At 38.2% G+C, this 106,076-nt stretch overlaps 2 protein-coding genes across 13 annotated transcripts; one reads left to right on the top strand and one right to left on the bottom strand.

Annotated features, from left to right (window-relative positions):
* Positions 1 to 3,973: 3,973 nt before the first annotated feature.
* Positions 3,974 to 45,632, bottom strand: LOC118924087 (serine/threonine-protein kinase greatwall-like). 8 transcript variants are annotated; one of them, XM_057498290.1, is made up of 12 exons: positions 45,358 to 45,632; positions 42,916 to 43,053; positions 31,414 to 31,553; positions 30,633 to 30,721; positions 20,809 to 20,915; positions 20,478 to 20,628; positions 17,057 to 17,229; positions 13,797 to 14,939; positions 12,616 to 12,757; positions 7,755 to 7,868; positions 7,566 to 7,667; positions 3,974 to 4,921 (listed from the first exon to the last, which is right to left on the bottom strand). In XM_057498290.1, the coding sequence occupies exons 1-12, from the start codon at positions 45,541 to 45,543 to the stop codon at positions 4,764 to 4,766; spliced, it is 2,643 nt and encodes an 880-aa protein (XP_057354273.1). In that variant the 5' UTR covers positions 45,544 to 45,632; the 3' UTR covers positions 3,974 to 4,763. The 8 variants fall into 8 exon arrangements, with proteins under 8 accessions (XP_057354273.1, XP_057354274.1, XP_057354275.1 ...); XM_057498291.1 differs by having other exon boundaries at positions 12,616 to 12,754; XM_057498292.1 differs by lacking the exon at positions 7,755 to 7,868.
* A 52-nt stretch (positions 45,633 to 45,684) lies between these two features.
* Positions 45,685 to 105,596, top strand: YME1L1 (YME1 like 1 ATPase). 5 transcript variants are annotated; one of them, XM_036908592.2, is made up of 19 exons: positions 45,685 to 45,789; positions 51,580 to 51,711; positions 54,987 to 55,149; positions 57,193 to 57,291; positions 61,128 to 61,237; positions 62,584 to 62,734; positions 63,150 to 63,233; positions 65,367 to 65,449; positions 93,257 to 93,347; positions 96,025 to 96,177; positions 96,730 to 96,862; positions 97,644 to 97,706; positions 98,570 to 98,682; positions 99,541 to 99,696; positions 100,226 to 100,377; positions 101,028 to 101,154; positions 101,248 to 101,321; positions 101,979 to 102,065; positions 103,157 to 105,596. In XM_036908592.2, exons 6-19 carry the CDS (start codon positions 62,635 to 62,637, stop codon positions 103,298 to 103,300), a joined length of 1,560 nt encoding a protein of 519 aa, XP_036764487.1. In that variant the 5' UTR covers positions 45,685 to 45,789; positions 51,580 to 51,711; positions 54,987 to 55,149; positions 57,193 to 57,291; positions 61,128 to 61,237; positions 62,584 to 62,634; the 3' UTR covers positions 103,301 to 105,596. The 5 variants fall into 5 exon arrangements, with proteins under 5 accessions (XP_036764487.1, XP_036764482.2, XP_057354281.1 ...); XM_036908587.2 differs by lacking the exon at positions 45,685 to 45,789 and adding an exon at positions 46,570 to 46,725; XM_057498298.1 differs by lacking the exons at positions 45,685 to 45,789; positions 57,193 to 57,291 and adding an exon at positions 46,570 to 46,725.
* Positions 105,597 to 106,076: the final 480 nt, after the last annotated feature.

The raw sequence follows: 106,076 nt of genomic DNA, 5'->3' as shown, positions 1-106,076 counted from the left end.
GTTTGTTTTTCTTTTCTGTTTCTCAACCCTTGTTTCCCACTGACTTTGTCTCTCTTGGTGAATCCTTCTTCCCAAAGATACCCCATTTTATAAACTGGAAAGTGACAAATGTCCTTTTCCTTTTTAGAAACAACTTTTAAATACATACATAATGCAGATGAGGATGTAGCCACTGTTATTCTCTTACTCAGCCTAGCATCCTTTCCTCCAGATACCACCACCCTCCCCTCTGTCCCCTCACACCCCTCCTTTGGAGGTCTCACCTTCCTCCACTAATCAGGGGAGTCCAGTCATGCTGCTAAAGGAAGATGAGCTATGCCCATTCCTGCCCCGCCCAAAGGCATGGTAGTGGGCATGTGCCAGTTCCAGGGATGGGTGTAGGACCCTAAGCAAGGCAATCATATTTATCTTCTGGATTTATTTCATGAAGCTAGGCGAGAGAGCAGTTTGCCTTTTCTAGAATGTTACATATTTAGGATCCTACAGTAAGTAGCGTTTGAAGATCGGCTTCTTTCACTTGACAAGCAACTGAGGTTCTCCATGTAATTTCATAGAGATGAAAGCTATGAAGCTCACTTCTTTTTATTAAGGTATTATTGATACACACTCTTATGAAGGTTTCACATGAAAGAATGTGGATTCACCCATATTATCGTGCTCCCCCCATACCCCATTGCAGTAACCGCCCATCAGTGTAGTCAGATATCACAGAGTCACTATTTGCCTTCTCTCTGCTACACTGTTTTCTCCATGATCACACACCATGTGTACTAATCATAATACTCCTCAGTCCCCTTCTCCCTCCCGTCCCCTCCCCTTTGGTAACCGCTAGTCCCTTCTTGGAGTCTGTGAGTCTGTTGCTGTTTTGTTCCTTCAGTTTTGAAGCTCACTTCTTTTTATATTTTTTATGGCTGTGTTTCAAAAAGCATCACTTAAAAAATAAGTAGGGAGCCAGATTTGGCCCAAGGGCTATAGTTTGCTGACTCCTGGTTTAGGCTTATCTCTTTTTAGCACTGGATAATATTTTATTGCATGGATGTACCACAGTTTATCCATTTATCAGTTGAAGGATATCTTGGTTGCTTCCAAATTGTAGCAGTTAAGCTGCTATAAACACTTGGGTGCAGGTTTTTGTGTGATCAAGTTTTCAACTCATTTGGGTAAACACCAAAGAGCGTAATTGCTGGAATGTGTTTTATGAGCAACTTGCCGAGGTCTTCCAGAGTGGCTGTGTTGCTCTGCATTCCCACCAGTAATGAGAGTTCTTGTCCAGTCTTGTCAATAATTGGTTTGTCAGTATTTTGGAGTTCAGCCATGTGGATGGGTATGCAGTGGTATCTCGTTATTGTTGCATTTTCTTTCTCCCTGAATTATAGCCCGTAAGGTTACCACGTTAGAGATTCTGGGGCCACACATCCTGCCACTTGGAGGAATCTTAGATAATAAGGACAACATCTAGACCTAATTATTTAGCCAAGAGTCAGGAACACTGGGTTCAGGTCCCTTAATCCAGCTAACTCTGAAAACCCTACCCATCTCTTTATACACTTTGTTTACATGGGTTAACAGATTTCCCTTCTTAGTTAAGGTAGTGTAAGTTAGGTTTCTGACACTTGCAGCCAGAGTCCTGACCTGTATAGAGAGCTCTTGATTCTCGGGACTGGCTGCAGGCTCTGGAGGGGCAAATCGAAGGTCTGCAGCACAGTACCCTGCCTTCAACTGTGGCTGGAATCCCTTCTGCCTTCCCTATACAGAGAAAAAATAGTACAATATTGGCAGGAGTCGGGGAGGGGCAGTCAGAGGGTGTGTGCAGTTGGGGAGGGACCTGGGAATCTGCTTTGTGACTGGAATTCAAGTATTTTAGCCCCTTTCACTCTCTGAGATGTTCTGGCATCCACGCCTGAGACTGAGCCTTTGGGACGCCATTCACTCCGTGAATCGGATTGACTTGGCACTCCCCAAGACTCACTGATGATTTCCTTTCCTAGGTTTTTCACTACTCCCCCATCATTCACCACCTCCCACAACTCTGCTATGTGTCCTCTTCATTCTCAGTACGTGTGGGTTATTCCAGTTACTCTGGCTGGATAACAAGTTACCCCAAAACTTGGTGGCATAAACTAGCCATTTATTGTGCTCATGGATTGTGCGGGTCCAGAGTTTGGACAGGGCACAGCAGGGCTCCACGGTATATGTCGATGCAGGATGGGGACTGGAGCCATCTGAATGCACGCCCAACGCATGCCTGGCAGTTGCTTCGTGGAGGCCAACTGGAGGCTGACATAGCTGGGGTTCCAAGGGCATCTCTGTGTATTATGTGTCTTCTCCGTAGTCTTTCCAGTATGGTGGCTTCAGACTAGCAGGGCTTCTGACATGTCAGCTCAGGCTCCCAAGGTGCACGTCCCAGGAGAGAGCCAGGCAGAAGCTGTGTTGCCCTTTCTAACCTGTGCAGTCACTTCTACCATTTTCTTCATTAGAAGCAAGTCAGTAAGGCTGGTCCACATGCAAGAGAATGGGAATTAGATTCCACTTGTTGTGGAAATAATGCCACAAAATTTGCAGACACATTGTAAAGCTACCATGTTGGTTTGTCTTAAAAAATGCCACCCTTTTTAGAGGGGTTTCTGAGTCTAAATAAAGCTGTATGTATTCAAATTCACCATTGCTGTCTAGAAGTCTAACTGGGTTCTTGAATTCTTTATTTGGATGTCTCACAGACATGTCAAACTTAATGTGCCCACCAATCCTGTCCCTCATTTTCAGGGTATAGCACACCACTATTGACCCAGTTGCTCAAGTCAGAAATTAGGTGTCAGACTTGGTTCCTCCAGTCCTGTCATCCTCCTCCTACCATCCATCAGGAAGTACCATTGATTCTACCCCTAAAATATATCAAGAATCCAGGTGGGCTGGTTCAATAGCTTTCTACAGTTTCCCTCTTTCAGATACTGCCCTGGCCAGTACATTTTCCACAGTTACAAGAATGACCCATACATGGCTGGTTTGGTATGAATTGAAAGGAGACCTGGTGGAGACAGTACATGTTTGCACAACCTTTTGGACTCAGCATGTTTGTAATTGGCTAACAATCAGGTCTTTCTGGCAAACTGAGTGACCAGACCAGAATGTCCTTCGGGATGCTTTTGGAGAATAATGGCAAGGTTTTATGTAGTGACCCATTTCCCAAACCCCAAATTAAGATAAATATGCTAAGAAGTAGCAGAGTACTTAGGGTTCAAATAATGATCACTTATGAAACCCCTTTTATGTGAGCTATATACTTCATCCTGTTTAATTCTGACAGAGGTACACCAGTATAAATAGCTGCCTCTTCAAACATATTTTCTGTAGTTATTTAACATTTAGTGGAGGTGGGAGAAAATTATTTTCTGTTAATAAAAATTGTGTAACACAACAGATGCATAGATTCCTACTGGCAGAAGCAGTGAGTGCTCTTTAAAGGCTTATGCTTATCCACACGCAGACACAACTCTCAGGACCAGTCCATTTTCCGCTATTATTCTGTCGCAGGTTTTCCCTAGCAAGTGTCTGAACCCACACATTGGCTGGTGTATTAAGGGTTTAAGTTTAGTTAAGCCACCTACTCCCTGTAAACACCCTTACAGCACGCAGTATTTCAGGCGACTACTGAGGCAGACCTAGGTCTATTTAACTGCAAACTTTTTCACTTTTCCACTTAAGGTTCTTGTACTGGGAATAGGCTCGCTCACTGTGTTTCACCCAATTATTTAGTAATGTTGCAAGTCCCTGATAAGTTTAGTGTCCTGGACAGTCCCATTAAGGAATCTGCCAAAGGGAGAATAGTATTTAATAGATTTGCAGGAAATTTACATTTGAATGTTGTTCCTTTGGAGGGTAAAAATGCTGAAAGCCTCAGTGAATTCCAGATGGGAGCCATGGAGCCGAATCTTACCATGTATATATAAAGGAATGATGTTGACAGACCACATACTTGACATATGGTACAATTTATTCATTTAAGCAAATTATTTTTTTTGCTAAGGATCAGGCTGTCTCTAGTAATGCTGCATGTTCTAGACGAATTATTTTAAAGATGTAAGCTATTACATTTTTCATTAAAATTGAACAAGCTGTTAAAATTGCTACAGTGAATCACACAGAAGCTTCCCTGTACTATGTTAAACAAACAGGTTTTGCAGAGAAAGCACCAGAGCAGTCAAGGCCACAAAACTATATTTGTAGTAAAGGAACCTAAACCTTAGTCCTCTGTTTAATCCTCATTCCCCAAAAGAGTTACACTTCCAAGTGATGCCATTTTCCAGTCACAATTTTGAGCTGGAAATCACAATTGCAGCCTTCAATAACTGCCCTCACGGCTATCGTACACATTACATTAAAATAAAACCATGTGATTTTGTTCTTTTAACACTAAACTGAAGGGTTAACTGAAATCAAGAGAAGTGAAAGAAAATCAAGCTCAAGGTCACGCTTTCTCTAACAGGTGGTATCATTTTACTTTTATTGATACATTAATTTCCATAAAGTGCAGTAACAAAATAAGAAGAAAATAGCTTTGGAAGCCTATATACAGCTCTGAGAACAAGATAACATACTGGTTATATTCTTGATGGCCTTTTAACTCTGTAGAAGTTGTTACATTAAAATTTTAGTGATCCAGATAAATTAATGATCTTCTCTTTGATCAATCTAGTATTAAGGAGTATGTAAGCTTGCTAGCTTATTCAATAAGACAGGTTAGATTAAAGGGAAAAATGTATGTGTTATAGACTGAATCCAGATACGGTCAGGTGCTGAGCATTATTCCTGGCTTCGAAATAGGATGTATCTGTTTCATCATCTGGCTGGGGTATGAAAGGCATAGTTTGATGCTGCAGATTTTCCCAGTCTACGTCACTGAAGAGAGGATGATGTTTTAGTTCTTTGGAAAAATACAAAACAAAACCACATTATGACAATATCACCTAAGTAATTAACGTTCTACAGGAATTAGGAAGAGAGCAACTCACGTATCTCACCCTACTTTATTAATACGCCAGCATCACAGACATTTATTTAATGTCTCTGTATTCAACCACATATTTCACAACAGCACACACACTTGTCAGTCATTCTGTGTATCACTTGGCACATGACAGGTGCCTGGTCTGTATTTGTCAAACGAGTGAACGATCTGCCTTAACAGAAGCCTAGCTTTCTCAATGCCTCCATTTTCTCACACAGTCCCTGACTTGAGGTAGAAGAGAGCTTGGCTCACTTCCTGCTCCCCCATAGAGCCTCCACACCACTGATCTTCCAGGATAAATGTCCCATTTCTCATTCCAAGGCCTTGACGCATGTGTGCATCTCTGCAATCCTTAGCGCTATCCATTGCCCTAGAGAACGTTAGCAGGAAATTCGTCCCCTATCCCCCACCCACCCCGCCGCCTTCCCTTTGCTCCCTCCTTCCTCATGGTGAGCTCCGCACGTGCACTGAGGACTCCTCTGACACAGCCTCTTCTTGGGTCTCTGGCTTCTGCGGCTTCATGCACTTGCGGTTCTATGACACACTGACTATTGAGCAGTCTGGCTACACTTAAAAGACCTCACCTCTGCTCACCTGTTTAACTACATGTTCAGTACCTGGCATCTTTCCTATTTCCTTCCACCTGCTAAATGAAAATACACTCTTTTGATCATATGTGATATTTAGTTGCTAGACATAAGCTCTTCTCTCCTCAACCCTTCACTTCACAAGACAATGATAAAGACATTGGCAACATATTAAGTGACGATTAAAGCATTAATTTGTTCGAAAAAAAAACCTCACAAAACACACAATCAAATTTACAGATCATATTGAGAGAAGACTACACAGGCAGGGAAGAATTATGTATTGGGGCGACAGGTTGGCAACCAATGTTCACAACTTGGTTCTTCCCTCAACTAAAAGACTGGTCGTGATAAATGATCAAATAGCAAAAATAATTCACATCCAGAGAATCTGTCTCCTAATTGTTCAAAATAAGTAACTGAGCATGGATTACTTTAGAGTTACTCATACCAGTGACCAGTGACTCTAAAAACTGTGATATCTCGATGTGATGTGATGTTCTATGACCCTCATCATAGCCGTTTACTTAAACTGAACTCACAAAGGAATTTTAATTCTAGTTTAAGATGAACTAAATAGTTGCTGGAGCAACTGTTTATTAACTGAAGAATACCCCTAGCATCTGGTTCACTCTGTAAACTGTTCATTAAACAAACATCCCAGGTCACTGGTAAGAATGCATTTCTTCTGTCTCTACTTACTTTGAGCAAACGATAGTACATTAGAGCCATTCTCTAAGCAACAGAGTCTCAGCGTGGGCACAACGGACATTTGGGCCTGGACGACCGCTTGCTTTGGGCCCGTCCTGTGCATAGCAGAATGCTGAGCAGAATCCCTGGCCGCTACCTACTAGGCACCACCAACAGCTGTGACAACCAAAAATGTCTGTAGACAATGCCAACTGTCCTTTGGGGAGCAAAACCACGCCACTTGAGGACCACTCTTCTAATGTAATTTTTAGAGCTGAGTTTTCAAAAGTCTGCACTCTGACTTTACACAGGCTTGTTTTCTCAAATCCTACTCTGCCCAGAGGTCTTCCTGGCCATTCCCTGTCAAAACTCTCCTGCCACCGCTTCACATCCTCTGACCTGGTTTCTTTTTTCATAGTACTCACCACTAGGTGGCAGGAGGTCACGGTAGTATTTGTTTACTAAAGTCTTCCTACTAGAAAGACAGTTCTAGGAGGACAGGGGTTTGAGTCGGCTCATCTCTAGGATACCGCCCATAGCAACATTGCCTGACACCTAGCAGTCATTCTGTGGGATCTGTTAAGTAAATCACTAAACTGGATCTTACTAGAGGGAACACCTTGAAGCTGATGCAAGTGACACATAGCGAAAGCTCATTTTTCTGTATGTACAAAATCATTTCTACTTCATGTGGAATATATTTACGACATAATGCTTATTTGTCTCTCTCTCTCTATATGCCTTGTTAGAAAAAGGATTTTAAGGTAGCTGCTAATGAGATTCACTCGTTGCAAAACTGGAGTTTTATGTACCCCCTGCATTGGAAAAAATCATTGAATGGGTCACAATGTACCAAATTTGTCTTATTTGAGGCAACCTGGCACTTGATGTATGTGTCAACCAATAATGGCATCAGAAATGAAGCAGTAAGAAATTAGAAAAAAGAGTTGTGATAAAAACATCTGCTGTATTTGTCAATGGTTAATTTTATCTGGCTTTGAAAAACCTAAGACACTGACAAGATTGTTTCAGGTCCCTGCTTGAGATTAATAAAATTCAATGAGTGAATATCACAACCTGACTGCAGTAAATCCCATTTTAATGCAGAATAAGGGCAAGTATATCAGTGTATACCTAGAGGGCAAAAATAAACTGAAAAATTTTTTAGCCAAAGGCAGTGAGCCATCTGCAGTACTGTACTAGTACGTGATACCATTATTAATATTCACCCCTTGAAACAAATCAAGGGTAAATAAAGGGTTCATTTCAACACAAAACATTACCTTTCATTCCAGCTCTCATTGTATCATCAATGGTTAAAAGTATTTCTACTGCACTCTGAGCATTTTCAGATAACTTTTCTTCACCTGCAGGCCAAGGGATATCTACAAATACAAATAAGCTTGTTAACCAGTGTTCAGGACAATAATACACAGAGGTAAAAGAACCTATCTTAACAGAAAAGGAATCACCTCTTTTCAGAATATTCTGGAACACTTGTTGTGGTGTTTCATCATTGAAAGGGGGAATTCCTGTTAGAAACTCAAACAAGCAAACTCCAAGTGCCCACCAGTCCACTGCAGGACCTGGAATTTAAGAGGAAGAAGTAGCTGAGCTTGCAAGCATTTTCTACAAACGTTTGATCAAGGCATTCGTTTCCTCAGACCTTCTTCTAGCTTCATAACGTTCAAAAAGCCAAATGCCCTTCCTTTAAGTAATGTGGCAATTACTTCCCTTCTCTGTTTTCCAACACGTTCAGCATTTACACAGCTGGTTAAAGAAAAGTTAAAGCTATCTTTTGTCACTTATTATAATAACCTGTGATATTATGCTTACTTATTCTAAATCCTAAAACATAATCAAGGAATGTACTTAATCTACAGACTCTTCTCTAAAATACAGTACTTCTCAATTTCAAGTCAGGAAACAGTAATGTTTAGATGATTCTGTACACTGCTTGTTCACAAAGGTATGAGATGAGGTAGGAACATCTATCCGAATTCGAGGATACGTGGTAACTTAGGGAAAGCCTTACACTGTTTTAGTGTAGCTTTGCTCCTTTTAAGAATATGGACAACTTCATTTAACAAAACATATTCACTTAAACTATGGTTTGAGGAGGTAACTAGGAGATAGGTCTTAATAGTAAAACTGATTTCTAAATAAAATCTTTATCGGAAGTATCCTTTATATACAAAGATGTTTAAACAACTATTTTTAAATATGACCTTATAATCTGGTTTATGCTTTCATTTAGTTCTATGAGTGAAGTGTTTCCTAAGCAAAGGTTAATTTCAGTCTAAAAATGATTATCTTCAATATAAATTAGAATAGGAATTCCAGTCTAGTACTACAATTTCCTGAAAATTAGTCTTTAAAATCAGTTTCACAAAATTCACGACTGTGGTTAACCAGCTGCCACCATTCCATTTTTAAAATAGGTAGTTTTAAAGTGTGGAATCTGCATTGTGAAATCTGCCATTAGGAAAAAGAATTGCATGCATTTAGAGTGCCTTTTCCCATCCTCCCTAAGAAACACAAGATGCAAATAGTCTATAGGCTTCTATTACTAGAGTAATCAGTATAAGAACATATGAACCACTTCAGTTAGTAGTCCTTTAAAGCAGCACTGAGAAAGGAGTTATCCCACTGGATTAGATAATATAACCGCATAACAAAAAAGTAGGAAGAAATCAGGACAAAAACATTTTTATTTATTTTACTTATGTTAGAAATTAGGACCCTTTTCCAAGCTCAGCCAAAGTATATGTATGTCAATAACATACATGATTTCTCCAAGGATCCGTCACACACACACATACACTTGAGTCGAAGTCTAATAAGATCACATACTGTGGTAAATCATAACAAATAAATATCATTAGCCAGAGAAATAGAACAAACTTGTCTTATACTACTGGTTTTCTAGTTCAAAACCCACTTCTGTAATTTGTATATTGATACTGTTTTACCTCTATTTTCTAATAATAATGGAACAAAATGGTTTGGAAATATCAAGCCCTTTTGTAGCTGCTGATTTTAACATTTTTATCAAGCCTATTTCCTAGGCTGCAATAAAAATTGCTGTATCTTCATTCTCTGCTACCTTTAAATGCTATAAAGAATTGCTACATTGCCTGTTTTTGTTTTCATGGAGAAGAACAACTTCTCTGGATGTCTTTCTGCTCAGAAGACATAAGATACTCATTTTTGTATTTCATGAGTGAGTTGAAAGGGAAAAAGCTTTTTATGCAATGTGATCTGGTTACACTTTGCTCAGTTTAATGTGCTTTGCAATATTACTTTAGGGAGATGCTCACTCACCAGAAGCCAGAAATCCTGCATTGAAGAAAACAGCAGTTAGGTACACTGCACTAACATGATGAGTTCATTGTCACACCACCCATTGAACTGGACACTAGGTGTTATGCCAGATGTAAGGGATTACAAAGATGAGGACACAAAGAGCTTTCCCCAAGGAGCAAACGGCCTACTCTGAGACAATACAGATAACTTCAATACAGAGTTAAGAGAGACGAAACAGACATGTACATACACAAGAAGCTATGGGAAACTCAGGCCAGAGTTCCTCAGTCCGCTCGGCTGAGGCAGAGCACCAGCAAAGGCATCAGAAGTCTCGGCACGATCTTTACAAGTAGGTCAACTGAAGAAAGAGAAGAGCTGAAGAGACTGCCCCTGGGGCCTGGCGTTTGGGGTAAGATGTAGCAAGGAGGGAACTGTTTTTGTTTTTGCTTTCTAAATTGTTCCTCTAAGTTTCTTTGCATTCTTTTTGTTTTAGAAGCTATGTATCAAATTACTTTTATAGAAAATAAAAATTTAAAAATACACCACTGGACAGCTGAGGTAACTAGATGTCCCCCTAGAACAGTATCAAGGTGCTGTAAAGTAAATCTTTAAATTTGAATCTTACTTTCACACTGTATCTATGTTAAGAGAAATGGAAATTATAATACAAAGGAAATGAGTTGGCAAGTCTGGGACTTGGCAAAAGGGACACTGCACAAAAACCACTCACGTGCCCAGAGGACCCTACTTGTACTAAAGGTGTCAACTTTCAACACTGTGCAGATTATTCCCAAGGCTTAGTGAGTGCTGCCAAGGAATTCTCCTGCGTGCTAAGCAGAAGGAAAACTCACTATAGTCTTAAGAAATTTTCTTAAGCTTTTGTAGAGGGAACAAATATAACAACTAATTATAGGTAGAATGATGTAAATTATTTGAGTTTTAATAAAGTATGGAAGTGAATAACTAATTCTCCATAATTGATCAAGGCATGCTTTATGGAACAGGTGGCATTTGAACTGATGATGAGATGAGGAGAAATCTGACAGGAAGACGACTGGGGACTGGCTTTTCTAAACAAAGTACATGTGTGCACAGTAAGGAAAATCTGAAACTAGATGTGTCTAAAAAGTGGAATGGGAAGCCTGTAAAGAGCTTCTTTGAGAGACGAGGCTGGTGTAAGAGCTAAGCCTCAGACGCCAAGGCCAGTAATCTGGACTTCATTTCGCAGGTAGGAAGGAGCCTCCGCGGTGTTTCAAGGAGGGAAGCAGCATGAACCGTGTTACATATTAAGAGGACAAATTGGTGGCAGTGCTTACAGACAGTAAAATGACATTGAGGGGCCAGAAAGCAAGCTGTTACATTAATGAAAAGGAAAGGCGAGGTTCCTATGGAGCATGTGGCAGAGGTAACACGGTGAGGACAGACACTTCAGAGCTGTAACTGACGTGACTTAAATGCCCAAATGAAGGGACAATGACTGTGTCACTACAAAGATGGTGAAATTGTGAGAGGCGCAAACTAGACAAAACCAGCGCAGTCCCGAGGCTCAGCATCCCAGTGCCCAGAACACTGCTGCCTGGAGGAAGTCAGCAAGTCAGCATTAGAGGTAGATATCTGGGCACCATCCAGAGATGTGACAAGTGGCACCATGGGAGTGATGAGATTAACAGGGAGCACGTGTAGGGAAAAAAGGCAGAAGGCAGGATCTTGAATGTGGATGTTTCGCAGAGAGCAGGGAGGAGCTGAGGAGAGCTGCAGGGCTAAGAGGAATGAGGCTGGGAAGCAGTTGCCTGACATGACCCTAAGGACACCAATGGTGACTGTTACTGATAAAAACGTTTTCACGAAATGGCAACAACAGGACTGCCAGAGCCAAAATCATCAGGCAAAGAGAACAGGCAACCTTGGAGAGGTTAGGTGGTGAAGGGACGACAAGTAGAAACTTATTTTCGGCTTAAGAGGAGAGGCAGCAAAGGAAAACAGAACGTGTGGCGAATGGGGAGGGAAAGATGAGAGAGATGGCCACCAAAGGAGCCCAAAGACAAGGGGAATAATGGACATCAAGGCGGGGAAGAAGAGTTCCTGATGGGGTGAATTATGTCCTCCTGAAAAAAGCAGGTGGATTCTAACCGAACGTGGCAGTTGGAAACAGGAGCATTGCAGATGTACCTCATTAGGTTAGGATGAGGTCCTATTGGAGGGGGGCCGGGGCCCTGGGCCAATACGCCTGGTGGCCGGGTAAGAACACAGCCATGCAATCAGAGAGACACACAGGGAGCGCTGTGTGCAGAGGGGCACTGGGCGGTGCGTCTGCTAGCCAAGGATGCAGAGATGGCTGGCAAACCACCGGAAGCCAGGGAGAGGCAAGGAAGGATTCCCCTGCAGCCTTCAAAGGGAGCACGGTCCTGTGGGCACCTTGACTTCAGACCTTCAGGTTCCAGGATGGTCAGGCAATACATTTCTGTTGTGCTGACCCACCCAGCGTGTCCTAGTTTGTTACAGTAGGCCCTAGGAAACCAATACAGCTCGGCTCAGAATGTGGGCAGGGACAATTCTTCAGAGTGAGGGGGAAAAGAAGGCAGGTGAAAAGGCCATCCTTTTATTCCTATACTGCATTTGGAATGATGGCTCATTTCGGGCTCAGCCCTGCTGGTGAGGGTGAAAGTGACGGTAAGCTCTAAACAGGAAGAGGTTCTGGGGACCAAACCCCAATTTGGTCCAACTTTGTCTGCAGGAGCCCAAAGTAGAGCAGACCTGAGAACACATTTAGGACAAAGATAACAGAGCAGGTAGAAGGTGGGGCCTCTCTGCATCACTGAGGCTGAACCAGAAGGGAAAAAACAAATGGCTGCCTGTTTTCTTTTCCCATAATAACTGCCATATATGTGAGAGAACAGTAGTCCACAAGTTCATTTTCTTTTACTTTAGGTAGTCTGAGTACCAAAGAAATATAAAACAACTTTACCTCAAAAAAAAGCAAGTATAGTGATAGCAAATACTTAAAAACTCAGGACACACATGCCTTACCGTGGGCCCTGCCGAGTAACAGCTCAGGTGCCAGGTAGTCTGGGGTCCCTAGGATTCGCCCATCCTCTACTGGGGCTGCCCCTCTTCTCACGCTCTTCGGGGTTCGGAATGGAGTTCCTAACTTGATTTGATTTGGGGTCTTCTAATTTAAAAGGAGTTTAAGAGGAAATAAACATCTTAAGGCCTTTTATAGTGAACAGAAATGATAAAACCAAAGAAAAGCTAGGTTCCTGGGCCTTAAAGATATACTCAAATCCATGATCAGTTTTGAAAATAGACTCATAACTAATTATAATGAAGGAAAGTCCTGATATCTAATGAAATCAATAGCTTATATAATACCAATTATTTCAGTAAGATCTGGATATGCAAGAAACAATGAAAAAAACCCACAAGAAAAATTTCTTGATAGCATGGATTAATACAAGCTTAAGGGCAGTCACCAAGGGAGGCTGTGGATGACAAATAATTACATTCTTATTACAACACATAAAACAGAACTACACATAAATAACTTCTTATGCTAACCGGCATTTAAAGTTTAAACATATTTTGCCTCACAGGGCTCTGCAAGACCAGTAGGGCCGACACCGTTCTCTCTACAGACAGATGGGAAACTGGCTATGAAGGAGAGGGGTTTCTAAGTCGCTCATGAGGCTCTGCATAGAAAACCCAAGTCTTGTAACCCTATTTATTATACTTTCTATATTATAATGTCTCTCCAAAGGAAGAAAAAAAGGAAACTTTGGATTTATTAAAACAAAGGCTTAGAAAATAAAAACAAAATAAGATTTGAAATACACCTACTTCAACTCTTTTCTACAAAGACAAGAGACAATTTAAGTATGTCCTTAGAGGGCAGTGAAGTGGAGTGGACTTTAACTTTGTATCTCACAGTCACTGGGATCAAGTGAAAATATACAACTGTAATTATGAAAACATGTGACTGAAAATATGTCAAAGTATACAGAGCAACACAAATGAAGGAAGCATTGTGGTTAGGAATAAACATTACTGCCAGCTTTGCTTTCCTGCATTAAGATTTCCAACTATCCATAAATGCCCAGCAAGCAGAAATACACGATTAATATCATATAATCTAGCTGAGAGGCAAGTGCCTGGCCTTAACAGTTTATTTTTCTGAACCCTAAAACACAGAGTGTTAGAAAGTGGTAACATACCTGATGTGGCATATAGGATCTTCCTTTTTGGATAGGGCTTACAGCCATGGGATAGGAGCCACTATAAGCACACGAAAGAGTCATTGCCTGTGAAGAAGAAATACTCATTTTGGATGGTTCTGAGTTACTGGATGCATGAGTGTGACTGTTAAAACTTCGGAAAGCTACAGCATTTCTTTTAGAGAAGGCTCGTATTTCCAACCCCTCCGAAGAAGGAGCTAACGTATTTTGGTTACTGTCTTGGGCAGCAGGATTCTCATCACCTTCTTGCAAGGGACTTTCCTGGCATCTGGGTGATACGGTGAGTAGGTCTTCAATATTTGCTTCTTTAAATGAGGATTCTTTGATGCTTTTATCTGGATCTAAGGACTGCCTTTCTAATGGAATTCCCATTATAGAAATTCCAGGAAAAGATGAATCCGAGTCCATAGAAATATTTTTAGGAGCTCTATCATCATCAGAACATAGAAAACTAGAATTTGAGTAGTCCTTCTTCTTATGCTCGTTGCAGTCTTCATCCAGCTCACACATGAGGTTTTTGGCTATCATTGGGATAGGTGATTTTTCTGGTGTCTGTTGTTTATCAGTAAAAGAATGAACCATTTTCTTATTAACACCATCGTTTCGCTGACCTGTATATACCGATAGCTTAAGGTCCTGGACGTCAGTTGTTAAGCCTGTACTTTGATTTGCACAACAACCTCTCATTTCATTACTATGCTTATGCTCTGTACAATTTTTTTTATTCTGTATAATTTCCTGACAAGGACTGGAGTCAACTAACTCAAAATTTCTTTTCAAGCTTCTTTTCACAAGGTGTTCCTCAGTCACGTCACCAGAATCCACAGCCCACTGATGTGACTGGTGCAAACCAGACTGCCTTGTGTCAGCGTCCATCTTAATATTTAGATGCAGTTCTCTTGCTTCCCAAGAAACCTCCCCAGAGAAGCATTTTTTGGCCAAGTTCACAAAAGCGCTCCCAGAGGAGGGAACAGCGCTGCTGTTGTGGATGGCAGAAAGCCCTAACCCAAGATCCTTCCTGTTGAAACTTTGGCTCTGGGTGGCATTTGTAGAATGTGGACATGAAGGCTTTTCAGTTGTATTCCAGCTCAACATTGTGGAGCCCAGTGTATTGTCACTTTCCTAAGGTGAGAAAAAACTTTTTAGTTATGTGAAGCTGAGATTCTTTTTGTTTTTTGCCTTTTTAAAAAATTGAAGTGTAGTTGATAAACAACAGTCTATTGGTTTCAAGTATACAGCATAGTGACTTGACAGTTATCTACATTATTTAAAAAGAAAAATGCTCACCCCAGCTAGTATAGTTACTGTCTGTCAACAGAAAGATATATATGCTGTATTTTCATTCCCGTGAATAATTTATATTATGATTGAGGTTTTGTGCCTCTCTATCCCCTTCACCTATGTCACCCTAAAGTTGAGATTCCTTAACCTTTAAAACCTCTGTTGACTTAGGTGGGATAAATGACTTCATAAAATATTATGCAACTCATACCTACTTTTCAGTGGAACAAAACAACGGTAACAGAATTAAAAAGCAATACAAACTAGTGTACGTTTATGTACATTATTTTGAGTGAAACACTGGTTTAAAATTCAAATCAACTTTTATAATATATACTTCATAGTGTATTACATGTCATTTAAATAGACCAAAATAACAGGCAACATATTCAAGCAAAATTGGGGATAAGGCAGTATTATGTATGTATCTGCTCTGCAAGGCAGGTATGGATGATTATTCTGAAATGCAAAATGCACCGGGCTTAAAATATAGTTAATGGAAAATTATAGACCAAAAATATTTTAATGTAAACGCATCACTTCTTACAAGTATAAGAAAAACCAAGCTGATGGGATGAAGCTAAACAAATGGTAATTTAAAATGAAGAACCAAAAAAAAAAAAAAAAACCCAAAAGAAAAACAAACCAGGAGTTAAAATCCATGGTCAATAAGATGAATTGATGATGCACTGATAAGAAAATACTTTTCCTAAAAAACTTGAATTCCAAACATCTGCAGGGGCTTGTGTGACCAGAGTTTTGTACCTAATATTGCAAACTGGTGCATGGTCATGAGGATTTTTACAAGATTACTCAATTAGAGCGTCTTCAGTAAACTCTAATAGTCCCTATTTTTGGTATGTGAAAATTACACTTTACTGACTTAGTAATAATAATAATGAGTACTTAGTCATGAAGCAAATGAAAATTCCTGAATTACAACTCACTGAACTGAAAGCAGTACTATAATCCAATCACTGCTTTCCTCAGGTTCAGAGGTGGGAGGAAGAAGGTGAAGCTGTGGATAGTTTGAAATATTATACAATATGCTTCCTTGAATAGAGAAGAAGTGAAATAATAGTAGTAGGAATGGAAATCTGGTTGGTTTATCCTGTGACATATCTTACCTACAGACCAGTCTTTAAGGAGAGAAAGAAAAAAGACCAAGAAACCCTGACTTAAATAAAAAATAATTTGACCTTCTCCTAAAATTCAAATACCCAACAATAATGAATAAACTCATATTATTAAGAATAAGGAGAAAATAGAACACAAATGACTTGATCAAAGGGAATGTTTATTCTTTGTGTTACCATTATTGTAGTCTAACATTACCAGGATTCTATGAAGGAATCTATAAAAATTTTAAATTGTAGTTCCTCTCAGCTTTAGTATTTATTAACCTTAATAGCGTAAAAAAGTAAAAAACAGAGTCTATAAATGAAGTAAAATGAAGTAAATCCGTTCAGCAAGCAATCTCCTTAGGACAGATACTTTTAAAGACACACCTACATTACATCTGTGGTCTACAAGTTATTTCTGACCCAGGAGAGTTACCATTCCATTAAATGAGAAACTGGTGGAAAACAGTGTAGGAGCAAGTATAAGTTCTGAAATAAGATACAGGTTAAAAAAAAGCTCATAAGCTAATGTCTGTGTCATGGTAGGGAATTAAAAAGATATCTATCTAGATGCCTAGAAGCCAAACATTGCTATTGATTTACTGCAAAAATTAAAAAATTTGGATCTCATTATATATCACACAAGAATAATTTCATATCCCAATGAGAAATATTTTGAAAGAATTTGACAGAATATACAGGAAAATGAAGATTACCTTGACTGCCATTATGTAACACTTACATTTCCTTACAGAATTTATACAAAAACATATGAAGTGTTTCTATCATTCCTTTGACATGCATAACTGGTTTTGGGGTGATACACCTCACTCTAACCTGGTGGTCCTTTTCCCATCTGGGACTGCTGTGGCATTCAGATTCCACACTGGATGCGAAGGTGTGGGACTGACTACTGGCACTTGATGTGGCCAGCCTTTTCCTAGACTGGAGGAGATTCGAAGTTAGACACTTCACAGGCATCCTGGGGTTGCACGCAACTGCTTCAAGACCTGTAGGGAAGAGAAAATACTGAAGCTTATGTTAATTCTTCATAATTAAGCTTCTTAATTCTTCACTGAACCTGAGTCTACAGATAACTAGGAAAGTATTAAGTATGCATATCAGAACTATTTCTATGTGAACATTATCCAACCCACAAGGATGGCTTTAGGTGTTTTGGGCATATAAGTTGTGTCCTAATGTTACAAAAAAAAGAACTCTCCATATTCATAAAGTAGAAATCAGGACAAGGGAACAAATTAATAATTAGGAGGAAATCCATTTTAAATATTCATTATCCGACTTAAAACTTCTTGATAAAGGAAATCATCTCACTCATTTGTGAGGAACAAAGGAAAACTGAAGGAACAAAACAGCAGCCGACTCACAGACCCCAAGAAGGGACTAGCGATCACCAAAGGGAAAGGGGTGGGGGGAGAGAGGGAGAAGGGGATTAAGGGGTATTATGATTAGCACACATAATGTAGGGGGGTCACGGGGAAGGCAGTACAGCACAGAGAAGACAAGTAGTGACTCTATAGCATCTCACTATGCTGATGGACAGTGACAGCAATGGGGTGTGGGGGGACTTGGTAATATGGGTGAATGTAGTAACCACAATGTTGCTCATGTGAAACTTTCGTAAGACTGTATATCAATGATACCTTAAGAAAAAATTTAAAAACTTCTGCATAAAGGAGCATTATTGACATGCTACATAGAGCTGAGATACAAGGTTGGAATGTGACCAAATTTACTTAGTTCAATTTGTATTTAAAACTACAGCTTTATTTTAATGGTGAGGGTTATGTGCTTACAGGTGTGAATTACACACATTCATAAGGGAATTTTAAAACAAGTAATAGTAAAGAAGCAAGTAATAGTAATTGGCTAAGTGCAAGCCAGTGCAAGAAGGCAGCGCCATCTACATGACACTTTATCATAGAAATAACAGTGCTAAAAACCGTTGCTCCGGAACTTTATAATTAGACATAATACGAATCATGCTTTCACTGAAGATCATACTATGTGCATGTAAAGATTTCATACGTACATAAAAAGATATGTATATCATTTTTCTTTCCCACAAAGTGTGAACATAATTTTAATCCCAAGTAAGTTCTCTGTCTTATTTATCATTTAATTTATATAATTTAAAAAGTTTAAAAAATGTTTTAATTTAATAAATCTTGGAACTTCAACATTGAAAGAAGAATGTCAAAATCCATCTAAAACAACTGTGTTTTTCACACATAAATCCTCTCAGTGGAATTCCTGAAACTAACAGGACACTGACCCTGATATTTAACAAAACAGCTCAGGTGGTTTTTCCCAGTAATACGGGAACTTGTTTCTAAGTTAATGCCATGTGCATACTGTGCATTTGCTAGTAAGTTTTTTCGGGATCACTGGTCTGACTGGACCATCCCCCTACTTTGGAATTTTGATGGCTCTCCTTTTCGACAGCTTACATTCTATGCTCCCCATGACAACACCTGATCTTTCCCCAGCTACCCGCTAAGCTCCCTTTTCCACTGCACCTGCTACCACTTCTCACATAACACATCGAGTCTCTGTTGTCTGAAGATGGAATATAACTCCATGTGTCCATGCCTTTCTCATGCCTCTATCTGAAATGCCCTTTTGCAATATGCTTAGAGCTATTAAGCTCTGTATTTCTCTTCCTAGGTCCAGTGTGGCTATTGCTCTGTCTTAATTTAGAGCCATTCCTGATTTTTCCAGTTAGCATTTATTACTTTCTGTGCTGTATCACAGTATGCCTCTTGCGGCATTTATTTTACAAGACTGTGACTGTTGTCCCTTTATACGTGTAATCACCACAAAATTACACGTTCTTCTGAGGCGAGGACCTCTCATTCACCTTCATAGCCACTCAAGGGGGCAGCATAATTCTTCACACCTTCCTGCTCTGACTAGATTTAAAAATAACTAAGGAAGATACAATTCCTTCTCCTTAAGAATAAGGCTTAAATAACATCTCCATGTTTTATATTTTAGCAGTTTTCTGTGCATCAAAGATACATATTGTTTTCAGCCATTTTTATTTTCACAGAAGAAACAAGATTGACTGAGTTTGGAGGAAAGGGTCAGTAGATGGAAAATTGTATTTGCAATCAGGACTTGTCTTACCCACTTACTAGCATGTAACTAAATATTTTCAAATATTAGCTTCTCACTTGTAAGAGGAGACAATACTATATAATATATATCTTAGATATGTACAGATTTTAAGACTAATTACTCTTCAGAGCATCATTATTCATATCCCCAAGATGAAGAACATGAGTGCAGAGAATTAAAATGTCCCCTGTTGTTAAGTTATAAAGGGTGAAGATAAGTGCTATGCAAAATGCCCCAATATCCTCCTCTACTATTTGACTTTTGACTTTTATTGTGTGCTGATTTAAAAAATTATATCTTTACTTCAACTATTTCAAAATGTTTTGGAAATAATTTTAATAATGACACAGTGTTAGTTCTACATCCTCTTTTGTAAACTTTCCATTAACCCAGTATGGTAAAATTTACCCAGTGGTCATTCCAATATTATAGCAAATTGAAGAATATCTCATTAACTAGACATTTTATTCTGTTGACACAAAAATCTGCAACGGTCCCTGTCAGAAATGGCACTTACATGACGAAATATAGAATGCCACAGCCTGGTTAAATATTTGCATTTTGATGTTACTCAATTGATATGAGAAATTTAAAAATTCAAAACCATTTTGTTCCTCAAAAGACACACTTAATGGAATGAATTACCATTTTCTTTCTATCTATCTATCTATCTATCTATCTATCTATCTATCTATCTATCTATCTATCTACTATCTATCTATCTATCTATCTATCTATCTATCTATCTATCTATCTATCTAAGTGTCCTAAGTATCATTGATATACAATATTATGATGGTTTCACGCACACAAAACAGCGGTTCAACATTCACCCATATTAGCAAGTCCTCACGCCCTCCATTGTAGTCACTGTCTATCAGTATAGAGAAGTTATAGAGTCATTAGTTGTCTTCCCCATGCTGTACTACTGTCCTAGTGACCTACCTATGTTGTGATTGTGAATAATAGGGCCCCTTAATTACCTTCTCCCTCCCCTCCCACCCTTCCCAACCTTTCCCCTTTGGTAGTAACCACTAGTCCCTTCTCAGTGTTTATAAGTCTATTCCTTTTTTTGTTCCTTCTGTTACACTTCGTTTTTACACTCCATTATACTCACATGATTTTAGTAGTTTGTTAGAATAAGGAGTAGTGTCCTTTGGATCTACAGACATAGCACAAATTAGTTCTTGAGAAAGCTGTGATGTTTCAGAGCTGTGAGTTGAAAGAGCATTTGCAGAGTCTTGATTTTTTCCTGCAGCTGGTGTGAACTGTTATAAAGAGAAAGACAAAAACAAATGCTAAGATCTACTTTATAAAACACCACATAAGTAGGTAATCTGTTAAAGTAACTTAACATGCTTGTTATTTAAAAAAAGAAAAAGGATTTTTAATTATGAATGGTAATCATGAAAGGGCATGTTATGTGGTTTTTCTTATCAAGTACTTACAAAGCCCAAAGAGCTGATGAGAGACAGTATCTGTCCTGGGGTTCTTGAATAATCTTGTCTAGGTTTAGCCATTGATGGTGTAGTAAGGATGTCCATTATATTGATATCTATATATGGGAAGCAAAGTATATGAAATTCTTCAAAAGTGTCAACTGCCATTTTGATTTAAGTCAGTAATCGTCTGTTCTGAACTTTGCTCCTCTTTCTACAGTATTAACTTATCTACAGAATTGGCTTGTGCAAAATAAATGTACCAGGGAAGCCACCATGCCATAGAGTAAACATATGTAATTGAACAGAGAAAATTAAATACTGTATTATCTCTCTTATGTAAGGAGTCTAAAAAAACAAAAGAAAACAAAACCAATCTCACAGAAAATGAAATGATGGTTACCACAGATGGGGTGGTGGTGGGAAAAATGGGTGAAGGGGATCGAAGAGTAAAACAATCTTTTAAATTAAAAAATTTTTAAAGATAAACATTTCCCTATTAAAAAACTTCATTGCTCTGATAGAACAGTCTTGCTCTGGAATGAAGAGAATGCAGTGTATTGACCCAAAGTGTTAGCTTTTTACCGTGTACTTAGTTACTAAAGAGTGTTATCTAACTGGAAACAAAATAATTCCTGGTAAATCATATATTAGAAAAGAAGGTGGTAAAAATAAAAGCTAAGAAAGGAATCAAGATATTAGGAATATAAGTTAAATTTGAACATCAGAATCTATTTAAGGAATTAATATAAATTATGGGCCCCTCATTTTAACTAACATAAGTGTAGGTCAAGATAAAATTGATGCAGATTTTCATCAGGTTTCAGTGCATAACACTGTAAAGTAATTGAACATTCACACATAGTATCGTACTATATTCTTTAGATTTCAACAAAAGTAAGAGAAGTGTAATATTCTGTATGTGGCCTAAGACTTTAAAAGGTACACTGAAAGTTTGAACTTAACAAATTTCCTTTCTACCTCACATTGATGAAATAATGAACAGGTAACAATAAACATCTTAAAGAATGTTTTTCAATTAAGTGTTAAAAAGTATTATGACAATGATATATGGGATATGATTCCAAAAATACAGGCAAAAAGCAAAAATAGAAAAATGGACATCAAGGTTAAAAACATTTGCACATCAAAAGAAAGAATCAATAGAATGAAAATACAACTTAGACTGTGAGAAAATATTTGCAAGTTACTTATCTGATAAGAGGTTAATATAGAGAATACATAAAGAAGTATAACTCAGTAACAACAAAACATTAATAATCTAATTAAAAAGTGGACAAAGGACTTAGATAGACATTTCTGCAAAGAAGATATACAAATGTCCAACATGCTTATGAAAAAATGCTTATGAAAAAATGCTCAACATTAGTGATCAATAAAAATAATTCAAATCAAAACTTCAGTGAAATATACTTCACACCCATTAGAATAGCCATTATCAAAAAAGAATATAAATGTTGGAGAAACTGGGACACTTGTGCATTGCTGGTAGTTATGTGAAGTAGAGCAGCCCCATTAAAAAGACAAAGGAAGTTCTTCAAAAGCTTTAAAATAGAATTACTATACAGTTCAGCAATTCCACACTGGGTATATCCCTGAAAGAAATGAACGCAAGGTCTCTGAGAGACGTTTACACATTCATGTTCACTGCAGCACTATATGCAAGAGCCAAGAGGTAGAAGCAATCCACATGTCTACTGACAAGTGAATGGATACAGAAAATGTTTGGCCTTAAAAAAAGAAGGAAATCCTGGCTCATGGCACAAGATGGATGAACCTTGAGGACATGACGCTAAGTAATACAAAGTCACTCACAAGAAGATCTGTACTGCATGATTCTACTTTCATAAGGTAATCAAACTCACAGATTCAGAAAATAGATTGTGGTTGCCAGGACTGGGGCAGTGGAAAATGGGGTAGAGACTTTAGTTTAACAAGACAAGAAAGTTGTAGAGATCAGTTGCACAGAAATGTGAATGTAGTTAACACTACTTTACTGTATACCTACAATGGTAAATATGGCAAATTTTGTTATGAGCTTTGTTTAACACAATCAAAAAAGAAACAAAAGAAACCAAATTCAGAAATGTCTATATTTTGTTCAAAATGATTGTCATAGCGCTTATATTAACTTTAATGCAGAACATTTGTGAGCGATCTTTAAATCATGAGATGTGAATGAAAAATAAGAAACTTGCAATATAAAAACAATTAAAAATCATCAATAAATCTCCCTAATACACAATATTCCTCATTTGAGATTTTTTCCCCAATATATATATATTTTTTTAGTTTTTTAATTTTGATATCATTAGTCTACAATTACATGAGGAACATTATGTTTACTAGACTCTCCCCTTCACCAAGTCCCGCTGACAAACCCCATTACAGTCACTGTCCATCAGCATAGTAAGATGCTGAAGAGTCACTACTTGTCTTCTCTGTGTTGCACAAGCCCTCCCCGTGCCTCCCCCCACATTATACATACTAATCGTAATGCCCCCTTTCTCCACCCCCCTTATCCCTCCCTTTCCACCCATCCTCCCCAGTCCCTTTCCCTTTGGTAACTGTTAGTCCATTCTTGGGTTCTGTGTTTCCGCTGCTGTTTAGCTCCTTCAGTTTTTTCTCTGTTCTTATACTCCACATATGAGTGAAATCATCTGGTACTTGTCTTTCTCCGCCTGGCTTATTTCACTGAGCATAATACCCTCTACCTCCATCCATGTTGTTGCAAAAGGTAGGATTTGTTTTCTTGTTATGGCTGAATAATATTCCATTGTGTATATGTACCACATCTTCTTTATCCATTCATCTACTGATGGACACTTAGGTTGCTTCCATTTCTTGGCTATTATAAATTGTGCTACGATAAATGTAGGGGTGCATCTGTCTTTTTCAAACTGGGCTGCTGCATTCTTAGGGTAAATTCCTAGAAATGGAATTCCTGGGTCAAAGGGTATTTCTATTTTGAGCTTTTTGAGGAACCTCCATACTGCTTTCCACAATGGTTGAACTAATTTACATTCCCATCAGCAGTGTATGAGGGTTCCCCTTTCTCCACAACCTTGCCAACATTTGTTGTTGTTTCTCTTTTACATGGTGGTGGTCCTTACTGGTGGGAGGTGATCTCTCATTGTGGTTTTAATCTGTATTTCTCTGATGACTAGCCATGTGGAGCATCTTTTCATGTGTCTGTTGGCCATCTGAATTTCATCTTTGGAGAACTGTTCAGCTCCTCTGCCCATTTTTTAATTGAATTATTTGCTTTTTGTTTGTTGAGGTGTGTGAGTTCTTTATATATTTTGGATGTCAACCCTTTATCAGATCTGTCATTTATGAATATATTCTCCCATACTGTAGGGTGCCTTTTTGTTCTATTGGTGGTGTCCTTTGCTGTACAGAAGCTTTTCAGCTTGATATAGTCCCACTTGCTCATTTTTGCTTTTGTGTGCCTTGCCCCGGGAGATATGTTCATGAAGAAGTAGCTCATGTTTATGTCCAAGAGATTTTTGCCTATGTTTTTTTCTAAGAGTTTTATGGTTTCATGACTTACATTCTGTTCTTTGATCCATTTTGAATTTACTTTTGTGTACGGGGTTAGACAATGATCCAGTTTCATTCTCTTACATGTAGCTGTCCAGTTTTGCCAACATCAGCTGTTGAAGAGGCTGTCATTTCCCTATTGCATGTCCATGGCTCCTTTATCATATATTAATTGACCAAATATGTTTGGGTTAATGTCTGGAGTCTCTATCCTGTTCCACTGGTCTGTGGTCTGTTCTTGTGACATTACCAAATTGTCTTGATTACTGTGGCTTTGTAGTAGAGCTTTAAGTTGGGGAGCGAGATTCCCCCCACTTTATTCTTCCTTCTCGGCATTGCTTTGGCTATTCGGGGTCCTTGGTGGTTCCATATGGATTTTAGAATTATTTTTTTCCAGTTCGTTGAAGAATGCTGTTGGGATTTTGATAGGGATTGTATTGAATTTGTAGATTGCTTTAGGCAGGATGGCCATTTTGACGATATTAATTCTTCCTAGCCAGGAGCGTGGGATGAGTTTCCATTTGTTAGTATCCTCTTTAATTTCTCTTAAGAGTGTCTTGTAGTTTTCAGGGTATAGGTCTTTCACTTCCTTGGTTAGGTTTATTCCTAGGTATTTTATTCTTTTTGATGCAATTGTCAATGGAATTGTTTTCCTGATATCTCTTTCTGCTATCTCATTGTTAGTGTATAGGAAAGCAACATATTTCTGTGTATTAATTTTATATCCTGTGACTTTGCTGAATTCCGATATTAGTTCTAGTAGTTTTGGAGTGGAGTCTTTAGGGTTTTTTATGTACGATATCATGTCACCTGCAAATAGTGACAGTTTGACTTCTTCTTTACCATCTGAATTCCTTGTATTTCCTTGTTTTGTCTAATTGCCGTGGCTAGGACCTCCAGTACTATGTTGAATAACAGTGGGGAGAGTGGGCATCCCTGTCTTGTTCCCGATCTCAGAGGAAAAGCTTTCAGCTTCTTGCTGTTCAGTGTGATGTTGGCTGTGGGTTTATCATATGTGGCCTTTATTATGTTGAGGTCCTGGCCCTCTACACCCATTTTGTTGAGATTTTATCATGAATGGATGTTGAATTTTGTCGAATGCTTTTTCAGAGTCTATGGAGATGATCATGTGGTTTTTGTCCTTTTTGTTGATGTGGTGGATGATGTTGATGGATTTTTGAATGTTGTACCATCCTTGCATCCCTGAGATGAATCCCACTTGATCATGGTGTATGATCCTTTTGATGTATTTTTGAATTCAGTTAATATTTTGTTGAGCATTTTTGCATCTCTGTTCATCAGGGATATTGGTCTGTAATTTTCTTTCTTAGTGGCGTCTTTGCCTTGTTTTGGTATTTGGGTGGTGTTGGCTTCATAGAATGAGTTTGGAAGTATTCCTTCCTCTTCTATTTTTTGGAAAACTTTAAGGAGAATAGGTATTATGTCTTCTATGTCTGATAACATTCTGTGGTAAATCCACCTGTCCCAGAGATTTTGCTCTTTGGTAGATTTTTGATTACCATTTCAATTTTGTTGCTGGTAATTGGTCTGTTTAGATTTTCTGTTTCTTCCTTGGTCAGTCTTGGAATGTTGTATTTTTCTAGGATGTTGTCCATTTCTTCTACGTTTTACTGCTTGTTAGCATATAGATTTTCATAGTATTCTCTAATAAGTCTTTGTATTTCTGTGGGGTCCGTCATGATTTTTCCTTTCTCGTTTTTTATTCTGTTGATGTGTGTATATTCTCTTTTCCTCTTAATAAGTCTGGGTAGGGGCTTACCTATTTTTTTAATTTTGTCAAAGAACCAGCTCTTGGTTTCATTGATTTTTTTCTATTCTTTTATTCTTTTCAATTTTGTTTATTTTTTCTCTGTTCTTTATTATGTCCCTCCTTCTGCTGACTTTGGGCCTCAATTGTTATTCTTTTTGCAATTTCAATAATTGTGACTTTAGACTATTCATTTGGGATTGTTCTTCATATTTGAAATATGCCTGGATTGCTATATATTTTCTTCTTAGTGCTGCTTTCACTGCGTCCCACAGAAGTTGGGTCTTCGTACTGTTGTTGCCATTTGTCTCCATATATTGCTTGATCTCTATTTTAATTTGGTCATTGATCCATTGATTATTAATAAGCATGTTGTTAAGCCTCCATGTGTTTGTGAGCATTTTTGCTTTCTTTATACTATTTATTTCTAGTTTTATACCTTTGTGGTCTGATAAGTTGTTTGGCAGAATTTCAATCTTTCTGAATTTACTGAGGCTCTTTTTGTGGCATAGTATGTGGTCTATTCTGGAAAATGTTGCATGTGCACTGGAGAGGAATGTATATCCTCCTGTTTTTGGTTGTGTAGTTCTGTAGATGTCTATTAGGTCCATCTGTTCTAGTGTGTTGTTCAGTGTCTCTGTGTCCTTACTTATTTTGTTTCTGGTGGATCCGTCCTTTGGAGTGAGTGGTGTGTTGAAGTCTCCTAAAGTGAAAGCACTGCATTCTATTTCCTCCTTTAATTCTCTTAGTATTAGTTTAATGTATGTTGGTGCTCCTATATTGGCAGCATATATATTTATAATGGTTATATCCTCTTGTTGGACTGAGTCCTTTATCACTATGTAATGTCCTTCTTCATCTCCTGTTACTTTCTTTGTTTTTAAGTCCATTTCCTATGATACTAGTACTGCAACACCTGCTTTTTTCTCCCTATTGTTTGCATGAAATATCTTTTTCCATCCCTTGAATTTTAGTCTGTGTATGTCTTTGGGTTTGAGGTGAGTCTCTTGTAAGCAGCATAGAGATGGGTCTTGCTTTTTTATCCATTCTGTAACTCTATGTCTTTTGATTGGTGCATTGAGTTCACTTACGTTTAGGGTGATTATTGAAAGATATGTACTTATTGCCATTGCAGGCTTTAGATTCGTGGTTACCGAAGTTTCAAGGTTGGCTCCTTTACTATCTAACCGTCTAAGTTAACTCACTTATTAAGCTATTATAAACACACTCTGATGTTTCTTTCTCTCCCTTCCTATTCTTCCTCCTCCATTCTTCATATGTTAGGTGGTTTATTCTGTACTTTTTGTGTTTCCTTTGACTGCTTTTGTGAGTAGTTGATTTTATTTTTTGCCTTTAGTTAGTATTTGTTTGTTCTGCTTTCTTTGCTGTGATTTTATTTTCTCTGGTGACATCTACTTAACCTTAGGAGTACTTCCATCTAGAGCAGTTCCTCTAAAATACCCTGTAGAGGTGGTTTGTGGGAAGCAAATTCCCTTAACTTTTGCTTATCTGGGAATTGTGTAATCCCTTCTTCACATTTAAATGATAATCGTGCTGGATACAGTACTCTTAGTTCAAGTCCCTTCTGTTTCATTGCATTAAATATATCATGCCATTCTCTTCTGGCCTGTAAGGTTTCTGTTGAGAAGTCTGATGATAGCCTGATGGGTTTTCCTTTGTAGGTGACCTTTTTTCTCTCTCTGGCTGCCTTTGAAACTGTCCTTGTCCTTGATCTTTGTCATTTTCATTATTATGTGTCTTGGCATTGTCCTCTTTGGGTCCCTTATGCTGGGAGTTCTGTGGGCCTCCATGGTCTGAGAGACTATTTCCTCCCCCAGTTTGGGGAAGTTTTCAGCAATTATTTCTTCAAATACACTTCCTATCCTTTTTCTCTCTTCTTCTTCTTCTGGTACCCCTATAATGCGAATATTGTTCCATTTGGATTGGTCACACAGTTCTCTTAGTATTCTTTCATTCCTGGACACCTTTTAATTCTCTCTGCCTCAGCTTCTCTGTGTTCCTATTCTCTGATTTCTATTCCATTAGTGGCTTCTTGCACCTCATACAGTCTGCTCTTAAGTCCTTCCAGAGATTGTTTTAGTTCTGTATTCTCCCTCCTAACTTGATCCTTTAGCTCTTCCATATTTCTCTGCAGGTCCATCAGCATGGTTATGACCTTTATTTTGAATTCTTTGTCAGGAAGATTGGTTAAATCTATCTTCCCAGGCTCCTTCTCAGGGGTTGTCTGGGTGATTCTGAACTAGATCATATTCTTCTGCCTTTTCATGGCTATAGAGGTCTTGCTTGCGGGTCCCCTTGCCCTCCTAGAACAAAGTCCATGGGCAGTTGGCATATGTGTTAGGTGGGCTTCCTCTGCTGGTTACTTGCACATGGGGAGCAGCTTCTGCTTTTATTTCTTGAACCAACGTGGGCTGGGCAACCATCGGGGCAGCCCAGAGTCCCGCAGGGAGGGGCAGGCACACCGGGTGTGCTCTCCTGTGAGAATGGCAACCCTTAGCGCCTTATCCCGGCTTCCTCTGTCTGTGTGCATGGGCAGGGCCTCTGAGTCTGGCCAGGGCAGCTGTGGAAGCAGCTCTGGGCGGTTACTGTGGGTGTGGCAGCTCTCAGGCTGCTTCCCTGCTGTGGCGGGGCGGCGCTGGAGGGGGAATGGACGGGAGGCTGTGTATCGCCGTGAGGGGCTTCAGAGCTGCGCTGCTTCCCAGGGGGCTGGAGTGCCTGAAGTTCCTCGGGATTCGCAGCTGCAGGGCTAAGTGTGCTGGGACGCTTCTATCCTGCTGTGAAGCCCCTGCCTCTTTAGGACTTTCAAAAAGTACTTGCTTTTCTTTTGTCCCAGGGTTGCCGGCTGCGGCATCATGCTCAGAGATTTTACTGTTCCGTTTCCCTAATATCCAGCACACCACACAATGTGTGTCTGCACTCCTGGTCCGTATGACTAGGGCTGGGTATTTAGCAGTCCTGGGCTTCCACTCCCCGCCGCTCTGAATCCTCTCCTCCTGTCAGGGAGGTGGGGTGTGGGGGGCGCTTGGGTCCCACCGGGCCGCGGCTTGTATCTTACTCCATTTGTGAGGCGCTGAGTTTTCGCAGATGTAGATGTAGCCTGGCTGTTGTACTGTACCTTCTGGTCTCTCTTTCAGGAATAGTTGTATTTGTTGTATTTTCAAAAATACATATGGTTTTGGGAGGAGATTGCCCCTGCCCTACTCACTCCGCCATCTTGGCTCCTCCCTTTTCCAATATTTTATCTGCAACCTGGGGAGTTATATTTGCTGCACAATTTAAAAACTGGCAGGTTTTAGAAAGGCAATGTGATAAACATACAGCATAGCATGGAACATCCCTAGTGGCATCTCGTCTAGCTACCTGTATTCAAATATCCATGTACTCATACATTCACGGAAAGTATGCATCATCAAGTGAAGTGGGATTAATAAAAACTATGAACAGTCTATATCAGCTCGTTAGGTTTTACCTAACACATGAAAAACTTTAAAGTATTCAACGCTTTTTGAAATTTGTCCTTATAGACAAAGAATTGTAGATCTGTACTTTTTTTCAAATAGTTATAATCCCATGGTTTATAATTTGTAAGCTCAATTTTGAATTCCACCATTCAGTTATTTCTATCCACTACCATTCAATACATAATGCACTATGACACCAAGTAAATGAGTTATCATTTATCCGTGTTTCTTTGATAAATGTATGTAATTTCTAGTTTTCCCAATTAGAAACAATGCCCCTACAAATAATTTTGTTCACATATATTGTTCCTTCAAATGCTTTCCTTAGAATAAGTGCCAAAATACAGGTTGCTTGGTCAAAAAGAATTAAAGCCTTTTGTTTCTTAAAACACACTGGTAAATATCCTTTGCAAAGCACTATGCTAATTTACAATGTCTCTAGTAAAACTTACTGTGCTTTTTAGTCTCATTAACATTGGATCTCCAGTTCTCCTTTTTTGGGGGCCAGCTTAATAGTGTATTAAGGTATACATTATTTTTTTAAAATTAACATTTCTCTCATCACTAGTAGTGAAATCAATACATTCTCGTGTGTGTGTGTGTGTGTGTGTGTGTGAATTCTGTGTTCATTTTCTTTGCCTGTTGTTTATCATGTGTATTTGAATAAGTTCTTTAAGGGTTAACTTTTTATCATGTTATAATTATTTTACTCATTTTATTGATGTTTAACTGGTCAGAACAAATTTTAGTAGGAATAAAAAGTCATAAGAACAGAAACTGAGTTCTTTTTGAAGATCCAAAGATCTTTGAGGACCTTTGAGCATTCAAGAATATTTATTCTCATTTTTCATCTTTAACTGAAAAAACTACCATTACACCTCTCTAGACTATCTTGGAACAAATAATCATCAAATTTTATTCATTATAAACTAAAAATGCAAACAGTGGAAGTTAATGAAGCATAGCATCTAAAATTTGTTGGATTTTTAAAAAGGTAACTTACCTGCTGTTTTTCTTACCTCTATTCAAAGTAACTTTGGAAAGGCCAAAATCTGTTAGTTTAATATGACCTTCGTTAGAAATTAGCATGTTATCTGGTTTCAAATCCCTGTGCATACAAAAGACAAGTAGCAGATAACTAAAAAACAGCTAGTGTTGCTAACAGAATTACCAGGGAAAAAAATAGAAGGTTACAGAAGAATCAAATCCTATTTATTTTCCCTAAAATAAGGTACTCATTGGTGGGTTTCAAAGTGCAGAAAACAACTCTCAAAAGCAAACCATCTTTTGTATGTTTGAATCTACAAGCAAGTTAATGGATTTAATGCTAGATTATCTTTGGCATTACTCATTACAGACTCCATTAAAATAAATAAGCTTCATCAGATAAAATAAACCATAAGCCTGGTCAAAATCACATTTACCTCTTTCAAGGAGGGTAAGATTAAGCCTTAAGAGAAAAGCCACATAACCTGATTTTCTTTGCACCAAGCAAAACACTGTAAATCACCTGGGAGTATAAAATGTAGCACTTGGCATGATGGTAAAGGAGTGGAGAAAAGATGCAATATTCTTCAAAATAAAATGGCACCCCACAGTCAAAACAACAAATTGAAAAAACACATGGAGACGAAAAAAACAGTTGACTGTATTTCTAAACTCACAGAAGTTACTACTAAACTTTAGATAACCCAGGTAAATAGGCAAGTGGTAATGCAAATATTTAAGACTCAAATATCTGATACATAATTTGATATACTATGCTTTTTAGTAATAGTTTGGAGAAAAGTCAGTCTTTACCTGTGGATGATTCCATGTCTGTGAAGATAGTCTAGAGCCAATGCTACCTCAGAAATGTATTTCACAGCCATTTCTTCATCAAAATAACCATATATATGAAGGAGGGACTTGACATCCCCACCAATAAGATATTCCATTACCTATCAAAAGGGAATATAAATGTGGCAAACAAAACCACTACTATTAAATTTAATGTGAGCATATTTTTAGCATAGTTCTACAATAGATACATTTTCTTGGTATTACTCAGTATAAATTAATTCCAGGTTTGCTCATGTTGCCACAGGTTTTTCATTTAAATTAAGCTGTTTAAGAATTCAGACTTACAGAAAAGGTATCATAATAGTAGAACGATATCCCATATACTCTTCCATCTAGATTCACTAGTTCTTAGCATTTTGCCACATCTGCTCACTCTTCCTCTCCACATATATGAATATGAAGTAAATATTTACACTAATCACTAATTATGTTAGAAATAAACATAACAACATAATAATATCATTAATCTAAATTTCTTACATGCATGTTTTTTTGTTCAGAATAAGCAGTTTAAAAAATATGGCAACATTAGAAACTGGTATTAATATATATCTTTTAAATTCTTGCTGAAGAGGCGGAAAAAAGATGGCTGTGTGAGTAGTGTGGTGGAAAACTCCTCCCAAAACCACATATATTTTGAAAATACAGCAAACACAACCATTCCTAAGAGAGTGACCAGAAGTAACAGTATACCAGCCAGTCTACATCTGTGAGAACCCAACATCTCACAGAAAAGGGTAAAGTACAAAGCCATGACCCAGCAGGACCCGAGCACTCCCGCCACTGCAGCACACTGGCAGGAGGAAAAGAATCAGAGCAGGGAGGGAGAGGAAGCACAGGACTGCTCAATACCCAGCCCTAGAAATATACCCCAGGAGCACAGACCCACACTGCACAGTGTTCTGGAGATAAGAGGGGAAGAAAAGCAAAGTCTGAGACTAAGATTGCGAATAGGTTCCCACAACTGGCTGTCCTAGGACAAAAGAAAAACAGGCGCTTTAAAAGACATCTCTTTTAAAGGGGCAAGCGTTTAGGAGAAGGAACAGGTGGACAAAATTGTCCTGGAACACTCAGCCCAGCAAGCTGGGAAGTTACAGAAGCTTCAGGCGCCCTAACCCCCTGGTTGGCAACACAGCCCCAAGGCCCCTCACCACGACAAGCAGCCTGCTGTTCCTTCCACCGTGCTGGCACCTGCGAGCAAACCGGCTATCCCGGCCATTGCGGCAGACCAGCCGGAGGGCAGCCTGGCCTACAGCAACTATCCAGCTTAACGCAGAGGCTTCTCCCTGCGCATGGCTAATGGGCCCAGACCCAGAGGCTGCTCCCTGCACACGGTTGACCGGCAAAGACTGCAGAGATGGGCGCTGAGACGAGGAAGCATGAAACAGCTTTGTTCTTGCGGGTGCTGCGCCTCTCGACTGTGACCCCTGCCATCACCCTAGGTCATCCCAAGGGCAACCCCATCCACAGCAGTTTAGGGGATTAACCCACAGGTTGCTCCATGCGCGTGGTTAACTGGCACCAACAGCGGAGAGAGGCATGGTGACCAGCAAGCAGGAAGGGACTTTTTCCTCCCAGCTGACACCTGCGCCACTCGCCTGCCACCACTCCCATTGCTCCAGGACTATGAAAAGGAAGAACCTTGTTCAATCCAAAATCCCTCAAACACCAGAAATCGGGTTTGGTGAGACTGAAATCACAAATCTTCCTGAAAAAGAATTCAAAATAAAAGTCACAAGCATGCTAATAGAGCTACAGAAAAATATTCAAGAGCTTATGGACAAATTCAGGAGGGAGATAATGGAAATGAAACAAACAATGGAGGAATTTAAAAGCAGATTAGGTGAGGTAGAGGAGACAGTAAATGAAACAGAAATCAGAGAACAGGAATACAAAGAAGCTGAGGGAGAGAGATAAAAAAGGATCTCCAGGAATGAAAGAATATTAAGAGAACTGTGTGTCCAATCCAAACAGAACAGGTGGACAAAAATGCATTACAGGGGTACCAGAAGAAAAAGAAGAGATAAAAAGGGATAAAAAGTGTCTTTGAAGAAATAATTGCTGAAAACTTCCACAATCTGGGCAAGTAAATAGTCTATCAGGCCATGGAAATCCACAGATCTCCCAACACAAGGGACCCAAGGAGGACACCAAGACATAACAATAATTAAAATGGTGAAGATCAAGGACAGAGTATTAAAAGCAGTCAGAGAGAGAAAAAAGATCACATACAAAGGAAAACCCATCAGGTTATCAGCAGACTTCTCAGCAGAAACTGTACAGGCCAGAAGGCAGTGGCATGATATATTCAATGCAATGAAACAGAAAGGCTTGATCCAAGAATACTCTACCAGCAAAATTATAATTTAAATTTGAAATAGGGGTTAAGCAATTCCCAGGTAAGAAAAAATGAGGAAATCTACCTCCCACAAACCATCTCTACAGTGTATTTTAAAGGGACTGCTCTGGATGAAGTGTGCCTAAAACGAAATAGCTGTTAGCAGAGAAAATAAAACCACAGAAAAGAAAGTAGACAAACTAAATACTAACCAAATGTAAAATCGCTACTCACAAAGTCAGTCAAGGGATACACAAACAGTATAAAATATGACACCTAACATATAAAGAGCGGAGGGGGAAGAAAAGGAAGGGAGAGAAAAAAGAATAATCAGACTGTGTTTACAGTAGTGTAATAAATGAGTTATGGTAGACTGCTAGATAGTAAAGAAGCTGCCCTCGAACCTTTGGTAATCACAAATTCAAAGCCTGCAAAGGCAATAAGTACATATCTATTGATAATAATCCTAAATGTAAATGGACTGAATGCACCAATCAAAAGACACAGAGTTACAGAATGGATGAAAAAGCAAGACCATCTAACTGCAGCCTACAAGAGACTTACTTCAAACCGAAAGACATACATAGACTAAAAGTGAAGGGATGGAAAAGTTATGTCAAGCAAACAATAGGGAGAAAAAAGCAGGAGTTGCAGTACTTGTATCAGACAAAACAGATTTGAAAAGAAAGAAAGTAACACAAGACAATGAAGGACATTACATAATGATAAAGGGGTCAGTCCAACAAGAGGATAAACTATTATAAATATCTATGGACCCAACACAGCAGTGCCTACATATGTGAAACAAATACTAACAGAATTAAAGGGGGAAATAGAATGAAATGCATTCATTTTAGGAGACTTCAATACATCACTCCCTCAAAAGTACAGATAACCAAGACAGAAAATAAGTAAGGAAACAGAGGCACTGAACAATACATTAAAACACATGGACTTAACAGACATCTATAGAACACTCCATCCAAAAGCAGCAGGATACACATTCTTCTCAGGTTCACACGGATCATTTTCAAGAATAGATCATATACCACGCCATAAAACGAGCCTCAGCAAATTCAAAAAGACCAAAACTGTACCAACCAACTTCTCAGATAAAAAAGGTATGAAACTAGAAGTGAACTGTACAAAGAAAACAAAAAGGCTCACAAACACATGGAGGCTTAACAACATGCTCCTAATAATCAATGGATCAATGACCAAATTAAAACAGAGATCAAGCAATATATGGAAACAAATGACAACAGCAGCGCAATGCCACAACTCCTGTGGGATGCAGCTAAGGCAGTTCTAAGAGGAAAGTATACAGCAATCCAGGCCTATTTAAAATAGGAAGAACAATCCCAAATGAACAGTCTAAATTCACAATTATTGAAACTGGAAAAGAAGAACAAATGAGGCCCAAATTCATTAGAAAGAGGGAGATAATAATGATCAGAGAAGAAGCAAATAAAATTGAGAAGAATAAAACAACAGAAAAAAATTTTGAAATCAAGAGCTGGTCCTTTGAAAAATAAACAAACTAGATAAGCCCATAGCCAGACTTATGAAGAAAAAAAGAGAATCTACACACATAAACAGAATCAGAAATGACAAAGGAAAAATCATGACAGACACCACAGAAATAAAAAGAATTATTGGAGAATACTATGAAAAACTATATGCTAACAAACTGGATAACCTAGAAGAAATAGGCAACTTTCTAGAAAAATACAACCTACCAATAATGACCCAGGAAGAAACAGAAAATCTGAACAGACCAATTACCAGCAATGAAATTGAAACGGTAATCAAAAACTACTGGACCAGATGGCTTCTCCACTGAATTTTATCAGACATTTAGACAAGACATAACACACACTCTCCTTACAGTTTTCCAAAAAATACTAGAGGAGGGAATACTTCCAAACTCATTTTATGAAGCCAGCAACACTCTAATACCAAAACGAGGCAGAAGGCTCCGCACACACAAAAGACTACAGACCAATATCCCTAATGAACATAGATGCAAAAATACAAAACAAAATATTGGCAAGCCGAATTAAAAAATACATCGAAAGGATCAGACATCATGATCAGTGGGATTCATCCCATGGATGCGAGGATGGTAGAGTATTCAAGAATCTATAAACATCATACACTATATAAATAAAAAGATGGACAAAAATCACATGATCATCTCTATAGACATCAAAAAGCATTCAACAAAATTCAACACACATTCATGATAAAAACTCCCAACAACATGGGTATAGAGGGCAAGTACCTTAACATAAGAAAGGCCATATATGACAAACCCACAGCCAACATCATACTTAACAGTAAAAAGCTATCAGCTTTTCCTCTAAGACTGGGAACAAGACAAGGATGCCCAATCTCCCCGCTTCTATTCAACATAATAGTAGAGGTCCTAGCCCAGCAATCAGACAACACAAAGAAATAAAAGGCATCCAGATTGGTAAGGAAGAAGTTAAACTGTCCCTGTTTGCAGATGATATGATACTGTACATAAAAAACCTAAAAGAATCCACTCCAAAACCTGTAGAACTAACACTGGAATTCAGGAAAGTAGCAGGTTACAAAATTAATACGCAGACATTTGTTGCATTACTGTACAGTAATGATGAACTAGCAGAAAGAGAAATCAGGAAAACAATTCCATTTATAATTGCATCAGAAGAATAAAATACCTAGGAATAAACCTAACCAAGGAAGTGAAAGAGCTATACCCTGAAAACTACAAGACACTCTAAACAGAAATTAAAGAAGACACTAACAAATGGAAACTCATCCCATGCTCTTGGCTAGGAAGAATTAATATTGTCAAAATGGCCATCCTGCCCAAAGCAATCTACAGTTTCAATGCAATCCCGATCAAAATACCAACAGCATTCTTCAAAGAACTGGAACAAACAAAATTCATAAGGAACCACCTAAGACCCCGAATAGACAAAGCAATCCTGAGAAGGAAGAACAAAGTGGGGGAGATGTCGCTTCCCAACTTCAAGCTCTACTACAAAGCTACAGTAATCAAGACAATTTGGTGCTGGCACAAGAACAGACCCACAGACCAGTGCAACAGGATAGAACGTCCAGATATTAACCCAAATATATATGGTCAATTAATATACAATAAAGGAGCCATGGACATACAATGGGGAAATGAGAGCCTCTTCAACAGCTGGTGTTGGCAAAACTGGAGAGCTACATGTAAGAGAATAAAGAAACTGGATCATTGTCGAGCCAAGACCTGAATGTAAGTCATGAAACCATAAAACTCTTAGGAAATAACATAGGCAAAAATCTCTTGGACATAATCATGAGTGACTTCTTCATGAACATATCTCCCTGGGCAAGGGAAACAAAAGAAACATGAAGGAGTAGGACTCTATCAAGCTGAAAACCTTCTGTACAGCAAAGGACACCATCAATAAAACAAAAAGGCATCCAACAGTACGGGAGAATATATTAATAAATGACAGATTCGTTAAAGGGTTGACATCCAAAATATATAAAGAGCTCATGCACCTCAACAAACAAAAAGCAAATAATCCAATTAAAAAATGGGCAGAGGAGCTGAACAGACAGTTCTCCAAAGAAGAAATTCGGACGTCTGTCAGGCATATGAAAAGATGCTCCACATTGCTAGTCATCAGAGAAATGCAAATTAAAACCACAATGAGATATCACTTCACACCAGTAAGGATCGCCACCATCTAAAAGAGAAACAACAACAAATGTTGGCGAGGTTGTGGAGAAAGGGGAACCCTCCTACACTGCTGATGGGAATGTAAATTAGTTCAACCATTGTGGAACGCAGTATGGAGGTTCCTCAAAAAGCTCAAAATAGAAATACCATTTGACCCAGAAATTACACTTCTAGGAATTTACCCTAAGAATGCAGCAGCCCAGTTTGAAAAAGACAGATGCACCCCTACATTTATCACAGTACTATTTACAATAGCCAAGGAATGGAAGCAACCTAAGTGTCCATCAGTAGATGAATGGCTAAAGAAGATGTGGTAGGTATACACAATGGAATATTATTCAGCCATAAGAAGAAAACAAATCCTACCATTTGCAACAACACAGATGGAGCTAGAGGGTATTATGCTCAGGGAGATAAGCCAGGTGGAGAAAGACAAGTACCAAATGATTTCACTTATATGTGGAGTATAAGAACAAAGAAAAAACTGAAGGAACAATACAGCAGCAGAAACACAGAACCCAAGAATGGACTAACAGTTACCAAAGGGAAAGGGACTGGGCAGAATGGGTGGGAAGGTAGGGATAAGGGGGGTGGAAAAGAAAGGGGGCACTACGATTAGCATTATAATGTGGGGGGAGGTATGGGGAGGGGTGTGCAACACAGTGAAGACAAGTAGTGACTCTACAGCATCTTACTACGCTGATGGACAGTGACTATAATGGGGTTTGTGGGGGGTACTTGGTGAAGGGGGGAGCCTAGTAAACATAATCTTCCTCATGTAATTGTAGATTAATGATACCAAAATAAAAAAGAAAATAGAGTTTGAGTGAAGTGAAAAAAAAAAACAATCCAAAAGGATCCACTTGAAAACTCTTACAACTAACATCTGAATTCAGCAAAGTTGTGGGTTACAAAATTAATATGCAGACATCTGTTGCATTACTATACACTAATGATGAATTGGCAGAAAGAGAAATCAGGAAAACCATTCCATTCCATTCACAATTGCATCAAAAGAATGAAATACCTACGAATAAACCTAACCAAGGAAGTGAAAACTGCAAGACACTCTGAAGAGAAATTAAAGAGGACTGTAATCAATGGAAGTTCATCCCATGCTCTTGGGTAGGAAGAATTACTATTGTCAAAATGGCCATCCCGCCTAAAGCAATCTACAGATTCAATGCAATCCCTATCAAAATACTGACAGCATTCTTCAATGAACTAGGGCAAATAGTTCTAACATTCATATGGAATGACAAAAGACCCCAAATACCAAAGAATCCTGAGAAGGAAGAATAAAGCAGGGGGAATTATGCTCCCTGACTAAGTTCTACTACAAAGCCACAGTAATCAAGACAATTTGGTACTGGCACAAGAACAGACTCATAGACCAGTGGGACAGGATAGAGAGCCCAGATACAAATCCAGACATATATGGTCAATTAATACATGATAGAGGAGCCATGAATATACACTGGGGAAATGACAGCCTCTTCAACAACTGGTGCTGGCAAAACTGGACAGTTACACGGAACAGAATGAAACTGGATTACTGTCTAAATACAGACACAAAAGTAAACTCGAAATAGATTAAAGACCTGAATATAAGTCATGAAACCATAAAACTCTTGGAAGAAAACATAGGGAAACCTCTCTTGAATGTAAACATGGGCAACATTTTCATGAACATATCTTCCTGGAAAAGGGAAACAAAAGCAAAAATGAAGAAGTGGGAATATATCAAACTAAAAAGCTGCTGTACCACAAAGGGCACCATCAGTAGAACAAAAGGGCATCCTACAGTATGGGAGAATATATTTGTAAATCACATATCTGACAAGGGGTTAACATCCAAAATATATAAAGAGCTCATGCACCTCAACACCCAAAAAGCAAATAACCTGATTAAAAAATGGGCAGAGGTTCTGAAGAGACAGTTCTCCAAAGAAGAAGTTCAGATGGCCAACAGGCACATGAAAAAGATGCTATTCATCAGAGAAATGCAAATTAAAACCACAGTGACATATCACCTTACACCAGTTAGGATGGCCAACATCTAAAAGACAAAAGACAACATCTAAAAAACAACAAATGCTGGCAAGGATGTGGAGGAAGGGGAACTCTCCTACACTGCTGGTGGGAATGTACATTAGTTCAACCATTGTGGAAAGCAGTATGGAGGTTCCTCAAAAACTCAAAATAGAAATACCATTTGACCCAGGAATTCCACTCCTAGGAATTTACCCTAAGAAAACAGGATCACAGATTCAAAAAGACATATGCACCCCTATGTTTATTGCAGCACTATTTACAATAGCCAAGATACGGAAGCAACCAAAATGTTCATCAGTAGATGAATGGATAAAGAAGATGTGGTATATATACACAATGGAGTATTATTCAGCCGTAAGAGGTAAAGAAATCCTACCATTTGCAACCACATGGATGGAGCTAGAGGATATTGTGCTCAGTGAAACAAGCCAGTTGGAGAAAGTCAAGTAACAAATGATTTCACTCTTCTGTGGGGTAGAACAAAAAAGCAAAACCTGAAGAAACAAAACAGCAGCAGACTCACGAACCCAAGAATGGACTAACAGTTACCAAAGGGAAAGGGACTAGGGTGGGTGGGTGGGGAGGAATGGACAAGGGAATTAAGGGGAACTATGATTAGCACACATAATGTAACGGGGCACGGGGAGACACTGTAGCACAGAGAGGACAAGTAGTGACTCTATAGCATCTTACTATGCTGATGGTCAGTGACTGTAATGGGATTTGTGGTTGCAACTTGATAATATGGGTGAATGTAGTAACCACAATGTTGCTCATGTGATTATATATCAATGATACCTTAACAAAAAAAATTATTGCTAAGTAATTCAAGAATATTGTTGAAGAGGTCATGCCCTGTCAACGACTGAATTCTTCAGCACATATCTCCTAATAAGGATATTCTTGCATAACTACAGTGTAATAAAATTCAAGGAAGTTAATGCAAATGTTACTTAATGTAAAGTCCATATTCAAATTTCTGATTATCTCAATTTTGCCTCTGATAGCATCTTTCCCCATTTCCTATGCTCAAACCAGGATCATACATCATATTTAGTTGTCCTGTCTCTTTAGTCTCCTTTAATCCAGAACAGGTTTTCACTATTTTTTAGGGTGTGGTGGAGGGAAGTCTTTCATGATCTCTGATTATTTCCTCATGAGTCATGCTACACATGTTTGGCATATGCAATGTCGAGTCTTTACTGATTCACACCAGATGAGACACCTAAAGTTAGCGTGTTCTATTACTGTTTATGTTAACTTTGACCACTGACTTAAGGTGGTGCTATCAAATTTCTCCACTGAAGAAGCACTGTACAGAAACTGGGCCAGTTTGCCAACCAGTGGCTTAAAAGAGAGAAAGTCAATTATTCTTACAGTATTTGGTTTTCATCTTCTTAATGCTACTACATATATATATGTTTTTTGGACTTGTTCAAGACAGTTTATCATGCTAAAAAGTAAACCCCCATCTCATGCTTTCTCAGAACCTTGGGGTTTCCTGAAGGGCTGTCTTTAGTCTTGCTCTGAGGGTGATTTCTAATACAAATTTGTATCTTTACTCCAAATTCTTCTCCCCAGCATCACCAGGTCTTATTCCCCACAGAGAAGGTCATTACAACCATGCACTGCAATTCATGGTAATGTATTCACTGGAGTAACTCCAAATAGTAAAAAACAAAAAACAAAAAACAACCAACTCAACAATGGGGCATTCACTAAAAAAATTATGGAATTCATAAATAAATCCATGGAATTCCATACAGTCATTAAAAAAGATGAGGTCATCACTAAGAGGAAAAAATAAGTAGAAGAATAGATTTACAATATGATCACATTTAACGTGCATTCATTTAAACAACTGTGGTTTGTAAAAAGCTTAATTTTATCTTGAATTAGTCCTAATGCAAAAAAGGGGCTCACCACTGTCTTAAACAAACTTTTCCTCTCCAAAGTTTTCTGTTCTTCCCATTAAATCTTTGCAACCACATTTAACATCGGTCTAAATATATTCACAGATTTACTGAAAGATTAGGAATGGATTTAATCAGGTACCAAGGGAGTTTTAGATCAGACTCTTTATGGCCTATCCTGAATTTTCAGGTCTTTAGCTTAAAGCTGGATATCATGTTCTTTCACATCAGAGTTCTGCTCAGTCTCAAGTCAGTATAGCATAAAGTTGCAGTGTGGCACGATTATGTTCCAGGGTCACAGACAGCTTGAGCATATCAAGGATAAGGATTTCCACTCTTAAAGGCAATCAAATTATGAAAGGAATGAGCCTTCTGCTAATAAACACATATATCCCATGTCTAAATTCTATATTTTAAAGGCCTATTCATTCATAGAAAACCATTTGTACATACTAGACAGAAGCTACTGGAGTTACCAAACATTTAATCCATAGACCTTCTCTGAAGTCAGAACTTCGAGAATCTGTAGTCAAAATGACGTTGCCTCTTGCTGTCCCCCTCAAATTCCTCACTAGAATTAATACTGAGCTGTTGCTTTAAATGAAAAGCAAGAACTCGTAAAATCCACACACCCAAAACTTACCACTTCCTAGTAGATTTCCTTATTATATACCAAACTTTTATACAGTGTATGTTGAGTATATGTCCTGTGCCTACAAAATATTCTGGCACTATGTTTAGGCACTGTTCCACATGCTTCAAAATAACCTTCAAGGTAAGGTAGGGACTGTCATTATCTCCATTTTGCAGGCGTGGAAACTGAGGTATGGCAGTTAATTTTATGCATCAGTTCGGCTAATCCACGGTACCTAGACATTTGGTGAAACACCAATCTAAATGCTGTTACGAAGGTATTTAAATCAGTAGACTGAGTAAAAGCTGATTTTTCTTTCCATAATGTGGGTGGGCCTCATCCATTCAGTTGAAGGCCTTACAAGATCAAGGTGTTGTCCTAGTCTTTACCTCCCTTCCACTGCTGCTCCCCCACCCCAACACACACACAAGAGGGAATTTCTGTCTCTATACTGCTTTTGGACTTAAGCTGCAACATCAGCTCTTCCCTAGGTCTATAGCCAGTCTGCCTACTCTTTAGTTTTTCGACTTGATAGGCCCCACAAGCACACAGGGCAATTCCTTAAAATAAATCCCCCTCTCCACACATACACAGACACCCTATTAGTTCTTTTACCCTGGAAAACCCTGGCAAATAGAACAGGTGCGGTAACCTGGTAACTTGGCCAAGGTCCTAAAGCTAGTAAGTTAGGAGTTGGGATCCAAACCTAGGTACTCTGAACCCAGACACTATCTTAAGTTAATGAGTTCAGTGATTAAAGGATGAAGAAAGAAATGTAAAATTACTTACTCACCAAGTAGACGTTGTTTGCTGACTGCAGTGAGTAGTACAAATGGACAATGAAAGGACTTTTGCTTAGTGCCAGTGCATCCCTCTCAGCTTGTACCTGATGAGTCATATTTTTGTTGATCATGTCTGCTTTTTTGACAACCTATAGTAGATAACACGACAACAGACACATTCACTTTATTTTTTATTATAAGGTGTTACCAGGTTTCAAAGATGCCTTCATGAAAACAACCAGAGAGAGAAAGCAGATATCATTTGGATCTCACATTGTCATCAGGAAACTCTGCCCGAAAAAAAAAAACTTTCCTCAACATAGAAGTGCTTATCTTGGTATCAAGCAGCAAAAGTATCGCTTTCCTTTTGAGAAGGAAAAAGAAGTAAACAAATTCCCGACTGCCCTACATATTAGGAGAAGATTCTGTTCTGCTGTTCTTCTAACAAAGCCAAAAGATAGTAATATTCCTAATAAGCCCCCAGATAGTCAGGAATCTAGGCACAGAGAAACAGTAGCTAGTAAGATTTTTTTCCCCTTCTTATTCCTTGATGGATGGGAATAGAATCAGAAAGAGGAAGAATGTAGAAAGTTTCTCTTGCCTAGGGAAAAAAAATCTTGAGAATGACTCGAACTCCTGAAATTTAAGTCTCAAATGCTGTCCTACAGAAAATAACTAACTACTCTTTCAGGTTTCAAGGCAATTGGTACAGAAGCAAAAGTATAATCTACATTGAAATTGGAGCACTAAAGTGATTCATCAGTACCAATGAGATCAATTCTCAGGACAATTACCAAAAAAAGGGCATATTCCTTCTAAAGATCCATTAGAGTATTACCAGCATATACATAAGCTCAGAAACAAAATAATACACATCATGCAGAGACTAGCCAATTGGCCTGGATATGGGAAAGATACAGTGGAAATTCAAAGCCAGAACTTGGTGTGTAACTGCTTTTCTAAGGCATTTGAACGTTAGCTTGTACGTAACAGCCTAAGGAATATATGAAAAAATAAAAGTGATTTCAGTTAGGGGCCTATTATAGAGTAGGTATGGAACTAAGGGCCTGATGAGCCTCAAAAACAGCATGTTAAGAAAGGCCAGATGCAAAAGACCAAGGTGTTAGGTGTAACAGATAGAAGCAGCTTGGGTTCTCTGCCTTCATACTGTATTTGCCTCCTGCTTTTAACCTCTGGGCTAAAAGAAAATGAAGGAAAAGGAACAGGCTTCTGAGCAGCCCTGCAGCCCTGCAGGTAGGCTTGTTCATCATCAAAAGCAATTTTGCTTACGGTTTGAGATTTCTGCAAACAGTGACTTACTCGAATCTTGCCTCGCCCTAGGAGATGGGGACCTGGGCAGACTTGGGATGGAAGGGGTAATATGAATAAAGGGCAGAATGGACAGGACTAGTTGAGAGACAGGCTGTACAAATCAAGTAAAGTTAAAATGACTCAATTTTCGGCTGAATGGCAGAGATGATGGTGGTGGTATAAATGGAAAGAGGGAATACAGGAGTCAGAGTGGTTTGGTGGAGAGGATTGTTCAGTTTGGAAACTGTTCCAGTACAATTTCCAGGTGCCTGGTAGCTAGTCCCAGAGCAGTGTCCACAGGAGGCTGAAACTGCATCTGCACTCAGACTGCTGCTTTCTTCCCATCATCCGATCAAATCAGTGCTGAAACGTGAGTAATCTGAAACTATGGGAGTGGATGGGCACCAAGGTGGCCAGAACAGCTTCAAAACACTGAAAGCTTTTGAATGCATTCGGAATGATATATACACTGCTGCAAGGATAAAGGAATGATTTAGGACATCTTTCAGCTTAAATCTTTAAAAGTACAGTCTAGGTTTATAATGAAAGGGTTGAAGAGAATAAATGGGGTTCTATTAATATAGAAAGTAATCTATGTCACAGCATAGTTAATAATATGGTATTATTTGAAAGTTGTTAGGATCTTAGAAGTTCTCAGCAAGAAAAAACAATTTGTGTCCTGAGGGACGTTAACTAGAGGGACTGTGATCATTTCCCCATATGTACAAATACTGAATCATTATAGTGTACACCTGAAACTCAGTATGTTCTACGTTAATTATATCTCAATAACAAAAGAAATTAACCTATGTCGAACAGATAGAATTAAAATGCAATTTGGAAATAACTGTTCCAAATTTAATCCGGGTAAAGGCCAAATCAATAAAAGGGGTTCCTAAGTGCTAGTGTCTCCTAAGTGTTTCGGCGCAAAGAGAAGGGCGGCGCAGAGGGCAGACACCCGTATTGCCCGCCCTGAGGTTACCCCAAGCGAGAGGTCAGCTCCAGGGCTCTGGAGGCTTTGGCAAGCCAAGGGACCTCAGTCTCACCGCTCCAGCGGACCTGGGGCCCGCCCAATTCAGGGGGCGGGAAGGAGGGCCGCTGGGCCGGACACTCCCTTTCTTCTTCACACCTTGACTTCTTACCTTCACCGCATACAACTTGCCGCCTTTTTGCCCGAGATACACCTTCCCGAAGGCGCCCCGGCTAATGGGCTTCACTATGTTGAATTCCTCAATGGAGGGAGGTCTCGGCACCGGGACCCTCTGCACGCAATCCCCTGTCGCCGCGCCTCCCCCGCTCTCCGTCTCTCTCCCTGCGGTGGGCTCCATCGCAGTGAAGCCCAACGCGGACCACGCAGCCGCCGCCCAGGCCCCCTAGCCGAACCGAAATTTCAGCCAACAGCGTTCAAAGGGAGGCTCCGCCCACACCGTCCGCCGACTGGACGTTTCCGCTCTGCGTCTCTCGCCGCGCCCCGCCCAGCGCAGCACCGCCCGTCACCTCCCCTTCGTAGACGCCGGAGTACCCAGTGTGCCCAAGGCCGTGGAGACTCCCGGAACGGCCGTAGCCTCTTCCAGGTCAGTGACCAAGGCCCTCTGGCTTCAATGATAAAGAGGAGAGAGGCACAACAAAAGGGTCCAGTGGGGACCCGAATCTGAATCGTGGGACTTAAAGGATTTCACTAGAGCTCCCAACGAGGCTGGAGGGACCCTGCCCTCGTTGCCCCTCAACGTTTTTTAAAACTGCGCGACCTCCTATCCGCCCCCTCCCGAAATGTAAAGGAGTTGGGTCTGAGTACAGCGATGACGAGCAGAAATCAGAGAATGTGGAGAAACTGGATCAACAGGAAGCGGGTCTTACAAGGCTGGCCTTGTAATCTGGCATTTTAACAGGATGTAAGTTGCCTAACTAAAAACAGGACAAATGGGAAGAGCTTTGGATTTATTGTGGGGAAGGTAAAGTGCACTAAATTGTAGCAAAAGGGGTATCACAGGTTCAAGACCCAGTCCGAACAGAATACCCTGAAAAACTTGCTAAGGAAATTGTAGAAAGATTCCACAGAGCCGATACAGTTCTTAAGAAAAAGAAAACTGCAGCCAGAGAGGTTTGGGGACCCAGCACTTGTATTATTCAACGTACAGGTCCACTACTTCGGGGGTGGGGTGCAGCGAACCGGAGCAGCCCAGGGCGAAAGGCCAGCTCCCTGAGGTGGAACCTTGGGGCAAGCCCCGAGCGGCGGCGGGGCGGAGTGGGGCACGGAGGCAGCGGAAACGGCGGCGGGGGCGCTCCCTTGCCCCGGAAGTACTGTTGCGTTACAGTCTTGCCTTCCGGGGCAGATTGTAAATCGTAGCTTCCCTAGGAAGGGAGGCCATTTTCCCTTCCCCGGAAGAGAGAGGGTCGGGGAGGGAGAAAAAGGAGTGGAAAAACGGCTCAGCTCCTCTCCGCTAACCCGCGGTGAGGTCGCTGAGAGCCCTGAGGAGATGTTTTCCCTTTCGAGCACGGTGCAGCCCCAGGTGAGTCCGGCATCTGGTTCTCTTTTTTCTCCTCCGCAGCCCGCAGCTGCCTGCCGTTTGTGTCTTGTGGACGCAGTTTCTCGTTAAGGGATGGTTGGAGGGAAGTGGTTAACCCAAAGCGAGTCTTGGGGTTGAGACGGGATCAGGGACAACGAGAGAGTAAAGGGCTGATGGTGAAGCAGAGGCATGATATGCGTGTGATGGAGACCTTGGCCTATCGAATTGGTTGTGGAGTTTTTGCTAGAGAATCCATCAGGCACTGTTCAGTACCAGACCTTCTGGGGTGGAGGAAACATCTTTGCCCTATATGTAAAGGAAGCAAGTAATGTACCCTTTCTGTCTTGAAGGCCTCTGCAGAGACTTTGGTATTCACAACCTTTCTTTTCCTTTAAGTGGGATTTAACCCAAGCATGCTATAATTACTTGAGCAATCTTTCACGAGAGCTTTAAAAAGTACTAGAAATGACACATATTTGCAATTTATTGACTGCTTGCAGTTGAAATTTTGAATCGGCCTGCTTTCCATCTTTTTTTAAAGCAAAAGAGAGCAGAGAAAAATGAATCCAAAAATTTGTAATTAGCGTTTTTCAGGAGTAATCACTTGTGACAGTGTTTTGTTCTTGGTTTAGTTAAAAATCTTTCTTGATGGTAACATTTTGATAGCTTTTTTTTTTTGAGAGCTCTGTTTCACCAATGGATGTTCCTTTTTTTTAAACATTCAGGTTTTAAAATAAATTTTATGACATTTTTGTCTCTTGGTTTTCATGTAACTATGTTCCTTTGTGTAACTCTCACTCCCTTGGTTTTTGTTCTGTTTTTTGTTTATACTGGCTGGATAATTAAAAAAATGAAGTGATTATTTATTGGGCATGAGCAATGTGCCGGGTGAACAGAACAAATGTGGATAGAATCTTAGTGATGATATAAAGTAAAAGATGTGTAGTAGCCATATGAACAGTGAATGGAAGTGAACAGGTATCCCAGGTAGATGGAAGGATATTTGAGATAGGGAAGAGCTTAACAGATTGAGGGAACAAAGAAATAAGGCCAGTGCAGCTACACGGGGTAATTAAATGGCTCAATGACAGAAATAAGGTTGGAGAGAAGCCTTGACACAGATCACACAGGGAGTTGTATTAAGGGACTTTGGATTACACTTTAAGTGTGTTGGGAACCATTGAATGCTTTTAATCATGGAGTGATATAATTTTTTATTAAGGTATTACTGATATACACGCTTATGAAGGTTTCACATGAAAAGCAATGTGGTTACTACATTCATCCATATTATCCAGTCGTTCCCCCCCCCACCCCCATACCCCATTGCAGTCACTATCCATAGGTTTAGTAAGATGCCACAGAGTCACTACTTGTCTTCTTTGTGCTACACTGGAGTGACGTAATTTTTAGTGTAACATTTTTAATAGCTCAGTATGGCTTCTTGCTACATGGAGAATGTGGAAGAGCAAGAGTAGAAGCATCTCCCATTAAGGATGCTACTGCAGTGTTGCTGGAAAGGGATCATGCACTACTGAAGTGATGCAGTGAATATGGAAATAAGGAATGAGATGTATTTTGAGAAGAGAATAGAATTTCATGGGAAGAGGGCTAATGGAAAGAGGTGTTTCTGGTTTAATCAGCTGGATGCATGAAAGCGTTATTTACCAAGATAACAATGTCTGGAGGTGTCCTACCAATGGTTTGAGAAAGAAGTGTGACTTGGCATGTTGAATGCAGTATTAAACTTTTTGAAATTGAATTTCAATAGCTTTATATCAAGAAGACCTGATTTTAAGAGAATTTATCATCTGCTGGATGGAGAGTTACTTTTATGAGATGTTAGTAGAGATGGTGAAGGGATCTTACAGACTACAGGCAGTCTTAACTGGGCTCTCATATATATCAGAGGAACCTTATGCATTTTTCTATTACAATTTTTTAATTAAGATATTATTGATATAACCTCTTATTAAGGTTTCACATGAAAAACAATGTGGTTACTACATTCACGCATATTATCGAGTCCCTCCCCTATACCCCATTGCAGTCACTGTCCATCAGTGTAGTAAGATGCCACAGAATCACTACTTGTCTTCTCTGTGCTACACTGTCTTCCCCATGTCGCCCCGACACCACCTGTACTAATCATAATACCTCTCAATCCCCTTCTCCCTCCCCTTTGGTAACTGTTAGTCCCTTCTTTGAGTTTGTGAGTCTGCTGGTGTTTTGTTCCCTTTAGTTTTGCTTTGTGGTTATACTCCACGACCCTTATGCATTTTAAGGTGTGTAAGATGGTAAACACATTTAGAAGTGTTGCTTGGTTGTTTAATTGGTTGAGTACACTTGACTTTAAATTGTAAAATTAGGAAAGGCACAGAAGGTGAAGTTGTTCACTGAGAAGTGATCAAACCATCTCTTACATATGTCTAATTAAAATAAAATTTTAAAATAAAACTTTTCAAAGAAATAGAAAATGTCTTAAAATAACTTGATTACTGTATAAGAGCTAATTATTTCTGACTCTAAAAATAATACATGCTCATTACCAAAAATGATGAAAAGAAAAATATAATTAAGAAAATAAAGGTAACTCATAATCTCATTACTCAGAGATCCCATTTTAAAATTCTTAAATGCTTTTTATCTGTGCAGAAATATGCATGTGCATACTTGGCAAAAAGATATTATGGTTTTACAGTCTACTTTTTTTCATTAACACCATACTGTGAATTTACTTATTTATCAGTAACAATAGGATGAAAGTTTTTAACTGGGGCCTGAAGTCAGATTATCTGGCTGGAATTCTTGCTCCTGTGTTTATTTACCTGCTGAGTGACTTTAAACATGCCACTGAACCTATCTAAATTCTTGCTGTCTTTATCAGTTAATTAGGAAGTATCATAGTAGCTAATGTTTATGGCAATAGTGTAAGTCAAAACACGTAATTAAAACTGTGGCTTCTAGTAAGAACCCATTTAATATATTCATCTATTCCAATGTATGTAGCCTCTACGGTGTGCATTGTTGCACTGGGATATAGCGTTGAATAAAGTAGAGAAAAACAGAATGTATGTAAATTATGTGAATATGATATAAAACATTTTACATTAAATAATTATATAAAGTGAAATGGAGAAACAAACTCACTTGACACATGGAACTTACATCCTAGAGGAAGAGTGCGGTATAATAAAAAATAAATATTTAGTCTTTGTTCCCAGTTCTTGTCTGAGCTCTTAAAACCCTTGGAATTTCCTGTGTGATGGGACTGTCTTGTTATTGTTAAAGAGACTCTTTGGGTCACACCTGGATTTATGCCAGATGAGGTGATACAGGGTGGGGTGCTTAGAAAGCATAGCCTCAGGGCTTCAGGTGGTCACCAAAAGGTCTAGTGTGTTTAGAAGTTGGAAACTCTGAGCCCCAAACTCCTAGCGTCTGGGAGAGGAGGGCTGGCCTGGAGGCTGAGCTCTGTAAAAACTCTTGAACAAGTTGATTCGAGGCAAAGATTCTCTGTGCAAGAGGGCGGTACACATGACCCTTCCTGACCTCACCCAGTGTACCTCCTCACCTGGCTCTTAATTTCTGTCTTTCATAATACACGGATAAATGTAGGTATTTTCCTTAGTTCTGTGAGCTGTTCTAGCAAATTATGGAACCTGCAGAAGGGGCTGTGGGAATCCTTGATTTATAGCTGGTAGAAGTATGGGTGGCCTGGGACTTGTGACTGGCATCTGAAATGGGAGCAGTCGTGTGGGACGGAGCCCTTACCTGTGGGGTCTGCACTAACACTGGGTGATTAGTGTCAGAATTGCATTGAATTCAGGAGTCCAGCATTTGTTGGTTGGTGTCAGAGAATAGGTTGAGACAGATAATAAATAATGTATAGATAAATAAGTAAATATATAAATGTGTTAGATAGTAAAAGTGTCAAGAAGAAAAAATAGAGCAGAGAGGATAAGGAATATTTGCAGGGGAGGGCTGTTGAAACTTGCAGTAGGTTGACTAGTGAAAAGGCTTGCAAAAAGATGACTTCTGAGTTAAGAATTGAGGCAGTGTGAGAGCAAGCTGTGTCATTAACTGGACAAGAGGGAATAAATAGCCAAGCAGAGTCCTTGAGGTGAAGGTCTGCCGGGCGTGTTCCAGGAACAGCAAGGAAGCCAGTGTGGCTAGAGCAGAGAGAATGAGGGAAACGTGGTAGTGGGTAAATTTGGACAGGTAATAAAAGAGCTGTGAAGGCTTTCTATGTCACAGATCTTTGGCTTTTATTGTAAATGAGAAGGAAAGCCATTGGAGGGTTTTGAGCAAAGGAGGATGACATCTGGCTTTGGTTTTAATACAGCAGATTCAGGGAGAGGAGTTACAAGGCTATTGCAAAAATCCACGTATAAATAATGGTGACCAGCATAGTGCGGTAGGAAAGTCGGTGAGCATAAAATTCTCTTTATATTCATACTTTAAAAAAGAAGTCTGAAATACTTCATTTTGTTGTTTATTTAGCCACTCCTCTAATTTCTAGCTTTCCACTAATTTTAAGTATCTTGATGAAGATTGTGATCTATGTATACTCAAGCATTTATGAGATCATTTTAAAAAATTCCTAGAAATTAGACTCCTGGGGCAGTAAAATGCATGTATTTCTAATACTTTTGATGCACATGGCCAGAACACAAACCTGAAAGATTAACAGTTTTCTTCCTACTGTCAATGAATCAGAATACCTATTTACAAACTTTAATACTTGGTTTTGATATACAGTGTATCTTTAACTTAAATCCCAAATCCTGACATTAGAAATATATATTTTTTCATTTTATTTTAAAAAAACAACACCTAATTTCAACTTTTATCTTTTAGGTTACAGTTCCCTTGAGTCATCTCATCAGTGCCTTCCATTCACCAAAAAACACCTCTGTTTCTGTGGGTGCATCAGTTTCTCAAAAGCAGCATGGAGATGTAGCTCCTGACCATGAGGCTCCCAGCAGTGAGGTAATGGTATTTATCAGGGGTGTGGGAGCAAGCCTTTTTGATTTGTTAGCACATGGCAAATATGTTTGCAGTTTCTTTGGTTAGGTTATTTGTAACAAAGTGTTTGATGTCTTTTATGATGAAAGATGTCTCATTTTGGCTTTTTTTACATAATTGAAGTTACTTTGTTTTATTCTTTAATATTTAATTTGTAAAAAAATTTCATATGGCACATTTATTTGGTATTTACTTTCTAGGTCACAACATGTGTGATGTCATTTACATATTCTTTTGTGTTGCTCCAACAGTAGCAGTTAACTGATCATACTTTTATTGCAAGTTTCAGGGGAGATAGAAAAATAGTAAGAAGTTATCTTCTGTTGCTTTAAAGGAGCTGATTCATTAGTATAATTGAACAATTAGAATATAAGTACCTGAAAATGAAATGTATGAGCTATGCAAGTATACTATCACTCTTGAGGGGATTATAAAATCAGTGTTGCCTAGGACATAGGGAATTCCCAACCTAGGAACCTTTTGTTTATAAGGCTCACTTATACGATAGTTGCTTTTCAACTTTTCCTCAGCATTTGACCTTACTGAGCAGCTATTATTTTCAAAATATCTACTTCCCTGAAGTGAGTGATGTTACACTGATGCTTCTTAAAATTTTCTTTCTGTTTTGCTGGATTTTTTTTCATCGCCGACCCCTTAAATATTGGGTGCGCTGTATGTTTATCTAATTGTCATTGTGCACCTTCTCCCAGGGCATGTTACCCATTTTCATGTCTTCACTTAACATCTGTAGTACATGTTGATGAAATTCCATCTACATCTCCAACCCTAAAGTCTCTAAAATTTTAACATAACTTATTTAGTGACTTATAAAAATACCCCTCTGGAGAGATACCAAAGACCTCAAAATTAGGATGTCCAAAACTGAGCTACTCCCCCATGTTCCAGTGTTTGAGATCCTACAGTGGTTTCAGCACCTCTTCATCAGACTGAGTCCATCCAGGAGAGAGGTACCACATACTCATGTGAATAGTGGAAGTTTCCTACAAAAAGTTAGTATAATTTTCAGTCTAGTATTTTAAAAATTCTTTTTCTTATATGGGATTGGAATAAGTAGGGATTGGCTAGTAATAAGGAAAGAAAACTCCAAAATATATAGGACTAGAGGTTTAAGAAGCAGCTCATCCTCCTAGGACGGAGAGAGAGCTTTGCAGGAAGAGTTCTCCACCCCCAGGCTGAGGTCCTGACCTTGTAGGGAAAGCATGACCTTGGTTCACTGAGTGGCAGAGAAGTCTCTGGACCAGCTGAACTTGATGGAAATCTACCCTCTAGGGTCCCAGGGAAAGCTGTTCATGGAGATGGCGTCTTAATGGAAAAGCTGCTGGGTGCCTGCACTGGCCACTGGGCGCTGTAGGAGCCATGCTGTGGAGAAGCAGGCAGGAACCAGGTCCTGGAGAGACCGTGTGTGTTGAGATAGGGCCTGCTGGGTGAGCTCCCCAGGACCAGGAGCCACAACCCTTTGCTTCTCCAGTATCTCTCCAGTGCCCCCTACTCAGAGTTTCACACTGACCAGTGAGCAGAGGAAAGAGATTTAAAGGGCCCAGGTCCATGTGATGAATCCAACAAAAAGGATGAAGAGGAAAAATTGCTATCAACAAATGGATAACTGGCACATCCACCCAGAATCCTTCTCCCTCTCAATCCCTATGCTCTGCTGGTTTCTTCAAACGTCTGTTGTCTAAGATTAGTTCCTTCATCCTTCTTAGAGCTTAGTTCAGGCTCACACCTTTTCCCCTTGTCCTGTCATCCTTCTCTCATCCAGTTCACCATCTACTCTTTTCTTCTTTAAAAGAAACAAAAACAAATTATGTTCACTCTAGAATTAAATTCAAACATGGCTTTTCACACTCTGGCCATAGCCCATCTTTCTAGTCCCTTCTTCAGTCACTAAACTTTTTACTACATCTCAACCATTCCGGGCCCTTTGATGACTTTCTATTTGCCCCCTTCCCCAAGGCTTCCTTCTTCATAATTCTGCAAACTAGGTGTTGCCTCAGGGAGGCCTTAGTTGACTTAGGAAATTAGTTGCTGTGTGTTCTGTGTTCTCTCACCACTTAAAAAAATATCTCTGTAATGGCATTTGACCATTCTGTATAATTACCATGTTTATATGTACCTTATTTCTCTTTATGCTAGGACCTGACACCCAATAAGTAAGAAGGGGACTAATTTTTGGTCTTACTTCAGAATCTGTTTCCTTTTTGAGGTCTGAATTGTAAATAGGCTTTTTGGTTTCCTTTTGTAAAAGGTTACTTGAGAGGTAGCACTTCAATATTATAGTCCTTCTATTTTCATTTCTTTAATAATGAGCTTTATTTGTACAGTTGTTGGTAGTTTAAAAAGCACTCTTAAATATTTTATTTCCTTATGCCTTTAAGTAGCTCACTGTACTTAAGGGTATGTATGTGAGTTAGGCATGATCTCTTCTGTTGAGCCACATGATCTCATTGTGAAATAGGCAGGGCATATTTCATAGTCATTTGACTAATGAGGAAATGGATTCTAAGAGTGTGAATGACTTGTCACACAGCTTGTAAGTGACAAATCCCTGGACATCAATCCAGAGCTATATAATCCATGCATCTGACTTCACATCAATCATAAGAAGTTGGTACTTTATTTGTTTTGTTTAATTTTGTTCTCCTTACTTGAAGTTTTAGCTTTTGGGGGCTTTTAGTTAATACTTGTCTTTAATGTCTCCTTGTCAGCTCTTGTAAGAGAAGAAAATAACTCACCCTTATTTGTAGTGACTTTTAAACTGTTTTGAGGTGAGTGTATTTTATTGCCTGGTTTCTCACATTTTTTGCCTTGTTCAATTTCGTCCTAATTAGAAGTTAAATTATGGGTAACTATAGAGCCTCTCGGTCCAAAGAAGTTTCAGTAGTGAGGCCAGAGGAGTGAAATGTCCCATTGTAACAGAGAATACTCTTTCTTTGTCAGATGGGTTTTTGTTTATGGGCATCAGGGCCTTCAGGACGCTTTAAAGCTCCATGGACTGGTTCTACCATTGGGAATATGATTTTTTTAACCTTTATCAAACCTCAGTAAAACTAAAAGTATTTGCACCAACTTATTTTTTAAATATTAGGAAGAAAAGAGGAATCAGTAACATTTGTTAGGCTTTAGAAATACGTATTGTTTCAATTGTTTCAGTGGATAGGAACCTTTCAATTAACTGTCTTGATGATAATGTTTACTTGGTTGACTTAAATCTTTTACAGCCTGTACTTAATTTAAGGGACCTTGGATTATCTGAATTAAAAGTTGGACATATTGATCAACTGGTAGGCGGTCTGCTTCCTGGATTTTGTAAAGGCAAAAGCATTTCTTCCCATTGGCATACATCTCATGTCTCCGCACAATCCTTCTTTGAAAATAAATATGGTAAGTGAATATATTTATGTTCCAATTAAAGTAAGCCATTTTAGTACTATTCATGACTTAAGAGATACCATTTATCATTTACAATTGTTTTGTGCCAGGCTCCTTCATGAGTTGTTTTCTTTTTTTTTTAGGGGTCAATTTTTCTCACTGGAATCATTTTAGATTTGCAAGGATAGCACAGAGCTCCCATATACCCTAATGCGTGACTTCCTCTAACTTTGAGCACCTACATAATCATGTTTTGACATTTGTGAAAACTAAGAAGTTAACATTGATACAATACTTTTAACTAAACTGTAGGCTTTATTTAGATTTTACCAAATGAAATTTAATTTCACAAACACTAGTCACTGTTTCTATTGGGGTCCTTTTTCTACTTGAGGATCTATGAAATATACTGGGTCTGACATTTAGAATAATGGAGTGTTGTTCTAAGTTTAGGTGACAAACATGTATTAGATTCCAGTTCTCTGAGAATACATTGAATACATACTAATCATGGTCCTTTTTTAATGGACTATCTGTATCTTAATTGAGTCTTGGAACAATCTAGTAGTATATAGTAAGTGGGCACTTTGTTGAAAGGCATGTCAACTTCATAAATTTCTTTTTGGATGATACTTGAACAATGAATGTTAGCGGCTTATCAAAATACTTGTTGTGTATTGATGGAAGAAGATATTTTAAAAATCCATTCAAGTTACAGAAGCCCAGGAACAAAAGAGCAGGTTTGAACAGTTTTGTGACAAAGGTTTGATTTGAAGCTATGCTTAATTAATTCATTTACTAATTTTTCATTCTTTTGCCTTTATTTCATGTAAGGTCTGAAAGATAAAGAATTCAGGAGTGAGGAAAAATGAAGTTTTTGAGGTTGGGCCTTGGATTAAAAATCTGCTTCTGTTTTGTTATTTTTTATGCTGTACTACCTCATTCCTGAGAGAAGCCCAGAGGCTTAGTGGTTAAGCATAAGGAGACAGGCCCGAACTCAGTCTTACCACTGACTTTGGTATTTACTTCTCTAAGTTGCTGTTTTTCTCATGAAGTATGAGGGATAGCTCCTTATTTCATTTTGGAAGATCAAATGAAATAATCTAAGTACTGTATGTGGCCCATAGTGTTTGGGAGAGTAAAGTTTTTGTTAGTATTATTGTTTTATAGCAGTATTACTGTGACTTTGCTAGACTTGATGTTTACATTTCCATTAAAAAAGTTTTTTTTATTTCATCAAATGTACATCACAGTGGTTCAGTGGACCTCCTCCTCTCCCCCTGCCTACTCCCATCCCCCTTGGTAACCACTAGTCACTTCTCAGTGCCTGTGAGTCTAATTCTGTTTTGTTCTACATTTCCTCTTAAGGTCATTCCTTTTACTGCCAGCCGTCTTCTTGGCTTAGGCGGGCAGAGGTTTAAGGAAGCATTTATGGACTGGTCTGTAAAGTTCTTGGAAAAATCCCTGAATTCTAACTAGGATATGGGGATAGATGAGAGCCAGGTTCTATTTTCACTGCCCAATGATCATGGATATAGAGTAGGATGGGGCCTGTTGACTTAAGAGTAGGAGTTAGGCAGGATCACCCAAGTATTCATGCTGTGTAGCTGTGGCAGGAGCTTTATTTGTACCAATGACTATGGAAGCTTCAAGAGATACAGTAGTACCTCAGGTGTGTTGTGTTTCATCACATTGTTCACTAGAGGTTGTGAAATTGTCTGTAGGAAATAGCTATTCTTTATCTCTTTATGTTGTGTACTAAAAGTAACTTCAGCTAAACAGATATCTTTTACCTCTTGATTTGAATTTAACCTCACTGGCAGCTGTATTTGTATATTAGATAAAACAATGAACAAGTAAGTGCGAGACAGCAAAATGATAAAGGACTATAGTTAGATTAGCAGTGCTTTAGGGTATTTAGTAAATGCATAGTCATTTATGGACAAAAGGCAAACAACTCATATTTTTGTTTTTTTTTATATTTGGTGAAATTAATTCCTTGGGGTTTTTGTGGCTTGGACATTAGAAATTTTATTCTTTTCAATTTCCCTCCAGGTTACTTAGATAAATTTAGTACCTTACGTTCCTCTTGCTTGTACAGACAACCTTCAAGGACTCTGAAAAGTATTTGTTCAGATCTTCAGTACTGGTCAGGTATGAAGCAACAAGTGTATTTATTTTATTTTATTTTATTTTATTTTATTTTTTAGTGAAGTATCACTGATATACAATCATATTGGTTTCAAATGTACAACACAATGGTTCAACAGTTACACATATTGTTAAATCCTTACCCCCGCTAGTGCAGTTACTATGTTAACATAAAAAGATGTTAAATTGTATTTATTTTGAAAAAATTAATAGACTTATTTTCTATTTTCTGATTTGTCTTTCTTAATAATATTAATGACAGAAACATTCATCTGTAACTCACAATAGAACTTACAGAATATTTGGAATCAATTTATTTGTGTATGTCTGTAATTTTTAATCTAGAAAATATAAAATAGTCAAATTTGGAATGTGAATGACAGGTGCTTCAGTAAATCAAGATTTGGGGAACTTACTATCTAACCTGCTTCAAAATAATTAAGCACATTTGTTTACTTCTCATTCTCAAAATCTTACAGCAATGACTGAAAAAATAGAAAAATTTGTAAAAAAGTGAGAGCAACATTAGGCAGGTGTCATCTATGGACCAGAAATTTGAGGAGTTTCCATAAGTTAAGAAGTAGATGACATCACATTGATAGCAAAATCAAATATGCATTCGTTCATATTTATTTAATGCCAGGCACTAGTGATAGGTGGTAGTTATAAATGAAAAAAAAAAACCCCATGTATTATCTGCCTTAATGGGACTTAGAGCAGAGTGACATGAAAGGGGTGTGTAGTCCTATTTCCAGCAGAACTTAGGAAAAAACCCTAAGTTCTGAATCAATAGTAGTGGGCTTTGTGATGATTGATAGGTCATCCCAGACAGAAAGTTGAAACATTGTCAAAAGTGCACCAATCACAGAACAGTTATGCCTCATAACTTTTAGGCTACAGTGAGAAAAAACACCTTTATAATCAGGGGTGTGTGTGTGTGTGTGGAGAGGAATCTGTCTCTGAAGACTCCTGGTTTGAGTATTGATACCAGAGAGAAACAAGACACTACCCCAGGTCACTTTGGACTTGAATCATACACAAAGGGTATCCTGCTGATTCACCATAAATCCATGTTTATATTCTAAAAACATTTACCACCATGGTAGTTTTGGGAAAAACTGTCTACAATTAGTAATGATTAGTGTGTTCTTCTTTATGAATACAAATTGATTAGCAGTGATCTCCACATATTTGAGGAAAACTTGTATGAAAAAGCATAGGAAATGGAGGCATTAAGTTGGGCAAGGAGACAGTGATCAACTGAAGAAATGGCTAATGCAGTGGACAGATGATTACTTAAGAAGAGTGACGAGTTTTATATATTCATGGGAGACTTACAAAAAGCATGTATTAGGGTATGAAGAATATCTTAAAACTTAGAAGTCAGGTTCTCTGATCAGGGTAATAAAACTGTAGTCAAATAACAAAGAATAGCTAAAAAAATAACCTGACTATGTATAAATTTCTAAGTGTGTTGTGGCTGAAGGGAAATCCAAACTGAAATTTCAGTTAGTTAGTAGTGAACTACAGTGAAAACCTGCATATCGAAATCTTTGGATTCAGGATAAACTGATATCAAAACCATAGTATAATTTATTAGGAAATAAGAAAGATGGGAAATAAATGAAACATTCATTTTGAGAAATTTTTTTTAAAGAATAGGAGACGTTAATGTGGATAAAATAGACATTAAATGAGTACTATAGCAAGAAACAGTTTTGCTTAAACCAAGAACAAGTTTAATTTGGAAAAAAAAACAACAGAGCAAACTAACAATCTGATTAAAAAATAATAAAGAAAATGATACTTTTCAAACATAATCCCTTTATCCCAAAGGCACTGGACTCAGATAGTTTTATGGCTACACTGTTTCCCAGGATCAGAAGTTTCCTGTTATTTGAAACTTTTTTAATAAAGAAAAAGAATAGGCTTCCCTGTTTATTCTGTGAAATTACTGATATTGAAACATTAGCAGAAAATAGAATACAATAGATCAATTTCACTTAATAATATAAATACAAAAATCCTAAATAATATCTGTAAAACCAAGTATTAGAAATGTGCTAAATAAGGATACAAGAGTGATTTAACCTTAGGAAGTATATTAATTTGTATTACTCGATAAGAGAAGAAAAGCAGTATTATTTCAGTGTATGATGTAAAGCATACAACATATATTGTTTGTTATCCTTCCTAAAATCTCTTAGAAAACTAGAGAAGAGGGAAACTTTAATTTCTTAAGGGTATCTATCAGGCTCTCATTAAATGTTAGATACTAGATTACATGATAATCTAGTATCCTGTTTTTGTTTAGCAGTAATAGGGAGGTTCTGAGTGATGTGATTAAAAAGGAAAAGGGGAGTTAAAGGAACGTACAAAATTATAATTTGGTGATAATGATTTTTTTTAACTAGAAAATTAAATTGAAAGGCTACTTTGGTATCATAAAATAAATGCATAAAAATCAGTAGCTTTCTTATATTCTACCAATAGCTTTTAATTACAGTTTTCAAAACCCATTAAATCCTTCATCCTGAAAAGAAGTATGCAATGTAATATATACACACATATGCATATGTGTATTTGTATGGAACTTCACTGAAAGAAAGAAAAGGAGCTGAGTAGATGAAATAAGAGGATACTACAGTCCTCTTTGGAAGGGCTTAGTAGTGTTGCAGTGTCAATTTGCAGGCAAATTTATGAATTCATTGCAGTCCCAGTCAAAACCTTGAACGCTTGTTGAGAAAATCAGGAAGTTTGGTATTTAAAAAAGGAATCAGATTCTTTCCTTATATCATAAGTAAGTTCCAAATATGTAAAGGTCTGTAAAGAAAAAGTTGTAAGTGATAATGGAGTCAATAGACTACCTTTAAAGTCTTAGTTTGGGGATGGGACCCTAATCAAAACAATACAGAAAACATTGAAGATTAAAAGGTACAGCTGCATTTAACTGCAAATTAATGTATCACAAGACATATATTAAATGGTTCAAGTATACCTGATGAAAGGTTAGATATATAACACTCAGATTCTTCTATAAGTGAAAATGAAAATGTGAAAGGTCACAAGTGCTTAGTCAATAAAAAATAGTTCTCAAAAATTTCCCTCACTTTTAATCTGAAATGTAATTTAAAACAAGACACTGCTTTTTGCCCATCAGGTTTGTACCAAGAAGATTTATATTGAAAAGGGTGTGGAGAAAAGGACATTCATAGTCACTGGTAGGCATGTAAATGGATAGCAGCCTTCTAGAGGGCAATTTCTTAGTGTCAAACAATTCAAAGCTCACAATTTCATTTTTAATCTGTATGTGCTGGCAGATAGTATAAAGAAGACTTTAACTGCAGCATTATTTTTAGTAACAAAAAAGAGGAAAACAGTGCATTTCCATCTAACCTTTTCTGAAAACTGTCCATGATACATTGTTAAGGGAAAGAGGACAATCACAAAAGGTTGCATACTATTTTTATAGAAAGAGCATGTCTATCAATACATAGAAATGTAGTCATGAAATTGTTTACAGTGGTTACTTCTGGGTAGAAGGACTGGGGCTTGGGGAATGAGACTGTGACTTGTACTTGATACTTAATGAATAGTGGTTTTTCTTTTTTTACTATTTTAAAATTGCCAAGAAAATGTAAAGTTAATTTATAGATTCAGTCCATTATTTGAATGACTGTAATTATAAGTGTGTTGAAGTGTCTGGCAAAGACTTGTGTTAACAAATCAGATTATGAGCCGAAATGTCCAAGTATGGTGTCAGAGTTTCGAATCATAGGCATTTTTCTTTTCTTAGAAAAATTTACAATGAGAAGTAAATGTGGTGCCATTTTATTTAGTTTTCATACAGTCTCGGGGTTTTAAAACATTGAAATCAAGGACAAGACGTCTGCAGTCCACTTCTGAAAGATTAGCAGAAACACAGCATATAGCACCATCATTTGTGAAGGTAATTAGACCTTTTTTGGTTCAAAAAGTAATAATTCTCAGGTATTAAAATGAGAACCTTCAGTACCTGATTTGTCAACCAGTTAATTTTCTCCCATCTTTGCACTTACGATTAAGGATTAATAACCTGTGTAATTATTATACCTACACCTCTCCTTAGGTGCCAAACTTGTCCCTCTACTGCTCGACTAGACATCTCCCTCTGGCTTTTTCCCTAATGTACATCTGCTTTGTGTTCTCTGTGTTAATAAATAGCATCCACCCAGGCTAGAAATCTGATGATCAATTTTGGTTTGTCCATTTTCTCTCACATCCCACATCCATGAATCACTAAAGTCCTATTGATCCAGCCTCTTAAATTTGTCGATTCTCCCTCTTCATCCCCAGCTCCATTGCATAGACAGACTATACCATTTCTTGCCTTGAGTGCTCTAAAGAAAAGGCTCATTTAGTCTCCTTGCCATTAGCTTTGCTACCTTCACTCACCTTCCAGATAGCCACCCACCAGTCTGTCCAAAACATAGTCACGTAATGTTTGTATTTCTCTGCTTTCCTGTCAGACGCCTGCTGTGGTACAGGGCATTTCATTGGCCTCTGCCTGCCATTTTTCTGTTCTTATCTTTCAATGTGCCACCCACTCTGTACCCCTGCCTTCCTCCTCTCTTGGCATTTTAAAGGCCTGTCGTACAAGATGGCTTGCAGTTCTTGGGCACCAAAGGCTGTTGTTTCATGGCTCTGTCAAGTTGTTCCTGCTGTGTAATTCCCTGGGATATAGATACCCTATCCTCTGTAAGGCCTTTCCTCACTGATGTAGGTAGTATTTTACTTCTTTTGCTACCTTACCTACTGCTTACAGTATCAGAATGATTTTAAAAACTTAGGTATTTATGTATCTCTCCCCATTAAACGTAAATCATTCAGATCTTTTGTTACCTTTACAGCTTCAGATCTTAATACAGGCAAAGTACATGAAGGGTGTCCTGTCAGTAAACAGTTACAAATTAATGAGTTGTTCCTTGCAGTAAAGATAAAGGAGTGCAAACATCATGCCATTAGAATCCAAAGTCAATGTGTGGCCTATTAACAGTTTTAGTGTAGTATTTAGTATAGATAGAGTTCTTACAGAGAATTTCTTTGTATCAGTTGATTTGTGCAAGTATGTTAGATACAAGGTGTTAGATTCCTAGCTATTGATTAAGTAATTTATCGTGAGTCTTAGTCTAATTCTTCACACTGATCATAAAAATTAAAAATTATAGAATTTGAACTTTTTTGTGAGTGGTCATTATACTTTGGTGGAGCATTACCTATATAAGCTGCCAATACTGATGTTGTTTGTGTTCTTAGGGGTTTCTTTTGCGGGACAGAGGAACAGATGTTGAGAGTTTGGACAAACTCATGAAAACCAAGAACATACCTGAAGCTCACCAAGATGCGTTTAAAACTGGTTTTGCAGAGGGTTTCCTGAAAGCTCAGGCACTAACGCAAAAAACCAATGGTAAGTTGATTTGACACCCCCCATATTTGGAATGAACATCTGAAAGGAAGTCAGAGTCCACCTTTAACTGACTTGGAGAACAGTTATCCAGCTTTTCATTTCATTCCTTATCCAAAAGTTATCAATCATGTATCCCATTTGTAACTTCAGTGGTGTGGAAGTGGAAATACCTGCTTACCGCTTTTGGCTTTCTCAACTGAGAAATCACAGTTAAGGACAGAAGCACGTGTGGCTTCATGAGACTTTTGGTAACGGTGCTGAAAGGAAATCGTGGCTGTAAGGCAGAAGAACTCCAGGTTACAGCATAGGATGTGATGAAATATATGAGTACCTCTTATGAGGACGCTACTATTTGCGTTTCACTGAGCTGTCGTTTCTCATGGACATCTTTCGACTTAGGCTTTTTCTTTTCCAGATTCTCTCAGAAGAACTCGTCTGATCCTCTTTGTCCTGCTGCTCTTTGGCATTTATGGATTCTTTAAAAACCCATTTTTATCTGGTAAGTGTTTTTATTTACCTAATTTTTAAAATCTTTTAAAAACCTGTTTCTTTTTTATAGGTACTCTACCTAAGACTTAGAGAAAGGAAACACTGATGTTTTTGGCTGTAGGGTCTAGGCTTTTCATTTCTAAATAAAGAATTCTCTGATTGGGTCACGTTGCAATTGTTTTTTGCATTGAAGAAGAAACGTTTTAATCTGTTATGATTGTGTACGACCTGCATTTTCAGAAGGCTTATTATACATTATACATTGCTTTATGGCTTACAAGAAAAGTTCCTTCAAATACTGTACAACTTCAAGTTTTACTACTTTGTCTCAAAAATAATATTCCTTAAAATTGCAAGGATAGAAGACAAGTAGTGATTCTACAGCATCTTACTACGCTGATGGACAGAGACTGTAATGGGGTTAGTGGGGGGGGGTTTGGTGATGGGGGGAGGCTGGTAAACATAATGTTCCTCATGTAATTGTAGATTAATGATACCAAAAAAAAAATTGCAAGGATAATGTTAGAGTGAAAATGTTAGATTAATTTCTAGTAGTGGTTAGTTTCCCAGAGTTTTAGGAAGTGATACCTAATTATTAAATTAAAAAGATGTAGAAAAATTTCAAACAGCAATACCAAGGGAAATAGTTATCCATTTCAAAGACACTAATAAATTGAAGTTACTAAAAATTGACTTACTAAATGAGTCTCGTATTATCTCAGTTTTCTAGTCTAAGAAGTAATATTGTCAAGTTTAAGTGGTTCTGATTGCATTTTCTGCTACTCAGTTGTGACACCTTGTTCTCTACTCTCTTTATGACTGATTACCTTGAGAGAAAGCTGATGTACAGTTAAGAGCAACGGTTGACCTGGCTCAGGATTTTGTCTGAGAATTTGCCTGTTGTCCCATATATTTTAATGTGGCATCAAACTGGAGATGAGTTTTTAACGTCTACAAATAACCTTCTTATATTTAGATTGACTTTTTCTTATCTCCCTCTTTTTGTGTACCCAAAAAAGAACAAGCACAGGGAAGATAGCTGGTATTGGCAGTGTGCTGGAGGCGTGGGATGAGGTCTGATGATTCATTGTTCTTTTAATTGCTGTCTTGCATTAAGTAAAACAATCAAAATAGGAAATGCGTTGCCTCTGTGTAATTATTCTTAATTTTTTATAAGGTCCGGGTGAGTCTCCTGTAAACTAACTTGTATTATTTATTAAGTCCATCTATATAGGTACTTTAAAAGTAATTTAGTGGGCTAAAACTATTAATGTCTGTTCTAGAATTGCTGAATGAAATTTTCTGTCCTGACTTATATGTTCTTGATATGTTAAAGGTTTCTTACTAACCCTGTATTTTTGCCTGCTAATTTTTTTGCTTCTAAAATTTCAGTCCATCCTAAAGATACTATTTTTGGTTGTTTCTGAGGTAATTAGCCATTGCTCAGTTTACTCATTTACGTCTGTCTAGTATGGAAGTTTACATGTTGGGGAGAGGTATAAGAAAGCTTTGTAATAATTCCCCATGCTTTATCTCAAATATTGTACTACCCTACCAAACTCTTACTGTCTTTCTTATTCTTAATGATGTTATTACTGATGATGACATACTGAGGGCAACTAAAAACAGTTGTTAGAGGAAGAAGGCTACATGATAAGTGAAACAATCTGTTAAGGTTCACCCCCCCCCTTTTTTTTTAAATTCCAGTGCCAGTTTTTATGCTATGTTTAAGATAACATATTTCATAGTGTAGATCTCTAACCAATTGTGTCAGGATAATTCAGGGTGATTTCCAGGGACATGGCCTGGGAACCTGCATAGACATATGGCTAGAGTGATTTTTATGCACAATGAAATTTGAGAACCATTGGCTTGAATTTCTATTACTAGATATTGTAAGGAGAAGCAGCAAATAATTCTTAGTTTTAATTGGAAAGTACAAAGATGTCTTTTCAATGTGAATCATTTATTCCTTGAACATGGTCTAGAAGCGCAGAAGCCCTAGTTTCTACTCCTCACTCTGATTTTATGTATGTGAACTTAGGTATTTCCTTTTTGGGGGGCTTTCTTGCATCTGAAAAATAAGGTGGTTGAAATTTTATGAATCTGTCAAATTTGTAAGCATTTCTTTTCTTCCAACTAGTCCGTTTCCGGACATCGACGGGGCTTGATTCTGCAGTAGATCCTGTCCAGATGAAAAATGTCACCTTCGAACACGTTAAAGGAGTAAGTTAAAAAGTTTCCCCTGTTGTCGTCAAACATTATAATTGTGTATGTTCAATTTGATTCCAAAGGTGTGAAATAATAGAAAACCAAAATGTATTGGTCTTTGCCCCCTGTTCCTGGCACAGAGGTCCTAAAACCCTTGAAATTTCCCAAGTGATAAGAGCACTGGGAGCATTTTCTGTTTTAGTATTAGGTCTTTGACCCAGACTCCTGACACAGGTTTTCTGAGTCCTTTAGAATTTCCTGGGTGATGGCAGTGTCTCTTGTTCTAATGGGTGTGACTCTTGGTGGGTTTCTGGGTGAGGGCTAGTCACTACCAGAAAGACCAAACCATGGTTAGAAGTTTGGGACTTTCAGCCCAACTCTTGTTCTCTGCAGAGCAGGGAGGGGCTGGAAATGGGGTTAATAATTAATCATTTCTGCACAAAGAATCTCCCATAAAAATCCCAGTAATTTGGGGTGTTGCAGGTTCCCGAACACACGGTGCTGCGAAGAGAGTAGTGCCCAGAGATGTATTGGAAGTTGTTCCTCTTCCCAAATACCTGGCCTTGTGAATCTCTTCCACCTGGCTATTTCTCAGTAATACCCTTTCATAATAAACCAGTAATCCAGTACCTAATGTGTTTTCTGAGTTCTGTGAGCCACTCTAGAAAATTAATGGAGCATAAGGAGGTATCTTGGGAACCTCCAGCTCATAGCCAGTTCGTCAAAAACAGAGATAACATAGACTCATGATTGGTATCTGAAGTGGATGTGTGGCAGGAGGTGGGGGGATAAGTCTTGTAGGACTGAGCCCTTAATCCTTTGCTGATAGGATCTGATACTCTGTCTCCAGGGGGATCGTGTCAGAACTGAGTTGAATTGCAGGACATCCTGCTGGAGTGTGAAGTGCTTGGTTAGGGGAAAAACTACAACACATTTGGTGACTGGAAGTAGTGTAGAGTAGTTGAGAGTGAGTCAAGGAAAATGAGAGTGTGTATTACCTTTATATTAAGGAATATTATGCAGTAGGTAAAATGGCATCCAAAAATATTTGAAACTTTAATATTCTGAGTAAATAACAGTAGTAGATGATAAGTCTTGTTTCATGGCAGGGTTTCGTGTCAATTTGTGAAACAGCAAGGTGTCATGGAATGAATGTGGACTTCATAGTCAAAAGACTTAAGATTTCAAAATTTAATTTTGAGTCACTGGCTTGAACCAGTTACTTTAGATTCTTACAGATAATGTATATGCTTGGAACATAGTTGATGCATAGTAAATGGTACTTTTCTTCACCCATTCCTCTTAATTGATGTTTGTACTCTGGTATCTAACCCACCTGTATTGAAAGAACGGAACGGATGAATGCCAGTTTATACCCAGTTAGTTAAACCATTTGTTTAATAAATATTAATAGTGTCTACTAAGTGCCAGGCTCTGTTTTATATACTGGATAAAATAAAACAAATCTCTGCCCTCATGTTTTAATTGTAGTATAAATTGGAGAACATGGTACATATGGGAATACAGAGAATGTTCAAAAATGGTAAAATGTTATGAAAAAAATATAGAGCAGGGTGAAGAGGATTGGGAGTTCTGGGAGAAAGGTCACAATTTGAAATGGGGTGTTCAGTGTATGATTGAGAAGGTGACATTTGAGTGAAGAATTAAGTATCGTACTATTAGCAATCAGCCTAGCCTATGAATGGACACAAAAAGGCCTAGAATGAACCGAATATGATAGCTTATTTACACAAAATAAATGATTTCGACTCATTAGACTATGATCCACTCATAGCTATCAAATGTCTCTAATCTATATTAACACAATATTGGCGTTCACCATCTCCCTAGTAGGAATATTAATGTATCGATCACACTTAATATCTTCACTATTATGCCTAGAAGGCATAATACTATCCCTATTCGTAATAATTACTATCACAATCCTAACTAACCACTTTACGCTAGCTAACATAGTACCCATCATCCTCCTTATACTAGCAGCATGTGAAGCTGCCCTAGGTCTCTATTAGTACTCGTATCTAACACATACGGCACAGACTACGTACAAAGCCTAAACCTACTCCAATGCTAAATCTAATTATTCCCACAACCATACTAATCCCCCTGACATGACTATCAAACAAAAACATAGTATGAATCAACGTCACGTCATACAGCATGTTAATCAGTTTAACATCCTTAAGCACTCTAGGCCAACATGACCACAACAGCATAAACTTCTCAACTACTTTCTTTTCAGATCCCCTATCAGCACCCTTAGTCATACTAACAACATGACTTCTCCCCTTAATATTAATAGCTAGTCAGGCCCATCTCTCTAAGAACCTCTAAACCGAAAAAAACTATACATCACCATACTAATCACCCTTCAAGTACTACTAATTATAACATTTACCTCTTCCGAATTCATTATATTTTACATCTTATTTGAAGCAACACTCGTACCAACCCTAATCATCATCACACGATGAGGAAACCAAGCAGAACGACTAAATGCAGGATCCTATTTTCTCTTCTACACAATAGTAGGTTCACTCCCCCTTTTAGTAGTGCTTACATACACCCAAAAATAACAGGAACTCTCAATATACTAGTACTACAATATTGAGCAAAACCTATAAACGACTCTTGATCGAACATACTAATTTGACTAGCATGCATAATAGCATTCATAGTAAAAATACCCCTATATGGACTACACCTCTGACTACCAAAAGCCCACGTAGGAGCTCCCATTGCAGGTTCCATAGTACTTGCAGCCGTACTACTTAAGCTAGGTGGATACGGCATACTACGCATCACTGTTATACTCGAACCGGTAACAACATTCATAGAGTACCCTTTTCTAATACTATCCTTATGAGGAATAATCATAACAAGCTCTATCTGTCTTTGCCAAACTGATTTAAAGTCACTAATTGCCTACTCCTCTGTAACCCACATAGCACTAGTATTCGTTGCAATCCTAATCCAAACCCCATGAAGTTACATAGGAGCCACCACTCTCATAATCGCCCATGGCTTAACATCGGCCATACTATTCTGCCTAGCAAATACAAACTATGAATGAATTCACAGTCGAACTATAATACTAGCACGAGGACTACAAACCCTCCTACCCTTAATAGCTGCTTGATGACTCTTAGCAAGCTTAGCTAACCTGGCCTTACCACCTAGCATTAACTTAATCGGAGAACTATTCGTAGTAATATCAACATTCTCATGATCTAGCACTACCATTATTCTCACTGGAATAAACATCATCATTACAGCTATCTACTCCCTGTACATACTAATATCTACTCAACGAAGCAAATACACCCACCATATCAACAATATCAGCCCCTCCTTTACCCGAGAAAACCCTAATAGCTCTCCACATACTACCCCTCCTAATACTATCAATTAATCCCAAAATCATCCTAGGATACCTTTACTGTAAGTATAGTTTAATAAAACATCAGATTGTGAATCTGATAATAGAAGACCCTAACTTCTTACTTACCAAAAAAGTATGCAAGAACTGCTAATTCCTGCCCTCATACATAAAAATATGGCTTTTTAAAACTTAGAGGATGACAGACATCCGTTGGTCTTAGGAATCAAAAATTTGGTGCAACTCCAAGTAAAAGTAATTAACATTTTAACATACTCTTCACTCATAACACTAACAGTATTAGCTATGCCAATTATAATCACCCCCACAAATATCTATACAAGCAAAAACTACCCCTCCCATGTAAAAAATATAGTTGCACTAGCCTTTATCATCAGCATAATCCCTGTAATAATATTTATCTACTCAAATGAAGAGGCAACTATCTCCAACTGACACTAAATAACAATCCAAACAATAAAAATAACAATAAGCTTCAAACTAGACTACTTCTCTCTAACATTTACACCAGTAGCCCTATTTGTCACATGATCTATCATAGAATTCTCTCTGTGATATATAAAATCAGATCCCCATATCAATCGATTCTTCAAATATCTACTAATTTTCCTAATCACAATAATGATTCTAGTGTCTGCCAACAACATATTTCAACTTTTCATCGGATGAGAAGGTGTAGGCATTATATCCTTTCTCCTAATTTGTTGATGATAATGGACGAACAGACGCAAACACAGCAGCTACAAGCCATTCTGTATAATCGCATTGGACATATCGGATTCATTTTATCAATAGCATGATTCCTTATAAACCTAAACTCATGAGATCTCCAACAGATCTTCATACTAAACCCCGAAAACACAAACATCCCCCTAATAGGTCTATTATTAGCAGCAACTGGAAAATCCGCAAAATTTGGACTACATCCCTGACTCCCTTCCGCTATACAAGGACCAACTCCAGTATCAGCCCTACTCCACTCCAGTACAATAGTAGTCGCAGGAGTGTTCCTACTAATCCGATTCCACCCTTTAATAGAGAACAAAACAATTCAAACGGCAACTCTATGCCTAGGAGCCATTACAACCCTATTCACAGCTATCTGTGCTCTCACTCAAAACGATATCAAAAAGATTGTAGCCTTCTCAACCTCAAGCCAACTTGGCCTTATAATAGTTACCATCGGCATTAACCAGCCCCACTTAGCCTCCATGCACATCTGCACCCACGCCTTCTTTAAGGCCATACTCTTCATATGCTCTGGATCAATCATTCACAGCCTAAATGATGAGCAAGATATCCGCAAAATAGGAGGACTATTCCACACTCTTCCCACCACCACCTCTGCCCTCATTATCGGCAGTCTCGCCCTAACAGGAACCCCCTTCCTTACAGGCTTCTACTCTAAAGACCTGATTATCGAAACCGCCAACATATCCTACACAAACACCTGAGCCCTATTTATTACACTACTAGCCACCTCTCTTAACAGCTGCCTACAGCGCACGAATCATCTTCTTTGCACTCCTAGGACAACCCCGATTTAATACCCTAGCCAGCATCAATGAAAACGACCCTTTACTAATAAACCCAATCAAACGCTTAATACTAGGAAGCATCTTCACTGGATTCCTACTATCCAACAACATCCCCGCAACATCTACACCCCAAACAACTATACCACACTCCTAAAATATACCGCCCTTGCTGTCACAAACCTAGGCTTCATACTAGCTCTAGAGCTATGCAATGTATCCCTAAACCTACGCCACAAAAACCCCTCAAATGCCTTCAAATTCTCAAACCTACTAGGATACTTCCCCACAATCATCCACCGCTCCTGACCACTATGAACACTAACAACAAGCCAAAAACTAGCACCCCTTATTCTAGACCTAATCTGACTAGAAAACATCTTACCAAAATCAACCTCATACTTCCACATAAAAGCCTCTCTAATAACATCCAATCAAAAGGGTCTAATTAAACTCTACTTCCTATCATTTGCAACAATTGCCCTAACTCTTCTTCTATCCTATTACCTCGAGTAATCTCCATAACAATAACAACACAAATCAACAAGGACCACCCAGTTACAACCACAAACCAAACACCATGGCTATAAAGAGCAGCAACACCCGCAGTTTCCTCACTAAAAAACTCAGACCCTCCAATATCATACATTGTCCAATCACTTTGATTACTAAAATCAAAAACAACACTCAACCCCTCACCCTTCAACATATAAAGCACTAGAATTAACTCTATCACCACACCAGCAACAAAAGCACCAAACACAACTACATTAGACATCCAAATCTCAGGATACTCTTCAATGGCCATAGCCGCTGTATAACCAAAAACAACCAACATCCCCCCAAGATAAATCAAGAAAACCATCAAACCTAAAAAAGACCCACCAAAATGAACTACAATCCCACAACCAACCCCACCAGCCACAACCAAACTAAACCCCCATAAATCGGAGAAGGTTTTGAAGAAAACCCTAAAAAACTAATCACAAAAATAATACTCAAAATAAACACAACATATGTCATTATTCCCACATGGACTCAAACCATGACCTATGACATGAAAAATCATCGTTGTAATTAAACTATGGAAACCTAATGACAAACATTCGAAAAACGCATCCCCTACTCAAAATCATTAATGACTCTTTCATTGATCTACCTCTAACATCTCAGCACGATGAAACTTTGGATCCTTACTAGGAATCTGTCTAATCCTACAAATTCTCACAGGCTTATTCTTAGCCATACACTACAAAGCAGACACATCCACTGCATTCTCATCAGTCACTCACATCTGTCGAGATGTTAACTATGGATGAATTATCCGATATATACATGCTAATGGAGCTTCCATATTCTTCATTTGCCTGTTTATACACATCGGATGAGGCATCTATTACAGATCATTTGCCTACAAGGAAACACGAAACATCGGCATCTTACTTCTGTTTGCAATAATAGCAACTGCCTTCATAGGCTACGTCCTGCCATGAGGGCAGATATCCTTCTGAGGTGCCACAGTAATCACAAACCTTTTATCCGCAATTCCTTACATCGGATCTAGCCTAGTAGAGTGAATCTGAGGGGGATTCTCAGTAGACAAAGCAACTCTCACTCTATTCTTCGCCTTCCACTTCATCCTCCCTTTCGTAATCCTTAGCCTAGCACTAGTACACCTGCTATTCCTACACGAAACTGGATCTAACAACCCAATGGGAATTGTATCCGATTCAGACAAAATCCCATTCCACCCATACTACACAACCAAAGACATTTTAGGCCTATTCATTATAATTGTAACACTATTAACCCTAACCTTATTCTTTCCCGACCTACTAGAGGACCCAGACAACTATACACCAGCAAACCCCCTAAACACACCACCCCATATTAAGCCAGAATGATACTTCCTATTTGCATATGCAATTCTATGCTCAATCCCCAATAAACAAGGAGGGGTATTAGCACTAGTTCTATCCATCCTTGTACTAGCACTTATTCCACTACTACATACATCGAAACAATGAACTATAATATTCCGACCCCTAAGGCAAACCATCTTCTGACTTCTAGTAGCTGACCTACTAGTCCTAACTTGAATCAGAGGACAGCCTGTAGAGCACCCTTTCATCCTAATCGGACAAGTGGCCTCTATTCTCTACTTTACACTAATCCTAGCAGCAATGCCAATCACAGGTATCATCGAAAATAATCTCATAAAATGAAGAGTCTTCGTAGTATATATCAATACCCTGGTCTTGTAAACCAGCAAAGGAACTAACCCTCCCCAAGACTCAGGAAGAAGACAAAAGCCCTACCATCAGTACCCAAAGCTGAAATTCTTCATAAACTACTTCCTGCAATATAATTAAAGCCCAACAAACATTATACAGTATATGCTATGTATAATCATGCATTAATGGTTTAGCCCATGCATATAAGCAAGTACATTATATTATTATAGTACATAGGACATACTATGTTTAATCGTGCATTAATGGTTTAACCCATGCATATAAGCAGGTACATAATATCCTTAGAGTACATAGTACATACTATTATTGATCGGACATAGCACATCAAGTCAAATCATTTCCAGTCAACATGCGTATCCCTACCACTGAAGGCCGCCTAATCACCATGCCACGTGAAATCACCAACCCGCTCACAATTGTGTCCCTCTTCTCGCTCCGGGCCCATTAGGACTGTTGGGTAGTTATACTGAAACTATACCTGGCATCTGGTTCTTACTTCAAGGTCATACTACTCTAACCGCTCACTCGTTCCTCTTAAATAAGACATCTCGATGGATTCGTGACTAATCAGCCCATGCCTAGTATAACTGTGCTGTCATGCCTTTGGTATCTTTTAATTTTTGGGATGCGAGGTTCAACTGGGTCACCAACCTTCAAGCAGGTGGATAACTTGTAGACAGACATTCATTGAATATTACTGGTCGTACATACTAATCTTTAGGTGTTATTCAGTCAATGGTTACAGGACATAGAGAATTTTACAACAGAATTTTGAGTCGAGCCTACAGAAATCAGAGATCACAACTGCAGACATCAACAAATACTAAAGTAATTAATTTAAATTTATAATTTTAGGTTTGATATATCAAACCCCCCCTTACCCCCACAAAGCCCCTATGTACTAAACATCTTGTCAAACCCCAAAAGCAAGAATACATACACAAAGGCGCTATAAGCACAAAGTATTACATAAGCATGTAGACTTGTACAACTACCAACGCAGCTTTCTGCCTACCCGTAAAATACTTAGATGCTTGGACATATATGGCTGGAAGGCCACATGGTGCTATATCGTGATTTCTATTAGCCACAATAAAAACAATATACTATAAATACAAATATCAATTAATTCTTATAAGTGCTCATAGCACAAACTATTTGCCCCCTATGTATTATGAAATTAAAGTTAATGTAGCTTAAAATCAAAGCAAAGCATTGAAAATGCTTAGATGAGTTTACAAACTCTATAAACACATAGGTTTGGTCCCAGCCTTTTTATTAATTTTCAATAGAATTACACATGCAAGTATCCACCCTCCAGTGAAAGTGCCCTTCAAGTTATTACAAGACCTAAAGGAGCTGGTATCAAGCACGCCAATAAGGCAGCTAATGACACCTTGCAAAGCCACACCCCCACGGGAAACAGCAGTGATAAAAATTAGGCTATAAACAAAAGTTCGACCTTTTGGTAAATCTCGTGCCAGCCACCGCGGTCATACGATTAACCCTCGTTAATAAAAAACTGGCGTAAAGCGTGCTAAGATAAGTTCAATCCAAATAAAGTTAAGCCTTAACCAAGCTGTAGAAAGCCAAGGTTACCGTAAAAATAAATTACGAAGGTAACTTTAATTACAATCGACACACGATAGCTAAGACCCAAACTGGGATTAGATACCCCACTATGCTTAGCCCTAAACTTAAATAATTCATCAGACAAAATTATTCGCCAGAGCACTACTAGCAATAGCCTAAAACTCAAAGGACTTGGCAGTGCTTTATACCCCTCTAGAGGAGCCTGTTCTATAATCGATAAACCCTGATAAACCTCACCAATTCTTGCTAATACAGCCTATATACTGCCATCTTCAGCAAACCCTAAAAAGGAAGCACAGTAAGCAAGATTATAAAACTATAAATACATTAGGTCAAGGTGTAGCCCATGAGTTGGAAAGAAATGGGCTACATTTTCTAAAATAGAATATGAATGAACACCCTAATGAAAATGAGGGCCAAAGGAGGATTTAGTAGTAAGAATAGAAAGCTCAACTGAACCCGGCTCTAAAGCACGCACACACCGCCCGTCACCCTCTTCAAATCCTTAAGCACAGCTAAACATATTAGACAAATACTAAGGCATGAGAAGAGACAAGTCGTAACAAGGTAAGCATACTGGAAAGTGTGCTTGGATAATCAAAGTGTAGCTTAAATAAAGCATCTGGCCTACACCCAGAAGATCCCAGTAATATGTTCACTTTGAACAAATCCTAGCCCAATCAACACTTAACATAAAAGTAAACAAAAATACATAAACTAAAGCATTTACTAGATTAAAGTATAGGCGATAGAAATTACATAGCGGCGCTATAGAAAAAGTACTGTAAGGGAAAGATGAAAGATGCATTTACAGTAGAAAACAGCAAAAATTACCCCTTATACCTTTTGCATAATGAACTAACTAGAAACACTCCAGCAAAGAGAACTTAAGCTGGAAACCCCGAAACCAGATGAGCTACCTATGAGCAGTTTAAAGAACCCACTCATCTATGTGGCAAAATAGTGAGAAGACTTGTAGGTAGAGGTGAAAAGCCTAACAAGCCTGGTGATAGCTGGTTGTCCAAGAAATGAATCTAAGTTCAGCTTGAAATATACCTAAAAGCCCAAAAACTATAATGTAAACTTCAAGTGTAGTCTAAAAAGGTACAGCTTTTTAGAAACAGAATTAAATCTTAATTAGAGAGTAAATAGTATAATAACCATAGTTGGCCTAAAAGCAGCCATCAATTAAGAAAGCGTCAAAGCTCAACAATAAAATATAACTAATACCACAAATTAAAATTAACTCCTAAACTAATATTGGACTAATCTATTAATAAATAGAAGAAATACTGTTAGTAACAAGAAATAAATCTCCTTGCACAAGCTTATATCAGAACAGATAATCTACTGATAATTAATAACAAAACAAACCAAGTCCAAAAATAAAACTTTGTTAAATAGATTGTTAACCCAACACAGGTGTGCATATTATAAAGGAAAGGTTAAAACAAATGAAAGGAACTCAGCAAACACAAGTCCCGCCTGTTTACCAAAAACATCACCTCTAGCATAACCAGTATTAGAGGCACTGCCTGCCCAGTGACTCACGTTAAACGGCCGCGGTATTCTGACCGTGCAAAGGTAGCATAATCACTTGTTCTCTAAATAAGGACTAGTACGAACGGCTAGACGAGGGCTTTACTTTCTCTCATCTGTAACCAGTGAAATTGACCTCCCCGTGAAGAGGTGGGGATAATATTATAAGGCGAGAAGACCCTATGGAGCTTTAGTTAAACAGCTTAAAATTAACTTAATACCACTCTAAACAGATAAAAACTAATAACCTAAGCTGTCAATTTTGGTTGGGGTGACCTCGGAGCAAAAAACAACCTATGAGCGGTCAAATCCAGACTGACAAGTCCAGATAATCCGTTAATTGATCCAATAACTTGATCAACGGAACAAGTTACCCTAGGGATAACAGCGCAATCCTATTCAAGAGTCCATATCGACAATAGGGTTTACAACCTCGATGTTGGATCAGGACATCCCAATGGTGCAACCGCTATTAATGGTTCATTTGTTCAACGATTAAAGTACTACGTGATCTGAGTTCAGACCGGAGTAATACAGGTCGGTTTCTATCTATTCTTGCACTTCTCCCAGTATGAAAGGACAAGAGAAGTAGGACCTACCTCACACAGGCACCCTCGAGTTAATAAATGACCCCCTCTCAATTTAGCTAATTCACAACAACCTTCAATCCTAGATTTAGGACTAGCTAAGGTAGTAAAGCATGGCAATTGCATAAAACTTAAACTTTTATAACAGAGGTTCAACTCCTCTCCCTAACACTAATGTACATCATCAACATACTAATAATAATTATCCCCATCCTCCTAGCTGTCGCATTCCGAACGCTAGTAGAATGTAAAATGGTAGGCTACATACAACTACGTAAAGGCCCAAAGAGGCTTACTCCAACCAATTGCCGATGCACTAAAACTGTTCACCAAAGAACCCCTGCGACCTCTAACGTCTTCGATCGCAATATTTATTATAGCACCTATTGTAGCACTGGTACTCGCCCTAACCATGTGAGTCCCACTACCAATACCATACCCGCTAGTTAACATAAACCTTGGAGTATTGTTTATACTAGCCATATCAAGTCTCGCTGCATACTCCATTCTATGATCAGGATGAGCCTCCAACTCCAAATACGCCCTCATCGGAGCACTACGTGCAGTAGCCCAGACCATCTCGTACAAAGTAACATTAGCGATCATTCTATTGTCCCTACTACTAATAAGCAGATCCTTCACACTCTCCACCCTGATCACCACCCAAGAGAAACTATGGCTACTAGTACCCGCATGACCTTTGGCCATAATATGATTCATCTCAACCCTAGCCGAAACCAATCGAGCACCCTTCGATCTAACAGAGGGAGAATCCGAGCTTGTCTCCAGCTTTAATGTAGAATATGCAGCAGGTCCATTCGCACTTTTCTTTCTAGCTGAGTATGCAAACATCATCATAATAAATATCCTATCAGTAACACTTTTTATAGGAGCCTTTCACGACCCCTACATCCCAAGTCTTTACACAACTAACTTTGTGGCAAAAACACTTGCCTTAACTGCCCTATTCCTATGAATCCGAACATCCTACCCACGATTTCGCTATGACCAACTAATGCACCCACTATGAAAAAACTTCTTACCATTAACACTAGCACTATGCATATGGTATGTATCAATACCAATCGTCATATCAAGCATCTCTCCTCAATCATAAGAAATATTTCTGACAAAAGAATTACTTTGATAGAGTAAATAACAGAGGTTTAAACCCTCTTATTTCTAGAAAAACAGGCATTGAACCTACACTTGAGAACTCACAAATCTCCATGCTACCAATTTACACCATAATCTATAGTAAGGTCAGCTAAATAAGCTGTCAGGCCCATACCCCGAAAATGTTGGATTATAACCTTCCCGTACTAATAAACCTCATTATATTCGCCATCTTAATAACCCTATTCCTAGGAACTATACTTGTCCTAATCAGCTCTCACTGGCTAATAATTTGAATTGGCTTCGAAATAAATATACTAGCAATAGTCCCTATCTTTTTTTTTTTTTTTTTAATTATTATTTTTTACTGAAGGGTAGTTGACGCACAGTATTACATTACATTAGTTTCAAGTGTACAACACAGTGGTAGAACATTTATATACATAATTCTAGGTTCCAGCTATCACCCTACCAAGCTGTTACAATATCGTGACTATATTCCTTATGCTATACATTACATCCCGGTTACTTATTTATTTTACCATTGGAAGTCTGTCCTTTTTTTTTTTTTTTTTTTTTTTTTTGTGAGGGCATCTCTCATATTTATTGATCAAATGGTTGTTAACGACAATGAAATTCTGTATAGGGGAGTCAATGCTCAATGCACAATCATTAATCCACCCCAAGCCTAATTTTCGTCAGTCTCCAATCTTCTGAGGCATAACAAACAAGTTCTTACCTGTAGAACAAATTCTTACATAATGAATAAGTTACATAGTGAACAGTACAAGGGCAGTCATCACAGAAACTTTCGGTTTTGCTCATGCATTATGAACTCTAAACAGTTCAAATATGAATACTCATTTGGTTTTTATACTTGATTTATATGTGGATACCACATTTCTCTCTTTATTATTATTATTTTTAATAAAATGCTGAAGTGGTAGGTAGATACAAGATAAAGGTAGAAAACATAGTTTAGTGTTGTAAGAGAGCAAACTGTAGATGATCAGGTGTGTGCCTGTAGACTATGTGTTAATCCAAGCTAGACCAGGGCAATAAAACATCCACGTATGCAGAAGATTTCTCTCAGAACAGGGGGGGTGAGGTTCTAAGCCTCACCTCTGTTGATCCCCAATTTCTCACCTGATGGCCCCCCTGCGACTGTGCCTGTCTTAGGTTGTTCCTCCCTTGAGGAATCTTACCGTCTCTGGCTAACCAGTCATCTTCTGGGGCCAGACAGGGAAATGTGAAGTTGGTAAGTGAGAGGGAAGCCTTATTGTTTGAAAAGGTTAGCTTTTTACTTCTTTGCATATTTATGCCCTGTGGCTTCTATGCCCAGCATTTGTCTTGAGGTATCTTTACCACTTGGAGGAGTTATGATACTCGGTAAATTTGATATGAGGCACGAATTCTATTTAAGGGTTGTAATTAGGAAGGAAGAAGAAAAGCTATAGAAGTAGCAGGCGGAAGAAAACCTGGGAAGATTGATTATTTCTTTGACATATCTTCTTGTAGAGTAACTTCAGCATGTATAGGTTTTAAGCTACTACTTAAATTGCGCACACATATTAACATAATAGGAGTATAGTTACATAACCAAAGCATATCTGTAATTACCAGCCATCTCCAGTGAAACCAAGAAAACCATTAAGGCACCTTAGGCATTTGTGAAAACTTATCTATGATATGGTGGATATTGTCCAACTGAACTTGAACAGTCTGAGAGAAATCAGACAAATTAAAACAACCCATTCCTGGGGACTGTTCACATCCCATATGTTCTTTTAACAGTAAATAGTCTGTAGTTGTAAGAGTTTGGAGCGCTACAATTTGCACTTCTCCAAATTCTTGGTTGAGTTCCAACAGTATAGATCCAGTCAAATTTGTTGTTTTACTGTATGTACAGGCCAGCTTAGATAACTCCTTCCTCATTCCCATGGCAAGTCCAGGAACTGGTGGGATGAGTGCATCTACAGCTGTAGCAGTGCGTGGATCTTTGTTGGGGTTTTTTGATGATCATCTTCTGGCATGAGTCTTCCAGAGAGTGCAGATGTTGGAAGTTCTTTTTCATATCGTATCTTAGTTCATTTTCGGAGTAGCCCAATTAGGCTTTGATCCTCTGTATAAACACAAACAGACCCTTTGCCTACACTTTTATATGCCCTTTATACCCTTGTGTAGAACTCGTTGGAGGTTACCACACAGGAACTGCCCTTTTTTTTTTTTTTTTGCTTTGTTTTTGGTATCACTAATCTACACTTACATGACGAATATTATGTTTACTAGGCTCTCCCCTATACCAGGTCTCCCCTATAAACCCCTTTACAGTCACTGTCCATCAGCATAGCAAAATGTTGTAGGATCACTACTTGCCTTCTCTGTGTTGTACAGCCCTCCCTTTTCTCCTACCCCCCCATGCATGTTAATCTTAATACCCCCCCTACTTCTCCCCCCTTTATCCCTCCCTACCCACCCATCCTCCCCAGTCCCTTTCCCTTTGGTACCTGTTAGTCCATTCTTGAGTTCTGTGATTCTGCTGCTGTTTTGTTCCTTCAGTTTTTCCTTTGTTCTTATATTCCACAGATAAGTGAAATCATTTGGTATTTCTCTTTCTCTGCTTGGCTTGTTTCACTGAGCATAATACCCTCCAGCTCCATCCATGTTGCTGCAAATGATTGGATTTGCCCTTTTCTTATGGCTGAGTAGTATTCCATTGTGTATATGTACCACATCTTCTTTATCCATTCATCTATTGATGGACATTTAGGTTGCTTCCAATTCTTGGCTATTGTAAATAGTGCTGCGATAAACATAGGGGTGCATCTGTCTTTCTCAAACTTGATTGCTGCGTTCTTAGGGTAAATTCCTAGGAGTGGAATTCCTGGGTCAAATGGTAAGTCTGTTTTGAGCATTTTGATATACCTCCATACTGCTTTCCACAATGGTTGAACTAACTTACATTCCCACCAGCAGTGTAGGAGGGTTCCCCTTTCTCCACAGCCTCGCCAACATTTGTTGTTGTTTGTCTTTTGGATGGCAGCCATCCTTACTGGTGTGACGTGATACCTCATTGTAGTTTTAATTTGCATTTCTCTGATAATTAGCGATGTGGAGCATCTTTTCATGTGTCTGTTGGCCATCTGTATTTCTTTTTTGGAGAACTGTCTGTTCAGTTCCTCTGCCCATTTTTTAATTGGGTTACTTGTTTTTTGTTTGTTGAGGCGTGTGAGCTCCTTATATATTCTGGACGTCAAGCCTTTATCGGATGTGTCATTTTCAAATATATTCTCCCATACTGTAGGGATCCTTCTTGTTCTATTGATGGTGTCTTTTGCTGTACAGAAGCTTTTCAGCTTAATATAGTCCCACTTACTCATTTTTGCTGTTGTTTTCCTTGCCCGGGGAGATATGTTCAAGAAGAGGTCACTCATGTTTATGTCTAAGAGGTTTGTGCCTATGTTTTCTTCCAAGAGTTTAATGGTTTCACGACTTACATTCACGTCTCTGATCCATTTTGAGTTTACTTTTGTATATGGGGTTAGACAATGGTCCAGTTTCATTCTCCTACATGTAGCTGTCCAGTTTTGCCAGCACCACCTGTTGAAGAGACTGTCATTTCGCCATTGTATGTCCATGGCTCCTTTATCAAATATTAATTGACCATATATGTCTGGGTTAATGTCTGGATTCTCTAGTCTGTTCCATTGGTCTGTGGCTCTGCTCTTGTGCCAGTACCAAATTGTCTTGATTACTATGGCTTTATAGTAGAGCTTGAAGTTGGGGAGTGAGATCCCCCCTACTTTATTCTTCTTTCTCAGGATTGCTTTGGCTGTTCGGGGTCTTTGGTGTTTCCATATGAATTTTTGAATTATTTGTTCCAGTTCATTGAAGAATGTTGCTGGTAGTTTCATAGGGATTGCATCAAATCTGTATATTGCTTTGGGCAGGATGGCCATTTTGACGATATTAATTCTTCCTAGCCACGAGCATGGGATGAGTTTCCATCTGTTAGTGTCCCCTTTAATTTCTCTTAAGAGTGACTTGTAGTTTTCAGAGTATAAGTCTTTCACTTCTTTGGTTAGGTTTATTCCTAGGTATTTTATTTTTTTTGATGCAATTGTGAATGGAGTTGTTTTCCTGATTTCTCTTTCTGTTGGTTCATTGTTAGTATATAGGAAAGCCACAGATTTCTGTGTGTTGATTTTGTATCCTGCAACTTTGCTGTATTCCGATATCAGTTCTAGTAGTTTTGGGGTGGAGTCTTTAGGGTTTTTTATGTACAGTATCATGTCATCTGCAAATAGTGACAGTTTAACTTCTTCTTTACCAATCTGGATTCCTTGTATTTCTTTATTTTGTCTGATTGCCGTGGCTAGGACCTCCAGTACTATGTTAAATAACAGTGGAGAGAGTGGGCATCCCTGTCTAGTTCCCGATCTCAGAGGAAATGCTTTCAGCTTCTCGCTGTTCAATATAATGTTGGCTGTGGGTTTATCATAGATGGCCTTTATTATGTTGAGGTACTTGCCCTCTATTCCCATTTTGCTGAGAGTTTTTAACATGAATGGATGTTGAACTTTGTCAAATGCTTTTTCAGCATCTATGGAGATGATCATGTGGTTTTTGTCTTTCTTTTTGTTGATGTGGTGGATGATGTTGATGGACTTTCGAATGTTGTACCATCCTTGCATCCCTGGGATGAATCCCACTTGGTCATGGTGTATGATCCTTTTGATGTATTTTTGAATTCGGTTTGCTAATATTTTGTTGAGTATTTTTGCATCTACGTTCATCAGGGATATTGGTCTGTAGTTTTCTTTTTTGGTGGGGTCTTTGCCTGGTTTTGGTATTAGGGTGATGTTAGCTTCATAGAATGAGTTTGGGAGTATCCCCATCTCCTCTATTTTTTGGAAAACTTTAAGGAGAATGGGTATTATGTCTTCCCTGTATGTCTGATAAAATTCCGAGGTGAATCCATCTGGTCCGGGGGTTTTGTTCTTTGGTAGTTTTTTGATTACCGCTTCAATTTCGTTGTTGGTAATTGGTCTGTTTAGATTTTCTGTTTCTTCCTGGGTCAATCTTGGAAGGTTATATTTTTCTAGGAAGTTGTCCATTTCTCCTAGGTTTCCCAGCTTGTTAGCATATAGGTTTTCATAGTATTCTCCAATAAGTCTTTGCATTTCTGTGGGGTCCGTCGTGATTTTTCCTTTCTCGTTTCTGATACTGTTGATTTGTGTTGGCTCTCTTTTCTTCTTAATAAGTCTGGCTAGAGGCTTATCTATTTTGTGTATTTTCTCGAAGAACCAGCTCTTGGTTTCATTGATTTTTGCTATTGTTTTATTCTTCTCAATTTTATTTATTTCTTCTCTGATCTTTATTATGTCCCTCCTTCTGCTGACCTTAGGCCTCATCTGTTCTTCTTTTTCCAATTTCGATAATTGTGACATTAGACCATTCATTTGGGATTGCTCTTCCTTTTTTAAATATGCTTGGATTGCTATATACTTTCCTCTTAAGACTGCTTTTGCCGTGTCCCACAGAAGTTGGGGCTTAGTGTTATTGTTGTCATTTGTTTCCATATATTGCTGGATCTCCATTTTGATTTGGTCATTGATCCATTGATTATTTAGGAGCGTGTTGTTAAGCCTCCATGTGTTTGTGAGCCTCTTTGCTTTCTTTGTACAGTTTATTTCTAGTTTTATGCCTTTGTGGTCTGAAAAGTTGGTTGGTAGGATTTCAATCTTTTGGAATTTTCTGAGGCTCTTTTTGTGGCCTAGTATGTGGTCTATTCTGGAGAATGTTCCATGTGCACTTGAGAAGAATGTATATCCCGCTGCTTTTGGCTGTAGAGTTCTATAGATGTCTATTAGGTCCATCTGCTCTACTGTGTTGTTCAGTGCTTCCGTGTCCTTACTTATTTTCTGCCCAGTGGATCTATCCTTTGGGATGAGTGGTGTGTTGAAGTCTCCTAGAATGAATGCATTGCAGTCTATATCCCCCTTTAGTTCTGTTAGTATTTGTTTCACATATGCTGGTGCTCCTGTGTTGGGTGCATATATATTTAGAATGGTTATATCCTCTTGTTTGACTGAGCCCTTTATCATTATGTAGTGTTCTTCTTTATCTCTTGTTACGTTCTTTGTTTTGAAGTCTATTTTGTCTGATATTAGTACTGCAACCCCTGCTTTCTTCTCGCTGTTGTTTGCTTGAAATATGTTTTTCCATCCCTTGACTTTTAGTCTGTACATGTCTTTGGGTTTGAGGTGAGTTTCTTGTAAGCAGCATATAGATGGGTCTTGCTTTTTTATCCATTCTGTTACTCTGTGTCTTTTGATTGGTACATTCAACCCATTAACATTTAGGGTGACTATTGAAAGATATGTACTTATTGCCATTGCAGGCTTTAAATTCGTGGTTACCAAAGGTTCAAGGTTAGCCTCTTTAGTATCTTACTGCCTAACTTAGCTCGCTTATTGAGCTGTTATATACACTATCTGGAGATTCTTTTCTTCTCTCCCTTCTTGTTCCTCCTCCTCGATTCTTCATATGTTGGGTGTTTTGTGCTGTGCTCTTTCTAGGAGTGCTCGCATCTAGAGCAGTCCCTGTAAGATATTCTGTAGAGGTGGTTTGTGGAAAGCAAATTCCCTCAGCTTTTGTTTGTCTGGGAATTGTTTAATCCCACCGTCATATTTGAATGATAGTCGTGCTGGATACAGTATCCTTGGTTCAAGGCCCTTCTATTTCATTGTATTAAATATATCATGCCATTCTCTTCTGGCCTGTAGGGTTTCTGTTGAGAAATCTGACGTTAGCCTGATGGGTTTCCCTTTATAGGTGACCTTTTTCTCTCTAGCTGCCTTTAACACTCTTTCCTTGTCCTTGATCTTTGCCATTTTAATTATTATGTGTCTTGGTGTTGCCCTTCTTGGATCCTTTCTGTTGGGGGTTCTGTGTATTTCCGTGGTCTGTTTGATTACTTCCTCCCCCAGTGTGGGGAAGTTTTCAGCAATTATTTCTTCTAAGATACTTTCCATCTCTTTTCCTCTCTCTTCTTCTTCTGGGACCCCTATAATACGGATATTTTTCCTTTTGGATTGGTCACACAGTTCTCTTAATATTGTTTCATTCCTGGAGATCCTTTTGTCTCTCTCTCTGTCAGCTTCTATGCGTTCCTGTTCTCTGATTTCAATTCCATCAATGGCCTCTTGCATTCTATCCATTCTGCTTATAAACCCTTCCAGAGTTTGTTTCATTTCTGCGATCTCCTTTCTGGCATCTGTGATCTCCTTCCGGACTTCATCCCATTTCTCTTGCGTATTTCTCTGCATCTCTGTCAGCATGTTTATGATTCTTATTTTGAATTCTTTTTCAGGGAGACTGGTTAGGTCTGTCTCCTTCTCTGGTGTTGTCTCTGTGATCTTTGTCTGCCTGTAGCTTTGCCTTTTCATGGTGATAGGAATAGTCTGCAGAACTGGGACGAGTGACGGCTGGAAGGACTTCCTTTCTTGTTGGTTTGTGGCCCTCCTCTCCTGGGAGAACAGCGACCTCTAGTGGCTTGTGCTGTGCAGCTGTGCGCAGACAGGGTTTCTGCTTCCTGCCCGGTTGCTATGGAGTTAATCTCCGCTGTTGCTGTGGGCGTGGCCTGGTTCGGGATGCTACTCCAAAATGGTGGAGTCGCGTTGGAGCAGGAGCTGCTGGGAGGCTATTTATCTCCGTAAGGGTCCTCCCTGCTCCCTGCAGCCCAGGGGTTAGGGTGCCCAGAGATCCCGGATTCCCTACCTCTGGATTACGTGACCCGCTCTGCCCCTTTAAGACTTCCAAAAAGCACCCGCCAAAACAAAACAACGCCCACCAAAAAAAAAAGAAAAAAAATTTTTTTTAATTAAAAAAAAAAAAAAGTTTTTAATTAAAAAAAAAAAAAAAAGGTGGTCGTTCGTTTTTCTTTATTCTCCGGTGCCAGCCTCAGGCCTCTGCTCACCGGTCTTTCTGCCCTGTTTCCCTAGTATTGGGGTCCCTATCCCTTTAAGACTTCCAAAAAGCGCTCGCCAAAACAAAACAGCAAAAAAGCAAAAAAAAATGGTCGCGCGCTTTTCTTATGCCCTCTGTCGCCCAGCCTCCAGTGCCTGCTCACTGTTCTTGCTGCCCTGTTTTCCTAGTATCGAGCACCCTGCACTCTGGCCCGGATGGCTGGGGCTGGGTGTTCGTCAGTCCTGGGCTCCGTCTCCCTCCCGCTCTGCCTGCTCTTCTCCCGCGGGGAGCTGGGGGGAGGGGCGCTCGGCTCCCGCGGGACGGGGCTTGTATCTTACCCCCTTCGGGAGGCGCTGGGTTCTCTCAGGTGCGGATGTGGTCTGGATATTGTCCTGTGTCCTCTGGTCTTTATTCTTGGAAGGGTTGTCTTTGTTATATTTTCATAGATATATGTTGTTTTGGGAGGAGATTTCCGCTGCTCTACTCACGCCGCCATCTTCTGCCCCTCCGTATAGTCCCTATGTTAATAAAAAATTTTAACCCACGAGCCATAGAAGCAGCTACAAAATATTTCCTAATTCAAGCCACCGCATCCATACTACTAATGCTAGCCATTACCCTTGACCTAATAACCTCTGGACAATGAACCATTACAAAAATACACAACACCATACCATCAACTATCATCACTATAGCTATAGCCATAAAACTAGGAATAGCCCCATTCCACTTCTGAGTACCAGAAGTAACACAAGGAAGCCCATTATCATCAGGCATATTACTTCTAACCTGACAAAAAATTGCACCAATATCAGTCCTATATCAAATCATACCTACAGTCAACATCATATACTGGCAATTATAGCTGCACTTTCAATCCTAGTTGGGGGCTGAGGAGGTCTAAACCAAACCCAGCTACAAAAAATTATAGCATACTCCTCAATTACTCACATGGGCTGAATAGTAAAAGTCATAATATACAACCCGGACATTGCCATCCTAAACCTCCTAATCTACATCATAATAACACTATCTATATTCACAGTTCTACTATACCACTCATCAACAACAACCCTATCCGTGTCCCACCTATCAAACAAAATACCAGTAATTACAGTCCTCGTACTTCTAATTCTACTATCACTAGGAGGTCTCCCTCCACTAACCGGATTCATACCCAAATGAATAATTATCCAAGAACTTAGTAAAAATAACATAGTAATACTACCAACAGTAATAGCAGTAACAGCATTACTCAACCTATATTTCTACGTACGCCTAGCATACTCTACAGCACTAACAATACTTCCAACTGCCAACAACATAAAAATAAAATGACAATTCGAAACAATGAAAATTATAAAATTAACTTCACCCCTAATCATTCTATCCACAGTAGCACTTCCACTCACCCCTATCATGTCAATCCTAAGCTAGGGACTTAGGTTACACAGACCAAGAGCCTTCAAAGCTCTAAGCAAATATAAATTATTTAGTCCCTGACCTAAGGACTGTAGAAATTTAACCCACATCACCTAAATGCAATCAGGCGCTTTAATTAAGCTAAATCCTTACTAGACTGATGGGATACAAACCCACGAAACTTTAGTTAACAGTTAAATACCCTAATCAACTGGCTTCAATCTACTTCTCCCGCCATAAAAAAAAAAAGTGACGGTAGAAGTCCCGGCAGAGTTGAAGCTGCTTCTTTGAATTTGCAATTCAATATGTAATCACCTCAGGACCTGGCAAGAAGAGGATTCTAACCTCTATGTTCAGATTTACAGTCTAATGCTTACTCAGCCATCTTACCTATGTTCACCAACTGTTGACTCTTTTCAACAAATCACAAAGATATTGGCACACTATACCTCTTATTTGGCACTTGAGCTGGAATAGTAGGCACTGCATTAAGCCTTCTAATTCGCGCTGAACTAGGTCAGCCCAGGACTCTTCTGGGAGATGACCAAATCTATAATGTAATTGTCACCGCACATGCGTTCGTAATGATCTTTTTTATGGTCATACCAATTATAATCGGGGGCTTTGGAAACTGACTAGTCCCCCTAATAATTGGAGCTCCTGACATGGCATTCCCTCGTATAAATAACATAAGTTTCTGACTACTCCCTCCCTCTTTCCTGCTTCTCCTGGCTTCTTCCATAGTCGAAGCCGGAGCTGGAACCGGGTGAACTGTATATCCGCTTTTAGCAGGAAACTTAGTACATGCAGGAGCATCGGTAGACCTAACTATTTTTTCTCTTCACTTAGCAGGTATCTCATCAATCCTAGGGGCTATTAACTTTATTACAACTATTATCAACATAAAACCCCCTGCAATAAACCAATACCAAACCCCACTATTCGTATGATCAGTCCTAATTACAGCCGTACTTCTGCTACTATCTCTGCCTGTACTAGCCGCCGGCATTACCATGCTATTAACCAATCGCAATCTAAACACAACCTTCTTTGACCCTGCTGGAGGAGGAGACCCTATTCTATACCAACACCTATTCTGATTCTTCGGACACCCCGAAGTATATATTTTAATTCTCCCTGGCTTTGGAATAATTTCCCACATCGTAACTTACTACTCAGGAAAAAAAGAGCCTTTGGGGTACATAGGCATAGTTTGAGCGATAATATCTATTGGTTTCTTAGGCTTTATTGTATGAGCACACCATATATTTACAGTCGGAATAGATGTTGATACACGAGCCTATTTTACATCAGCTACCATAATTATTGCAATTCCAACAGGCGTAAAAATATTTAGCTGATTGGCAACCCTGCACAGAGGAAACGTGAAATGGGCTCCAGCTATATCGTGAGCCCTAGGCTTTATCTTTTTATTTACAGTCGGGGGTTTAACTGGCATTGTATTGGCCAACTCATCCCTAGACATTGTCCTTCATGACACCTACTACATAGTGGTCCACTTACATTACGTCCTCTCTATGGGAGCAGTTTTCGCTATCATAGGGGGCTTTGTTCACTGATTCCCACTATTCTCAGGATATACCCTCAACAATACATGAGCAAAATCCATTTCACAATCATGTTTTAGGCGTAAATATAACTTTCTTTCCTCAACACTTCCTTGGACTATCAGGAATACCTCGACGCTACTCGGACTACCCAGATGCTTACACAATGTGAAACACTGTATCCTCTATAGGATCTTTCATCTCACTAACTGCTGTAATGCTCATAGTCTTTATAATCTGAGAAGCATTCGCCTCTAAACGAGAAGTTCTCATAGTAGAATCAACAAACACCAACCTCAAGTGACTACATGGCTGCCCACCACCCTATCACACATTCGAAGAACCTGCCTTCATAAATTTAGTCAAAACAAGAAAGGAAGGAATTGAACCTTCAAACAATAGTTTCAAGCCAATATCATAACCTCTATGTCTCTCTCAATCACAGAAGTTTTAGTAAAATTTACATAACTTTGTCAAAGTTAAGTTCTAAGTTTAAGCCCTTTATACTTCTGTGGCGTATCCACTCCAGTTAGGCTTTCAAGATGCCACATCTCCAATTATAGAAGAACTACTTCACTTCCATGACCACACACTAATAATCGTCTTCTTAATTAGCTCTCTAGTACTATACATTATCTCTCTCATACTAACAACCAAACTTACCCATACAAGTACAATAGATGCTCAAGAAGCAGAAACTATCTGAACTATTTTACCTGCAATCATCTTAATCCTAATCGCTCTACCCTCCCTACGCATCTTTTACATAATAGACGAAATTAACAATCCTTCTTTAACCGTAAAGACAATAGGCCATCAATGATACTGAAGCTACGAATATACAGATTATGAAGACCTAAATTTTGACTCATACATAATCCCAACTCAAGACTTGAAACCTGGTGAACTTCGACTTTTAGAGGTAGATAACCGACTTGTACTACCCATAGAAATAACTATCTGCATACTCATTTCATCTGAAGATGTCCTTCACTCCTGAGCCGTCCCATCCTTAGGTCTAAAAACAGATGCTATTCCCGGATGTCTAAACCAAACAACCCTGATATCAACCCGACCAGGCCTGTTCTATGGACAATGCTCAGAAATCTGCGGCTCAAATCATAGCTTCATGCCAATCGTCCTTGAACTAGTACCCCTAAAAACATTTGAAAGCTGAACTGCATCTATACTGTAAATCATTAAGAAGCTAGTAGCGCTAACCTTTTAAGTTAGAGACAGAGAACACGCTTCTCCTTAATGACATGCCTTAGCTAGACACCACAACATGATCTATTACAATTGTATCCATGATCCTAACTCTCTTTAATTCTATTTCAATTAAAAATCTCTAAACACCATTACCCTCACAACGCAGAGACTTCAATAAAACTACATCACAAAACACTTACACTTGAGAAAAAAAATGAACGAAAATCTATTTGCCTCTTTCATTACCCCAGTAATAATAGGAATCCCTATTGTCACAATTATCATTATATTCCCAATAATACTCTTCCCAACATCAAAACGACTAATTAACAACCACGTCATATCCATCCAACAATGACTTAAACATCCAAACAAATAATGAGCATCCACAACTACAAAGGACAAACCTGGACCTTCATATTAGTAACACGAATCATTTTCATTGCATCTACAAATCTGCTAGGCCTACTACCCCATTCATTTACACCCACAACCCAATTATCAATAAACCTGAGCATAGCCGTTCCTCTATGAGCAGCTACCATAGTTACAGGATTCCGACACAAGACAAAAACATCTCTAGCCCACTTTCTACCCAAGGCACACTTATCCCAATACTAGTAATTATTGAAACAATCAGCCTGTTAATCCAACCCTTGGCACTCGCAGTACGACTAACCGCCAGCATTACTGCTGGCCACCTACTAATACACTTAATTGGAAGCGCAACTCTTGCTCTAATATCAATCAACTTCACTGTGGCTACAACCACTTTCATTATCCTAGTCCTACTTACGATCCTTGAATTCGCGGTCGCACTCATTCAAGCATACGTATTCACTCTCCTAGTTAGTCTTTACTTACATGATAACACATAATGACCCATGAAACCCACTCCTACCACATAGTAAATCCAAGCCCTTGACCTCTAACCGGAGCCCTATCTGCCCTCTTAATAACATCAGGTCTAACAATATGATTTCACTTTAACTCTGTAGTACTGCTGATCCTAGGACTAACAACAAACTTTCTAACAATATATCAATGACGACGTGCATGTGTCTGAGAAAAGAGCATGCCTCACCAGAGGAGGAGAGACAGCAAAGGCCCTGCAAAACTAATGTGCTCAGCCTGCTCACTGAGCAGTGAAAAGGCCACTTCTGTGTGGATGGAGTGAACAAGGCAAGTGAGCAGAAGTCGTGGGAGATGAGATCAGGGAGGTATAGAGGACCTGATTCATAGTGTCTTATAAGCCGTTTTTAGACTTTGGCTTTTACTCTGGTCAAGTGGTAGCCATTGAAGGATTCTGAGCAGAGGAAAGATGCGGTTTGACATAAAATTTAATGGGAACTGTGGCTGCTGTGTTGATAATCCGAAGAAGGGACAAAGGTAGAAAATAGACCGTTACTGTAGTCCAGGCAAGAGATGGTGGTGGCTTAGGCTGACAGGATAGCAGTAGAGTTCATGAGAAGTGGTTAGATTGTTAATAAGTATTTTGAAGGTAAACCCAACAAGGTTTCCTGATGGAAGAGAATGTAGGGTATGAGAAAGAAACAGGTGTCAAGAATGACAACAAGAGTTTTAGCCTGAACATTTGGAAGAATGAAGTTGTCATTTACTGAGAAGAGAAAGGCTATGGACCGAACAGATTTTGGGGACATAGATTAGGAATAAACTCATGCCTCTCTTAGATTTCTAGAAAGTTACACAGAAATATTTCCAGGAAATACACAGTAGCTTAAAAGGGAAGCAGGGTTTTTGTTAGGCTTGGAGCAGTTTTTGAAAGTTATTGTAATAAAATGATTAAAACTTAACTGAAATATTTGTAAAATGAATGGCTAAAAGCAAACCTTGTCTACTCCCAGGCCCAGTATAAATGATTTAATATATACATGAGCTTACCTAGAGACATCCACAGGAATATTCTCAAAAGCCCTGTTTAAGCCAAAACTAGAAACAACCCAGTGTCCACCTAACATAGAATAAACATACAGTATTGTGGCAGCCGTAGAATAAAATCCTATGCAGTGAGGGTAAGTAACAACATGGGTAGATCTGACAAACATCACATTGGGTGAAAGAAGCCATATATACTACATGTATTGCATTTATATAAAATTCATAAACAGTCCAAACTATTTATGTGTGGTGTTAGAGCAGTGATTATCCTTGGGGTGGGAAGAGATAGGAACTAGAAAGAACTGGGAAGGTTCTGGTAACATTCTGTTTCTAGAGCTGGGGGCTGATAACATATTTGGAGTTCACTCTGTGAAACTATATAGAGGTATATACATTTATGATTTGTGCATTTTTGTGTGAATATTAAGCTTCAGTAAAATTTGTTTAAAAAAAGATTTGGCTGGATTATTGCAATAATTTGTTTAAATATTCAGAGGTATCCATATGCTAAAAGAATACCAAAATATTTGGTCAAAGTAGTGGATAACCTTAAATTGCAGGAGAAAAGGAAAGCAGATTGCACATCATCTACTCAAATTATTTTCTCTCCCAAACCTCTGTGGCAAGAGAATTCCCAGTAGAGGAATTTATATAAAATTTATGGAGGAAAATAGGGCTAAAGGGATCAAGGCAGTGAATGAAGTTGTAAAAACGCTTATTAATATTTTTATAGAAGCTATATATAAATAACTAGAAATTCTGGGCATGGAAGAAATTGGTATACAGACTCTTTTAAGACTTGGTCCGTTGATCACAGATACTATCTTGTGGCATACCTACCGTGGTAAATGCTACTGAATTACTTTGGTCTATGTAAATTTAGATTTTATAGCAATTACAACACTTAGTCATATTAGCACAGAATACTTGGTGATGATCCACCTTGTTCTGTCTTCTACTGTTTACTATCAGCATGTCTTCTTCAGCTTTTACTCAGAGATGAGCTCATCCCATAATAAAGTATAATCAGTAATTATGTACATTGCAGGGAGAAAGTAAGAATGCCTCAATTTTGCAAGATTTTATAGTGTTGGGATTAAATCTTCTAAACTTGTTTGACACAGCTATTTACAAAATGATACTCCGTAAAGTATAACTTGATTTTAGTCACTGCCCTTTGTCATTTGTTAGGAACTAAATCATGTATAATTTTGTAATAATTCTTATAATGAATATAATATCATAATCACAAATTCATGTTACAACTTAAACACAGACCTCCTTATCCTTAAATATTTAAATATATGGTAAGTCCACATAATTTGCCCTTGAAGCTTATTACCCGTCCAAACAAGTCCTGGATTTGAAACTTTCTAGGTGACTCTTTTTGCTTATGTTAAATACCACTGACACATTTAACTAGAATTTTCAACATTCCAGTCCTAGTTAACTGGAGGAAGTATTGATAATGTAAGAAATTAAAAAAAAATTTTTTTTTTGGATATGTAAGGAGACTTTATAATTGGCAAAAAGTGTCAGGAGAAACCTGTGTGTGTGTGTATTTATTTGTAAGGGACCCTTTTTGTATCCTTTCACTGAATAAAGAGCCAAATTAATATCCAGTTAAATTGATGATTTTCAAAGAGGCTATCTTGATAATCGAATCATTATTTGAAAATATTTGAAAAATAAATTGTGTAACTTTAGGTGGAGGAAGCTAAACAAGAATTACAGGAAGTTGTTGAATTCTTGAAAAATCCTCAAAAATTTACCGTGCTTGGAGGTAAACTTCCAAAAGGTAAGATATCTTCCCTTGATCGTGACTTACCAAAAAATACTGTAATATATTAGTAACTTAATTTTTATCAGATTTGACTGACTAAAGTTTAGTTCTTAATTGCTGTCTTACAAATAAAGTGCTCATTCTGAACATACTGTTCTATAACCACCTTTGCGGGGGGCGGGGGGCGATTTAACTTTTGTTATAATTTCAGACTTTATAGTTGTAAGGATAGTAGAGAACACTCTCCATACTCCATTTTGTCCCATTTGCTCATTGCCTTTACATAATACACTTTTTTAAAAAAACTACTTGTGAGTAAATTGTATATGCCATGCTTCTTTATCCCTAAATATCTCATTGTGTATTTATCCCAAGAATAAGGAAAAATCTCTACCTAATTTACATACATGTTCTCTTTAACATAACATATTAAAATCAGGAAATTTAACATGAATCCAAAACTATTGTAAAATTCATCGTTATTCAAATTTCAGCATTTTTTCAATAATATCTTTTGTAGCGAATTGCCCCACCCCCAGCCCCAGGTTCATAGGAATCAAGGTTCACACATAACATTTAGACTTTCTTTAATCTGAAAAAATTCCTCAGCCTTTTTTTTTTTCCAGGGTAGTGGGGTTGCTGATCTTTTATTTGAAAAATTGTGTAGAGTACATGCTAATTTGTAGGACATTCCTCAGTTTGGCTTTCTGATGTTACTCATTATGGGTTTTAATGAGTGTGGTACTGTGATTTATAATAATATATGGTAGTTCCCATTTCTTGGAATTTTATAGTTATGAAAGCAGTAGTTTTGTTTTGTTTTGTTAATGAGCTGACTTTATGAACATATGGAAAGATGAAGGCTGGTTGCCCAAAGAAGCAGCCATGTGATTAGGGGGTTGGAACTTTTACTTTCATCCACCCACCCCACCCCCAACGTCTTGGAGGGGCTGGAAGTTGAATCAGTCACCAGTGTCCAGTGATTTAATCACACACCTATGAAATGAGGCCTCCATTAAAATCCCAAAAAGATGGGGTTTGGAGAGCTCCCAAGTTGGTGAATATGTGGAATTCGGTGAGAGTGGTGCACTCAGAAGAGGGCATGGAACCCCCTCGCCCTTACCCTGTACTTTGCTCTTTGCATGACTTCCATCTTGTTCCTGAGTTATGTCATTTTATAATCATTTTAAACCAGTTATCTACTAAGCAAAACTTTTCTCTGAGTTCTGTGAGCTACTCTAGCAAATTAATCAAACCCAACAAGGTCATGGGGACCTCCAACCTATAGCCTGTCATTCCGGTAAATCTGAGCCTGTAATTTGTGGGATCTGATGCTGTCTCTAGGTAGGTAGTGTCAGAATTGAATTGTAGACACCCAGCTGGTGTCAAAGAATTGCTTGTTGGTATGAGGGAAAACTCCACATATTGGAATTGGGTGCAGGATTGTAATGACTCTGGTGTCCTGCTGTGTGGTTATTACGCTTTTTATCTAACCATTTATATTGAACTTTAAATGTTTCCAAGCTTTTGTTATTAAAATTAGCACTGTGATGGTCATGTTAGTATCTCAAGACATTGCCCACATGCTTATTTGCTTAGAATAAATTCTAGGTTATTCATTTATTATACATACATTATTCTAGATTCCAGTTCTACACTTGGAATTGGTGAGTTAAAGGGAGCACTCTTATGTAAGTCTTACTTTTATTTTGCTCAGTATCTCTACTGAGGATATCAGCAGTGTATAAAAATGTTGTCATGAATCTTTTCTAATTTAGGGCTCACTTATTAAATCGATACAATAACATCATAAAAAGTACAATTAGAACTCTAGAATGGTTGCATTCTTTCCAATCACAAGGAATATTTTATAAATTTGTGGGAAAATCCTCAGGTAAAAACCAGAGAAATTGATATAAAGATTATTTAAACCATGTAGGGACCACATGGCAATAGTCTTAAGGGTATTTTGGAGCTTTCCTGAAAAAGAGTTTATGTTAAAATATAGCACTAATACAGTTTTGTTGTTTTTTTAAATGTAGTCTGCAAAATGAAAAAGCTTTGTAAACCAAAGAATTCTGTTATCCCAACTTACTTAGTGTGAAAATTTTTAAACATGGATAAGTTAGAAAGCTGTAGACCTTAACTGAATGACATTGAAATACTTAGTTATGCATTACCTAAGACTACGGGCATTGTCCTAAATAGAGTAATTTATCCTACCAATAAAGCTAGACATTTAATATCATGTACTTTCCAGTGTTTTTTAAAATTGTTATCAAATGTCCCTAGAATTTTTTAAAATACATTTTTAATGGAAGATTTATCAAGTCAAGGTTTATGCATTTCATTTGGTTGTTTAGTCTTTTAATCTATTTTTATGTGACTTTTGTCCTATTTGTTTAGTGATAAACAAGTTTATATTCCTTTCCATCAAGAATCTGTCTTGCCTATGGCTGATACATAAACAGTATTTAAATAATACAGAGAAACTATTTATGGAGAAGATCCTGAAGTGAGTTCATTAGTAGATATATAGGTGTTCTGCTGTGTCTCAAAATACTGGTTGCTGATGTGCCTTCAACCCCAAAACTGTAAATTAATTGAGAATTCCGTGTTTATAGGTTCATATCAAGGTTTGTGTTTTTTTTTTTAATAATTTGAGTCATTCTTGTTTTGTTTTTTCTTTTAGGAATTCTTTTAGTTGGACCACCAGGGACAGGAAAGACACTTCTTGCCCGAGCCGTGGCAGGAGAAGCTGATGTCCCCTTTTATTATGCTTCTGGATCAGAATTTGATGAGATGTTCGTGGGTGTGGGAGCCAGCCGTATAAGAAATCTTTTTAGTACGTTTGAATGTATCTTTCATAGTGATACTGAGTTTCTTAAGTGGAGGGAAAGAGGGCTCTTCCCTTGTCTTTGCTACTTGATTGTCATCGGTAGTCAGCTGAGCTGAAATAGCCATTACACGGCTCAGGTTCCAGGTAATTTACTTGTGAGCTAAAACAGAAGTGTACTTGTATTCCCAAATAGAAGAGTTAGTGGAAATGGTGGATGAAGTCAGGGGCTGCTGAAAAGCTGGGGTTTTGTTTCATTTTTTTCATCAATTCTATAATACGTAATGAAAGAGTAATCAGCCTCCAATCTAATTGACTGCATATGGCTTTTACAGCTAGGAAGACAAATGCTCAGTTGTCTTTCTTAGGTATCATTCTGTATTCTCTAGGGTTTTTCCTTCTGAGGCTATTGTCCTTCAGTCAGTTAAAAAAGATCTCCTTTTATATCTTTCGTTGACTTTTTGACAATCTTACAGATTTTTAGTATTTAATATTCATACGATTTTTCTTCAAAAAGTGTTGATTTCTTTAAGGTTATTTGAGTTGTTTCTGTTTTCCTAGGGGAAGCAAAAGCAAATGCTCCTTGTGTTATATTTATTGATGAATTAGATTCTGTTGGTGGGAAGCGAATTGAATCGCCAATGCATCCATATTCAAGGCAGACTATAAATCAACTTCTTGCTGAGATGGATGGGTAATTGAATCTTCCTCTGTGCTTGGAATATGGGGACATATATGGTAACATTCAAGAGATAGAAAAAATGTTATGTTTATAAGCAACAGAGTAGTCCCTTGTGCAGTTAAGTCAAGATAAGCTATTTCCAGTATAATACTGTTTACATTACTAAGAGAGCAGCTGATGTATCAGCCAACTACCCTTAAGTGGTGATATGTACACCTTTTTTTTTTGTTAATTGTATTATGACAGGAAAGCAATAATTCCAGCTGGGAATAGTAGCCTGGGGGATTGTAAGGGAGAGTACACTGGCTCCTACACAATTTGTGACCAGCTTTGAAGGTTGCAGTAGATTAAAAGCTTGTGTTGATTTTCATAATAAAAAATGCAAGAGATGGGGTTCCTGTGAAAGAAGCAAAAAAATCCTTAAAGTCAGGTAAAACATTCTAGAACCAAATAGGTAAGTCTAGGAGCAAATAATTCAAATGGGCAAACTTGAACATAATATTTCAAAACTTAGTGCCCAAGCTTTTTGTGACAGGTCTGCTCTTCCTAAGGAGAACAAATTGTGAAGGTGCATAATCACAGATGATGTGGTGATAGCAGTTTTCTTAAAATGCACTGGCCTACCATTTGTTCCTTTTAAAAAAGCAAGAGAAATTCTTTTTGGAGCATAAAAAAAGATCAGTCCCTGTTCGCTGTTAAGGTTTAATAATAAGGTTAATGATAAATGTGTAGAGCATTTCTATATGTGCTTTTTTAATTTGCAGTGTAAGTGTCCTTTTTTTCTTTTTAATAGTTTTAAACCCAATGAAGGAGTTATCATCATAGGAGCCACAAACTTCCCAGAGGCATTAGATAAGTAAGTATCAGATAATTTTTGTGGGCAAGTACTGATACATGCTAGAACATGGATTAACTGTGAAAACATTGTGCTCAGAGACAGAAGCCCATCACAAAATATCATGTTTTACATGATTTTATTTATATGAAACATCCAGAGTAAGCAAATCCATAGTAACAGAAGGTAGATTAGTGGTTGCTGAAAGCTGTGGAGAAGGGAGAGGAGCTGCTAGTAGATGAGGTTGGATTTTGCGTGGGTGGGTTTGTGTGTGTATGTGTGAGAGAAAATACTTAGATTGTGGTGATGATTGCACAGCTCTGAATATATTAAAAACCACTGGATTGTCCACCTTAAACTCTGTGATATGTTAATAATATTCCAGTAAAGCTGGTAAAAGAATTTTCTGAAACAAAAGTTTTTTAGGTGGGGAACAATTTTTTAAATTTACTGCACTTTTACATTTTTGTTGGTTTATTTATTCATACTTTTAATTTGATCTGATAGTTTGTTATTGCCTAAAACTCTAGTTTACCCTTCTAAGCTTAAAGCAGTTAAGATGGGTGTATAGTTCTCATAAGGCTGCTATAGGATTTTTTGTTCCGGACTGACTGACTTGGTGTCTTTGTTTCTGAGGGTTGTGTGCTATCTAGATGCACACATATATCTCCATGAACCTCTGTTCTGCCTTATGATTATTGAAACTGTTAATTTCAGCCAAGTTTTATAAGGAGCAAGCTGAATATTATGTTCAAAAGTCTGCCTAATCTCTGGTTGCCATTGTCTTCCATCCATCGTCTCTTGAGAGTGTCAGTCCTGTTTAACTTGACCTTCAGCACAGTCAGCCCATTTATTTATGTTTTCTCTTTTTATTCTCTTTTTAGCGCCTTAATACGTCCTGGCCGTTTTGACATGCAAGTTACAGTTCCAAGACCAGATGTAAAAGGTCGAACAGAAATTTTGAAATGGTATCTCAATAAAATAAAGTTTGATAAGTGTAAGTCTGATTTCATAACACAAACATTGTCTCTGTAAAATGGTAACCTATCAATCCACCGTGTTTATGGTCCCTGTTTGATAACTGTCTTAAAAGACCAGTTTTATATGTCTTTTTTCTCTTCATTTATATGTCCCTTTAAAAAAGTCCATTTCTTAATTATTGTATATCCAGGAGATTGTGTAATTTCAAATCCTGAGTCGACAGAAAGTTTTCCTCCGAGCATTCAGATAGATAATACTTGAAGGTGAGTATTTAAGTGGTTTTTAAGATGAATATAAAATGTAAAGTAATAGAAAAAGTACCTACATGTTTATGAGCAAGGTACCTCGTGGTAAAATTATAGTCACTTTAGAGCCAGAAGAGGGGAAAGCAAAGTGTAAAATAAACACATGGAAATATTGTGGATCCACTTGAATAAAAACAGTTTTCAAGCTGTAATATTTTCAAAGATAGTTGAGTCAGTTCATAAAAGTAAATGTTTCCTCTGATAAGAGCAGCTTTTATGTACAAAGTATTTCAAGATGAAACTCAGAAAAATTCTGTGTATGGGTATAGCTTTTTCGATTATTGTTAAGCTAGTAACAGTATAGGTCAAATTGAAGGTTTATAAATCATGTTGGCAACTGTACATTTCTTTGTTTTTCACTGTTATTTAAATGTAAGAACTTTTTTGGTTTGTCCCAATGACAATTTTGGCTTTTTTCCCTTAATAAAGTGAGTTACTCTAGTTTCACTAAGATAAGTATTTTAAGTTATAGGTCTAATAGGTGTTTTTTTCTTTTGGAATGTGAATTCATTGTGAAAAGCTTTCTGTTAGCTGCTTTGGAATTTTAATATTATATTCTGTCTTCATAGCTGTTGATCCAGAAATCATAGCTCGAGGTACTGTTGGCTTTTCCGGAGCAGAGTTGGAGAATCTTGTGAACCAAGCTGCATTAAAGGCAGCTGTTGATGGAAAAGAAATGGTCACCATGAAGGAGCTAGAGTTTTCCAAAGATAAAATCCTAATGGGTAGGTTTTCTCTCTTCTTTCTGTCTTAACACAGTTCATGGTGTTGAAGAACAAATTCTTTTTTTTAATGAAACGATTATGAAAAAGGTACAGGGACAAGCAAAAATATACCTGAAAATAGTAGTACCACTTGGCCTCTTACAGAACAAGTGTAGCTTACATGATTATACTCTTTGGGGACAGTTGCCTATGCGTTTCTCCTTGTTGGATACTGCTGATAAAAGAGTAATTTTATTAATTCTCACTATTTAATTTTAATTCTAAATCTTAAATTGACTTTAATAGGTTATGACATTCCTGTTAATAGTAAATCTATCTTCTGAAAATAGAATTCCACTCCCCCTCTTAATACAAGGATTAAGATGATCTTAAAATTTTGGCTTTCAGTTGACAGATTGTTGTGGTTTAAAATATTTATTAGTGATATTAAGTCATGTTACTCTAAAATGACTCCACAGCAAATGGCTTTTATTCATTTAAATATACGCTCCTAACGGAGAAATTTTACTTAATTAAATTTTATCCTTAGGACCTGAACGTAGAAGCGTGGAAATCGATAACAAAAATAAAACCATCACAGCGTATCATGAATCTGGTCATGCTATCATTGCATATTACACTAAAGATGCCATGCCTATCAACAAAGCTACAATCACTCCGCGGGGGCCAACACTGGGACATGTAATGTCTTGTAATTTTTTCTTTTCTTTCAAATAGTGCTCCCCAGAAGCTTATGTAGAAAATTGCTAATGAAAACATTTAAAAAAAGAAAATTCACCTACTTCCTAAGTTTGTTGATAGTTTCTTCTTTAACTTTCTGAACCAGCATGAAGTCAGAAATACTTGTGAAATTTAATCTAATAAAATGTTTTGTTAATATTTCAGGTACTATGCAACTACATTATGAAATTTAATTCCAAAATGATAGTAAAGTGTAATTCTTAAATATGTAATTGCTCTTTTCCTCCCTACAAGAAGTTACATATCATAGTACTGACTCAATAGTTTTTCAAAAGTTTTTTTCATTGAATACAGGTTTCATTCTCATGTTTCTAACTATAGACACTTTAAACATTTCTGTACAACTAGTGATTAAACAGTCCTATTGCAGCATTACCTGTCTGTTATTTATAAATTCACTTCTGCTTTATAAGGAAGTTTGTGTATTTTACATATTGCTGGTTCTGTCATCAGTCACCTGATGACCAACTCTACTAAATGAGCTTTTAGCGTCATGCTGTTAATGATGTAGCGTAATGAGAGCCAAATCGTCATTCTTGTTATTAATACAAGTGTTTCAAACTGTCTGAATTTTTTCTTTCAACTGCTAGGTGTCCCTGTTGCCTGAGAATGACAGATGGAATGAAACTAGGGCTCAGCTCCTTGCACAAATGGATGTCAGTATGGGAGGACGAGTGGCAGAGGAGCTTATATTTGGAACTGACCATATTACAACAGGTTGGCTATGAAGAGTGGCTTTAGTTCAAACTGTGTTTGCTGGCTTAAAGGTATTTTTAAACGTTGAGTTCTACATTTACTTTTAAATTTTAGGAGCTTCCAGTGATTTTGATAATGCAACTAAAATAGCAAAGTGGATGGTTACCAAATTTGGAATGAGTGAAAAGGTAAAAGCTGATTTTAATCCTCCTTCACGTACCAAATGATGTGGTGCCAAGTGTCTCTGTGAGAAAGGTTCCCATTAGAAATTCCTAACATTTACTTTCCTTCTCTTGTTCCAAATGGACTTGACTCAGCTTATTCTAAACTAAACGTTATTTTCTGAGCACTAAAATGGTACCATTCTATTACTGTTCTAGCTGCTCAGACAGTAACAGGTTATTACCTCGTGAGGTAACCAAATGAAAAGACCAGTTCTTTAGCCTTTTCTAGTCATACGATGTGAAAGACCTGCTTGCTGAGCTTGCCCATTTTGCCCTTTCCACCTGCTTCTCTTCCCCACATTATTCCTGTGGCTCCTTGAAGCAGCTGTAGCCCTGAATGGTGCATTTCTGGACTTGGAGTAGCTGCCAGGGCTCTCTCAGACGGTACTCAGAACCATACTTACGGTTTCACATTTTCTATCTTGATCACACTTTTGTTTTGGTCTTTTCCTTTCAGAAGAATGATGAAATTTCTTTGCCCTCCAACACATTCTTATATTGAATTTCCTCCTTGCCCCCCATGATATTTGTTTCCTTATTTATAAGATAGTGCTTCGTTTGTTATGTTTATTAGTGATTTTGGATTTTTCAGTTCAGCTTCTTTGTTCCCACCTGTTTTAGCTTGGAGTTATGACCTACAGTGATACAGGGAAACTGAGTCCAGAAACTCAATCTGCTATTGAACAAGAAATCAGAATCCTCCTAAGGGTAAGATTATATTTTTCTATGTTCATTTATCTGTTTAGTCATAATGTACCTAAACTATTGGACACTTACCAAATGATAATGGTTACCCACTGTCTTTTAGAAAGGTCACTGTATGTGGTAAAGGTAATAGGCACACCAGAGCAACCCTGATTTAAATACATGGTTGAAGCCTCTGGTCATAGACTGGATGCTTATTGTATTCTGGCAGGAGGCTAACAGCTTATGTCTGATTATAAATACTCAGTTCTACTTCAGGTGCAAAACTGTAAGAGGTATTAGAGTGGAGGATGTTGGTTATTGAGTCTTTATTATTTTCCCACCCACACATACATTTATTCAACAAATATGTCTTCTGTGCCTAGCAGTGTGCATATGAGAACAAGCAAAACAAAGGTCTTTGGACTGCAGCGTCCAGTCCAATGCAGATTAGGATAAAGAAAGTTGCAAGAGTAGATGCAGTGAGAGCACTTTTTAGGTACCATGTAAATCTAGACATGCTATAAATACTGCTGGGATTAGGGTGCTGAGACTAGAAATAGAGAGATGTGGGTGGGCTGAAAGCATGCTGTTACAATGGAATCACAGTGCCGTTGTCACATTTTCTGTCCCCTTTGGATGGTGTAAATTGATGAAATGTTGAGATGCAAAAGACGTAATCTCCCTTTTTTTATTTTTTACATATATATTGAATAGAAAAGTACATTTCTATATTCACGGACCTTTTAAAGCAGATAAATAAAATGTATACTTTTATTTCTTTAAGGAGCTTTTGTCTGGGTAGTCCTCAGTGATCTTTGTGATGGATTTTGAGGTTAAAAATGGAATATTTGAAAGTACAAAAGAGTTATCTTTCTGGTTATTCTGGTTATTCTCATGATGACACCTATTACAAATTAGCAACCTATACAAATATTTTAAACAACTATGAGGCTTGAAAACAGTTTGAGAAATGCTGATCAGTTACTAAATATTTATCTTTTATAAATAGAAATGAATAGGTTTTACATTTTTAAGGGTATATAAAGTTTTTTGTTTCTCACAGTTTTTGCATCTCAGTTTTCACCTCTTTCATATCTGCTTTTCGATTTCAGGACTCATATGAACGAGCCAAACATATCTTGAAGACTCATGCAAAAGAGCATAAGAACCTAGCGGAAGCTTTACTGACCTATGAGACTTTGGATGCCAAAGAGATCCAAATTGTTCTTGAGGGGAAGAAATTGGAAGTGAGATGATAACTCTCCTGTAATGGATGTGTTGCTGGTTTTAATGAGAATTTAAGTAGCTCTATGCTCCTCTCCTTTTGCAACGCTTTTCTCCCATTCTTGGCATCACTCAAGGGTGTGAAACACTTTGTCAGTCTTCTGTCACAGTTAACTAATTCTGGTTATTCTCATGATGACACCTATTAGAAATTAGTAACCAATACAAATATTTTAAACAACAATGAGGATTGAAAACAGTTTGAGAAATGCCGATCAGTTACTAAAGTTGAAAATAAGTAATGATTTTATGTTTAGTTACTTTACTAGATGTGAATAAAATTTCCTTTAGCTCTTAGGAAATATTTTGACTCAGTGGAATAAAGTTGTTGAAGGATTATCTTTATTTCCAGAGAGTACCATTTATCTTTGACAAAGAATTGATGCTGTTTAACTGTTAGTAAATCATATTTCTAAGTACATCAGTGGAAACTTCATTAAGATGCACTTGATTGTGCTCCAGAATGTCGAGATATAAAATGGCTTGAAATCTAAGTGTGGAGAATTGTAAACGTACAGTTACAATTGGAATTTACATGTTTCTGACCTTCTGAAAATGCAACATGCATTTTCGTTTTGTTTTTTTTTAAACCTTACTATCACTTTGACTAAAGAACTTCATTTCAGAACACCACAGCAGTACTTTGTTAAGTAGACAAGTAACACACTTCAACTTCTGAATAACTGCGTAATTATGCTTGGTATTGGAAGCAAAATTAAACCAAAAACTCAGTCCCCTTCAAAGTGAACTTTTGAAATTACCTTGTATTTAAAGTGGAAAGTCAGGTGTGTTTTTTGTTCAGATTTTGTGAATATGAACATATTGTCACAGGATTTATAAAGTTTATTTAACTCAATAGAAAAATTATTTTAGAGCATATTGTGTTTACAGCCCAATTATATCATTGAAGTTATTCTATTAAAGTCACCTCCAGTTCTGTAATGTCATTTAAGCTGTATATTGTCTTTAAGGGGGAGCTTGCCATGTGATATTCTTGCCCCCATCCCCCACCCCCATTTTTTGTAATCTTAAATTTTGACGTAATTTCAAACTTTGGGAAGTGTTATCAGAATAATACAAGGAACTCCCATTATTGATCCACATTCACCAGGTATTTTCATTTGCCTCATTTTTTTATTGCTTCCCTCGTGTACGTTTGTGTGTGTGTATGCACGTGGTCGTGCATATACATGTCTGTGGATGTGTGCATTCATGTCTCTTGGGTAGCCTTCTAGGGTTGAAATTGCTGGGTCATGTGGTAAGTTGCTGTTAACCTTTTTACGAATCTGATGAACTCTTGTCGAAGTAACTTACACAGTATTTTGTTCCAGACACCAATGAATGAGGGTGCCAGTTTTTCCACGTCTTCTACTGTACTTAGAGTCTTTTTGATGAGGTCACGGCCATGCTAGTGGGTATACAGTAGTAGCTCATTGTGGAGTTATTACATTTCTCTAGCACTTAGTGACATGACTATCCTCTTCTATGCTGTTGGCCATTTGTATGTGTTTGGAGAAATGTCTGTTCAAATATTTTACAGGGACATACACCCTTTTGGGCAGTCTGTCGTGTGATAGGAGATCAGATATTCTGAGTGTAAGTCTGTTATCAGGTGGCTCTTTTTACATCCATTCTGACAGCCTCTGTTTGCCTGGGATGTTTGGTTCACACTTTCTTATTTATTTGCGTTGTAATCTTGTGGAGTTTCAGGTGACCACCCTTGCAGAGGGAGGAGGGATGGAATTTGGAAAGAGAAACTACCATTCCTGAGCCTGGCCTAGCTGATGAACTCTGACTTTGGCATTTTTGTACTTACATGGGGCTGGACATTCTGTTTCAGTGCTTTGCGAGTTGAAACAGTTCTATGGACTTTTTATTACACAGAGAAAGGTTTCTCTTTTTCTCTGTGGGTGGAAGAAAAAGAGCTGGATATTTAAAAGTGTAATAGGAGATGATGTTGCCTGTGGATTACATCCCATGAGTGAAAAATAACGGTTATGTGTATTAACAAATTTTTGCTGGAACACATTTTTGGTGCTGACATTGCATCTGTATGATTTTTCAAAATGTGAAATACTTGTGTAATTTCCATCACAATTATGTATGGAATGTGTGTGCATACATGTCAACCATTTGCATTTATACTAAGTTTATTTGGTCACAAATTTTATGTGGCCAGATGTGTTGATAATTTTCTTTTATAACTCCTGTTTTTGTTTCAAAAATATTTCCTCATTAAATAATACCATTGAGCTTGTTTCTCAAAAATATGTAATGATTGAATGATTTTATGAAAACACTAAACACTACTGATCTGGACTTCATTTTGGTGTATGTGTTCTGACATGCGTAGTCAAGATCACAAATTGCTATTTCCCAAAACATTGATTTAATAATCACTTTTATATTTATGAATTATATATTTTATAGTTTTTATCTAGTAGAGAAAATTTCATTTACAGCTATTTTCTTTAGTTAGTGTGTACTACTTAGCAGGCACAAGCCAGGGTGCATGGTCCTGGGATTGGATTTTAAGGGGCTTGATAAGTGGGATGAAGTGTAAGACTGGATAAGCAAGAATTCATTGATGTGGACGCTTTTTAGAGGGAGACAGGATTTATCACTCAAGCAAGAACCCCAGGGGATGGAGGAAATTTACTGTTAGGTTCTATATTAGAACTCAGAAGATGGCCATGTTCAATGCTGAGTAAAGTGGAAATGCAACCAGTGTCATGCAGTTCAGTTTGA

This window comes from Manis pentadactyla, chromosome 3 (assembly GCF_030020395.1).
Source record: "Manis pentadactyla isolate mManPen7 chromosome 3, mManPen7.hap1, whole genome shotgun sequence".
Lineage (NCBI taxonomy): Eukaryota > Metazoa > Chordata > Mammalia > Pholidota > Manidae > Manis > Manis pentadactyla.
This window is presented reverse-complemented; position numbering and strand designations above follow the sequence as displayed.

What these genes read in the sequence shown, in the direction of transcription:
- YME1L1 (XM_036908587.2), top strand. Translation starts at nt 46,693, where the DNA reads ATGTTTTCCCTTTCGAGCACGGTGCAGCCCCAG. An exon ending in ATGAGGCTCCCAGCAGTGAG is followed by an intron (nt 51,712 to 54,986) that starts GTAATGGTATTT and finishes AATCTTTTACAG; the next exon opens with CCTGTACTTAATTTAAGGGA. An exon ending in CTTCTTGCTGAGATGGATGG is followed by an intron (nt 96,863 to 97,643) that starts GTAATTGAATCT and finishes TCTTTTTAATAG; the next exon opens with TTTTAAACCCAATGAAGGAG.
- LOC118924087 (XM_057498290.1), bottom strand. Translation starts at nt 45,543, where the DNA reads ATGGAGCCCACCGCAGGGAGAGAGACGGAGAGCGGGGGAGGCGCGGCG. An exon ending in CAAAGTTACTTTGAATAGAG is followed by an intron (nt 20,916 to 30,632) that starts GTAAGAAAAACA and finishes TCCCATATATAG; the next exon opens with ATATCAATATAATGGACATC. An exon ending in CCAGAATATTCTGAAAAGAG is followed by an intron (nt 7,668 to 7,754) that starts GTGATTCCTTTT and finishes TTGTATTTGTAG; the next exon opens with ATATCCCTTGGCCTGCAGGT.